Source organism: Diadema setosum, chromosome 20 (assembly GCF_964275005.1).
Source record: "Diadema setosum chromosome 20, eeDiaSeto1, whole genome shotgun sequence".
Classification (NCBI taxonomy): domain Eukaryota; kingdom Metazoa; phylum Echinodermata; class Echinoidea; order Diadematoida; family Diadematidae; genus Diadema; species Diadema setosum.
In genome coordinates this window covers 32,485,583-32,629,761 of record NC_092704.1, presented here as the reverse complement: position 1 = coordinate 32,629,761, position 144,179 = coordinate 32,485,583, and the positions used below count along the sequence as shown (strand labels likewise).

Below are 144,179 nucleotides of genomic sequence, written 5' to 3'. Positions count from 1 at the left end.
TATCTTATGATAGAGAGGGCAATTGCGCTGGGTGTTGAATTTGATGCTTACAATGACTGATTTGGCACCACATGCAACCACGGCATAAATACAAGTGTGGCCAGATGTTACAGTGGATGGTGCGGTATGTGCAGTGCCGATTTTTGCCAATGACCACTGTGGATTAACAGAGGTCAAGGTGGTATTATAAAGACAGGAAGATTAAAGATAAACCAATATCCAGTCCCCCATTGTAAGTGGTGAGAGCTGACACCAGTATATTATGTTGATTAAAGGGATCGTACAGTTTTGGTTGAAACCTAACTTCAGGTTTCTAACATTTTTGGTGAGATAATGAGAAACCTCTTTTGAAATGTGAAAGAGCATATAATTCCAAGAGGAATTCGAAGTTTATTTGATTGAAATTGATTTGAAATGGCTGAGATATCCAAAACGGAGCGATCCTAATAAAAGATGGGACCCACCTTTTAATACAGTCGCTTTGTATACTTTGTTTTTGGGATGTCTCAGCCATTCCATTCCAACATGTCCAAAGCCAGTTTTCATCAAATAAGCTTTTAAGTCCTCTTAAAATGGTATGCTCTGTACTATTTCATAAGTGGTTTCTTGGTATCTCACAAAAAGTTAAAAGCCCATTCCACATGTCTATACGAATATTATTCCATCCCTTTAACAAAAACTTCATTGAACGTCCTTCCCTAAAGTTACGATGGCCTCCCTTCCTAACGACAACTTGAGACGGAGACTAGAAAGGACGTACATCACCAGAATACAAATCCCTAACTCATGATCTAATTCAGTCTCATCCGTTCTGCCGCTATCTTTTCATTTCAAATTTGTTCAGTGTCAAGTCGGGCATACGCCAGTTTTAGGACCGACTGAATATCTCGTATTACGTAACAACGCGCAAATGCTACTTTAATCTATAGAAGCAAATAGAGACATGATAAGGAGGAATCTAGGCGTAGTGCCGTATACTGGTTTACCACTACAATCTTTAACCTTGCGCACACTAAACCCACGCAAGAATATTATGTTGATTGACTGACTGCAGCAATATTAGTAGAACACATGAGTAAAGTGTGAGGAAAATCGGACAATCCTTTCAAAAGTTTCGCATTAATTTGAAAAGATTCTGTGCCGACATCTCTATATAAGAAGACTACAACAGTTCGTGGTGCCACGCATAGACAACGATAGAAAGAAAATGTAAAAGAAAAATCCGCAAAATTCCGCTTCAATGAAAAGCGCACATTTTCTTCGTTTTGTTCCGACACGATCAAGGGTATATGCTCTCTCCTGTTTTCGGAAAGAGGAAAGTCAAGTGCTATTCCATTGTGCTACGAAAGTGAAAATATGTTGAATTCTATTCGTATTTTCTTTATATCGTTATCTATGGGTGATGTTACGAAGATTATAATCTTCTCATCTAGCAAATAAACTTAATTACTTTTAGACGAATAGAACGATTTCCTTCAAACTTCACTGATGTGTTCTACTTTAATACTGCATTCGCTCGATCCACATGGAAATAAGGGTTTCATCCTCCCTTACAGTCGGGCGACATTTGTTTTGTTGATCTTTAATGAGTTAAAATTCCAAAATAAGCAAATGATGATGAAACTCTTAGCCATAAGCTCTTTCCTTCGAGAGTCAGTTCATCAAGATACAAATGGTAGCTTAGAATAGTAAAGCTTTTTACAAGCTTATAGCAGGTTCGCTGCCCTACACTTATTTCTCTCTCCCTCGATCTTCAGAAACCAGATATGTATCGCTCGAACATGATACAGCTGCCGGACGATTATGTTCTCTGATCACCAATCCGATTGTAACACGAAATGTCTCATAAAGTAATGATAGCGATCTTGACGAGAACTGAAGTTTATTCCCGGTGCGTTGACTTTACTTTCCTCGACATTTCGCGCAGATTTTGAAGGCGTCAAAGATGAGCGGAAACCACGCATCTCCAGCAATGTTCGGAGGAAGTGATTAATAGTCGTCGGTTTTGTTCGTCAACAGCATACTTTTTTTTTTCTTTTCTCGGATGAGAGAGTGTTCGGAGATGAGTACTTCCCAACGCTTGATGCTTGCCACCGTCTTTCATCGGTTGAGTGAATTGCCTTTTTTTGTTGACACACACGCATACACAACGTGTACACCCTACACACACATCCACTTTTTTCCATTTTATTTCGATTTGATTCGTTGCTACACAGTCAACTTCGAAGTTTATTTTAAAAAAAGCATGTTATCTCCTATCAAGTAGTTAGTACTCTTGGATCATTCTACCTGAATGTTTTAAGGATGAACAAATACTTATACACGAAATTTTCCTGTCAATGAGTACGTCATTTAACGTGAAATGAAATCTTTAACATAAAAGACACAGCTTCTCATTCCTCCATTCTTGTAACTAAAACAAAAATATTTCTTCCTTTATCATTAATTATTTATTGTCTGCCCTTTTTATAAGACACACACACACACGCACGCACAAACACACATTTTTAACAAATCTTTACTTCTCTGTATTAAAGTAGGTAGGAAAGAGCTTTCTTGAGGTAGGTCTACACTCTTGTAGATTTTTATGGTGTCAAAAGGTTCAGGTCATTTGACTACGTCACGTGTGTAGGCATTTTGTTCTTATTTAATGGGTACCGTGCATCATCATCATACTGCTTTATACTGCTATATATGCAAATCTGCAAGATAACTGAACTTCTAGGTCATGTGTGGTGAAAATGGCTTCCCAACTGTGGAAGAATTCATGCAAGAAAATAATGGTTCCATCAGGGAAAAAACAATTGCTCTTGGAAATTCAGAAAAATATCTTCATTATCACTAATATCAGGCTGAAGGTAACCCGGTCGGCGGAAGTTCTCACGCGCGTTCAATATGATGGGAGGGATCCGATTACTTACATGCAGAAAGCGGTTAATGTTTCTTTTGTAAACAACAAACCGAAAACCAGCTAAACTTCCGCCCTTACAACTGCGCGCTTGAGGCATAGTTCATCAACAATAAGCAACTAGCTGAACTGTACGCTCCAGATAACCGCTCTTTTCCCCCAAAGTTTCCGCCCCTGTCAACTCTTCCTTTAGCGAATGTCATTTTGCAAAGGTTCAACCGGAAGTACATCTCAACAGAGACCATTCTTGCATTCTCCCCCCCCCCCCAATATGAAACAATATGTACTAGTATTCCTTCAAAGGTATTCCACTCTCTACAAGTAGGCCAAACTTTGTGATGAGAGGACAAACAGGATTTACACATTTCTTTCAAAACATCATGTACTATACCTCTCAAGTGCAATAATCGTTTACACTGAAAACAGACAAGAAGGAGTGACGGATGTAAATTCTTGTCGTTCATCCAGTCGAAGTACAAGATCAATGATTAGTTGAATCAAAAGAACTGGAATCAGTCACTGTTGCGACGTTTCGCCAATTATGCGTTCCAACAACGGAGCGTCATTCGCCCGAAGAAGGCAAATGATAATTGGCGAAACGTCGCAACAGTGTGTTTGATTCCAGTTCTTTTGATTCGACTAATTTTATGATTAGACAAGAAGGAGATTAAAACACTATATTTCACACGATCTTGTTTCAATTCAATTACAGTTTATTTAAACAAAAGGGTAAGACGAAATATTAATCGTTTCTCACAAATAATCCTGAAGCTCCCTAAGTCGAATAGCATACTTTATATAATCTTCTTCTTCTTCTTCTTCATCTTCTTCTTCTTCTTCTCCTCCTCCGATCCTCCTCCCCCTTTTCCTTCTCTCTCTCTCTCTCTCTGCTTTTCAGCTTCTCTCATTCACGATTGATGTCTACTGTCGGTGTATCAAAAGATGACTTTCTATTACAGTGTGGTCGGTTTCCAAAGCGTATTCTAATAATTCTCCACTAATGTTCTGCAGTGTTGCTGATGTTTTTTTTTTTCTTTTTACATTTCATAAATAAGCAAACTATCTAAAAATCAAAAATGAAAAGTTCGAAAGCTAACCTAGACTCGCAAACGGTAGTGAACCGCCACCACCACCGCTACCACCACCACAAAAAATGCTATAGCACCATAGGATATGGCTTATCAAGGTTTTTCTTGTTTAAAATAATTTCCCTCTTGTTATCATTTTTTTTTTCTTTATTGTGTTTTTCTCTCTTGGAAGATGTGGTAAATAAGGGCGGTAAGGATTTTGGAAACACCTTTCACCCTGACACGACCTACTCTGCAGCTATAAGAAGTGATATTTCTTTTCTCGCTACCCTCTTCTCCCGAGATCGCCATTGATCCTTCTGAAGTCCTCGTACACCCATATCTAATCCCTTATTTTAGTCCCGGAGTGGGGACACCAAATGAATAACGAAATAGGCGTTTCCATCATCCGTCTAAAATATGCTACCCATTTACAAAGTAACAAACAAGAAGGTGTTCACTCGGAGAGCGGAAGTACTAATGCGACACTACCACCTTCATATTATTTGGTCTTGTTTTGGTCTCAAAATATCTTGCTTCGGCTTAATCCTTAAATCGTTCTGAAAGGTTGATATTATGTACATCCTGGAGACCTTTACCTGCATTGATCAAGGTGACTGAGGCCTATTATAGTAGAGACACATCCGATTACACACATACATACACACATTTATATTATATTAATATGCATAGATGCATTATACAAATAAAAAGGGTAAATATCATTGAAGCCATTTGACATTCACTGTTTGTTTGCTTGTTTGTTGTTGTTGTCGTCGTCGTCGTCGTCGTCGTCGTCGTCGTTGTCGTTTTAGGGGGAAGAAGCTTATGGTAGTCGGTTGCTTTGACGGGGGTCCAACGTCCACAGCGTGTTTGTGTGGTTTGTGTCATATGCCTGTATGTGTGTGTGTTTCATGTGTGTGTGTGTGTGTGTGTACCGCCCAAACTATTCAAATCCTTCCGATGGTTTGGTCTATTAAATTTATCAACTTATTAAGTAACATCAGCGTTACGTATGACGAGGACATTCGCAATTCCTCTGTGAAAATGACGCTAGTTTGGCACCACTACCCTCGTAGACTCTCGGTAATGACTTGCGCTATTGTTTCACCAAAATTTTAGTAAGGTACATTAGGCGTTTTCACAACAGCCCGATGTTTCGAAATAGCGCGCTATTTTCTGACTTGGGAAATTTTCCCGATAGCGAAATAGCGCGCTATTTGATAGTGTGAACACAAATTAACGCGCTAGTTGTATCGCTCTGATCGAAAAAAATTCTCGAGTCCAACTCGGGAAATTTCTGAAATAGCGGGATAGTAGCACGCTATTTGATAATGTGAAAACGATTCGAGAAATTAGCGCGATGAATCCCATCATGCGTGTGTGACCCGATCGACCGAGGCAAACTGCACACAAATCATGAGGATTTTTTGAGAGGGCACACACATTACTGATGCTGTTTGCACATACATGTGTACTCAACGGTCGAATTAGCTATTTTAAAATTTTAAACTATTCGGGCTACCCCCTGTTCGGGCTGATGTGAAGAAATGAAATAGCGCTCTAATTCGCAATCGCGGAAAATATTTCGAGCTTGGATTTTTATCGGGCTGATGTGAAAACGCCTAATATGTCCCACTGGGAAACCAAATGGAATCAACTACTAGTATGTTCTTGTTTAACCCTGTGTTTACTTTGAATGCCGGCAAGTACAGAGAACCCCATAGCGTTGTGCACACTGTAAAAAGCCCTTGGCCCAAAAAGGGTAAATCGTCCTGCCGTCCTACCGATTTTGACAAATCCCACAGAGCCAATACGTGGCTTGCCAAGTTCCCGTAAGGAAGTGCTCGCACTTTGTATTACACTTTGAACCTTGTTAATCACCATGTAACGGTATAGTCCAATCGCGGTGCGCATACAAGTTGTACTGTACAAGGTTATGACAATACTTGATCAACTCGGAACGACATTGCGTGAGAAAAAAGGGCATCTTGTCTACCAGCGGGTTTTTATTTCAGCCATCAACCAGTTCTATCAGTGCCGCATTTCATAATTTCATTACACGAAAGATGATACGAACCTGGTATATATCCCAAAGGCAGAGATTAATGTCATCATGCTGGTGCGATGTCACGTCTAAGTATTCGCTAAGTACCCTACCACTACCCCCTCCCCACCATACCAAAGAAAGAAAAAAAGTTAGCGCCACTAACTTGGCTTACGTTCTCAACCCGCGCAATGTTGGAAGCCGTCTCGGCTTACATACTATAAGTTATCTTTCGCCTGCGTTTTACTGGACTAAGTCAAGATGTTGTACTCGACAAATATAGTCGTGTCTATGTCCAGGGTTAATGGTGCTGGTAGACCAGCAGTATGTCCACTTCCTACTCACTCATTATCAAGTGTCAAGCAATCGACCAATCACGTTAGGCTTCAAGCTAACCTAGCTCCTCTTCACCGCCAGGTGTTGCCTTTTCTTCCCCTCCAACACCAGCATCTTCCTTTACCAGCTGGGTGTTTCTTTCTTTCTTTCTTTCTTTCTTTCTTTCTTCCTTTCTTTCTTTTCTTTTCTTTTCTTTTCTTGTCTTTTCTTTTCTTTTCTTTTCTTTTCTTTCTTTCTTCTTTCGTGCGGACAATAGAAGTATTGGTTGAACAAGAATGTTTTCAGCCTTTTTTTATCTTTCATCTGTTTTCCAAAAACATCAATTCATCAACCAGAGCACTGGGGAAGAAATACTTTCTTTCTAAAAGAGGTCCATGCATTAATTCTCGGTTCAGGACTGACGACAATGTTTGTTATATATTGATAATTGCGAGATAGTTTTACTTAAGTCACGCGATATAGGCATGAGTGATTGGAAATGTACTCTCCTCAGTCTATCATATTAATGACATGTCAAGTTGAGAAGAGTTGCATTGGACCCGCCATTTAAAACTTACAGCAGCATTGTAATTCCATGTTAGAATAAACTTTCATAACTGCTTACCAAACCCGCAAGACTTTATATTGTATATATTTTGTAATTCATTTTCACATTCAACAAATCACAAAGCCAATGCATTTACTCATCGCTACGGATATATAATTATACATATATATATATATGCATATATATATATCTATAACAGTAAAAGGCGAAGTTGTTGTTGTTGTCGGGGCCTTATGTATTTCCTGTTTTATTCCGGCGATGCTGGTTTGTCTATCTCCTCCCGAGCCGTCGGCTCCGGGGCCCCGAGACCGGTGCCGTCGGCAGCGGAAGGGTCTCCTACGTGCCTTGGACCGGGTTTCGTCCGCGCTCCGCCTCCGTGTCGACGTCGAGGACGAAAAAGAGAAATTAATTAGATAGATGCATAATGCATTTTTGTGCGTGACGTCAGAGCCGAGTGTTTTAATATTCACCGATCCTGCGCTGGACTCCTGCCTTTCTCGATCGTCCATCTTTTAGCTTGCAGAGACAGTGGGGATACTAAAGTCAAAAATATGATGGCGTGCAGCGAAATCTCTGTCATATTCCGGCGGACACGCACGCACGCACACAATGTACTCTCGGGTACGGTATGCCAGTGTGTGGCCTGCGCCTGTGTATGTATTGACGATGGTTACACGAAACACTATCTGCGTGCGCGTGATATGGACACTCATTATGGTACAATACACGGCGCGGTCATTGTTAGTACAAGGGTATGCTTTACGTACAGCGACGTTCGCCATTCGCGTGCCCAAATGAAAACAACGAATGCTGTTATCTTATTGTATTTTGCACAACTGCAGGATACTATGCAGCTCAGGTACGTCATTTAGTTTACTCTCAAGTCGGGTATCATTGCACTCAGACTGTTCAGGACGGCTAAATATCTACTTAAATTTTGTCCTTGCCGATCGTACCCTTCCATATCAGAGTACACGCGCCGCTGTTCATTCGTTTACTGCATGGCTGCTGTAAACATGAATATTCATGAGACGAGCGGACGCGGGGGAAACCCTCGCTTTGCTGACCGCCAATTTTTGAAGTTACAAGTGGACATCAAATGTGTGGTTCTATGGTGCATCAAACCAAGTTTTGGTGATAAAAATAAAAAAGAGGGAGCAAATGACGACAAAAATATTCTTCTTTCTCCCATAACGTGGGAAAAGAAATATTAAAGAAAAAATACGAGGCCCTGAGACCCATGGATTCTCACGGGTGCCTACTTATTAAAACCAAATGACTATGATCTCCCCCTCCCCAAATATGACAATGATGATTGTAATGATGATATAATAATAATAATAATAATAATAATAATAATAACAATAATAAAAATAATAATAACAATATTAATCGTGATAGTTATAATACTAATAATAACAATAATGATGATAATGTACAGCCTGAAGCAGAAGATTAAGAAGGACATTAATGATTATGATAATAATGATAATAAAAATGTACAGTCTGAAGCAGATAAACGGGTGGTTCTATGATCCATCAAACCAAGGTTTGGTGATAAAAACAAAGAGAAGAGAGCAAACGAAGACGAAAATATTTTATTTCTCTCAGCACAATAGTTACAAAAACACTAGGGGTCTACATATGAAGTAGTCCTACTCAGCACAAGATTACGTATGTTAGTGCAGGGAAGCAGTTTTGGACAGTTTGCGCAGGAATGTCTTCGGAAATGCTTTTTATCAAGAGCAGAAAAATGGGGGAAACAGATTTTTACAATTCCTAACAAATTAACATTTCCGCCTCCCTTGGTTGATCATCCCTGTATTATGACTCTACTCTCTCCTCTCCCCTAAATAATAATAATAATGTTAGTAATAATAATAATGATAATAACAATAACAATAATACACTGAAATAATGATAATAATACAATAGGCCAATGCAATAATGAATGGGGAGGGGGTGCTATGATCCATAACTTAAGAGTGGGCGGAAGAGACACAAACAGGTACTGGATTGTTTTTATGTTTAAAATGAAATAGCAATGATGATGAAGCTATTTGAAACGTCTATCAGTCCTAGAGAAAGCTTGACATGACGGAAAAAAAGATATTCACTATCCTTGATCGATAAACTTTTTTCTTTAATTCCCTTGATTCATCCCCATGCAATGAATAATATAAAATAATAATAAAACCGAATGACTATGATCTCCCCTCCCACAAAATAACAATAACAATAATAATAATAATAATAATAATAATAATAATAATAATAATGCTATTTATTATGATGATAAAAACAATGAACAGTATCAATGAGATAAACGGGTGGTTCTAGATTCATCAAACCAAGTGATGATTATGAAAACAGAAATGAGGGAGCAAATGAAGACGAAAATATTCTTTGTGTATTTCTTCTCTCATAACGTGGTTGAAGAAATATTAAAGAAAAAATACGAAGCCCTGAGACCCGTGGATTCCCACGGTGCCTAATACTTATAAAACCTAATGACTATGATCCCCCTCCCCAAATAACAATGATAATTATAATAGCAATATAACAATAGGGGCCTGAGAATAATAATATAATAATAATAATGATAATGTATAGTCTGAAACAGATAAACGGATGGTTCTATGATCTATCAAACCAAGTTTTGGTGATTAAAAACAAAAAGGAGGGAGCAATTGAAGACGATCAAAAATATTATATTTTTCTCTCATACCGTGGGAAAAGAAATAGGAATGAAAAAAAAAAATGCTAGGCCTTGAGACTAGCCGTGGAGTCCCTCGGGTGCCTGCGTGGATGCAAGAGGAGGGGGTGTAATTAATATCAAAGTCATAGTGTCAATAGTATCTCCCCATTCCGACGGGAAGAATCTGTGGGCAGAACTTCCGGAGAATCTCATAAGCGTTTTTGGTAATTTTTCCCTGAATGTTTGTTTTTGGGTTTTGTTTTGTTTTTTGTTTGTTTTGTTTTTTGTTTTTTGTTTGTTTTGTTTTTGTTCTGCGGGGGTGGAAATGTGTGTGTGTGGGGGGTGATGGTCATGGGTAGAGGAGATCGAGCACAAGTAACGAAAGAATGATAAAAAAAAAGTCTTTTTAGTTTTTATTTCATCAATAAAAATGTGCAAAATCGTATCTATTAGAAAAAAACAACAAACAAACCCTCAGACCCGTGGATTTCCACGGGTGCTGCTAGTATATATATATATATATATATATATATATATATGAAGAGTTTGTTTGCAAAAACCGATAAGTCCATATTTGTCAAAGATATTTGCGATTAAAGGTCAAGAAAAATAAAGAGAATAATAAGAAAATTTTTGCTTCTTTTGACCATAACTTCAAAAATGTACCTTTACATGTAGTGACCAATATATCATTTAAAAGGTATTATTTTGTACTTTATGACAGAGACCGTACTTCAAAATCTTCAAAAAATGACTTATCGGTTTTTGCAAACAAACTCTTCATATATATATATATATATATATATATATATATATATCACTAAAAGTAAGCGCTGATACGTGAAATTGATATCAACCCTAAGATGAAAATGTCACACTAATCATAACCTGCTCAAATTGCTTGTATTTTTACAGGTATTTTCAACGTAAAAGAAACATTTCCGCATTCTACAAAAAAAAATCATAAATCAAGAATACATAAACTTTTGGCTATCTTGTGATGAATCACCTGATCATCGACATACATCACGTGATTGTGATAATATCATACGTTCCCTTACATGAGGTTTTATTCATTATAATGAATATCACAGCTAGAAAGCGAAATAAAAAAAAAAAATCTAGATTGTTAACCAGCAATATCCTACCGAATTACATGTATGACAAGTACATTGTAATTGTATCTTTATGCAGGTGCCTCAGAGGTAGTCGTCCGATCATCGAGTCTCGTTTCTGCAACCCCGACCTACTCCTTTCGTGCTGGTAAAGACATCGAGGAAGTAGCGACAGGAAATGGGCGAGAGAAGGACCGGAAGAACGTGTCACCTTCTTTCTGGACCACCTTAGCCTGTACCTTCAACAATCATTCTACAAATGTTCTACGCGAAGTGCGCGAATTTTAACGTTGGATCGAAATGCCCCATCGAAATATCATGCATTTTCTGCATGGGATGAACATCGCTACCCTTATTTGCGAAGTCTTTTAACGTCGTCGCAACAAGACGTTTCCCGCCATTTATGAACTGCGACGAATGTCTCGTCATCCGTTTGTAATCTTCAGTTTCGTGCTCGATCTCGCGAAGTGTTCACCATGGCAGATTTCATGTCGTCTGTCGTAGCAAACGCCAGCATGGAGCAGGAGAATGAGATGGAATTCGAGTTCTGGGTACCATCTCATCGCGTCCTGCTAGCCACTCTCCTCATCATAATAGCAATTGTGGGTTTCCTAGGCAACGCGTTGGTCATCCTTGCCGTAGCATTATCGCGACGGTTGCAGACGGCAACGAACGTTTTTGTGATCAATCTAGCGTCAGCCGACATCATGATTACGCTGTTACTATGGTTCCATGTTGTCACGCTGTGCAGTTTTCACGGACTACCCTTCTCAGTGGCTGTCTGCAAATCGATAGCTGGTCTATCGCTCTTGTGTCTGGGATCGAGTGCCATATCCCTCACGCTAATTGCTTTTAATCGATACTTTCTCATCACTCACAAGCCGACATCATATATCAAAATATACACGCCTCTAAATATTGGCTTCATGGTTGCCTGGACTTGGATTTACCCTGTCTTGATGATTGTAATCGGTACCCAATCAGGACTGGGTGATTTGGGTTATTCCCGTCGTTACAAGGTATGTACTCAGGATACTTCACACGAGAAGGCAGACTATCTTACACTGCTCGGTGGGGCATCCGTGCTTATACCGGCAGTTGTGCTCATTCTTGCCTGCTATTCCAAGATTTATCTCCACGTCCGGAGCCATAATCGACACCTGTATCGCTCAAGGAGTATCGAAGGAATGTCCGATATCACGTGCACGACGGCCGCTGCTAGTCCCGATCAAAATCGCCTGTCGCGACCGCCTATATCGCCAAACGAAGCAAGTGCCCAATCGAACGAATCCGATCACCAAAACGGCGGCACGAATGGATTGGCTACTGTGATATCGCTCGAACGCAAACGAGCAAAAAAGGCGCGAAAGCAGCAGGTGGAGATCACGAAAAATCTCTTCATCGTCGTCTGCGCCTTTCTGATCTGTGTCTTACCTGCTGCTGTCGCAAGTACGATTCCTTCTAGTGACCCTGCGATACCTTGGATATCGCTTATCCTCGTCTTCAATTCATGCATCAATCCCTTTATCTACGCATCCAGACACCCAAACTTCAAGACTGTCTTTAAGAGCATTTTATCTTGCCAGTTCAACTCAATACCAGACGGAAGTTGGCGAACCAAACGATCTCGATCACTATATCGTTCTCAAAAGTCTTTTCGTGTTTAACTTCATGAATGTCTATAGAGTTTGTCGTAATCTTAGACAAACAGGTCGTATCACCGCGATCACGTTTGCACTAGTCAAAAAAATATATATATATTTTTAAATTTTATATGGACTGATATTTCTTTGAAAGTTTGGGCTGTCTTCTGTGGAGTCATAGATAATTCATAATGGCAAATCTAGATATAACTAGTCATGCTAGTGACAACATTTTCTCTTCGCATCATCGTGCAATGAGAAAATAAAAATCCTTGGAGATTGCACCACAGTGAGGAGCTTTCTTCACTCATACCCACATTTTGTTCAGGTAATCTGAATCAAATTTCAGAAGTATACGCCATGTACTATAATCCGACTTGCAGCAGTACGCATAAGACATTGTTTAAAATGGAATGTCCTTGGTGTTAGTGGTTTGTCTATAATTTTGTTAATCCCATCTTTTCAAGCACATTTAAGTCAATCCCGATTCACTTATTATTTCATAAATTTGCAAAGTATTTCATTACTTGCACAAACGATGGAAGCCCTCGTGGGGGAAGTTTGTCTCGCGAAACTGGTTAAATGCCAAAGAAACTTTACAGCGAAACTACACTGCCTGTTCAAGAGACTTGAATATAAGTCAAGTAAATCTGAAGAAAGAAAAAATAAAGAGAAACTAAGACTGGATACAAAATTCATTAAATGTAAAGGGTATTACGAACTCGCCAATTGAATACTGATGCATATCATAATCTCATATTTTTCGGATATCCATTCCTTGTCTTCATCATTCCTAGATTGATTTATCTTTCAGGAAAAAAACAATCATGAAATAATGCCTTTTTAACCGTAATTCATCAACCGCAATTTTCTGTCCTTGTTACTGAATATTTATAACTCAAGAATAATCAGTTTTGATGGACTTTGATTTCTTCTAAAACTTTATTTTAAAGCAAAAGGTTTTTGAGGCCATATAGCTGCATTTATGACTGACAAATATTAATAGTTCTTGAATACATGTGAGTCGTTTAAAATTGTCCATTAACTTTCCATGACTAGTCCGAATTTGATTTAATTCCAACGATATTCACAGATTTGTCTGTTATGATTTTACTCCTTATCAAAGTTTATTTTAACATGGATTTTCATTTCATACAGTAGGTCATCTGCATATCCATGAATATATAAATTTGCCGAAACATGCTCTCCAAAGTCGACATTAAATTTTCTAATGTCATTAGAACATTAAAAAGTTTCAATATTTGTCCTCACGTTACGAAACGCAATTTGCCATGCCATCAACTCGTTTTACATGATCAGTTACACGTTTGGATTTTATGAAAGACTGGAGGTTTTGTCAGCATAATTATGCAGAATGAATGTGGGGGGGCAATGCACAAAATACTTTAATTTTCACTGATTGGCAAGTATATAAACGATATCCGCTGAAATTTACCCCACCCTAATGATATGTTATGATACCAGTGCTGGAGGCACCTATGAATGGTTTTGACCAATAGCTAGCCAATTACCACACAATATTTAACTCGGTTACAGCTCGTTATTCCGAAGGTTCGTTATTCCGAAGGCTCTTCAGTCCGAAGATTCGTTATTCCGAAGGTTCGTTTTTCCGAATTTCATTTTTGGATTAACAAATCTTCGGAATAACGAACCTTCGGAAAAACGCCACAAATGTTCGGATTAACGAACCCTTTTTCATTTTCGGATTAACGAACCTCTATAGGTATAGGGAATTTTTGTGTTTCAGATTAACGAACCTTCGGAATAACGAACCTTCGGAATATCGAACCTTCGGAATAACGAACAGCACCCATTTAACTCAGTATGTCAGTTCTCTCGTCTCTTGTTGACAGTGTATGTGGTATCTTTTTTTTTCTGGTACTTTGTGGATGAAAAAAAAAAGAGAAGGGACTTAAATCTTTGTCACATCTTCATGAAAATGCAAGTTTAAAAGACAGGAAAAATATTCATTCATGCCGTATATGTGGAACGAAATGAATAAATATCGCAAGATCTTGTGCATTCGGAATAAAGTATCTTTGTGTCTATAATCATGTCATTCTTTACAAGTCGACGAGCCATTCACGGAAGTTGGAAAAAAAAACCCGATATGATAAGCTGGTTTGGGCATTCTGACTTCAGAATAATTTTATGTCTGTGTCTGTCTGTCTCGCTCTCGGTGTGTGCGTGAGCGCGCGCGCGTGTGTGTGTGTTTGTGCATGTATGTATGTGTGTTTGTCTTGATGTCTTTGTTTCTGAGTTGGTATGCTTTCCTTGGGCAGATGTCTCATGATTAGCTGTAACTGGGACACGCAGAGCCGCATGAGTATTATTCTTTTTTCAATTTTTTATTCCTTGGATGGAGTGCAATTTCATCCCTCGTCGGACTGGAATTCTGTGCATTAAAAAGTCAAAACAAATATTACATTACATTTCATTAAACTCCGACTAAAAATACGTACATAACAGAATTTATAAATCTTTACGTATTTTCCCTATAAAAAGGGTCAATAAAGAGACATCAAGCGCAACCATTATATACAAATTAGATGAAGTGATCAAGGTATACCTCATCGACCATAATTATCACAAATTTTCCCTTGAAATTGAATTAGAAAAAAAAAGTGCATAGATATAATCTAGATAAATATTCAGACTCTTTATCTTCAGAGTATCATTGTGATGCAATAAAAAGGCGAGACAGAGACGCTTAGGGGGTGACGAAGTAGGGGCCTAATAGTTGATAAATTACCGAGCAAAAGCGTTGTACGAAATTTTTGTGTGAAAACCAAGCTAGGAGACTTTGAGGTGACGACATCATCACTTCATCACTTTGAAAACAATGTCGGGAATATACATTTCAGTGAAAATGCGTGAAACATTCAAATTTGATATAGATAGCCATATCCTACCCCATGCCATTCTCTTGTTTGATTTTTAGCTTCCTCTCATACAGTACATTTGCAATAATTGTTCACCCAGTTCAAATTAGGATATATAGACATACTGATTGAGTAAATTAGAAGAATAAAATGACAGAAGTTATATCAAAATAGAACTTGTTTTAATGAAATTCGCACATGTTTACGAGTCAGTAACCATTTGTTGAAACAACATTTTCAAGTTAGAATGGAACTAAAATTGTCATAACCTTACAAGTATCCCGCTATAAACTGTACACAAATCTGCATTAACTTTTCCTTTTCGCCATTTTCAACAAAAGCAGTTACTGTTTATCGATGTAAACATGCTCAATGTTACATATCCAATGACTTTCCCTATATATTATGTATTTGGTATGTGTTTGTTGGTTATGCTTAAGAAAGATACAGAAAAATGTAGCTGCAAATAAGTTTTCAATAACCATCTATTTAAGAAAAGGAAAGAGGCTTTAATTAGATACACTTTGGCGATTGTAACGTTTACAGGAATAGAATCACTTTTAGACAGTTGCAAGAAAAGCAGTCCAAGATGATAACATTTGAAATGGGATACAACAGTGAAATGAGTAAAGAAAATTAGAAAGTGGGCTTATAAGAAAAAAAAAATAATGAAGAGAAAAGGTGTTTTTCACACACTTTACCGTTTTTCGGCTTCATAACAAAATCAGTCTACTGTCATTTCCAGTCGAAAATTAAGTTGAGTTTATTTTGAGTTTGTTTCCACTTTGTTCATATTTTCCAAATAAGATACACAATCAATAAATCAAATGTCTTGCGGCTACAACAGAAGTGTAAAACTTTGGCCTTCAGCATGAAAAGAAGATAGCAAAGTTTATAAACTTCTTGAGTAAACCCTACCCAGTATTCTGCACATTAATTCTGAGGGAAAATAAAAGGAAAATATGGTGAAACCAATTCAAAAGCAAATATTCATAGTTTAGGTCTCAAAGAACAAAACAAAACAACTGTAAAAAGCAGAACTTATTAAAGCATAATCATTCTGACTTACAAAATAATCGATCAAAAAACAGACATACATGGATGTGATAGAAGGGGAAAGAGAACATAACAAACCCGTTGAGGACGGTTTGATTTTGCTATACAACACGCATTTCCCATAGACCCTTGCCCGAGTATACTCGGGACTCGTCCTCAATATGATGGCTTGTGAAGAAACGTAAGGATGTTAAGGAAAACCCCGAGGAGTGGTGGTCAGAACGTCTTTGTCTGCCAGGAAGTGGGCATCACCTCGGGCGAGTGTTTGGTCAAGTTTTGTTGTGAAGCTGATGACCAGTGGACTGTCGGTAGTACTGAATACTCCAGAGAAATGTGTCCGTGATATTAGTTAAACAGAATCGTACAAGAAACATGGTGAAAATTAATATACTGAATATATCAACATCAATATATGATGATATAATTGGGATTTGTATCATACTGTATACGTAACGAACAGACATCAGACAGAACCTGATGTTTGTGAGAAAATAGTGTAATATTCTCGGGCATCTCGGAATCAAAATGATTTCTGCCTACGCTCTGATAGGTAGGCATTATGAATACTTAGATGGAAAGATAGATGGTGAGAAAGAAAAAAAAAAAGCATACATCTGTCTCTATATGAAATGACAGTGTAGAAATCAGACATCTATGAGAGTGTGTAGCAGCTCTACTTCTTTCTTGTCCAAGATGTTTTGGCGAGAGATTTTTGTGGACCATGGATCCTAGTGAGTGCACGCCAACCGGTGACATTGTCTTGAATCCTTCTGAAGAGGGCGCTGTCAGCCTAGCGTCCATGTGAAATAAACCTTCAATACCAGACTGTAGCAGAACATGGAACCTTGCACATTAGTAATCGCACGAGACAAATTTTTCTTTTCTTGTCTCCTTCTTCTCCTTCCTCTTCCTGTTCTCTTTCCTTCCTTACTTAATCAACTATCTTGTGGGCAAAAAGACCATAGTTGTCATGTTTCCATGTACACAAAAAATGTATGTCCATGGGATAAAAAATAGTAACAACTAGACTCGGAATTTGTCAACACTGACAAATTAGGTGATCCGATCTATTTGGAAATCAATGATTTGAGTCCTGATCCCAATAGGCATGACCATACAGGTTTCATCTGTGTTGAGAGGACATTGGCCATGTGATGTTTGGAGTCTCATTTAGAAAAGGGAGTCAGACCTGCCATCTTCGGTACCGAATTCCGTATGCACTAACGAAGATACAGAATGAAGTATATTTGACCTTTGACCCCATTTTGCACACCAAAGATGACATCTGAGCAAAAAGTAGTTATTTTGTGAAACGATTCTTGTAAAATGGTCCTTGCGTGTGCAAAATATGGGAAAGATAGGACAAGTATTCACCAAGATACAGGATGAAACATTTATGACCTTTGACCCTAATTTACATACCCAAGATGGTGTCCGATCAAGTAGTTGTTATTTTATGAAATAATGTACGTGACATGAACTAAACATGTGCAAAATATGGGGGTGATAGAGGCTGTTTTTCTTGTGTTATTGCAAAGAAAGTTGCAGAAAGAAAGAAATATCTCAATACATCGAAGATAAGCTTTAATGTCAACCAAGTTTTTTTTTAAGCATGTTCCAGACATCGTATGAAAAAATGAAAGGTACGTAAAGATAGCGCAAAGTCTCAGCTACAACATATTAAAATCTGGGAGAAATTCACCGAAGGGTAAGTGAGCTAGTGCTCGATAAAGACAATCATATCAACGTTCACATCTAGAAAAATTCCCTCCCATAGAGATAACACGTCATAACGAAGATACAGAAAAAAGTACATATGACCTTTGACCCCACTTTGCTCAGACAAGATGACATCTGAGCAAAAAGTCGTTATCTTGTGAAATGATCCTTGTAACATGGTCTTTACGTGCGCAAAATATGGGAAAGATAGGACATATATTTACTAAGATACAGGATAAAATATTTATGACCTTTGACCCTAATTTACATACCCAAGGTGGTGTCCGATCAAGTAGTTGTTATTTTATGAAATAATGTACGTAACATGAACTAAACATGTGCAAAATATGGGGGTGATAGGGGCTGTCTTTCTTGAGTTATTGCAAAGAAAGTTGCAGAAAGGAAGAAATATCTCAATACATCGAAGATAAGCTTTAATTTCAACCAAATTTTTTGACATGATGCCGACGTCATATGAAAAAATAAAGGGCACACTTACGATAGCCCAAGGTCTCAGCTACAACATACTAAAATTTGGGAGAAATTCACCCAAGCATAAGTGAGCCAGTGCTCTATAAAGATAGTCATGTCAATTTTCCTTTCCATAAAAACTGCACTCCCATAGAGATAACACGTAAACTGGTCAAATTTGACAAGGTTACATTCAATCCATTTTTACGAGGTGATGCCATTATCCAATCAAAATTGTGTTATAAAATTTATGAAAGAGCATTTAATAAGCTACAACATACTGAAATTTGGGTGAAAATGGACAAAGGATAAGTGAAATACGCTCGTGTGAACTTGAAATTTGATGACGTCATTTTGAAAATTTACTTTTTTTACTTTATTAAGAAATTTGATATCTTTTAATCATTTTTTCAGTATCGCCAACCCATGAAATGACATGTACCAACTCATCAGCTTTCAAAATATGTAAAGAAAATGGGGGGTCACCGTCCATCCTGACGAGTAAAATCGGATTTAAAATTGGCGGTTTTTGGCATTGTTGCACTGTATATCGCCATTGACGCGCGCGCGGAATTTCAACTTTGACGGGCCCGTATGACGTTATATTGAGTCGGATTGACTTGAAACTTGGTAGAAATATTCCTTGACATTTCAGGCATCTGATTAATGTGAAAAAACGGGAAATTTCTATTGCATATGAGCTGTGCGTGCGTATATGTGCGCGCGCGTACGCGTCCGTCCAATTTTGTTCAATTTTTCAAAAAATGCTCCAAATGGTCTGAAACGTGTGCAAAAAAAATTTGAGCTCGATTTGAGCATACAAATATTTCAACGCGCGCGTACGCGCACTTTTCAATAATAAATATGAATTTTGATAATATGAGTAGAATGCGCTTGACTTGAAATATATGTGACGTAAATTTCATTGAAAAATTCCTTTCCATTAATGAGATATGCATGAAAATGTGTTTTCATATAATGACGTCATAGTGACGTCACGGTCGACTGATCACTATGATTTTACTTGCGCTGTCGTCTTTGGGACATGATACATACATGGTATAATTTTGAAATTGATAGGAACAGGACTTTCTGAGCTAACCTCTGCACAACTTTTGGGGAGAAATAAAGAAAAAGAAGAAGAAGAAGAAGAAAGAATCCGTACAGAAACAGAAGGTGATCCGAGAGGATACTCGGATCACCTAATAACAAAACGATGCGAAAATCAAGGACTACAGTACTTCTCTCATAATCATTCTTATTTTTGACAACCAAGTTTTTTAGGCACTGAACATGTTGAACTGAACTGAAACCTTATTTGAGCCAACGCGTTATAAGATTAATGAGAAATATTAAACAGTTGAAAAGACATAAGCCTGAGATGTGTGAAGCTAATTTAGCAGGCTGGACTGGCCATGAGTAATCTGAAACATCCTTTGACTGATTTTCTGTATCATGTTTGATGTAATAATGATAAAAAGTTTTAACGAAAAAAAAAATCACCTCATTGTGGAAGTTTTCCGTGAAGAAACAAATAAATGTCGGTAGATCAACGCCGAATCAACGCATAGTTGTCAGTAGGACGAACATGCGCTGTGTCAATCCGGCAAGAGCAAGATGATAATAACAGCAAGTAGTTGTACCTATCTATCACGCATAATCGAAGAAAAAGGGCTAATTTGTCACTATTGAAAGACAGCGACAGAAGGGCTTATTGACATCATTTATTCAGCCACCGATAATAGTTTTTTTTTTTCCCCTTGCATTCATGACGTCACAGTGGAAATGGCGCAGCAGGACTTCCGAATTGTCAGATTTACCGTGTCGTAAATTTATCCCCTCTGCAATATGGCCTTGGAGTATATATTGAGAGTTTTATATTACATTAGGTAATAACTTATATTATAGGAACCTCAGTCCCTCATCATGTATTTCATTATTATACGCACTAACTTATACAGTGATCTCTGTCCTCCGTCTGCCCAGAGTTCAATGTGAGAGTCAGTTCTTATCCTTACAGCGCCCCCTGTTGAGTGTCTACAGTAACTAGTGTAGAGCAAAGACGGCGCTCTGTCATCTTTGGTTTAGAATACTATACACTTGTACAGCGAAGCACCTCCTGAATCGTGTGGTTTGGATGTTTGAAAACTGTTAACTATGTTCTTGAAAATTCCGATTTTATATTAACATCCTGAATACTTTTGAGAATAAGCAATACAGTTTCTGTCTTTCTGTAGCAATGATAACGAAACTAAACTAATTTACGGAAAAGTGGTGGTTTTGGGGGTTTCTGACCTATGTGTTTCCCTGCTGGATTTGTCTGTTAAACACGATGTGTTTTGATACCAGTCCTGTTTGCTTTGTATTAGATCATAGACCACTAATAAGTTTAGTCTACGTTACAGACTATATGTATGTAGGCACCTATCAACGGATACGACAATCACTTTAAAGGTCAAGTTCACCTTCATTATGCATGTGAATTGAGAGATTGCAGTAATGTGTGTTCTAATATTGCTGCATTGCACTCAATCCACATGTAGGGCCTATGTGACGGTGAACTTGTCCTTTAACATCCAAGCTTGACATTACCTGACTGTCAGACATAAAAAAAAAAAACTTATGTTTTTATACAACTTCGATGACAACATCAGCAACACTAGCAACTACATAACAACACGAAAGCATGCAGTAACAACATTAATTTCGGTCCCCTTACATACTCAGGCTGGGGCTACATGCGGAACAGGAACACACATTTTTAACTAAAAACAGCAGCAACAACAACAACAACAACAACAACAACAACGATAACAAACACGAAATGGATAAATCGAGAAAAAACAAGCAAATAAACAAACCAGAAAACCCATTACGTTCGAGGGTTCCGCCCCTCCCTCTCATACACTAAAATTAGAAGAAAAAAAAAACCCACAAATGTGCCGCGGCCTTATCTGCATGTAAGTCAGTCCGCTTTCAGTATGATAATGGACAAATTATAAATAAATATATTCGACATTGGCAGCTTTTAGTCAGATGACTGTAGCATACTATTCTCTAAATCGAGCTGAATGCATGTCATCCTAATATCACAATGGTTTATTCATGTATTGCTACGTTTTCCTTGGAGGACGATTTCAATGAGTGGAATGAATTAAAAATGATGAATAATAACACAGAATACAGCATTTGGATTGTGACCATCTTCCATCGTCCCGCAATAAAAGATAGATTTACCATCCAATTAGATACGTTTCAGACTAACACCAGAGCAAATTAAGATGCATTCCTTCGATGTAGCAAACAAACGTTATTTGGGTGTTACAATTTTCTAAAATTGATAATTTTCAAAAGTGTGCTTGACTTGACGCATTCGCGGCGCGCTCGTCACAAAATTACAATTATGTTGCGAATGTTTTTGATGTTCAAAATGCAAGGGAAATAATTATGGTCTGGGCTACAAAGACTACTTTCACTCGAGGATGAGAATCAGACAGTAGGCCCTATCTTTTGCCTCAAAAATGAAGACTAGAATAATTAGCGGAGGCGAGTAATGAGATCAACGCAGAGAGCGAGTCTCCCCGGCCTCACCCGTCCGCATGAGCGATAGCAAGTCGATGCCTTAATGGTCCCTTGGGTGGCTCACCAAAGCTCTCTAGAAAATTGCTTCGATACCTAGTCAGGAAAGAACACGAACCCATCAGAGTCTATCGCCCTTGATTTCCGAGAAAATTGGGGTGGAGAAGGACGATGGAGTTCGCCATGTTTTGCATTTGGTCAGGGATTCATGGTAACGAGAACGTGGACAGTTCAATCAGGGAGGGGGATGAAAGGTCTCTCTTCCACGACCTCCTTGGTTCAATCAAACAGCGTAGGCCTCCTTCATAATAATATGGGGTTAACTCATTATCATTCTTAAAGCGATGTATAGTATTGGTTGAGATGAGGATCAGTTTTTAACATTTTGTGATAATGTTAAAGAGCACGCAATAGAGGAATTCAAAGTTTAGTTGATGAAGATCAGATTTGAAATGGCTGAGATATCCAAAAACCCCTGTAGAACAAAGCGATCCTAATAAAAGGTGGGTCCCACATTTTATCAAGATTGCTTTGTTGTGGATACCTTTGAGCAGTCATTTGAAAACCAATTTTCATCTAATAAACTTTGAATTCCTCTGAGAACTACACGTTCTTTCCTATTTCATAAGAGGTTTCTCATTATCAAAAAAAAAAAAATCATCATAAAAAAACATTGGAAACCTAAAGCCCCATCTCAGCCAAAACTACACAAACCCTTTAAAGGCATAATACGGCCATTTGCAGATGAAACAATACCCAATATTGATGCTTCAAAATAGTTCTAAAATGTGAGTCAGGGCTAGAAACAACCACTGTAAAAATTTGAATCCGTATAATCAATGTTAAGTGTGAACAATAGTTATAATGAAAATGTTTCCGGATTAAACCGTCTACAGTTACGGTTTATTGAGAAAAACACTAATATCTCCTCACATTATAGGCTTTATTGCAAAAATTTTATATGGTAGGATGTTTTGTGATACAACAGACCCACACATGTGCATCAAATCTGATATCTTGAAAATCTTTGAAATCAGCACTTCCAAAGGTAAACTGGACCTTTAAGCATGGACTAGATGGTTTCGATATCTGAGAAGCGAAACTTCAAGTTGTTAAAAAAAAAAATAATAATTGAATTTTGTTCCAGCAGCTTTCGTCGTACTGTAGCCAGTTGTGTTGTACCAGATGATAGTAGGATTGCGTAATTTGCATTCAGTGCCATCAGGTGATTAGACTTATGGGCATTTTTAAGACACTTTGGATTGAGCGCTGTTTCAGATGTACCTTTCGACAGTTTAGACAGTTTTGTATTGTCTTCTAAACTAAAAGACTTTCTTGTTGTTCACATCTGACCTTATGATCCATGCATTCATGATTATGTATACTAGAAAGGCAGCCTTGATACAACATGTAGGTAGACTAGCAGGTAGAAAGATGGATAGATAGATAGATAGATAGATAGATAGATAGATAGATACGATAGATAGATAGATGGTCGGATAGAGGGTTATGTAACCCTCTATCCGACCATCTATCTATCTATCTATCGTATCTATCTATCTATCTATCTATCTATCTATCCATCTTTCTACCTGCTAGTCCACCTACATGTTGTATCAAGGCTGCCTTTCTATGCATGGAACATAAGGTCAGATGTGAACAACAAGAAGACATTAATTGAGGAGTATAGATGGGGTAGGCACTTAAGAGGCGAGAATGCTCTGCGGGAAGTAGTTTCACCAAAGGTCACAGACATTAATTATTCATGAGCTGGCGCGGAGACTGCCGAAGCCTTATTGAATATGTATGAGGTGGGAGATTCCCTTTCCCCTGCGTTGTAAACGTACACCACCGAGTGAACGTCATGTAAACACATATCGCTTTCACAGTTGCAGCAGTGTGTGCGTGTGTGTGTGTGTGTGTGTGTGTGTGTGTGTGTCCGTCAGTCTGTCACTCACTCGAGGAATGTCCATCGACGACTCACCCTTGTTGACATCCCACAGACTCTGTACAAACATGGTTTGACGATGAGTTTGATCGTCATTGTGGTAAGGGGTGTCAAGATTTCTTCAAATAAATACTTTTAGTAACGTTAGGGCCTAACGTTAGTTGTTATTCTTTTTTTTGGGGGGGGGGGGTGGGTAAAATGGGCTAGATCAGAAAACACAGAAAAGTACACTCAATGAAATCAGTCATTCTTGGAAGTTCTAATTGATTCGAAGTTCATCTCAATCAACCGTTAAAAATGACAAAAAGTGCACTTCTAATGCCTATGCGAATATTACGTAAAACGAGGCGACAGTAGAGTGTGGTGAGGCGACAGTAGAGTGCGGTTTGATCATATTGGTGAATTTACCGATGAACTTGAATTTTTAGCATTAATTATTTTTAGTAGAGTGACAAACAAAACCCTGGAGCCGAAACTCATGTCTTTTGATGTGATTCGACCGCTAAAAATGACAACATCTTAGTATTACGTGCTCTTCTAATGCCTATGCGTTATACACATAAAACGAGGCGACAGTAGAGTGTGGTGAGGCGACAGTAGAGTGCGGTCTGGTCATATTGGTCAATTTACCGATGAAATTTAATTTTTAACATTCATTATTTTTAGTAGAGAGACAAACAAGGCACCTGGAGCCGAAACTCATGTCTTTTGATGTGTTTCGACCGTTAAAAATGACAACATCTTAGTATTAAGTGCTCTCCTAATGCCTATGCGTTATACACATAAAACGAGGCGACAGTGGTGAGGCGACAGTAGAGTGCGGTTCGGTCATATTGGTGAATTTACCGATGAACTTGAATTTTTAGCATTAATCATATTTAGTAGAGTGACAAACAAGGCACCTGGAGCCGAAAATCATGTCTTTTGATGTGTTTCGACCGTTAAAAATGACATCTTAGTATTAAGTGCTCTCCTAATACCTATGCGTTATACACATAAAACGAGGCGACAGTAGAGTGTGTTGAGGCGACAGTAGAGTGCGGATCGGTCATATTGGTCAATTTACCGATGAACTTGAATTTTTAGCATTAATCATATTTAGTAGAGTGAAAAACAAGGCACCTGGAGCCGAAAATCATGTCTTTTGATGTGTTTCGACCGTTAAAAATGACAACATCTTAGTATTAAGTGCTCTCCTAATGCCTATGCGTTATACACATAAAACGAGGCGACAGTAGAGTGTGGTGAGGCGACAGTAGAGTGCGGTTCGGTCATATTGGTGAATTTACCGATGAAATTGAATTTTTAACATTCATTATTTTTAGTAGAGTGACAAACAAGGCACCTGGAGCCGAAAATCATGTCTTTTGATGTGTTTCGACCGTTAAAAATGACAACATCTTAGTATTAAGTGCTCTCCTAATGCCTATGCGTTATACACACAAAACGAGGCGACAGTAGAGTGTGGTGAGGCGACAGTAGAGTGCGGTCTGGTCATATTGGTGAATTTACCAATGAAATTCAATTTTTAACATTAATTATTTCTAGTATAGTGACAAACAAAGCCCCTGGAGCCGAAACTCATGTCTTTTGATGTGATTCGACCGTTAAAAATGACAACATCTTAGTATTAAGTGCTCATCTAATGCCTATGCGTTATACACATAAAACGAGGAGACAGTAGAGTGTGGTGAGGTGACAGTAGAGTGCGGTTTGGTCATATTGGTGAATTTACCGATGAAATTGAATTTTTAACATTCATTATTTTTAGTAGAGTGACAAACAAGGCACCTGGAGCCGAAAATCATGTCTTTTGATGTGTTTCGACCGTTAAAAATGACAACATCTTAGTATTAAATGCTCTCCTAATGCCTATGCGTTATGCACATAAAACGAGGCGACAGTAGAGTGTGGTGAGGCGACAGTAGAGTGCGGTTTGGTCATATTGGTGAATTTACCGATGAACTTGAATTTTTAGCATTAATCATATTTAGTAGAGTGACAAACAAGGCACCTGGAGCCGAAAATCATGTCTTTTGATGTGTTTCGACCGTTAAAAATGACAACATCTTAGTATTACGTGCTCTTCTAATGCCTATGAGTTATACACATAAAACGAGGCGACAGTAGAGTGTGGTAAGGCGACAGTAGAGTGCGGTTCGGTCATATTGGTGAATTTACCGATGAACTTGAATTTTTAGCATTAATTATTTTTAGTAGAGTGACAAACAAAAACCCTGGAGCCGAAACTCATGTCTTTTGATGTGATTCGACCGTTAAAAATGACAACATCTTAGTATTACGTGCTCTTCTAATGCCTATGCGTTATACACATAAAACGAGGCGACAGTAGAGTGTGGTGAGGCGACAGTAGAGTGCGGTTTGGTCATATTGGTGAATTTACCAATGAAATTCAATTTTTAACATTAATTATTTTTAGTAGAATGACAAACAAAGCCCCTGGAGCCGAAACTCATGTCTTTTGATGTGATTCGACCGTTAAAAATGACAACATCTTATAGTATTACGTGCTCTTCTATACAATGCCAATGCGTTATACACATAAAACGAGGCGACAGTATAGAGTGCGGTGAGGCGACAGTAGAGTGTGGTTTGGTCATCAGGGGCGGATCCAGGGAGGACCACAAACGGCGCACGCCCCCCCCCCCTTTATTTTTTGTTGAAACAAAAGAAATAAAAAGAAAATATGGGGGAGGGGTGCGTGCGCCCCCCTTCATTTTTGTAAACACGCCCCCTCTTTACGAAATTCCTGGATCCGCCTCTGGTCATATTGGTCAATTTACCAATGAACTTGAATTTTTAGCCTTAACTATTTTTTTGGTAGAGTGACAAACAAGGCACCTGGAGCTGTACCGCCATAGGCCCTCCCGTAAAATTCATTGTTTCTCCGTGTCGTTTGTTACACCAGATTTGGTAGTAAAATATTAATATCTGAATGGTGCAAGTGATAAATGCTTCTTTGATGTTACTTTCGTGACATGGTATTTTGTAACCAAAAATGAAAAAGATAATATTTCGTATTAGTAATGACAAGTTTATATCTAATTTAGATGTTAACAGAGATACTCAGATTGTTTTAGTTGTAGGTATATAGACATACAGGTAAAATGTTCGTCATAAATATCATCCTTTGTTGTTGTTGTTGCTGCTGTTTTTAACACCTAGTCTATAGTAAACTAGTAGTCCTCGACTAGGGGCTATTGATAATGGAAGCAGCTCAGCTCCACTTCCATCAAGCTTCCCGATTCCGATTTAGTGCTGTGCCGCCATGACCATTACGGTCGGCTCGGACCACAAAACATTTTTTGTTGGCCGGACGTGCGTTTTTGGTATATAGCCCCGTGCCACCGTTACTGTCAAGCCCTGGTTTATTAACCCATAGAAATGGGAAAAAAAAATACAAAGAAAGAAAAGAACGAAGAAAAGCAAGAATACAAAATATGTACAGCATGAGTGATTGCGTCAGAAGAGTATGCATGGAACTACCAGATAATATGCGACGACATTGATTGTGTTTGCGTGATGCAGAAAAGCACCTTATGATACGAAGATGAAAGGAGTTTTTGCTGAATAGCTCATATTATGTCTGTTCAATCATTACTCATGCCGGTTACACTTTACAAACTCAACTGAGGAACGTCCTTAAAACACATGCAGTGTAATGAGAAGTCACAAACATAATCATTTCTTAAAGTCTGTTTTCTCTTTTATTTACCCATTAGTTTTTCACCAAGGGATTAGCATCTGACATTCACTTCGTCTATCATCGTATAGCAATAAGGGTATTGCTTGTCTGAGAAGGAAAGACAGAAATAAAATAGCTATTGTTCGATTGTTCTCGTCCATTTTTTCGTGTGCATGTGATATCAATATGACCAGACTGTACATTTTGTTTATTATCACAGTCACACGAATGGTCTGTCGAGATATGTTAACAAAATTAGGAGTTTGTATCATAATGTGAAAACAGACATGTCAATTTTTATCGAGATATCTCAGACAAAAGCTCATAAAAATTACAATATAGATCTATATACAACATATAAATTATATATAATTATATTTATACAAATGTGGCAACATTGACAATATCTTTGAAAATATTTCGTGTTATGAAACGAGTGCATACTGTTGAATATCATTGAAAAGATCTTATTTTCTTTATTTCATAAAAATGGCCACACTTTACAAACTTTAGACTGATCAGATGCCGTACTATCTTCTTTCAGCTGCATTCAAACTCTTGACGATATGGATCAGATATGACTGACAGGACAAGAAGGGATGAAAGGCTGAGAAAATAACAGCGTTGAATGCTTCCCGCTCTTTTTTTCTTTTATAAAGAGTTTACAAATAAAAGTCATTTTCAAAGTTTTCTTCTTTAAGTAAGGTGGCTACATATAACATATAACATGTGTAGATCTTCGCAAACAGCCATCTGCCGACGAAGACTACATCTGTCCAGTATGCCATGCACAGTGCCATTGAGGGGAACAGTGCAAAGAGTGTTGATCTATTTCAGGTCATTGCCTAGTAATGTCATATGGCCATTTCGGACTTGCAAAACATGTTTTTTTTTTTTTTAGGGCGGGGGGAGGCAATTACAATCTTGACTTTTTGGCTTTCACTGCAATTTGCGGCAGTGTGACCAAGAAAACGAAATAGGCTTGTCCAATGTGCCACAAGGAATGGGAAGGAATTTTATTCTACATTATCAATTCTTGCCATTGAGGTACTTTTAACTCACATGATCCAAAGGCTCAAGACAGTAAGCTATTGCCATTTGTTGTCCGTTGTCTTTCATGCTCCCCGTAAACTTTTTATGCCTCCGCTACAAAGTTGTGCCGGAGGCATTATGTTTTCAGGTTGTCCGTCCGTCCGTCTGTCCTTCCGTCCGACCGTTTTGAATTTTGTGGACAGCGTAACTAAGAAACCTTTTGAGGTACCCTTATGAAACTTGGCATGTATGTGTATTAGGGGGTGAAGTTGTGCCTACCAATTTTTGGGTGCAAATGCTCAAGGTCAACAATGCATGATGATATTATCTTGAAAGTTAGTGTATACATGTATTACCCTATTAAGAGTCTCTGGTGAAAGTTTGGGGTCATGAGGTCAAAGGTCAAAAGGTCAAGTAAAGATATTAAAACTCCACTTTTTTCTCCGTGCCCTGGAAATTGTTTGAGGTATCTTCATGGAACATACATGTACTCACTGGTCAGGGGTCAAAGATCAAGGGCAACACTTCAAAATTTTACTATTTCTATCATGGTTATGCCATGCCAGCAGGATTATTTTTTTTTTTTTTACACTTGGTGTATGCATGTATAACCTAATAGAGACTCTCTGGAAAGTTTTTTTTTTTTTCCTTTTTTTTTTTGCCTCAAAGGTCAAAAGGTCAAAGATCAAGTCAAAGTGCTGAACTAACTATTTCCTCCATATCTCGGAAGTGGCTCGAGTTATCTTAAAACTTAGAATTTTACGGTCAAAGGCCAGATGAAAATGGTAACAATTTACTATTCAATACAGAAATTTCACATTTTCTCCATACCTTGAAAATTACTCAATGCATGAACGTATGAATGGGCTAAAGTCAAGTTAAAGTCCTTAAATTCCAAATACATGCTCTCCTATTCATCCAATTAAACCTAGGTCAAGGAAGGTGAACATTCAACACATTTGTGACAAACTTGTCAGTTTAATATTTTGCCAATTTTGTGAAAATGTAATCACACATTGTCCACATGTACTATCTCGACCTATTAGGAGAATCATGCATTATGGCGGAGGCATACCAGTCGCCATAGCGACATTTCTAGTTTTATCTATTTCTTATTTTTTGCTTGTCAGCTTCCGCTGGTGGCTGGTAAGCACCCCCTTTTTTTTGCGTTTCTCGGTGCTGGCTGCAGGGAAAGGTCAGTTTTCCTTATGAATGAACCCCCTCCCCTTGAAAATTCCGGGTGACGCCAATGGGTTTGCTGTAAGTGAACTCGTGTCAACAAAGTTCAAATGGACCTTTATACTATATACTGGTGCTTTGCTAATGTGTTAGACAAATTGCCCATTCTTACTTCAAAGAAATGGTGCAGATTTGGAACTTGGAATGGATTCTTTATCCAAATCTCAGCATCCTGACTTCTTAAAGGAATGAACTAACTTATTGTATCTGAACTCTTACACACCATTCTAGTCAAATGTTAGTAATGCACCTCAAGGTATAACAGCAAGAAAAACAGAAATATCAATTAAGTTTTGTTGTTGATCAAAATGTTAATAGTTTCAAGATGTTGGCTGATCATTGTACACTTGTTTTATTGAACAACCACAAAGGTACATCATATCTGGGAAATCTGGAAATCACAGAACATTTGATTCAATTTCAGAGAATGCTAACAAAATTGAAACTTTGGAGAATTTCTAAAGTACAAGTGTATCATTTATGCAGGTTATGTAAATGAATGAGTTAACATTTTCAACACCTGTATAATTGTACAAATTGCAAAGAATTCTCAGTTTTAATACTGACAAGATTGAACCCCCGTTTTTTTCCTTATAATCTCGTTTGTTTAACCATTGGTTCAAATATGTGAATCTATTTAGGTGAAATGCAATGTTGTTCTAATACAGTAATTATTTTTTTTTTCAAAATCATTATTAGTGTGAGTAGTGTAACACACACTCTTGACTGCTGATTAATCCGTTTTGCAACGAATAATCTGATGGTGTGAGCATAAGATTTCCCACACATTACATTTAACAGGTGATATTCATTCATGCATAGTTTCTTTACTTATCTTCATGTTTGCAGGCGGCCTTTAAAGAAAATGATGATGTTCATGGCAGTTGGTAATTAGTGCCACTTATTAAACCTATTTGATTAAATCCAACCAATCATAAAAGTGAGATTCAAAACTGAAATAAAGTAAATGAAACTGATATCTATTTGTTTTTCTTTAATATATGGGTTTGATGGAACAATGCCCAGATGTCATTACATATCTTATTGATCTTGGCTTACGTAATTTTTTTTTTTCCATCATCAGGAAGTACCGCTAAATCCTAATTTTGGCATGTACATGCATACATATATTTAATTTCCTTTTTAGATTTGAGGGGGTCAGTATCAGTTCATAAAGCAATATGGATGACTTCGATATTTGTTTCTTTCATTATGCTCAAGTCCATTATGACCAAGACCTAATTCATAATGCACTGGCTAGCCTACTGTTAGATTTTTTTTTTTTTTTTTTTTTTTTTTTTTTTTTTTTTTTTTTTTTTAGACAGAATGAATCATCCTACTTGAAATCCACCTCTGATTGGTAGAATTGGGTGTATGCATTTTGGGCATGCATTCTTTATTTTAATGTGTGTGTTTGATCACTTTGCATATACCTGCCAAAGTTACGGAAAATAAACATAGGTATACATATGTAAATGAAACAGATGTGCATCATACAGATTGTAACTTGCAAAAAGATATACATGCTTTCACTTCCATGCTGGCAAACTGTGTAATTGTTTTAATATTCCATATCTATGGATCTTGGGACATACATGTATTACAAATGCAAGTCACTATTCAGAGATGGAATGAAAAAAGATATTACAAATTATTTCATTAGATCTGTGGCAATTTATCAGGCCAGCTATCTTATTGATCTTTTTCTGCATTTTTTTTTTTTACATATGAAAGAACTCATCTGAACCTACGACAAAAATTGTATTTTCCCTCTTCTGTGTTGATATTTTGTAAAGGTTGATATTAATGTGTTAATCAGAACAGATTTGGAATGGAACGAAGGAGCCTTCTTTTAAGTTGCACATGCAGATGTATCTTGCATTAGAAAGTATGTAAATCAATGAATGTTCATATTGTTGAAAATGTTTTCAATATACATGTACATGTATACAACTTTTTTCAGATTGTCTAGATTTTGATGTTGGTAGGTATGTGTGTGTGCGAAAGCTACTCAACCCAATTTGCACTCGGTATCATTTTCCTCAGAAGATGTTAACTCATTGACTGACACAATTCATTGCAAAAACAGTCCTTGACAACTACACCGGTTTTAGACCGCTTTTCTGGGTCACTATGTATGTATATGAAATTAGAGTACAATCTAATACCATGTTTTCCTCAAAGGTTACAAATTGAAATGAGCCATTTTATGTATTAGTATATGTGTGTGTGTGTGTGTGTGTGTGTGTGTGTGTGTGATATGTACAGCGTGTCCAAGAAAAAACGAAACCGAGTTTCATTGCAATTCTCTGCTGATTTTAATCATATATTATTTGCTCTATGAGATGTACATGGGTTGAAAGCTACACTTCTCTTCTTTCATTTGATACACAACACGTTCATAATTCATGCATGACTAAGAACAGTAGACATTGATACTATAAAATTTTTCATTTGCATGAGCAAATGGCGACTTTGAATGATTTCTTCAGACTTTTTAAGCAATCTTTTGCAAAAAAGTAAAATAATAGCTTTAATATCCATTCTTTTTCCTTTCATATGATATCCCATGCGTAAAAAAATTATCAACACCTGCTCGATAAAACTCAATTTGAAAATATCTGTACATTTTACCCAGATAGATAGATAATAGATAAAGGAGCAGTTAACATTCCCGATGCCTGCCCGACTAAACGTCTAAACCCTGTCAAGAATGAAGGACTAACCACACGTGAGGGAAATATAGAAAGGAATGAAAACAGTGACATAGATTTGGGATACAAAATCATCAAAATGTGTATCATTGTTGTAAAGTTGATTTCCGATAGCCAATGGACTGCGTGCAGCCCGAGTATACTCACGATATTAGTCTTCAATGATTTTGGTTATGTCTCATAGCTTATTCTAAATAAATGACAACAAAGGCCTGTCCGTCTCATACAGCATTCTCTGTAAATACCCCCCCCCCCCCCACCAACATTCACTGTAGTGCTCACTACAGTTGTTTTGTGTGAATTCAATGGTACAGATGAGCCCATTGTCTAATGCTAAGTCGGGAGAGCTGAATGCTTTTCTTCGACTATCTGTATTTAGAATTGGTAGAAATGAAGCATGCTTGCATACAAATTTTTCTCAAGCATGCATCATTCATATTTGATGTGTAAGGTCTCATATGAAAGAAGAAAATATGAATATTTGGGTTATGAACCTTGTTTTTTGCAAACGTAACGTTAAAAGTCTGAAAAATTAACTTTAAGTCACCATTTGCATGTGCAAATGATAATTTGGTAGCACCACTTCTCATCGTTCTAACTCAGTCATGCATAAACAATGAACATTAAGTTGTACATCAAATGAAAGAAGAAAAAGTTTATCTTTCCATTGATATATATCTCATAAAGAAAATGTATGATTTCAGTAATAAAAAGTTGCATCGAAACCTGGTTTTGTTTCTTCTGGGACACTGTATAATCTTTAATCATTTTTATATATATATATATATATATATATATACTTTCCATGCAACTTTTTTATATGTAAATATAATGTGTGTGTGTATATGTGTGTGGGCATACATTTCCCCTTCAGAGGGAATGTAAACTTGACATCCTACATTCACATTACAGATGCGCACCACAACCGGGGACACTCCCCAATTCTTGGACATGCACAAATGGTTTCAAATTGCAATATCTTTGCATACAAAGCACATTCAGATATCACAAAATTTAGCATACACCCCTCCTTGTAACGTCCACGGTTGATTATCAAACTCGTTCACACACACACACAAATTTCATTTCAGTGTGTAAGTCCCAGGTTAGCACGAAATACACGCAAATATGTGTATGTGTGTGTGTGTATATGTTTGTATGAATGTATGTGTTGATATATATTTCGATTAATATAAAAAAGAGGTACAAACCTCGAAGTTGGAGCAAGCTAACAAAGAGACATTTCTGTGGAGCGCAAATACTAAAAGTGCAAGACTGGATGGAGTTGATGCAGAGATGTGACTGCAGAGCTCTAATGCTGGTATGGGTTTAGGAAAGGGAAAAAAAGGTTGCAAGGCTAGATGCAGAGGTGCTAGGCTGGACAAGGAGGTACTAGGCTCGCCTAGTACCTCCTTGGGCTGGATGGAGTTGGTGAAAGCGTGAGGGTATGGTGCATGCTGTAACATTTGTCAAGTATGGGCTTATTGAGTGCATGCATTATACAATCGACAAGATTGGGCTGTGTATGTAGACTGGTGGGAACATCAAACTTAAGAGTATTTACACATGGGAAGTTACTGTTTGACTTAATATTATATGTGTTGCCTCATTTACAAGGCATCCTCGGTTTCCTGCTTCTCTCTCACTGTCTCTCCTTTTCTTTCCTTCTCTCTACCCCCACCCTTGTTCCCCCTCTTTTGTCTGCTTTTGTCTCTCGTCTTAACTTCTCTACCACTTCAGTAAGTTGTGTGGTCAAGAGGGCAAGAATGCCCCTCTGCAATTTGCCTTTACAACTTCATTGAGAGCAGTAATGCTGAGATGTTGTGTCTGAGCAATTTTAGCAACTATCCAAATCACTAACTTGAAGGGATTTCGGAGCAGGATGATAGTTAATAGAGAGTAGAGAATAATATATCCTTCTACTCACCATTCGTTGATTCTATAGTATAACACACAATATCTCCCGTGTTGCCGACCTGCGTCTGGAGTCGATATTGCAGGAAATCACTGTGTCCCCCACTCCAGAAAGAGGGAAAGGGGGAACAGATCCTCAGATAAGGCACTCCTCTGCTTGTACTATCCGGCTTCAGCAGCAGCAGCAGTTTAAAGTAGTAGTCTTAATGTATTCAGACTTTAATAGCCCTTGATTTGCTGCTCTTCCTCTCTCTCTCTCTCTCTCTCTCTCTCCCTCTCTCTCTCTCTCTGTCTTCCTCTTCCTATCTCCCATCTCTCTCCCTCTGTTTCCTTGCATCGGTATAGGATAGTGAGTGACCAAGGAATTGAGCTACTATGATACACAATAAGCAACAAGGTTCTGGATAGTAGTCTAATCGTTTATCTATAGTACGTGGGAGCTGACTTGTTAGTAGGATGCTAATGTACATTCTATCCCCCCCCCCCCTTCTTCTTCTTCTTCTTCTTCTTCTTCTTCTTCTTCTCTTTCTAACTTTTCCTCTGCGTGTCTCTGCACACTGTACTTTTAGAATGTAATATAAAGATGAAGAAAAGAAACCTGTATATAGTAATACTATGAAAGTAAGAAACAAGCCATGCTGCTACTACTACTAATAATAATGATAGCTGCTTATATAGCGCATACTATTCCTGGAATCTATATGTGCTTTACATGATTAAATTAGTACATACTGTGTAATGCAAAATGGTATACTAGGTTAAGTAGAAAATATCTTTCTTATAATGGTGGTGTATTTAAAACCATTATACAACAATGTATAATTTTCATTTGTCTTTGACACTATAACAGGTCTTGATCTGCCCTCTTCTGTTGGGAATAAAAATAAACCTTGCCTATATACCCAGCAGAGCTGTGAACCAACAAATTTACACTGTCGGTGAAATTTCTTGTGAGCGCATCTTGTCCTTTCCCTCTCAGAAGTTTACATACAGAAATTACTGCAGAGGTCTTAAAATATTGTTTAGTTTAAAAAAAGTTGCATGATTGGATGGAGATGTACAAGTTAACATAGATGTTATTGCAGAGCTCTATACTAACATAAGCTTAATCATGTCAAAAGACATAAGTTTCGGCTCAAGGGGCTTTGTTTGTCACTCTACTCAAATAATTAATGCTAAACATTCAAGTTCATCGGTAGTGATTAATATGACCAAACCGCACTCTACTGTCGCCTCGTTTTATGTGTGTAACGCATAGGCATTAGAAGAGCACGTAATACTAAGATGTTGTCATTTTTAACGATCGAATCACATCAAAAGACATGAGTTTCGGCTCCAGGGGCTTTGCTTGTCACTCTACTAGAAATAATTAATGTTAAAAATTGAATTTCATTGGTAAATTGACCAATATGACCAAACCGCATTCTACTGTCGCCTCACCACACTCTACTGTCGCCTCGTTTTATGTGTATAACGCATAGGCATTAGAAGAGCACGTAATACTAAGATGTTGTCATTTTTAACGATCGAATCACATCAAAAGACATGAGTTTCGGCTCCAGGTGCTTTGCTTGTCACTCTACTAAAAATAATTAATGTTAAAAATTCAAGTTCATCGGTAAATTCACCAATATGATCAAACCGCACTCTACTGTCGCCTCACCACACTCTACTGTCGCCTCGTTTTATGTGTATAACGCATAGGCATTAGAAGAGCACTCAATACTAAGATGTTGTCATTTTTAACGGTCGAATCACATCAAAAGGCATGAGTTTCGACTCCAGGGGCTTTGCTTGTCACTCTACTAGAAATAATTAATGTTAAAAATTGAATTTCATTGGTAAATTCACCAATATGACCAAACCGCACTCTACTGTCGCCTCACCACACTCTACTGTCGCCTCGTTTTGTGTGTAACGCATAGGCATTAGAAGAGCACTCAATACTAAGATGTTGTCATTTTTAACGATCGAATCACATCAAAAGACATGAATTTTGGCTCCAGGGGCTTTGTTTGTCACTCTACTAAAAATAATTAATGCTAAACATTCAAGTTCATCGGTAAATTCACCAATATGACCAAACCGCACTCTACTGTCGCCTCACCACACTCTACTGTCGCCTCGTTTTATGTGTATAACGCATAGGCATTAGAAGAGCACTTAATACTAAGATGTTGTCATTTTTAACGATCGAATTACATCAAAAGACATGAGTTTCGGCTCCAGGGGCTTTGTTTGTCACTCTACTAGAAATAATTAATGTTAAAAATTGAATTTCATTGGTAAATTGACCTATATGACCAAACCGCACTCTACTGTCGCCTCACCACACTCTACTGTCGCCTCGTTTTATGTGTATAACGCATAGGCATTAGAAGAGCTCGTAATACTAAGATGTTGTCATTTTTAACGATCGAATCACATCAAAAGACATGAGTTTCGGCTCCAGGGGCTTTGATTGTCACTCTCTTTACATAATTAATGTTAAAAATTCAAGTTCATCGGTTATTCACCAATAATGATCAAACCGCACTCTACTGTCGCCTCACCACACTCTACTGTCTCCTCGTTTTATGTGTATAACGCATAGGCATTAGATGAGCACTTAATACTAAGATGTTGTCATTTTAACGATCGAATCACATCAAAAGACATGAGTTTCGGCTCCAGGGGCTTTGTTTGTCACTCTACTAGAAATAATTAATGTTAAAAATTGAATTTCATTGGTAAATTGACCAATATGACCAAACCGCACTCTACTGTCGCCTCACCACACTCTACTGTCGCCTCGTTTTATGTGTATAACGCATAGGCATTAGAAGAGCACGTAATACTAAGATGTTGTCATTTTTAACGATCGAATTACATCAAAAGACATGAGTTTCGGCTCCAGGGGCTTTGCTTGTCACTCTACTAAAAATAATTAATGTTAAAAATTCAAGTTCATCGGTAAATTCACCAATATGATCAAACCGCACTCTACTGTCGCCTCACCACACTCTACTGTCGCCTCGTTTTATGTGTATAACGCATAGGCATTAGAAGAGCACTCAATACTAAGATGTTGTCATTTTTAACGGTCGAATCACATCAAAAGACATGAGTTTCGGTTCCAGGGGCTTTGCTTGTCACTCTACTAGAAATAATTAATGTTAAAAATTGAATTTCATTGGTAAATTCACCAATATGACCAAACCGCACTCTACTGTCGCCTCACCACACTCTACTGTCGCCTCGTTTTATGTGTATAACGCATAGGCATTAGAAGAGCACGTAATACTAAGATGTTGTCATTTTTAACGATCGAATCACATCAAAAGACATGAGTTTCGGCTCCAGGTGCTTTGCTTGTCACTCTACTAAAAATAATTAATGTTAAAAATTCAAGTTCATCGGTAAATTCACCAATATGATCAAACCGCACTCTACTGTCGCCTCACCACACTCTACTGTCGCCTCGTTTTATGGGTATAACGCATAGGCATTAGAAGAGCACTTAATACTAAGATGTTGTCATTTTTAACGATCGAATTACATCAAAAGACATGAGTTTCGGCTCCAGGGGCTTTGCTTGTCACTCTACTAAAAATAATTAATGTTAAAAATTCAAGTTCATCGGTAAATTCACCAATATGATCAAACCGCACTCTACTGTCGCCTCACCACACTCTACTGTCGCCTCGTTTTATGTGTATAACGCATAGGCATTAGAAGAGCACTCAATACTAAGATGTTGTCATTTTTAACGGTCGAATCACATCAAAAGACATGAGTTTCGGTTCCAGGGGCTTTGCTTGTCACTCTATTAGAAATAATTAATGTTAAAAATTGAATTTCATTGGTAAATTCACCAATATGACCAAACCGCACTCTACTGTCGCCTCACCACACTCTACTGTCGCCTCGTTTTATGTGTATAACGCATAGGCATTAGGAGAGCACTTAATACTAAGATGTTGTCATTTTTAACGGTCGAATCACATCAAAAGACATGAGTTTCGGTTCCAGGGGCTTTGCTTGTCACTCTACTAGAAATAATTAATGTTAAAAATTGAATTTCATTGGTAAATTCACCAATATGACCAAACCGCACTCTACTGTCGCCTCACCACACTCTACTGTCGCCTCGTTTTATGTGTATAACGCATAGGCATTAGAAGAGCACGTAATACTAAGATGTTGTCATTTTTAACGATCGAATCACATCAAAAGACATGAGTTTCGGCTCCAGGTGCTTTGCTTGTCACTCTACTAAAAATAATTAATGTTAAAAATTCAAGTTCATCGGTAAATTCACCAATATGATCAAACCGCACTCTACTGTCGCCTCACCACACTCTACTGTCGCCTCGTTTTATGGGTATAACGCATAGGCATTAGAAGAGCACTTAATACTAAGATGTTGTCATTTTTAACGATCGAATTACATCAAAAGACATGAGTTTCGGCTCCAGGGGCTTTGCTTGTCACTCTACTAAAAATAATTAATGTTAAAAATTCAAGTTCATCGGTAAATTCACCAATATGATCAAACCGCACTCTACTGTCGCCTCACCACACTCTACTGTCGCCTCGTTTTATGTGTATAACGCATAGGCATTAGAAGAGCACTCAATACTAAGATGTTGTCATTTTTAACGGTCGAATCACATCAAAAGACATGAGTTTCGGTTCCAGGGGCTTTGCTTGTCACTCTATTAGAAATAATTAATGTTAAAAATTGAATTTCATTGGTAAATTCACCAATATGACCAAACCGCACTCTACTGTCGCCTCACCACACTCTACTGTCGCCTCGTTTTATGTGTATAACGCATAGGCATTAGGAGAGCACTTAATACTAAGATGTTGTCATTTTTAACGGTCGAAACACATCAAAAGACATGATTTTCGGCTCCAGGTGCCTTGTTTGTCACTCTACTAAAAATAATGAATGTTAAAAATTCAATTTCATCGGTAAATTCACCAATATGACCGAACCGCACTCTACTGTCGCCTCACCACACTCTACTGTCGCCTCGTTTTATGTGTATAACGCATAGGCATTGGAAGAGCACTTAATACTAAGATGTTGTCATTTTTAACGGTCGAATCACATCAAAAGACATGAGTTTCGGCTCCAGGGGCTTTGTTTGTCACTATACTAGAAATAATTAATGTTAAAAATTGAATTTCATTGGTAAATTCACCAATATGACCAAACCGCACTCTACTGTCGCCTCACCACACTCTACTGTCGCCTCGTTTTGTGTGTATAACGCATAGGCATTAGGAGAGCACTTAATACTAAGATGTTGTCATTTTTAACGGTGGAAACACATCAAAAGACATGATTTTCGGCTCCAGGTGCCTTGTTTGTCACTCTACTAAATATGATTAATGCTAAAAATTCAAGTTCATCGGTAAATTGACCAATATGACCAAACCGCACTCTACTGTCGCCTCACCACACTCTACTGTCGCCTCGTTTTATGTGTATAACGCATAGGCATTAGGAGAGCACTTAATACTAAGATGTTGTCATTTTTAACGGTCGAAACACATCAAAAGACATGAGTTTCGGCTCCAGGTGCCTTGTTTGTCACTCTACTAAAAATAATGAATGTTAAAAATTCAATTTCATCGGTAAATTCACCAATATGACCAAACCGCACTCTACTGTCGCCTCACCACACTCTACTGTCGCCTCGTTTTATGTGTATAACGCATAGGCATTGGAAGAGCACTTAATACTAAGATGTTGTCATTTTTAACGGTCGAATCACATCAAAAGACATGAGTTTCGGCTCCAGGGGCTTTGTTTGTCACTATACTAGAAATAATTAATGTTAAAAATTGAATTTCATTGGTAAATTCACCAATATGACCAAACCGCACTCTACTGTCGCCTCACCACACTCTACTGTCGCCTCGTTTTGTGTGTATAACGCATAGGCATTAGGAGAGCACTTAATACTAAGATGTTGTCATTTTTAACGGTCGAAACACATCAAAAGACATGAGTTTCGGCTCCAGGTGCCTTGTTTGTCTCTCTACTAAAAATAATGAATGTTAAAAATTAAATTTCATCGGTAAATTCACCAATATGACCAGACCGCACTCTACTGTCGCCTCACCACACTCTACTGTCGCCTCGTTTTATGTGTATAACGCATAGGCATTAGAAGAGCACGTAATACTAAGATGTTGTCATTTTTAGCGGTCGAATCACATCAAAAGACATGAGTTTCGGCTCCAGGGTTTTGTTTGTCACTCTACTAAAAATAATTAATGCTAAAAATTCAAGTTCATCGGTAAATTCACCAATATGATCAAACCGCACTCTACTGTCGCCTCACCACACTCTACTGTCGCCTCGTTTTACGTAATATTCGCATAGGCATTAGAAGTGCACTTTTTGTCATTTTTAACGGTTGATTAAGATGAACTTCGAATCAATTAGAACTTCCAAGAATGACTGATTTCATTGAGTGTACTTTTCTGTGTTTTCTGATCTAGCCCATTTTACCCACCCCCCCCCCAAAAAAAAAAAGAATAACAACTAACGTTAGGCCCTAACGTTACTAAAAGTATTTATTTGAAGAAATCTTGACACCCCTTACCACAATGACGATCAAACTCATCGTCAAACCATGTTTGTACAGAGTCTGTGGGATGTCAACAAGGGTGAGTCGTCGATGGACATTCCTCGAGTGAGTGACAGACAGACGGACACACACACACACACACACACACACACACACACACACACACACACACACACACTGCTGCAACTGTGAAAGCGATATGTGTTTACATGACGTTCACTCGGTGGTGTACGTTTACAACGCAAGGGAAAGGGAATCTCCCACCTCATACATATTCAATAAGGCTTCGGCAGTCTCCGCGCCAGCTCATGAATAATTAATATCTGTGACCTTTGGTGAAACTACTTCCCGCAGAGCATTCTCGCCTCTTAAGTGCCTACCTATAGATGGTCGACTTTTCAAACTAATGAGAACTTGGAAAGATAATGTCAGATCACAACCCATAAATTAATGCTTATTTCCTCCTGCCTTTCTTTGTCACGAAATAGATAACAGGAGCTTACCGGAAATCACAAAACGTTGCATCATGTTGATTAGATGTTTTGTTGCCTTGTTGTGATAAAGGCCTTAATTGTGTTTGGTGAAATTGCCAACATCACAACCTTAATTTGGATTTGTATTTTCCTCACGTTATCACAGATTCTCCCTTATCATGAAGCGTGCCCATCTTAATTTCTGAATGTGCTTGATGTGGTGTGATAGTTCAGCACCCTTGATTGGCATTTAAAAAAGTCCATCCGTCCATGAAAATTCTACATAATTATTACATTTTAACTACACGTTTGTTCCCCTTATGGTGTGTTAATTGAATGATTCAGCTATCTTCTGTTGAAAGTGCTTGATTGGACACATAAGATTCATAGAATAACAACATTTTGAGTGCCAGACATGTAAAACAGTAAAATATGTAATAGCTGAAATCGGCTTGTAATATAAACAATTTGCCTCTTTAAACACCAGCCGCTGCAGCGCCAGCCCTACGAGAAACATGAGTCGGACAGTCCCCGTTGAAAATAAACGCCCTCTTGTGCCAATGATTTATAGTCAGCTTTCATGTCCCCGGACGGCCGTCTTCTTGATCTTCTGAATGAAGAATAATTATTATGCGTGTTTCATGAAGCGCATCGGGTCTATTCTATCAATGACTAAAACAGCAATTGAGTTCCATGCATTGCTCGATAGCAATAACAGAAAATTAAATCAAATCTTAGGGCTCTTCAATTCTTACGAAAATGCTCAAATCTCAGTTATTTCTTTGTGAGGCAAAAGTCGTTTATACGAAATAACTTGACTATCATTCAAGTTGAATTTTGCGAAGTCCATTTTTTTTAATGGAGGGGGGGGGGGGGGTAAACAAGGGAAGCAATGACACTCCTCCTCCCCCCCCCCCATCTTATTGTGCCAATATAATCAAACCGTCTCGCTTTTTAATCATCGATGGGCATACATGCCTCAAATTGATTATTGGCACAAATGGACGGCATTGGAGTGTGTATTCGAAGTGAAGTTAGAGGACACCGCGCCCTTTTCTCTTCTGATTTCCGCTAAATTTTCTCTGAGGGAGGCCGCGCACGTATAGGATTCCGGGAGACCGACAGGTTTGGAGTTAACTCATCATTACCGAGCATTCATTCGTGAGATCATTACCAGCAAGTCCATAATACACCGAACGGGGGATTTCCCGCACCGTCCCTGCACCCGACTATCATAAAAGTTCGTTGGCCTTCCTTTCTGACCATAACGGCACATCATGTTCATGGAAGAATGAACGATCATGATTCCGAGGAAAATCCGGTCTGGGCCTTTTTTCCACGTTATCTGCTTTCATTTGACCTTATAAGAGAGAGGATGAGAATCTTAGTTTTGTCATCAATCTTTTCCCTTTGTCACTATAGAAGAAGAAAGTTGAGCATGTTTTGCGGAGACTACCAAGTCAGAAAAATAGAGATGATGAAGTATAGAGCAAGTTTGGCCAGTTATACAATTCGTTATTCCGAAGGTTCGTTATTGCGATGTCGGTGTTTGATAGGTTTGTTATTCCGAAGGTTCTGTATTTCGAAAATGAAAAAAAAAGGGATCGTAATTTCAAAGGTTCATTTATCCGAAAATAAGGTTCGTCATTCCGAATGTATGTTGGTAAGCACTTTTTTTTTGTGATAATTTTCGGCTTACAGAACCTTTAGAATAACCAGCCTTTGTTTTATCACTTTCGGATTTACAGCATTTCATTTTCAGATAAACGAACTTTCGGAAAACAAACCTCATTTTAATTTCGAATAAACGAGCCTTAAAAATAATGCCACTAATGTTCAGATTTACGAACCCTCATTCATCTTCGGAAAATTCACTAATTTAAATTTTGGAAGCAACAAACCTTCGTTATAATGAAAAGCACCCGATAGCCATATTCCTTGTTTATCTGATTAGACTGACTAATACATAACAACATCTTTCCTCATCTACTCCTAGGATTATTCTTTGACTCTGAGTTGTTGCTGTTGTTGTTAATGTACTTTTTAAATGAATATCTTGTAGTTAAATCAAATATAATAAGCGATGACAATACAAAGAGATTGCAAACATTATTTCTGAAATAAAGTGTAATAAGTAAAAAACAAATATAGATCAGATTCCTCGATATAATGAATATTACGAGGGTTTTTTTTTTCAAAATACCTTACATATCTCAAAGACTCATCTTAAAAGCATAGTCATTGAGAACGAGTATAATATACATTAACTACTTGGTGAAAAAATAGTTATATATTTGTTTTGTCATTTTTCTTCTGAAGAATTTCATGTAGGTTCCCTCCACACACAATTTTATTTATTCGTCATGAATGTACCCTTGAGAATATTTTCAATTGATTTTGTGCTATGTAAATGCATTTTGTAAATACTGAACTTATAAATTATATATTGTCATTGATGGATATTTTAAACGCAACACTGTATGATTTGTATGGAAACCTAATATATGAATTAAAATGTGTGTAGTGTATTCTTGGGCAACTGTATATAGAGGTATCACGTGATCTATAAATGAATTATATTATAATGATCATGATAGTATAAGTACATGTACTCTTATCATTTCAATCATCATTATCATTAGAATTTGTCTTATACTATCATTATCCGCGTTATCACTCATACCAATATTATTAATATTACCATTACTCCTGCATTATTGGATATACATTTTATGCAATCCATCAATTTACAGGATTTCACAATGCTGACAGTCTTCACTGTCCGCATTGTGACATCATTGTGTTGAGGTGGAGCGGGTTTTCCCCTTTTAATGACGTAATCATTGATAAGGTGAAGTCCTATTGAATTTTTTTTTTTTTTTGCTACTTTTGTTAACTCCACGTAAATTTTACTCCAAATTCAAAGGATTGTGAAACTGCAGATTAAATGGGAGACATAAATTTTCACAAGGCTTTCTTTAAAAAAAATATAGAGCTTTAAGAGTACAACCAACAGGGCTCGACACTAACTGTGGCCCGGTGGTCCGGGGCCACCAAAAACGCACATCGGGCCACCAAAATTTCAAAAATGAAGACTGGTGGGTCTGATCGGGCCACCAAAAAAGGACGGATGTTTGCCTTTGGGCCACCAAAAATAAAAGTTAGTGTGGAGCCCTGGTATAGAGCTTAGAGATACATATATTTTATTATGTGTGTGTGTGCGTGTGCGTGTGTGTGTGTGTGTGTTTGTGTCACTTCAAGCTCATTTTCATGATTTTAACACCAGCAAAGTTTCTCTTATATAGTTTTGCAGTGTTTGGCTCAAAATGTTGCCGTGAAGATCAATCAACGACAGCTGAAACAAAACATCCCATCACGTTTTCCCAAGATGCAACACAGTAACACCTGCATGTTTGTCATTTGTTGTTGTTGGGGTGTTTTTTTTTTTTTTTTTTTTTTTTTTTTTTTTTGCACAGTCACGAGAACATCAGACCTACATGACTTAGCATAGATATGAAATAAAGCAGCGTGATGTGGTAGCCATCGCAGCCAACTTCAACGAATTATTCATTTGGTGGATGAAATAACCGCATCCTTGTCCGGCAGTATTATACACACCCTCATTTCGAAAGACCTGCTGATCTAAACCACCGAGTACGTCATCCGATCATATAACATCAAGAAACATGCAAGCAATAGTATGACACACACTGTGTTCTATATACGTGATGTCAAAATTGGCTGACTGCATTTTTTTTTCTTTTTGCAAAAGGAGAATTGATATAGATAACAGAAACCAAGCCCCTAGTTGTTGTTTTTTTTAACTACTCAATTATGAGGGGAAAAAAATCAAACCAATTTGAATTAGTCTGTAGTCTGAAAAGAACAAAAAAGTAAAGATTGATACGCACAACATTGAAAACCATTGGTCTACAGCGTATAGAAATAAGGGTTATTATTAGAAGTTTCACTAACACCATAGAAAAAAATTGCTTTGACAGTCATTATGAATATGCAAATGAATTAGTTTATGAATATTATCATATAACAACTTTTCATACAGTTTGTGCATACACAAAATCTTCACATTTCCGGGTTTGTTTGTTTTTTCCTCCGCTGGCAATTATGCCTCAGTCTCAAATCCTAATAATCCGACTGATTATTTTTTAAAGCTATTCAGCCGTGAACAACAGTTTGTTTTGCGCATCATTATTTTGAAGTCGTTCAGCCGCGTACAACAGTTTGTTTTACACTTTTATAATTGCAGACAACTACGATATCGATGGAAAACTGTGACGTTGGCTGAGCCATCATCACTTCAGTCATTTGCATGTTTATATCAACTGTTGGACAACTGTTTTGCAAAAATTTAACTGATCCTTAACTTTCATAATTTCCTTATTTTTAAGATTGTAATTATTTTTCTTTTAAATGATACTATTTGTCTTGTTTTAAATCAAGTTATATTGTGGTCCATAGAAATTTCCTTTGAATCTATCATGTCCAGATCACGCGTTTACATTTTACAATACGCCCTGTAAAATGCATCATACTAAAAGGTTTTAGTGGAGCTCCAGCATTCACCAAAGGAACAACAGAATTAATATATTTTGAGATTGGTATACTTTAGTCGTTCTTGATAACAATGTTTTCAAAGTCGTAAAGTTTTATCATTATATTCTAACATTTACTGTAATATATCGGATATGTAATACATGTTGCTGCCTTGAATAACTGTTTGTTTGTTTTTGTTTGTTTGTTTGTTTGTTTGTTTTTTGTTAACGGAGGGGACGCGGAACGTTTTTCAGGGTGGGGGGGGGGGGCTGCTGCGAGGTCAAGGTCAATGTATAAAGGGCATTACTCACTCTCGAAAGATGATATTAATCTTACTTAATTTCAAAAGCAAATTCAAAACAAAATAAGTGCAGATGTGTATGTAATAATGTATATACATATATCTGAATAGTTTGTTTGCAAAAACCGATAAGTCCATATTTGCCAAATGAAGATATTTGCGATAAAAGGTCAAGAAAAATAAAGAGAATAATAAGAAAATTTTTGCTTCTTTTGACCATAACTTCAAAAATGTACCTTTATATGTAATGACCAATATATCATTTAAAAGGTGTTATTTTGTACTTTATGACAGAGACCGTAATTCAAAATCTTCAAAAATGGACTTATCGGTTTTTGCAAACAAACTCTTCATTTATATACATATATATATATATATATATTTGTTTCAATATATATTACAAAAAATAAAAATAAAAAGCTGCATCGCTTCGGTGATCCCTCGCATTTATTCCAAAGTTGATTTACATCCTTTGGGTTTATGTCAGGTTAATGTGTGTGTGTGTGTGGCAGACATAGGGTGCGTTCGAACGCTCTAAAGCGAACCAAAGCGAACTGAACTAAAGCGTACCGTACCGTACTGTGCTAGTTTGGGAGCGTTCGAATGCTCTGTTGAGAAAGCGTACCTCTCGAGTGATTTTTAGAAAAGGTCACGCTTGTTTGTAGCAAGAAGGTCATTCACCTTGCGCTTGACCTACTTACAGCTGTCCCGAACAAAGAGAATGATGTTTTTGCATTGTGACGTATGCGCATAATACGCGCATGCTTTACAACGAACTTTTGGTACGCTTTGGTACGCTTTTGGAGCACATCGGGAAGTGGTCCACTTTTGGCTCGGTACAGTACGGTACGGTACACTTTAGGAGCGTTCGAACGCTCCCCTGGCGCGGTACGGTACGGTACAGTTCACTTTAGGAGAGCGCTCGAACGCACCCATACACACACTATAGTTTCTGACCACATCAACGAGCAAAGGAGAAGGGTTTGGGACGAACACCGTTCTAGGGCTTTCAACAGCTCAGTCGGTAGAGCGCCGTTCTAGTAATCCGGAGGTCTCGGGTTCGAATCCCGATGAAAATCCATTTTCTTTGCTCAAATATATATATATATATATATATATATATATATATACATCATCTACACTTATTTTGTCTCGAACATGCTTTTGAGATTATGTACGGTTAATGTCATTATCTTTGGAGAGTAAGTAATGTCCTTTGCAAAATCTAGTCAACGCCAATAAGACGTCTGATCATAATTTGTAAACAGGTGGCAAACATGGTTACAGTTATTCCAAAGTTCATTAGTACCCAACCTATTATTTTTTTTTCCCATTTTCGGATTAGCGAACCTTATATCATCCTTAGATTAATTTACCTTCGAAATCCTTTTTTATTTTCGGATTCCCGAACCTTCCGAAAATGCTAAAAATTTTCAGATAAACGAACTCTGTTTAATGTTCGGATTAACAAACATCTAGGTATACGGAATTCGGGTGTTCGGGAATTACGGACCTTCGAAGTAAACCTTATTTCATTTTGGGATAAACGAACTTTCTGATGCTTGTACCAAATCAATGTCACTGGTTTAAAGGATTAAGGTATCCGACAAGACGTTAAAGGGATGGTACAGTATTGGTGGAGATGAGAATTGGGCTTTTAACTTTTTGGGAGATACCAAGAAAACACTTATGAAATAGTACAGAGCATACCATTTTAAGAGAAATTCAAAGTTTATTTGATGAAAATCCGGTTTGGAATGACTAAAACATCCAAAAACAAAGTAAAACAAGCGATCGTAATAAAGTGTGGGTCCCACACTTATTAGAATCACTCTGTTTTGGATATCTCAGCCATTTCAAAACCAATTTTCATCAAATAAACGTTGAATTCCTCATGGAATTACATGCTCTTTCGTATTTCATAAGAGGTTTCTCATTATCTAACCAAAAATGTTAGAAACCTGAAGTTAGGTCTCAACCAAAACTATACGATCCCTTTAATACAATATTAATGGCCGTAAACTTCATTTTTAAAACTGCTGTGTGAACATTGATTACATAGGTAAATTTGTTGCTGAACTAGAATATCTGCACTGAGAAGTGCTAAACATTCTCTGCTGTGCTGGTCTATCATACATTCGTAGCAATCTCCGTGAAAGTTAATTTTGCGGGTCGATTTCTACATTGTATGACTATAATACACTTCTCGTGCATGAAATGAGTATGCATTTTGCACATAATTCGTGAACATTATCAGGGCCGGCGCACTGAGCTCAGTATTGAATGTGCATTGTGGTAAACGTATCATTACAACTCGTGCGATGAATACTAGTAGGTCCCCACAGTTGCTTATCATACACATTATTTACACCTCTCTCCCTTTCGCTCTTCTATCACCCCATTCTCTCATATGCCTGTCTATTTTTCCTTCCAAACAATAGCTTAGCAGTATAGGCTAAATAGTGATGCATATACGTATAGGATGACAATGATGTTGCAGTGTAGAACAGTCAAATTTCCAGATTGTTACTTTGTCGCGTGTTACTTTTTCCGTCTTGACACTGATCTTGATATGTTCAAATGCAAACAACTTGGATCTCGAATGTATAAAGTACCTACGTTCCGTTATGAAAAAAAAAAAGAGAAAAATCGCGGGAGTTGTTACCCTGCGGAAATGAAAGGAATAATTGATATGTACCTCTCGCAGTCAAGAAAGTCCGCATTGCCGTGCGTTTGATTTGTGCGCGCCACTGCCGAAAACCGGATGAGTACCTCAGGCTCAGTTTCACATTTTATTGTGTGCACGCACACACAGAGACACACTCCCAGCCACAACAATAGGGTCACATTTTGTGCGTCTGCTTGGTACCGCTGCAGGCGAGAACCGTACTTCTACAGGTTTCTTCTGTGTGAGTATCGATCGCGATTCAGTCACAGACTAAAAAAAAGAAAAGAAAACAAAAACCAAAAAACAAAAGTGCCGGGTAGTTTTTCTGTGGCGAACGGACAACATGACTTCCTCGCAATGATTGTTGGTGGTACTCACTGCGGGGCGAAGACGGATCTCCACATTTGCAATTAATTCGTGCCTTTGCAGTGGATAATAATCGTGACCATGGAGGAGGATCGCATGTGCCCTTACTGTCTGCATGGCGATTCAACAGAGGGTCGGAGTTATACAGGATTACACGGAACCAGAGCAGACGGTGCTGGTGCCGAATCAGCTCAACGATCGCATAAAACGAATGACGGCGGAATAAGGTCAAAACATTATATCGGAATATATAGCTCGTGTGCTGGATGCCAGCGGATATGCAGCGTCACACCCCGCTGGACTCCGGGCCAAAAGGATCGGTGGCTCGGCGGTGGTAGCAGCTACAGCAGTGGTGTAAGGTTGTCGCGTGGAAAGTGGAATACATTATCATTGTTCTTCGTGCTTCTTCTTGTCCTTGGTGCCTTCGGTAAGTTGAAATTAACAGTGAAGTTTCTTTCTGACCCCTCTCACCCTCTAAATGTTAAAGAACCTGCACGGTTTATCGTCAGAAAGCAACATCATTTACACACGACCTATGCTATACGATACCATGATACACTCACAGCACGACCACGGATACAGGTGTGGGTTTGTTGTTGTTTTTGTCGTATGCTGAAACTGCATGATTTAGTATTAGCTCTTGAATGCTTCATAGGTACCTACGTGGTAACTTTAGAAATTTAGTAGAATGTGTTCTGGGCGTGAGTAGAAATGTCTATTCTATTTTATTGTCACTATATAAATTGTCAGACGGCCTCGACGGGAATTCCCCTTACCTCCCTTCGTCCCCCCCCCCCCAAAAAAAAGACCAACAAATCAACCTACAAGTAGTAGCCATCTACTGTGTCTAGTCAAGATGAATTTCTCATGGCTGTGAATACGTGTAGGCCTATACAACATGATAGATACCAATTCAATATAGAAAATCCTTTTTTTTTTCATCCTTTTCTACCATTCCTGTCATTATAGTCAGGTATTGATATTATCTGTGACAATGATTGGTATATTTGTATCGTGATAGGTATACTAAGTAACTCCATAATGAGAAAAAAGTACAGTATTCTACTTTCACTTGTAAAAACTCTTATATGCATGTCGACTAAAGTCTGTTATTTAATTTCCTTTTGAAGAACGCAAGCTTGGTGTATAAAGTTAGACTCTGATCCTAAAGCCCGGCCAGACGCCGTGCGAACGACACTTATGTACAGCATGGAGCTACTAAGTTAGTAGCTCCATGTGTACAGCGACCTGCTATGAACATTGAAGAAGAAGAAGAAAAAGAAAAAGAAAAAGAAGAAGAAGAAGAAGAAGGTGATAAAGAAGGAGAAAAGAGAAGAAGAAGAAGAAGAAGAAGGAGGAGGAGAAGAAGAGAAGAAGAAGAAGAGAAGAAAAAGAAAAAGAAGAAAAAGAGAAGAAGAAGAAGAAGAAGAAAGAAAGAAAAATCTTGAGATCACGGGAAATCGTTCTATCTCTTCCTCATTTCATTAGACACCGTTATAACCAAGGATGTAATGGTATCAATAACATATCCATGCGCCAACTGGCAACACCCCCCCCCCCCGAGTAGTGAAACACGTAATTAACACCAAACATGAGTAAGTGGAAAAATTGTGACACAGTACGCACCTTGAGTGTATAGTGAGATCACACCTAGCACCTGTAGGTTGTACACGGGAAGGTCAGCCTAGCACCTGTAGGCTGTACACGGAAAGGTCAGCGCAGGTCTGGCGAAATCTCTAGCCTATATGCGCCAACCAATGTCCTTCACAACTTCCTTTTATAAGCCTACTCATACACAGCGAGGTTAAAGGGATGTTTGTAACCCTACATAAAATACGAATTTGGATCTTGTGACTGCGGAAATTAGGAGAACGTATTGAAGCTACGAAGAAACAGGACTGTCCGTTTTGTATAATAAAGTATTGAATTCATATAGGTTTGGTTTTGTGCCGTCATCGCTGGATTAATAGTACACCTGTACAACAGTTTTTTTTTTATTGATGACATGCATTGTAGTAGTGATAAGTGAAGCAGTTTTGTAAAGGGGATTTTTTTTATTTGATTTAATGAAAAGGCACGCATTACCTCGACTTGCTATTTTGCATTTAAAAGGAAGTGAGTCAATTGTTCTTTCATTATGTTAGAACAACCAAACAAAAAACAAAAAACAACAGCACCCCCTCCTATGTTTGCTTTTCAATATCGCATATCAAAGATGAGCTAATAACCTGCTCGGCAGTTTCGAAGATTACTGAGTAAGTGGAGTTTCGGGTGGTCGTATATGTGTCGTCTTTACCCTTATCCATTGATTGAACAACAACAACAGCAAAATCCACAACATATCGAAGTAAATGGCTCCTAAGCCGATGTAATACTTCGGAGATATAGGCACTACGAGTGTTTATTGTTGATTTGTTTTCATCCATCTTTCCTGCATTTTTTTTTTATATAACGTAAATGTTCCTACTTCGTATACGTAACAAAAAAGAGTCAAATCAATCTGGCAGAATGGAATGGGAAAAAATTTTCATTGAAATCAAACGTAAAATGAGAAAATTATTGTCGATCGACATGTAACATGCCCCCCCCCCCCCAAAAAAAAAAAAAAAAAAAAGTGATACCGATAGGCGAGCCATTATGCAATACTAATGTGATGCTGCCGTGGGTTCACAAACGCACAAAATTTCACTGAATTGCTAAACTTGATATGAAATCAGAAAGAGCATGTTGTATATATAATTTGTGTATATAGGGTTTATCATGACACTTGAGAACCTTCAATAGCTGTGTTCACCTCGAGTGGTAGGTTTTATCGACAAAAACGTTATTTTTGACGTAATGGAATATAAATTCACGACGATGTATAAACTAGTGGGTGTATTATGAAGAAATGACATCATGGGATTGTAAACATCACGGGTTGTTGCGCTCGGAAACCCGCAGTATTTTTGAAATAATGCGAAACTTTAGGCATCCCTTGGCTTTATTCTTCTTTTATAAAAGTTCCGCATTGTTTGTTTTACAATAGAAAAATAATACAGTATACACATAATTATATGATATAGTTATCATCATGATTGTTATTACAATGGAGGCATGTTTGTTACTAATAACTGTAGTCATATTAACTGAGGAGTGGAATTCCTCTTCATTTCAATGTTAGATTCAGGCACTTTTTAACTCCACCGAATGGAAGCAAAGTGTAGAAATGTCAACTTATCTAAAATTATCTCCCGATTGGTTCATGAGTTTGACAATGTGTTACTTTCATCGCCTGTAATGTCCTGATCTTTACAAAATACAATCAACTGATATTAATCAGACACAAGGGACGCGTTTCAAAAAGATAGCGTTCATTATTTTTGACAAATTGGATGTACAAGATGTCGTCATGAAACGTTTGGGATATGCCAAGGGCATTCAGAGGAAATTACACGACATTATGCAAGAAATACATTCGATTCTAATCGCCAATCTTCCACAGGTAAAACGGAGGCGCCTATAGAGGCCGCCTTCGTATTTGTTTCACTGTTTACATATCTCGAGGCAGCGCTGGCAGTATTTTTCAAACTATATTATAGTTATATCCCTCGTGTCTGAGTGATCACTGATAATCACAAGCAACCTCCGGGCGAAATGTGTGTGTGGGTGTTTATAGGGAGTGGTCGACGGATTTTCATCAGGAGCCATGCAGTGAGGATGACATTATCATAGTTATCTATATAGTCTCTCCAGGTACTTGCGAAAAAGAAAGATTCTTTTTTTTTTATATTGTATGCACTCTTTTACATTAAGTTTTAATTGATGCGACATCACTTCAATTCGCGATCAATTGATTGTGGGCTTTGGAGTAGTGGAAGGATTTTCACTAGAAGCCAGTGCAGATGATGTTTATTATGATAGTTAATCTATAGTCTCTCCAGGTGTTTGCCAAAACACAAAGGAAACCCTTTTATTTTAGATTTTATGATTCAGCGTCAGTATGGGTGCATCATCAAGTCAATTCGCGATCAGTTGATCGAGGGTGGGGAAGCTGTTGAAGGATTTTCATCAGGATCCAGTGCCAATAGGTTTTCTGATAATAGTCTCCCGAGGTATGTCGCTGAAGACCAAAGCAAACATTAAAAAAAAATGTGTTTATATGCGTTGTTTTATTTAACCTATGCAGTGTACAAAACAACAGTTGCATGCATCATCATTTCGATTCGCAATCAATCGATTTCCTATGGCCGATCACTGCTCAGAAGAGGACGATAGCGTCGCCGTACGGCAAACTTTCAATGGTTAATTTTCGCTGCAATGGCTATTGCATTTTTATTGCAAATTTCTGGCCATGCACGCCTCAGTTCAGCCCCAAGCTTATTATAGTCACCTCCGTAACTGGCAGATTATACGTCTCGTTCCCTTGGTCTCTATAATACTACGGCCAACACGCAAGGCAACCGATATAATCCCAGAATGCATCTGTACATGTACATGTTAATGACTTCGGACTTCTGACTAATGTTGGCGTCTGTTTCTCCAGCACGGAATTCTATGTCTGCCACATACACAGGGTACATGCTTTCCGTGTTGGAAAATACATCATTAGCGGAAGGAATATAGGCATTTCATTGTTGTCACCAAATACAGATGAGAACCATTTTAGTAAATTGACAGTTTTGAGTAATAAAAATGGCGGTTGAGACAGGTGAAGTCTAATGATTTAGTGTGATTCAGTGAAGCTTGACGAAAAGAGTGTATACAAGTAATACTATTTTCCACAGCTTTGCATTCCAACATGCAATTGAACATTATACGCCCTAAAGCAGATTATGGTAAAAGATGTCTTGTATATAAAGGTGCTTCTTTATGGAACGATGTAGTTCGACATGTTTCTTTTCATATTTCCCTTGATACAATTAAAAAACAACTACATGAATATATAATAGAATAATTTTGAGTATATAGGATGCGTAACCGGATGGAGTATTTTAACCATTCTTTTTTCACTCATCAATTCACAGTCAAAATATCTCAGCAACACCGATCCTCTTCCGTATTTCAAATTCATTTTCACATGCCCTTGTTATTGTTTCTTTTCTTCATGTCGTAATCTAAGGCCTTGTTGTTGTTTTTTTTTTCTTTTCCTTATTCCTCTTTTGTGTCTTAAGCAAGCTTATGGTGCTTATACCTTGTTTCTTGCACTTTGCATTGTGATGTAATTGTTTGTCATATTGTATGTATAATGTTTGTATTTTTAACCAGTATGTGTGGACCCCTCTGAAAACCAGCCAGTGGCTGACGAGGGTGTTCCGAGTGGAAAATAAAAATTGAACTGAATTGAATTGAATTGAGCTCCAGATTACTGTGATATCTTGATCAGAAAGTAGGCCTATACGCTGAAAGATATGCCGAAAAAAAGGTAATTTAAAGACTCGATGAGAATGTACAGTTCAAGCACAGATTGTACTAGGAAGACTCGCTGGTGGGCATTGCAGGTGTTCGTTCTGTACAACTTGGTATCGACAACATTGGGAGATAACACACTGACATTGAGGTGGCCATTTTCGTATGCTTTTATGACCATGGTCAAATGCGGAGTTGTTGTTTATTATTTCTTTTAATTCTGCCAGAAACTGGATTATCTCCTACATCGTAATTATCAATGCATCACTTGTCAGTAGCATGTGCGCTGCTGTCGTTACTCTGAGCGTTTCACGAGATAGTGGAAGATAACGGCGTCAAAGTAAAACGGAAGTCATCGCAACTCCCCTCCCCCACCCCCACCCTCGGAAAAAAAAAATGGTGAAAAAAAAAAGACACCCGCGCACACGCACAGACGCACACGCACGGATGTACAGCAGTGACAAATAACCTGTTTAAAGTGTTACCAGGTTATGTTGCCATCAAAATGTCATGTTTCAATCTGAATGAAGATGGACGACCGGATGTTTTTAAATGCCTCTCATCTCCATTAACCTCAATATCGGTCCGACGACCAATTAGCAGGTGATTATGTACTGATCAGAATGAAATTATTTCTATACACCACTGCAAATGAACAGGCTAGCTGGTGCTTTTGTCGATGTACGCGTTGAAGCCTTGCTTGTTTGCATAGCCACCAGTGTCCCATTCCCAGAACATTACTGCACATGAAATGATACCCACCACTATAGAATCTGAAACAGATAAATCAAAGCTCTTACAAAACATATCTATACATATCTCACAAGTGTCATTATCAATCGTTTGCTAAATGTATATGTTTATATTATCTATAAACATACACTGTTTATATCGATCTGATAATGGAAAAAGAGACCACTGTTTTCATAACATCCTTCCATAGAAATGTGTTGTTGTTTGTTTGTTTTTTTTTTCTGTGGAGGTACAAGTTTGCTTGACACCAACTATTTGTGTAAGTCGTGACTAAATGATTAAGAGAATAACAAACCTTCATAATATTATGGGATAGGACAGTGGTTTGCCGAGAGGAAGCACAGCCTATATAGGTGTGAATAATAATACGTGCAGAAGGTACCGATACATGCCCAAAGTCACACATGGCAACTTCCGGCTCATAGAGTGAGGTTTTATAAACTTTCTTCTCTTATTGTGCACCATACTGGCGCCTTGGATCCATGCATTGTTTTGCAAATAGCCTTGACGAAAGCCGTGCCATTTTTAGCTCACAAGTTCAACAGTGGTGATGTTGACGCGGCTAAAAAAAAGAAAATAAATAAAATAAGATGAAAATGTTTTTTTCTTTTAATTTTACTTTCCAGCAATGTGAAGAAGCCGTATGAAGAGGGTAAACGTCTGAATTCAAACGATAAAAAGACTCTGAGCCGACTTAACAATTCAATGATATTATATTACAAAATAGAAGTGGAGGACACGCACTGTATATAATGTAAGAGATCTCGCCTTCCGGAATAATGAGCAAAACGGCAACACAACCTGGTTGTCGACAAATTGCGTACATTGATCAAAGAAAAAAAAAAAGAACACAATCAAACATACAAGTACTGTTTCATATACTCTCTTGAGCTTACTAAGATACAAATATGAGTAGAGAGAGAGGGGGAGGGGTGATAGGAGAGGGAGATGGCAAAACGTTTATCTTACCCGGAATATTGTAGTGATTTTATTGCAGAAAAAGAAACGTATCCCCAAGAATTCACACGCTGAGTGGAACTTTTTCCCCATATTATTTTCCTCACCTACCTTACAAAGACTGTACAAGCAGGTCAGTCTTCTCGTCACGTTACATTATCATAATACGCTGAATATGCACGATATTACAGTGGAAGTGCATGTATTCGTATGGTGCCTTTTCCCTTTCAATATACACACTAAAAGACGAGGGACACCGGACATAACTTCAATTTGAAAAAAAAAAAAACCAAAACAAAAACAACAAAAAGGTGCGGCGATAATACAGCTATCTATAGCATTATCCGTACACCAAGCGTTGTCCATTGCTCGCGCATCTCTTGGTCAAAAGAAAGTATGAAAATAAACAACAACAAACGAAAAAAACAAAACAACAACAACAGCCCACGAACACACGCACTTACCCGCACTGCATCTTGCATCTTTGGTGTTTAATAATATAGGCTTACAGATGTGTATGCATTTAGCCATTAGCCAGAATAGGATGTACAATTTGTAATGGTGCGCGTGACTTTCGTATTCCAGAACATATTTGATATGAATATTTTCATTTTTTTAGATGACGGTGGACAAGTTGCTTCGAGCGGAGGGCTAGTTTGTTGTTGTTGTTGTTGTTGTTCGTATTGAACAAACAAGTGATGAAATGGACTATTAATATTATATCCATATTAGAAGCAACGAAACACATTTGTCAGTACTTATTACGTGCCACATTGGATTTCACATCGATCATGTACAGTGCTTGTCCTTTATCGTTCCATTATACTTAAAGCGACATTTCATGTCTAACTTATTTCTCCGAGACTTCTCAACCTTATCACATTGATACATTACCTGTGAGTTGAGGACGGACTTATTTTGCCATAGCATGCGTTTCCCACTGCCCATGGACACAGGTCCTGCCTGTACTGTACTGTACATCCCTCTCCTACTCCCTCTCTCTCTGTTATCCATTCGAGAAAAAAACGATGGTGTAATGATGAGCATATTCTAAGGTAAACGGCCATTTTCGATCTCAGATGAAGCGAAAATAATAAACAGCTACATTACAGTCGCCGCCGTTTGCTGAGGACAAGGACAAGAGGGGAAGGGGGATATGATATAATAATAATAATAATACACAAGTAACTCAGTATTTATATAGCGCTTATCAATAAAATTCTCTAAGCGCTTTACATACTATACACCTAAACATAAACTACTGCATGATCCAAAATACTACAATTAACACAAATAATTAATCACTTCAATGATAATAATAATTGCCATGGCATGATGACGTTATTATGTTCGTCGATTTGTTCCATAATGTCTACGTTCAAGGTTATGACGCGATTGTGTGGAGTTGATTCACGTCCGATCCCTGTGTTGCGGTTTGAATTACGGTAACAATATATTTGCAAAGCGTGATATTGTGTTTGAACGCTTTCGTCTGTCGCTATCTATATTGCGTACATGTACTTATAGAAACCTACGATCACTCAGCATAATCTACACAAAGAGGTTCAAGAGATGGATTCACAGCAGTCTCGTTCCATTTAAACCCTTGTTGTATAAAGTTGTATGTACCAACCTTGATCACGGAAACCAGTGGATTCATATCTTTCAGAAGCCACTCTTTGACGAAGGTTTCTGATATTTTTTTCTTTTCGCCATCACTATCCTTGTAAAAGTGTGTGATGACTGATGAAATTAGAATAAAAATTACCCCGGGCATGTCCGAACACAACTAATTTGACAAGCTGATTTATGCAGAACTTACTTCAAGATCATACCATATCAATTTTGTTTGTTGGAATTTGTCGGAAAGTGATTAAATCGGCTTTCCATCGAGGGTACAGTTTCAAACGCTTTCACAACGTATGCTCTGCATGGTTTACATCTGTGCGCATTTCTGGACGGGATTCATGACTTTTGTTTTGTAATGTGTGAAATATGATGTTTATGATTTACTTGTGAAATGTGGAATATGGAGCAACTGAAACAGAAATAGAATAACGTATGAATATGTTGTAATTTGTATAAAGTGTGCTGAATTCATTACTATATCGTGATAATCGCTATCGTTTTTTAAAGAGATTTTTAACTTTTTAAGAGATTCTGGGCTGGACTTGGATCCTGCCCACACCAGTACTTATGTGCGTTCATTGCCCAAGACTGTTCTGATTGTTTTATAATGTTGTTTGATCGCTATAAATGAGGTACATTGTAATTTGCAGCTCGTTTTTTTTTCCCCTCCCCTCACACGTCCTTGATTCGGTTGTAAAGACGGATACAGTATACAGCCACTGCCTGGTATATACCAGGCAATGCTGGTGGCTGGAGATAACGATATTGACAGAACCGTCTTCCACTTTATTGTTTGTTTGTCACCTTCCTCTTTACATGCATGTACACTGTATGTATCTTTTCTATCTTTCACTCAATGTCATTCATGTCCACTTTTCTTTTCGTTCTTCGTCATTTTGCTCATTCTTCTTATCCCGATTTTCTAGTCCTATAAGTAAGAATTGACATTTTAATTACGCTGCAGGACAGTGAGTGCGTGTATACGATGGTATAAATGGCACCGACATACAGTTGATTTACTCGCCCGACGTTTTGTCCAATGCATGCGTGTGTATGAAATCTTTACCACAAAAAGAAAAACAAAAAGATGAATAAAAAAGACCCAAAACAGAAGAGTTGTTAAATATGCAGAGGGCCATGCAGGACGTGACTCAGCACATCACACACTGGTCACGAAGATACGATGAGATATTTGTGTGTTTCACATCCAATATCCCTATAATCTCGTATATTACAGACCTAGCAGTGGTATTACGCGCCACCATGCACGGTGGTATACAAAATGACCATTCACCATTATATTTCATGGTGGTATACATAATGACCATTCACCGTTATATTTTTTTTTCGGTTCTTTAATCGTTAATCTACAAGGAAACTCTATAAGAGCAGGGAGGTGGAAGAGTTAGGACTCGTACTTTACACGGAAGCGGCAGGCACTCAACAATAACTCAGCTAATGAAATAATGGGATTCCAAACAATGTTTACTACATGCAGACGCAGTAAATTTCGATGGCTGATAAAAGTGATATTGCTTGAACACGTTTAACACACCTGGAAGTTTGTGCTGTTTAGAATGACTGCGAAACTAGTACAGTAATGGGCAAAAGAGCTCGTGATAAAGGTTGCAAATATTTTCATTATTTATTTTGTTAGACAAACATGCGCCTCTCCTGCGCAAATTTCAGTTTCGGTTTGAAAAAAAAGGGGGGGGCGGGGTAGGGAGTCGTGGTAGTGTTTACTTATGTATACACGTTTTCAAACTTTGAAAAGCATACACTCGTGTGAGTGCACCGATACTTTTTTCTTTGCCGAACCGTATGATTCAAGTCACGTACAGTTGGTATAGTGTATAAAGTTTGTATACGCCTGTACATTATGAAGCACCTGACAGTTGTGTGTGTGCATCCATGTGGCTGCAGTATTCTGCGTTTTATAGCAGGACAGTAACTAGAGTTGTCATAAGAAAATTGGTAATTACCAAGCGTGATACTTGTAGGTGTATTATGATTGTAGCAGTTGCTATACTGTGGTGAAGACAACTCCTTATGTCGAGATTATTTTACAAGTATTGAGGGAATTTAATCAAAGAGAAAAACTCAACAAACATGCTGGGTCACTGACCTAAAGGGCCGTTTGTGGCTTATAAACCCTTTGTGTGCTTTGATTCTCAATTGGTAAAAAAAACAAAACAAAAACAAACAAACAAGCAAACAAACACAAAAACAAACGAACAAAAAAAAATAACAACAACAAACTTCATAGCGTTGTGCACACTTTCCAAAGTCCTGGCTCAGAAATGGCTAAATTTTGATGATCCATGATGTGATGCGTATAAAATAAACAGCTTTTCCCTCGTATAGCCTACCTTGAATCAATGATAATAATATATGCTGATATCGCGAAGGAAACTTCGTTTACAAACTAATGCACGTCTATCACGATCAAAGTCCCTATATAAGTCTGTATTGATACGACATCGTTATATAAACTTGTACGATTCTGCAGGGGAGTGGTTGATATCCTCTGACTTCAGGACGACATTTGGATAATTTCAGTGCAAGTATAGATCAGGGGTTCAGGAGTGAGTGATAAGTGCTACGAAAGTTCTATTTATGTATCAGTGTTTCTGTGAAATGGAGTTTGTCGTAACTGGAACATGCTTAATATACTTTGGACGCACACCACAGGGCTGGTTTGCTAATGAAGGCAGCTTCGTGAATAATTCTTCACCGAGGAAAGTGCACTAACCAGCTGTTTGTTTATTCATCTTGAACATGGGAATTATACAGAGTGTGCGAATGACGGGGGAGTGGGGAGTGGGAGGGGTTGAGCTTTCTCATTATTTATATGTAGTAAAATCCATGGGGTAAAATCTTCACCCATGTATTTCGAGTTCAATGTCCGTTCATGTTCTTGGAGCGCGTTCGTGCGGGCACACAAAGGCCTACATATACGTGCTTGTAATGATCAGTGCGTGCCATTTTTTAGTCATGGTTAAAGCGTAAGTGGCGTATGTACTCTGCGTTCAAGTAGAAAGAGCAAAATGATCCCCCCCCCCCCCCCGAAAATAGAGAGAGAGAAAAAAAAGAGGGGGGAAACACACTTGATGGTAGAATTTTCATGAAATGCAAAATAGAATGCGAGCAGCGATACAGTGTTCCAAGCACATGTGAACTGAGGTACAAAAGGTGTAGTAATGCCATCGCCTCCCAGATCTCTCTGGTGAATTTGCTTTTTGTTGTGAGAGTAAAAACAAAACAAAACAAAAATATTACAACCTTTACGTAAGATATCTTATGTATGTGTGCATGTGTGTGTGTGTGTGTGTTCGTGTAAGTGTGTGTTGACAATGATGATAATAAAATACATTGATCAAAAGTATATTATTATTTATGATCCATTTCATGTTACATGCAAATCGACGAGAGCATCATGAGGTGATGACGTAACCTCATCTGTTTTGCATACTGTGGTTGAGACCATTATCACAGTTCTTTGAAAATTTTATTTGTGCAATTTTCATATTTCATATTAACTTATGACGTTTCTGTCCATCTTTGCACAAACTTCGTCTATATCATCTGCTCGACGTGTAACAATGTAAATCTATATCTTAACATCAAAGTCATTATCTTTCTGTTGTTTTTCTTTGCCTGATGGCAGTATAAAGACAAATGATAATATTTATTATAATAATCATCATGATAATATCATCAACAGCGACATATGTTATCATTGTAAGGCGGTCTACATGTTCTGATAATGAACAAGATTACAATGGCATTATAGCAATGGGTAAAGTGGTGAGAGTATAGTCATGTCTTTGCGTACTATAACGTATTGCTTATCGCTTGGTATTCATGGTTCTACAGCGCTGTCGAATTAGAAAAACGGCAGTTATTTTCAGGCTCTTTGGATAGTTTCCCAATATTTCTCCATGAAACTTGGAGGAAGTACATGTATCTTTAAAGTGTTGTTAACTGCATGCAAATCAGCTTCTGGGATGGCGAAATAGCAAAGGTGAGCGGTAATTCGTGACTGAAATGAAACGTCCGAACCAATATAAATCTCAGGCTCAGAGTATATACATGTATATATAACTACGAAGGAAGAACGTGTAGAGCGCAGCTCCATGGTCAATGATGGTGAAGACCGTGGATACACCACCTATGGAGATCAGTAGGGATACACACCAAAACCTGGCACGTGCAGTGTTCCCATGGGGACCATGGGACCTGATGTAGCAGGAAGTGGCTACCTCCATGTTGACCAAAGACACACGCACATCAAACACCCACAAAAGAATAAAAAAAAAACCGAAGAGGGAAAAAAAGGTGTATTTAATTTAATCATGTACATGGATATGCTGATTAGTAAAACTCGTTTCTACCAAAAACAGCAAACAAAATTAATGTCTGGCATTGCATGCCGGGAATGATCATGTGATGACAACATCGATAACAACCACAATCACGAGGTCTATATAATGGTCACCGGATATCTCAAAGTTATAGTGCAGTAATTTTAGCTCTAATGTTGCGTCGAAAACGGGCTCTCGAGCTCAAGTGTCGCCATTCAATAACAGCTATATATTAAAACAGGGTTGTTGTCCTCTATTCTTCCGATGGGATATATAGCCCTATAAGATACATACTTCTGGTCACTGGGAAGCAACATTCCTTACTGAAGGTTAACCATTCTATAAGGCAATTTTGAGGGGGGGGGGGGGGTTCACAAAAGAGTTACAGTGTTCAATTGTATAAAGTGCGGTTCCAAAATACTACATGTAGTAACCCCTTCTATTGCAGTGGCGGATCCAGGGGCAGTGCACCGGGCGCTCCCCCTTTACTTTTTGTTAAAACAAAATAAATAAAAATTGAAAAATGGGGAGAGGGGTGCGTTTGCGCCCCCCCCCCACCTTTAATTTTGTAAAGGCGCCCCCTCTTTATACGGAATTCCTGGATCCGCCCCTGTATTGGTTGCATTTCGGTGCGTGCATTGAATCCCTTCACTTACTTAGTTTGATTCCTCCTTTTGACGCTTCTTTCCGCACCAACTCCTAAGAAGCTGGTTGTCAGCAGCATCCATGACAAAGGTGTATAGTACTGATTTATTAAGAGGAGCAAAAGACGTACAAACATGGGGATAAGCATAAATGTTCTCTCATTACTTTTAATCTTGGCTAGAAAGTAACATGAACTAAACTTTACGTGAAGTATTTTAAGCTTTGATTTTCTCTGTGCTGCACTTGTTTAGCTCCTTTCGAAAGACTGGTAAATCTAAATCTGTGGAGATTATGAATGCAGCCATTTCTTAGCCCAAAAGACTGGACGCGTGTAGCCGGACCATGGCGCGTCTAGTTATACATGTCATATTATTTGTATATTGTCAAGTACGTCTCGGATTCAACTTATTGTCATGTCGGTGTATGTATAAGACAGATCATCTGTATTGTGTCTAGGGCCTATTTGAATATTTTCTTCTTTGCTTGTGGTGGTTCGACTAAAAAAGTATGTTTTTTCGTTGCCTCGGGAGGAGTCGGTGACTATCAAAGCATATTAAAATCATCTCGCCTAACTTATTTCCATGTGACTTGGACAAATTGAGAACAGCTGCACGCAACCGACAGGCAATGAAAACAAAATTTTAATAGTACAATCTTCTTTTTTTTTGTGTAAAACCTGAATGTAATAACAGACACACACATGCACGCAAACACGTATGCACACACAAACACAGAATGACACGTCTCTCTTCATGACAAAACCACATCATGATGACCTTTGTGTTCAAAACTTCAGATCAGCCATATTTTTCTTGTAACAAAGTCAAGATATAGTCATGCGACATGATTGTTGTACCTTTTCCGTGATGGTATTTGCGAGGTTCTATTTCATTGCACGAGTCAGTCTTTTAAATGTTGTCTTAATGCGTGTTCACACTATCAAGTCTTGATGGAGGTATATTATTATGTGATCAAACTTTCAAATGAAAACTCTCGTCCATTTTGTAAAGGATCAAGTATTGTTCTTGTAAAATATAATACCTTAATGTCTGCCCGTTGGAATAGCGTGATGTAATGCTTCTTGTGGCTATTCAATCTTTCTGTCTTCACGAGCCCTCTGAATTACGTAATACCACAGTCATTACCGCTATTGACGTTGATTTTCAAGAACGGCGTTCCGGATCAACAGATTTGAATCGAAGTTTGTTGAGCGTCTAGACCAAAATGAATGAATACCCCCGTCCAGACTAAGTGTCAACAAGACCTCTTCTTTCATCTTGAGGGTGGAGTTCTGTTTGGTATCATTGTTACCATCATAATAGAGATACCTCCTTGGTGTTACTTCCGTGTATAACACAAAACACTGTACCTGACACCTGTGTTCTGTTAGAGTACTGTAACCCCCCCCCCCCGATTTTTCCCTCTCACAACAGTCCGGTTCAGTGTGGCTGTCATGCGATGGTCTCACGCATAATACTTTCATTTTCAAAAGTCAACACGGCAGTGTAGTGGTGGTGGTGTGTGCACATTTATGTGTGCGTGTGGGGGATGGGTGGGTATATGTCGTTTTTTTCATTTGTATATCTTGTACGATGAAGCAGAAGTGTTTTTTTTTTTCAGTGCGATTACGTTGATTTAGTTGAATGTTTGTATTTGTTTCATTGTGAAAACTATGGTGACATCAAACGGAATTCCAATAAAAAAAAATAATGTTAAAAAAGTCTCTAAGGTTTAAAGAAAAATAAATGCTTTCAAAACGTGTGCATCACATTGTTTCCCGATAGATAATCAAATTATTCAAATGAGATTGAAATCAATTTCTATAGGAAAACCAGCATTTCGCAACCCAGATACAAGTCGATTTTACTTGACACCAATTTGATCAAAATATGCGTTTACCTATAATATAGGACAAAGTCAAACTACTATGGCGTAAAATGATTCACATTCACGTTGTATTGTGAGAGTTCTGTTGTCATCAATCAAAACTTGTAATTCAGGTTTTCTCATTTCAGTTTAGGAAGCTGTGGTTATTGACCCTCAGAGTGTGTGTGTGTGTGTGTTGTTGTTTTTTTAAATAATATTTTATCTTTCTTTTGCGCTTAATCTAGTTTCAATGTGACTATTATGCCATGGTTTTGTACACGTGTGTGGTGTCATTGTCATGGCAGAACAATGTCACGTTTCCAGGTTTCATGCATGCAATGCAGTTAAAGGGCATCACTGATTGTGTTGCTTCTACATAATGCCAAGGCCAAACGTTGAGTCAGGATATATACATTGTATCTGTGCATGTACGTGGGCAGATGCGTTTGGTTTTTAGCTATGGATACAAACGCTGGTGAAATCATCTTGTTTAACAACATCCTTTCAACACATGAGGGTATAGAAGCATAATCATGCATGTATGCATGCAGGTTATCTACACACACACATACACACACGCACACACACACACACACACACACACATACACACACAAACACACACACACGCACACTACGGATCTATCCAGTTCATTGAACATTATTTGTTTGTAGGCCTATATCTTTATCTTTATGACTTAAAGGGGCATTCGATCCAGACCATTGATTATTGTATAAGTTCACATCACACAAATCGATAGTGCCTTTCACACTGTAAGTACATGTATACAGATTTGTCAAGTTTGTAGGATTTATTGTGGTCCTTGAGAAGATAAACCAATACTCAGAAAAATCCAAAACATGAAACCCTGATAAGGATGATGACATACGAAGTTCACACATTCCAGTAATGTACACAATTTATTGCAATACCACCTGCTTCAAGTTCACATGTGGCTAGAATTCATTCATGCTTTCTTATTTTGTTCTGCTTCCTTGGGCAACCAATCATGCATTCTTATGTGGAGCTGCTATGTCGTCACACTTGAAAATACTCTTATTCGTCATCCCAATCACTATAAATTCTGTAACTCTGTACCTATAATAACCGATTTATAGGTGTTCAAATGACAAAGTCTAAAAATCATCTTAATACGCATTGGCGTGCGTGTCTTCCCTCCAAATTCTAATTGCCCAAGACGACATTTCGCATTGCATGACGGTGTGTCAAATCAGAATTTAATGGAACTGGAATGAAAATATCTTGATTAAGAATATTTTACTGTCATATTATCTAAAATGAAATCTTTATAATTGATCAATTATTGTTGTAAGTATGTTTTTTTATGTGGTGTTTTGTTTCTTTTTTTTTGTCCACATTCATTTATTAATTCATATAGTCTCTATGATAAGCTATTCATTTGTTTATTTACGTGTATGATTATTATCTATTACTACACCTGTATATTCAATTATGTATTCTTTCAATTCTATATCTTTTATTTTCGTTGGGTTAACAATGGATTATTTCTCCAAGATTCTTCCCAGACATCGTCAGGTCCCTCGTGGATGAAAAATATTGTGCTATTTTGTCAAATTCACGATTTATCGTCATCACGACTATAATTTTCAATGAATGTTGGGATATCTATTGACAACACTGAACTTAAGAGCAAAGACCGACCTCTGTTATTTCAATTTACTTAAAATTTGAGGGTTGCTATACGCACCTGTAAGCCACCGAGAGTGCATGCATTAATCTTGCAGTGTTACGTGTAACGGTATCATTATCCGGCTGAACGTTTGATTACAGGAGCCCATTAATTAAGGGAGCGACGGGGATTGTGTAGAATCTCAATATAGACATCATTCCAAGCTGTATGTAAATCAGGGGAGGTAGCTATTTTGTCGCGTGGTCGTTTTTCTACCAGTCCAATTATGTATAAGTTGTATAGTAATGACGCACGAAGCATTTTGAAGGGTATGTAATATATATCGCTGTTTGGTTCATTTTGGCTTGTGATTGTTGTTATTTTTCCTCATTTCGATATATATATATATATATATATATATATATATATATATATATATATACGTGTGTGTGTGTGTGTGTGTGTGTGTGTGTGCCCATAATCAAATGACTGATGTATAGACGTGCTATTTTTGTTGCCGAGATCGGATGTTGAAAGTGTGCGCTACTACATGCGCTTGTCCACTGCCCTATTTATATTCATAATCAAGATCCTTTGTTGAAGGAGGGCTAATCTTATTCATCTCTTCACCTGTCAGATGAGGGAGACACTCCATCATCACTGATTATATTTGCACCTGCTTTTGGTAACATCCAGTGCATACACATGATATGGTCTTCTACTGACTTACTGATCTCTTTTTTCGTAAAGTTCTAAATCATTGTTCTTCAAAATTTAGCTAATTGGTCAATATACAAAGCGTACAAAGTATATAGCATTATTTTAATTTTGTGTGATCTATGCTTTATGTCGAGGATATCATATACAGTTAAACTCGCATAAGTCGATCTTCTCGGGACTGAGCAAAACGCATCGACTTAGGCGAGTTTCGACTTGTACGTAAGTCGAAAAAAATCGACTTAAAGTTACACCACACGTACATATGTATAATGTACATGACGTATTGTTGTCTACTCTGGAGCCGAGAGCTGGAGCGGTGTGCCCGATATTTTCCCTTCAGCAAGACACCTTATCCACATTGATGCAGGCCAGGGCTCCATACTAACTTTTATTTTGGTGGCCCCAAAATGATTGATTTTTATTTTTTGGTGGCCCGAAAAAAAACAAAAACAAAAACACACAACAGTTGAAAACAACAAGCAAAACTAAATTGGTCCTACGTTCGGTCCGAAAGTTACCGTTATTTAATTCTGATTGTAAAAGCAATCATCCACCATTTACAAGTATTTTAACACCTTCCGGAGCCGAATGTTGCCGTTAATCATTTTCAAATGTAAAAACAAGCAACCGACATTCATTCTAGGATCTTACGGAGCTGAATATCATCCTTATTCTTTCCGAACGTGAAAGCAAACATCCGCGTTTTTGTTTCATCATCTAAATGAGCCGATTGATACCGTTAATCATTTCCAAATGTTCTCTCTAAAAAAGATCGAGTGAAAATATTCACTCTTGAAAGAGTGAGTACAAAAAAGAGTGAATTTAGAGTGAAATTGGAGTGAATTTTGAGTGGAAATGTTCATTTTCACTCATTTTGGAGTGACCTCAGGGATCAATCGAAGATTTTGGAGTGATCCCTGAGGTCACTCGAAAACGAGTGAAAATGAAAATTTTCACTCTGAATTCACTCTTTTCTGTTATTCACTCCGTCAAGAGTGAATATTTTCACTCGATCTTTTTTTAGAGAGTAAAAGAAACAATCTGTTACTTATTTTAGCATCGTACGGAGCAGAATATTACCGTTATTCGATCTCCAAATTCAAAAGCAAACACCCGACATTTATTTTATGATCGTAAGGAGCCGAATATTACTGCTGTCCACTTCTGAAAGTGATATGAATCATCTGACATTTATTTTGGCATCTTCAGGAGTCGAATGTTACATGCTATTTACTTTCGAACGTAAAAGCGAACATTCGGCATTTATTTCATCATCGTACGGAGTTGAATACTATTGTAATTCATTTCCGAACGCCAAAGCAAACATTCAACATTCATTTTAGCATCTTCCGGAGCTGAATGTTATTGCTATTTACTTTCGAACATAAAAGCAAACATAAGACATTCATTTTATCATCGGACGGAGTTGAATACTATTGTTATTCATTTCCGAACGTTAAAGCAAATATCAAACATTAACTTTACCATCAAATGCAGCTAAATGTTACTGTTATTCATTTTGAAATTTAAAAGCAAACATCCGACAGTTATTTAGCATCGTATGGAGAAGAATATTACTGCTATTCACTTCCGAACGTAAAAACAATCATCTGACATTTATTTTAGCATCTTCTGAAGCCGAATGTCATTGCTATTTACTTTCGAAAGTAAAAGCAAACACCCGACATTTATCTCATCGTCGTACGAAGTTGATTATTATTGTTATTCATTTCCGAACGTCAAAGGGATAATTCGACATTTACTTAAGCATCTTCCGGAGCTGAATGTTAATGTTATTTACTTTCGAACGTAAAAGTAAACATCCGGCATTTATTTTATCATCGTATGGAGTTGAATATCATTATTTTTCATATCCGAACGTCAAAGCAAATCTCTGACATTAATTTCAGCACCGTACGGAACTGAATCTCACCATTATTCATTTCCAAAAGTATAAGCAAACATCCGACATTTATTTTAGTATTATACGGAATCGAATATTACCGTTATTCATTTCCAAAATTAAAAGAGCAAACATCTGACATTATTTTATTCACCATCTTATGGAGCCGATTGTTACCGCTTCATTTCCAAAACTGAAGGCAAACATTCGGCTTTTTTGGTGGCCCGGCGTGCGTTTTTGGTGACCCCGGTCGCAAATTAACCATTCGCGAAATCGTGATTCGATTCGCGAAAAGACTCCGCTAAATATAAGGCATACATCGCTACACTCGGCAGGGGCTACGTCGTCCTTTCACCAGGTCTCGTTACAAAACCAAAATCTCGCGTGAGTTCTTGCGTTACCTATCGTTAATGTTAACGAAACATCGTTAATTTGCGCTAGGGATCGTTACTCATCGTTGCTACAAACGTTAATTTTCCCGATCGTTAGTTTGCGTTACTAACGATTCAGGTGAAACCGCTTGCGTTAATGAAACGTTAATGTTTATTAACGCAGTTTCTTTTGGTATATACTGTATGTAAACAAAAACTGGCGTCTCGTGATTTTGACAGTGATTTATTACACAATAAAATCTTATTCGACTTAGGCACAGTGAATTCAATGGTTTTTCCGTGAAAGTGCTCTTGGAATTTCATCGACTTAAGCGAGTATTCGACTTAAAAAATTCGACTTATGAGGGAATTAATACACGTAAGTCAATGGGGAAAAATCGGGACTTTTTAAAATTATCGACTTGCGCGATTATTCGACATATGCGATGTCGACTTAGGCGAGTTTAACTGTAGTAACGATTTCTTCATATACATATGCATTTTGGCTAAAATCTTTTCTGAGAAATAGAGCAGCAGATTTCTACTGCTCCCTCAATCGCGTCGGGTAAAGCTACTTAGAAGGAATTTATTCATGTTTGAAAACTAGTGAGTCAGTTGCTCCGGAGATTTTTAGATTATCGCGCTCACCATGCTGCCTAAGATCTCCAGCCAGATTGAATTTTCCTTGAATATTTATAGAGTCCATTTGATAAACAGCAGTTGTAAAGGCTTTGCAGTTTTAGCCATTACTCTTTCAAGCCGTCCAAACACCCCATCCCTTGACCATCCTTTAGAATATTATAGTCGCATTCATCTTAAAAGCCCACAAATATAAATACATGTAATGCAATACTTCCGTATAACGAAGTCCTCGGGACCGGCGGCTTTCTTTCGTTGTGACGAAATTTCGTTATAACCGAATAGCATAGTATAGAAAGATTTGTTATAGATGATAATTTTAGGCACTGAATTTTGGTGTCGATTTTAACGGGAATTTCGTTATAAACCGTGTTCTTAGTGCACTGCACCACTCTCGTAAGAGTTGACGTAAATAAAAAGAATGTAAGAGCAAAGAAACAGAACATTTGAAGTTTCGTCAAGGCAAACCATGGAATAAGAAAGACATTGAACTTTTCAGTGTTCTCACAACGACTCTGATTTTTTCGTAACAACCACATCCATGGGTGTATGCAAGGGGGGGGGGGGGTCGGGAGGGTCGTACGACCCCCCAAATTTTCAAAAGGTCCACTTTTTGTAAAAGACAATTTCTGTTTTCGAGGGCTTTTTACCCTGGGGTCTATGTACTTTAGGAAGGTGTAAGGTTAGCTAGTTACCAACTTTTTTAAATTGCACTTATGCAGTTTTCAACTTACAAGTGACCAACACAGGTTTTATCACCAATTTTAACATGATAAATGGTTTTTTTTTTTTAAGTATGCTGAAAAAGTCACTTTTGTATGCACCAAATGGCCCCATTTTAAGATATAAAATTCAAAACTCCCTACTGTGGGAGGGGGGACACCCCCCCCCACACCCTCCCCCCGCTCGGTCGCTCCGCTCCTTCGCAAAGGTAAAGGTCCAAAAATTTTGATTACGACCCCCCCCCCCCAGAAAATATCCTGGATACACCCCTGTAGTCATTTGTTCAGATCAATACTGTCGCCCCAAAGCTCCCCCACGGTTCTTCCTCAGAAGGGTTTACATTCTCGTTGTTAATTGGGCAATAACAACCCATGCCCACTTTATAAGTCTTTATAGCTGTAGATAATATATTACAACACCACAATAGTCTGATGCAAAGAGTACAATTTACAATGTATTGTGTGGATAATTAATTCACGTTACAAATGGAAATTGAGAAAGAAATTGGGCCGTAATTAACGAGAAGAACTTGCCAGGTGATGACGTAATCAGCACCAGTATGTGATTGTTACCAATGTGCAGTTTGTATACGTCTATAGGCCTGCCAATGTATAACCCGTTTCATGAAAACATGAAAAGTTCAATCTCCCATAACGTTCTGTATGTGTGTGTGTGTGTGTGTGTGTTTTGTAGTGTCATATTCTAACGAAACTTCTAGATTACTCTTGATTTTTTTTTTTGTACACTGTTCATTAAAGTTAGTGTGGACATGTGGAGTGGAGTTGCACTTGAAAACATGATTTTAAGAGATAAGATATGATAAAGTCCTTGAATGCACATCACGCCCCTGTGATTTCAAGAAACGCGACCATGATTATAGCTGATATAGATGTTTTGATTTGTTCACCTCGCGAATGTGTAATTTTAGCCACAGTGCGCTCTTTCAGTTCGTTCCAAGATCCATCTTACTGTTTTGCGACATTATGAAAGTTACCATCTCATCAGAAAGCAGATAAAACTATCCACTCACCATCTATCACACCTTCAGTGTACACTGATCACAAATGAGAAGACAGAATTGTTGTGATTATCTCAGGATCTCAGCTTTAACTAATTTGCGATAGTGATTCATTGAAACAAAATGAAATGACACAGGAACAGATTTCCCGAGATGCGAAGAAGCGATTATTGTAACCGCATAATCGTTTACGCGCTGGTTGGTGGTGGAATACCGAGTTAAACTGGGTATAAAACCCCCGACAGAATTTAGAGTATAGTGTGGACACACATGAGCACCAATATCATACAAAATAATGTATACATACCCACACACACACACACGCACACACACACACGTGCACCCGTATCAACCAGCTCAAAATGTAACAGTGAATGACAGTGACCTACATGTATGGCAGTTGGTAATGGCATGTACAGTACGTAACTTTGCGACTACACTTCACCCATACGCGAACGCAACAAGAGATTTCGTTATATCGCTCTTTGGTTCGACAGGAACTGATTTTCTTCTATACTGCTGACTAATTTCTGAGTTTGCATCCCCGTTTAAAATGTAATGGAAAGTCATGAAAATAATGATGCATATCCATACCTCTTCATACAGGGAACTTGTCAACTTGCAAATTAGTAGCGATTTATCGCTCACTAAACGCATTTGTTTCTCGGTATATTAAAGGAAACTCATGTTGACTCCAGCGAGAATGTCAACATGATCAACGTGTCGAGCAAGGTATCAGCTGAGTGAAGTCATTCTGACAAAAGACTTGCTGATGACGTACTAGCCCCTTTGTCAATCCTCTCAAGTGTGACGAAACACAATGAATTGATCACTGACTAATCGTTCTTTCACACGAGCAGGACGGGAAGAACGAACAATGACACGTTACACAGACAATAACCTTGTGTCAACATGGAAGTTCCATGGTGTCAATAGAAAGGCCAAAGTGTCTGCTGCGAGAGCATATCATCAACCAATCGAGATTGATACAAAACGACTGAAAGAGTCCAAATATTTCTGGGAAAACTGGTCAATATGAAATGATTTAATGGTACCGACTCCTGCATTTGTTGAGTCCGGGATGAAATAGATATCATGTGTCTATCAGTGCATTTTAAATGGATCAATATATTTTTAACGAGGTAATCATGTCACTGTTAATCATAATGAGGCCGCAGGAGGATATGTAGGTGATTTATCAGCTGTTCAGCTAATTCAGCTAATTCAGCTAATCAGCTATTCAGCTGAAAGAATAAAACCAATACGTGATAGACGTTTGACAGCCAAATTGCAGTATCATGAATACTGCATTGATGTTCTTAATGCTCTCCAGGTGATCCGAATTGGAATCTGTAAGTAATCACCCAAATTAATATTTAATAATTGATCTAGGACTATTTTTCTAACATCAGGGAAGTTCATGGAACAATGCATTGTGTCGATATTATTGTACGATTCAGCTATTCAGCTGAAAGAATAAAGCCAATACGTGATAGACGTTTGACAGCCAAATTGCAGTATCATGAATACTGCATTGATGTTCTTAATGCTCTCCAGGTGATCCGAATTGGAATCTGTAAGTAATCACCCAAATTGATATTTAATAATTAATCTAGGACTGTTTTTCTAACATCAGGGAAGTTCATGGAACAATGCATTGTGTCGATATTATTGTACGATTCAGCTATTCAGCTGAAAGAATAAAACCAATACGTGATAGACGTTTGACAGCCAAATTGCAGTATCATGAATACTGCATTGATGTTCTTAATGCTCTCCAGGTGATCCGAATTGGAATCTGTAAGTAATCACCCAAATTAATATTTAATAATTGATCTAGGACTGTTTTTCTAACATCAGGGAAGTTCATGGAACAATGCATTGTGTCGATATTATTGTACAAACACATTTCTTCAATCAGTCAGTCATGCGATACAACGTGTATTAAATTTTATGCTTTCTTGGAATTCATGACGCGCAGCCTGTAGAGTGGCCTATACACAACAATGAGCACTGTCAATACTTCAAAGCGTCATCCTGTTGGCAACACAACGCCAAAAGTCATTTTGATGTGAAGTTCAATTTCTTTTTTGAAATCTCTTTTCTGCATTCACCCATTTCTTCTTTTCGCGGGAAATTTAAAATGACGAGGAAGTAGAGACTCGTTTAGTTCTTGGGTTCTTGCACGCCGGCTCCGACCGTGATACGAATCATCACATCCACATCGATGCGTCACCTCTCTTGTTTACCTTTGGGAGCAGTGATTTATTTTTTTTTTCAAGATATCACATTTGATGAATATCATGTATGGGTCAGTTGTATCACAAAACGTCCTACCATATAAAAATTTCGCAATAAAGCCTAGGATATGAGGAAGTATCAGTATTTTCTCAAAAAACCATAACTGTAGACGGTCTAATCTGGAAACATTCTTATTATAACTATTGTTCACATTTTGTACATTTAACAAAACTTTATATACAATAGTTATACTGATTCAAATTTTTACATTGGTTATTTCTATCTCTAACTAACATTTTAGAACTATTTTGAAGCACTAAAGCTTTTTTCTTTTTCATCTGCAAATGGTAAATAATGCTAAGTCGTTGAAACCCTAAACCCATAATCATTGTGAAAATGCATAGTTGACATTCATTCTGATATATTTTTGAATGAAGAGAGCAACCCATTCTAAAGTAAAAATCTGGTCGACGAAAAAAGTGCATTTTAGATTGCAATTATTGAAATGCATGTCAGAGTGCTTGTGTGGCATGTGGTTCATGCAAAATGAAATAAAATGTATGATGATAGGCATGGAATACCTGTAGGCCTATTACGCAAATGACGTCTCAAGACCCGACAACTGTTTCGAGGCGCTCAGAAAACATCTTCCTTTCTAACAGTTCAAACAAGACATTTTATATCATTCGTGAAGTTGTCACTGATATGTTGCATTTTGTCCATGAGGTATGCCTACATGAATTATTGTTTTAAAAAGAAAAAGACAACACCAAAAAAAAAAAAATGAAAAAAAAAAACTGATAAACGCTTTATTACTAGTATACGGTATTTTACCGACATCAAACATTTTGTGCTCTGAATGCCATTTTACACAGAAAACCCTAACGCATTGTGCACACTGCCCTAAGTCCGTGGCACAGAAGGGATTAAGTTGAACTGCACTGTTCAATGCGTAGAGGTCCCATTGGATGTGCTCTATTCTGAGCAACACGCTTGGATTTTGAGTAGCTACAACCAGTAGCTCCATGCTACAACCGTGAATTCCAAATCCAGATTCTGAACTCTGACCTTAAATCTCGTCAATCCTTCACTTTATTCCCATCATTCCACCTGCATTGCAATGTATAAGGTAGAATTGTGGGAATAAAGTTGAAGGATGTACCAATTTCGTGCCTTCTGCCTGCCTGGAAATGTAAACATTTAAACCTCTGGCGCGAGACGATTCTGATGATGTACAGTATACCAAGAAGGAGAGCTTTATTTTGTTGTGTGGAGAAGAATGGAGTTTATGCGCGTTAAACAAAAACTTGTGATGTGATGCAGTGATGATTCTAAGAATTGAAGAAAGTAGAGAATGGACAAAATATGATGAAAGCGATATGACAAACAGACAACGACTACTCCAAACAAAGCCAACAAAACAATATCCGGGTCAATGCCTTGTAGATTTTCGCCCTTCCAGTGAAATGAGATATTACGCTAATCGTGACAGGTGTTTGAAACTATCATCAGTACCAATACGGATATGATATCATAAGATATGATAATAGTATGCAAAGAGAACATAGGGTCTTCTTCCCTGTGCGGTTTCTCGCTCGCTGTAGTTGTGGTTTACTACATCATGTATACGGAAAAGAGGACAAACAGATTAAAGCTTGGCAACAATGAACATTTTTCGTGAGGAAAAAAATATAGATACGTGTAGTGGTTTCTCTTCATTATTTCGTCATATTTTTTGAATGGAAATCGAATGAAAATCAAACTAGATACAATACATCTGAGAACAGACTTTTACTGAGCATGGATAATTATAATGAACAAAATGATCAATGACACCGTAGTATTGGAGCATAGTTTTACCTCCAAATGACACAATCGACTGTTTACTATATTATGTCTATGGGAATGGGCAATCGGGGAAAGGAAGTATTCTGAATTTATAGTCAGCTTAAAAGTCCGATTATGATCACGAACAATCGTGGGATACGTAGACGGTCATTTTATGCTTTCATGACGCAATCCTGAACATGGGGATGTACATTGTAGCTCCATACCAGGAGCAAGTCTGCAGTTGGTTAACCCGTCAATCCAAAGAAACCACATTTCTGTGATCTAGTGCTGTAGATTGTCAAGTATGACTTTAGTATAATAATAACTATTCATTGTTTGTGTTTCTTTATAGAGTATAGAGTAAAAAAAATCAACTCATCTGACCCCTTTGACGTTCATATAACCACATGTACATGTACGCTGGGCCGAGACCACTTGTGATGTCGGGACGGCAAAGTTCCAGGCTAGGCTATTTTTTGGTGGCCCGATTGCGCTTTTAAAAATTCAAAATGAATTGTTATGCCTCGTTCTATTTCGGGCCACAAAAATTTCACTTGTAAAGATTTTAGTGGCCCGAATTGGCCACCACAGAAAAGAAAAGTTTGTGTGGAGCCCTGGTATATCTAAGTTTGTTTAAGTTGCAGAATTTCCAAAAGCTTCGTAGTTGCCAACTTTATGAATAATTCATGAATTTACCATATTACACCCTTGAAGATTCAGCTTTTTCTTTCTCTGTATGATCGAGAAATTCTTGTCAATTACTTTAGGCATTTATGTAGCTCCAGTGAACTATTCGATCATTCATCGCCCGGGATTCATTGTCCGTCATGCATCGTGCATAAACTTTCTACATTTTCTGTTTCTTCTAGACAACTCCATGACGGATTTTCACAAAACTTCTCAAGTAGCACCCTAGGGTGATAGGATCTTAATGTGCGGAAATAAACATGGTTTCACAACACATAGGATACCGTACCCCCGAAGCTCGGCTGGAATATTTCAAACCTCGATATCATACGCTCTTAGTGGTTCCGTTTGACGTTATTCCGAAAATGGGTTCCCATTTGTGATATTCAAGGAAATCATAAAGTTTTTTTTTGTTTTGGTTTTTTTTTTACTTTTTTTATTCATGTTTTATTGAAAAATTATTCAGAATCACAATATTTACAACAATCAACTTGATTAGAATTACGCAATCACTGAACAACGTAGAGGAATTGTAAAAAAAGAACAAAAAAAAAAAGGCAGAACATTAAGTTACCATATACATATTAGATCTTGTTCAAGAGCGATATTCCGGAAAACATAAAGTTTGTGAAATTCGATCCTATTTAAGAGGCTGTACAAAAATATAGTAATACGGGTATGGGAATATTGCAACAGAAAGATCCTGTAGGTTTTTCGAAGGCTTGGTGATCATGTGAGCCCATTTTTGATCTCGACAAGTTATGATAATGACAAATTGCACGTGATATCTTCAAACGTGCGAACTATGTGGTGAATATGATCAAAGGAAGGGTTGCCAAATCCTGCACCAGAAAACATCTTGAGAAGGAATCTTCCGTAAATCCTCATGCGTCTCTTATCACAAATTGCTTAACAAGCGCAATGCTGAAACCAGAGTACACCCAGCAGATGAAAGAAGATCGATTTTATACATCGGCCGAAAGGAAAGAAAAGGAGAAAGGCAGATAAGGCCATAAAAAGCTTGTCGTACAATTCGGTGCAACATTTCACGTCAGAGACATAACATGATTTAGTTTTTATTGATGGTTATCAGAATATACCTGAAGAGGCAGACTCATGAAAAGGGTAAAATAATCCAAGAAAGTTTTAGAATTAGATTTAAGTTGGTAGGATGTTGACAAATGTTCAATTTGCACATGTTGCATTTGATCGCGACATATACGAAGTGCCACGTTCGCCGGCGAAGGTGACGAATTTGGCATATCATCCTGCGTACATGTATGTAGTGAGTGCCGACAGATCTTAACTGTCATTATGAGGATGGCTGTACACCATTAACTCCTTCGTAGATGACACAAGCCAGCTCAGTAAGAGATGAAGAAACGTAATGAGCCATGATGACGTCTCCTGCAGAAGGGTGTTAATTATCCCGCTGTCCTTGCGGGAACGGTATACGTTGATGCAGACGCAATGCACCTCAATCACCTCTTGATTTAGTCACCGGCCCCACCGGCCTGCATCCCAAGAGACTCGTGGAGGTCCCCGACAACACGCCAATCCGTACCAATAGCTCGGTCCAAGGAACTACGAAAGCGATGACTTTAATGGGTACGATTAATGAAATAGGGATGAGGATGGGAGAGGGAGGATGCATCAAGAATAAATTCAGAGAAAGGGGAAGAGGGCGATGGTGGGAGGGAGAGAGAGTGGGAGGCATGACGGGGAGATTTCATCAGCTGTTCATAATGGTCTTTGAGATGTTACGTAACCATATCATTTCTATGTAAATCTGTGTCAGTGATTCGCTTGAATCTGTTCGTTGCTTTCTGTTTTGGGCGGAAGTTATTTTCTCTCCCCTTTACACCCCTCTCCTTCTCATGCGTCTCGTTCTGGATCACTTCATCCCACCCTCTCTCCTCACTTGAGATTGTTCTTGTATTTATGAAGATTTTAATTCAAAGTGAAAGTATGGTATAGGATGTCGGAAGTTATCGTTCAATTCTACAAGCACAGTATAACTGCCATATCCGTATTAATAAATTCTGTTCTGGAAAATCGTTTAGTTTTCTCCGACAGACGTCCGAGAAATAGAGGCTAAAACTGCATCCGTCATAGTCATAAATATACAGTGAGCCTATACACTCTCCCTCTGGATTTTGAAGCTTTCATACCCTAACTAACCCGATGTATGTCATGATCAATCCGCAGGGTCATTGATTTATAATGAAAGCAAAGAGGAGAATATAAACAGTGATATTTATATTTATGAAACTTACAATGTTTATTTAATTAATATGTTTGTACATGAATGTGCATGTACAATGATGATACAGAAACCAATAAATCAAATCAAAATCAAATATTTGGGCTATAGAATAGCATCTTGGGTTTTCGGTTTGGGAGCCAGACCTCCAAATTCCCATCTGCGCCGGACCGTCCTCGAGGAATGTGCACGTTGAAAACGAGCTTTTAGGATGGCTTTCGACCAATCGTTTTTCTCGCTTTGGCACTTAAAACAAGTGAATGGTCTGGTACTTCTCCTCTTCTCATTTGACTGAGTGGAAGCGTCCCAGTTCCCCCAATTTGATAGAAAGGGCCATTAATGATTATACGTTAGCCAGCAACCTACTGTGGGCATCTCGTATGAATCGAGGTTATGCCCATTACACATAGAGCTAAATGGGGGCAAAAAAGAGGAAACCCAGATATCTATGCAATACAAGCCAATTAGCTTTCAGGATGTATACGTCTAACATAATAATACGAAGTTCTGTCGAACTCCGTCCTGTGCTACCTCAACGTATTTGTAATATACCTTTTAAACTGAATTCATCACATTGTATTTTCTTTGTTTGCGCCTGATGCAGGGATACAGTAGTAGTTACGCTCTTATTTGCAACGGTATTGTTATATGCATTCCTTGTTATATATTCCAGATTTATTTGTACGTGTGGTGTTCATCTGCACAGCATGTTGTGAAATGGAACAGGAATTCGAAGTATGAAAGATAGGATATAGATTTGTTATTGTTTTCTCAACAACAACAACAAAATAGATCCGAAAGCAAAACAATTTAGATACCAGGGGTGGTATTCTGAGGTCGTAATTAAGTCTGTAATTAACTTCGTGATTAAGTCGTGAAGTTAATAGGCCCTTAATCATGGGCAAAATCGGTATTCTGAGGACGTAATTAAGGTATGATTAAGTCCCCTGTAATTATCTTAGGTCCCTCCCATCTAATTGTTATTCCATCCAATCAGACGCGTTGTTAGAAGCCAAAATGATGATTACACGCGCAATATGCCCTCAATGCGCGCTCCCTGTAATCACAAGCCAAGAGCTCCGTGCGCACACTCCGGTATTTGATTACAAACCAAAGAGATTAATCTCTTTGTTACAAACCCTCACCTACGCACGCGAAGATCTCAACCTCTTTGCTCACATAAAATGACAAAATTCCTCGAAGATCGACTACATATATTTCTTTTTTTCTCTGAATTCTACGGATACCATGATAACAAGATTCAACCGCTCCTCGGTTACCGAAGACGGTAAGCATCGTTGTGGCCGAGAAAACACGATGTAATGCGTGATATCGGAGTAGTTAATGACACTCTTTGGTATCATTAAGTTTTCCATTAACTTTCATACTTAATTACACCCTCAGAATACCGATTCGTAATTAACTCTGTGATTAAGTCCTCTCAGAGGTGCACGCGCATTGATACGCGCAAACGCGTAGGTCCTTCCCGCCAAAACGCTTGTTGCTATGGTAGTTAATATACCCCCTACTTAATCATGCTCTCAGAATACCAATTCGGTAATTAAGTGCTAATCAGACACTTAATTAGCTCTCAAAATACGGCCCCAGCTTTTAGTCGTTTCATTGTGAGGATAGTGTAGTCATCATATCAAGCATAATTACACTGACAATGTGTGTTTATTGTGACGCGCACCTGCAAGCGTTTTCGCTATGTGATGAAGGAGAGAATGCAAACACGCTATGCATCTAAATGATTAATTGACTTTTTATTTGGTCATATTCATTTTTTTCCTCAGAAAAACTTACTTTATTACATCTTTGTACTGTTATATTTTCTTTTTCTTTATTGTTTCTCGAAAAAGTTGCCGATATAAACTGAAAATGAAATTAAGTAATATTGAAAAAATTAAATATGAAATACTAATTATTGTAAGACTATGAAATAGGGCTGCGAGATATTTTATGATAATATACTGTAGATTCAGCGAGGTGACAGTCAATAAACCTACATGTATTGCCAAAAAAAAAAAAGAAATGTACGTCACAAAGGGAACACAATGTACTCGTTTCAAATTCATGACTCTGTTGCCCCTCTTCTACTTGCTTTCTTGCAGTATAAATATTTTTCTCGAATTGGTCTCTTCTTCAGTTTGCATTCAAACTACTCATTGGGGGCTCCCGAGTTGTTATAGCTCAAACGATGTCTTATGCCCATATATCATTTACGCACTCGTTTACACATACACCATGACTTTACTGTGACGCTGACAGTTATTGTGCTATCAAATATTAAGATGTGGAGCTGTCCCTTGTGATACGTGACTTGTTTCTTTCATTATCAACGCGCCTCGTGAAAGCGTGATTACTGAGAAAATTGGAAGCGGGCATCGGGATACCAGAGAAAGCCAGTGGCTTACTATTATATCAGCTCCACTTGCCCTGCCTCTGGAGTTCCTTTCGATTCGATCCTCTTCTTGTTCCTCCTTCTTTAATTTCTCTTTCCTCCTACCATCTCAATCTCACGTATTCTCTTCTTTTGCCTTCTGGTCTCATCCCTTCCCCTTCTTATACGTAACGTTTATTCACTGTCTTTCTCGTTGATCTATCACTTGGTCCACTCCCACTTCGTCTAATAGCCATTTTAGTCTCAACCCGTATGGTCTTATCCTGTGTCGTCTACAACCAGTTCGTCTAATGACCATTTAGTTCAATTGCTACTGAGCCTCATTACTAGTAGTTGGTCTATACTTCCAGATGGGTTTAATATTCCCATTTCGTCTATTACCCACAGTTTAGTATAGACAAAATGGGAAAAGATCAAAAAAGACATTTGCAATGAGACCATCTGGTGATTAGACAAAGCGATAATTAGCCAAACTGTGCATTAGTTAAAGATGAGGATTAGACCAAACGGGCATTAGACGAAAGTATCGTAGACCAAATAAGTTTAGCCGTAGTGGTGTTAGACGAACAAGATAGTAGATCATCTGATATTAGACCAAGTGACAATGAACCATTTACCATGCCTTCCTCCTCTCCAACCATATGTAATATGCCTTCCATCTCATAAGCCTGTGAGGATCGCTTCTTCAGACTATAGATACCAATGAGATCCTACGCAGGATAATAGAGTTGCGTGGTAATAAATGGTTAACCTGTCCTGACTCTTTCACATCACCGTGGACATAACTCTCTATCTCACCAGTCACCTCCCTGTCTCACTGAAGTCCCATCTATGTCTCTCTCTCTCGATCCACACATCCTTCATCGCATTACACTCCTACAAAATCTGCTCGCATCTCACCATGATGTCATCCTGCTTTGCAATGAATATAACGCGCTCAATCAAGGGTACATGACTGTTTACTTCAAAAGCAGGGAATTTATACGGGTGCACGTCACGAGACCGGCACCCACGAGTCTTACAGCCCACGAGTCATACAGCTCATGAGTTCGACACTAAGCAAACAAGGCCCACGAGACCGTGTTGTATCTGTCGAACTCGTGGGCTGTTTTAACCTGTGTCGAAATCTTGGGCTTTGTTTGCCTGTAGTGTCGAACTCATGGGCTGTATGACTTGTGAGCTGTATGACTCATGGACCTGTTTGCAATGTCGAACTCGTGGGCTGTATGAATCGTGGGTGTCGGTCTCGTGGCATGACCCCATTTATACGTACATAAGCTTTTATATGGCAAAATGTAATACATGAATATTGTAAAGGAAATTTATATTTTAGCAAAATTATGATGGTTGGACTCATACTGTGTTCCGCGTTTTAATACTTGCACCATATAGGAGATAATCGGACTGAGTTCTGCTGCGATAAAGAACGTTTTTTTGTGCAAGGCTGCAAGGGCGACGGGATACTCCCCATGAGTGTGAGAGATGATGTCACGATTGCTCTAGCTATAGCCGAGATCAGTAGAGGTACCCTCCTAAAGGTTGTAGTTTTCAACTCAGAATATCGCTGTCTCGGCCCTGGATCACCCGCTCCCCTCCCCCCCCCCCCCCCCTTTCTCTCTCTAATGATTGCCGTAATAAGCGTATAGTGAAAGACAAAATAATTATGGGGTAAGGGATTTGGGGAAAGCATCGCGTGTGACCATGAGCATTCGATTGTATGTACATACCTGGTAACATGCGATTTTCATTTCCTGGATCATTAATTTCCGACTCTAGACGTACAATAATTATAATGTAGACGTGGGTATCGTTATAATGAGAAATCTAGAGAAGCATACTGCCTTTCGTCATCCTACTAATCTCATCATTATGTCAATGTCGTTTGACCTGAGACAGTTACATTCTCGGGGAATGACAGCGCTGATTGACTTAGAGCCCCCGATTAAGGGTCGCTGATAATAATGATTGTTGCATGTTGAATAGAATGAGAATAGAGATGGCAGTTTTTTAATGGGTCCTTAATCAGTAATCAAGAATGGGCGGGAAATGCTCTCTAACGTGGTATTACGATAGGGTATCTCTCCAAAGTAAACGTCCGGAAGTCAATTGAAATATCCAGCTTCGTATTGTGATGATTCTCAGAGGGAGTTCCTTTTTTTAACCCGTTCTATACTGAATTCTGAAATCCCCATTACATAGACTTAATATACAGGCCACCAGGTTCCCGTATTGAACGGGTAGGAATGGTTTAGTTTTGGTTGAGACGGGGAATTAAGATTTCAACATTTTACGAGATAATTACTAACCACTTATAGAATGTTAAAGAGCTTACAATTCTAAGAGATGCTTAAAGTTTATTTGATGAAAATCGCTTGTGAAATGGCTGAGATATCCGCAAACAGAGTAAAACAAAGCCGGATCCGAATACGGAAGGTGGGTGGACCTCCAATTGTTTCTGTATAAATTATTTCGGTCATTTCAAACCGATTTTCATCAAATAAACTTTGAATACGTCTTAAAATTGTATGCTTTTATATATTTCATAAGAGGTTTCTCATTAATTCAAAAAACAGTTGAAAACCTGAAGCCCCATCCCAAACAATAATATACCATCCCTTTAACTTGCATTATTTGATTCGCCTAAAATAGGTTTTTACGAATTGTACTGTACAGTTTCCTGAGACGAGACAAATTACAATTACAAACCAACCTTTTGTCTCATTGAATCACACTTTGACTGTTGTTCCATTTGTTTGTATGTTTTGTTTTGTTTTTTACTTTGGTTGTTTGTTTGTCTTTTGTTAGTTATCCTCCGCATTCATTAACTTAAAACGACGGCACTTATGATAATAATAATACGCATATGTATAATAAAGGACGGGACGTCTGTTGAATGATCAGTCGTAATGTCCGCTTGCTACACAGAATGTAGACAGAACAAGATGACGAAATCGATTGCTTTGCATGCACACTTCATCAATATGTCTCTAGAGAAGCTGCCATGTAGATGTAGTTCTCCATGTTACCATGGTTACTTGGCCTCTTCGTATACACTCTCCACACTCTCTTCATCAGCTTATCTCCCTCTGGTCCGTTCTGAAATGGTGATCCATGTGTTCTAAGCGGCGACAGAAGTCCTCGCTAAGGCACTGTAGGGAGGTACACTAGACGGCTGGAATACCGCCTTCTTCCCTCGCGACTGACTTTTGTTCTTGAATGAAACTCTAAGGGCAGCCTATTGAAAACGTGACTTTGACGCACGAAGTGGGTTTACGAGGTCTGCAATATCTGTATTGAAGTCTTGTTGTCATCAAGCCAAATGTTAAGAACATTTCGTGTTGATTCGTATACTCACGTCTTGGGTTCCAAACTCTCATCATCATGATCATTGACCTCGATCTGTTTGATGTCATTGCCATTATTAAAATTGGTGTGTCATTTGATACGCTTATAATTATCATAGAGCTATGAGATGGCCATCAATGAAATGGGATTTCCTGTATAAGGCATGCGGACGCGATGAATCCAAGAGACCACACAACTATATTATGTTGTTGGTTTGGGGTGGTTTTTTTTTTTGGTGTTTTTTTTGTTTTTGTTTTGTTGTTGTTTTTTTTTTTTACAGCAAGTCTGATACTCTCGTTAATGTTACGACTCAAGGCGGTTTGTAAGAAAGTGAGAAAGAAAAAGTACCCAAAGCGTAAACAGTCTAAAAAGCCAACAGTTTAAAGGAATGGTCAAGTATTGGTGGAGATGAGGATTGGGATTTTACTTTTTACGAGATAACAAGAAACCACTTGTGAATTGATAACACAGAGTATACCATACCATTCTAAGAGAAATTAAAAGTAAAAAAAAAAAAAAAAAAACGAGCCAAAAAAACAAACAAACAAAAAACCTACGGTATGAAAGGGCATGTAATTCCAAGGGGAAGACAGTGTTTGTTTGATGAAAATCGGGTTTGGAATGGCTGAGATATCCAAAAACAAAGTAAAACAAAGCGGTTGTAATAAAAGGTATAGGTCCCACCTTTTATTAAGATTGCTCTGTTTTGGGTATCTCAGCCATTTCAAAGCCAATTTTCATCAAACAAACATTGAAATCCCCTTGGAATTACATGGTCTTTCATATTTCATATTAGGTTTCTCATTATTTTATTAAAAAAAAATATTATTTCATATTAGGTTTCTCATTATTTTATCAAAAATGTTAGAAACCTAAAGTTACAACTGTGGAGGTCTAAATCAAAACTATACGATCCCTTTAATCATCTTCCGCACGTTCAGCGTAAACGTTTCAACAACAAAACAAAAAATAATAAAGGGAAAGCGAAACAGATTGAAGTTTAGGGAAACCGAAAGCGCATTCATTTACGTGGTCATTCTGGAGATAAAAATAATGATGTTAGAAGCAGGTTTGGATTTTATTTCCACGATTGTCAGTATAAAAATACAGAGTTGCTAAACAGCCAATCTTTCGGAGTCAGCTGGTGTAATCATCCTCACAAAGTCCTGTGCAATCAAAATAATCACGATGAAACGAGCAAGAACAGATTAGAAAGAAAGGGGAAGAAAAAGAAGAAGGAAGAGCAACTGAACTGTTTGGAATGACTGGAAGGGATCAATGATATACGCCTTTTCCTTGAATTCATCAGTTTTCGGTACTTGTAAAAGAAATCGTTATCACAATGAAGTTATACCCTGTATATAGCGTTGTTGCGTCCGCATTCGATTTCGTTGCTACCGTTGTTGAATCTTAAGCTATTTCTGTTCTTGATGTCTGATATACTTTTCTGTTTGTTGCTGTTTGCTAAGTCTAGCAATCGAAGAGTTTGTTTGCAAAAACCGATAAGTCCATTTTTGCAGATTTTGAAGTACGGTCTCTGTCATAAAGTACAAAGTAATACCTTTTAAATGATGTATTGGTAACTACATATAAAGGTACATTTTTGAAGTTATGGTCAAAAGAAGCAAAAGTTTTCTTATTATTCTCTTTATTTTTCTTGACCTTTAATCGCAAATATCTCCATTTGGCAAATATGGACTTATCGGTTTTTGCAAACAAACTCTTCAATCTTTATACAAACCGTAACTATGAGAAGAAATGGTCAAAAGGGTTCCGGCGAGACAGAATAATAGTATTACTGATATTACAATACATTTATTGGGCGCTTTTCCACATTAATGTGCGGAGTAACACTGTACTCTATCACCAAGAGCACAATGATAAAGGGGGAACAAAAGCAAAGCGAGACAAAACAATGACTCGGCTTCCATTTCTGGTTGCTATATCCATCGCATTTTACATACTTGTAGCATTGATGTGATTTTGTGTGAGATTTCATATAACGCACAAATGGCAAGATCTTTGATCCTGATTGCAGTATGGTGTCATCCATAGATCGATTGTTCGATCAGTATTGATTGAATGAAGTATCGATGCGTTTGTTCGATGTGTTGATTTCTGTAGAAACGGATATTTCACACCTCTTTCCTTCGATTGGGCCAGATTGATAACAGAAGCCGGCGTCGCGGTGTCCGACTCAACTTCCGGTCAGTTTTCTTGCAGCTGCAGAACGTTCTATTCGCGCTATCCTTTTACCAATCTTGTTGTCCACCATATTAAATTCAAGTACATCCCCAAACTTTGACATAACTTGCGCAACGGCGTTTTATTTCTGGTCATCCGCCCGCTAAATTGACCTACCGGTCCGACGGCTTTTGATAATATTTCCGAAAGCCTTTAAACAGAAATGAATAACAAGCAGCAAATGCACCTGACCCATTTTGTCATGTCACGTTACGGAGTGAGGCCTCCTAAACTCACGGGCCAATTTCTCGAGGGAATCACAAACGAAAGCAGGCAAAGAGATTGGATTCTTGGAAGAGGAAAGGCGGAAGGAGAAGCAACGGAAGAGGTGGAGAAGGAGATAGCGTAAAAATGATAATACCGAAAGAATTACTTATTGAGGGTGTGTGTGTAATAGACATATTATACAGTGTACTTTTCATGGGTACATTCATTTGTTCTTCGGTTGCTATATACACCTACCATGGATATATACTAGCTGCTTCCCGACCGGCACGCACAGAACGTCCGGAAGTCCGGAAGTGAGTTGGGAGAGTAGTAGAAACGTCCATCCGGAGAAGCACGTGACCTAAGATTCACTTTCTTTTTTTTTTCCAGACAAGTCTCTACTTAGGCTGAACGGTCCATTGTGTACACATTCCTCTTTGTACAGAATGCCTCTATAGACAAGTAAAATGCATTAATGACTGGCGAGACAGACATGCATTTTCTAACTGCATAAATGGAGTTGAACTCATGAATCTTTCAGGGCATTATCTAGTCAGCCATCGCCAATGACTTTTCGCTAAATGTGGCGTTACCGCGCTTTTAAGGATTCTAACCTCCTCTCGCAAGGTTTACTGAATTTCCGCCCTATCTTTGTATAATTTATGTTAAATTTGGATTCATGCCATCCCGTATTTTAAAGACTCGCTTGGCTCTTCTCCTTCCGATAAGGATATTGGCTGCGGCTTCCTAGAGGGAAGAAATGTCTTAAATGTATCATCTTTATTATCATTTTCATCTTATGATAATGAATAATAATGATGATGATGATTATAATAATAATAATGATAATAATAAAAATGATAATGATAATAATAGTAAATTATTATTATTATCGTTATTGTCGTTATTAAGTTACTGCTGTCGATATTACCATCATTGTTATAATAATTATAACTATAATTTGATTAACATTCATTGTCGTTATCATTTTAAATTTTTATTGTAATTATTCTTTTTCAGTAGTACTATATAGGCCTACTTGATCATCATGCTCACAACCATCACCTTTATATTTACTTCTTATGTTGCCTGTTTTCACATTGTATAGCTGATAACTACCAACTTTCTCTTGGTCCGTGTTTTCTCCTTCAGCATTTTTCATTGTCGTCTTGCTGGTAGTAACACTATACCTTAAAGGGGTGTTTTTTTATTATTGTTATACAATGTATTTTTGATTGAGATGAAGATTCAGCTTTTAACTTTGTGCGAGATAATTAATAACCACAAAGTTTATTTGATAAAAATCGGTTTTAAAATAGCTGAAATATCCAAAAACAAAGTAAAACGATATCCTAATAAAAAGTGGGTCACACCTTTTATTAGGATCGTTTTGGACATCTCGGCCTTTTCAAAACCGATTTTCATCAAATAATATTATGCATTAATTCCTCTTAGAATTATGCGCTCTAACATATTTTGTAAGATGTTTCTCATTATCACAAAAAAGAAAAAAAAAATGGAAATCTGAAGTCCCATCTCTACCAAAACTGTTCCATTCCTTTAATGGAACAGTTGTATCAAAACCAATTTGTAATGGATAGGTCGAGTACAGTGCGGGTGCGTCTTGCATGAAACGATCAAACGGCGTGACGGAAACAGCACGCTCGTGCCTTTACAGAAAACTTATTCTTTACTCCAGCCAGGGAGGTGGAAGAGAGACCACCTCCCTGCTCCAGCATTGACTGTAACATTAGCCTCTGGAGGAAATTAATTTGGACGGAAGATAAGAAGATAAATGTCAGCCTATCACCTCTATTATGATTATTGTGGAAGACTTGCATAATAGTAATTGTCTATCACGTTCTGTCAATGTCCTTCATGTTGTGTTCTCAAGGGTACATGCATTAACGGACTTGGTTGTAAGCTGATCGAGTTAATTTAATGTGAAGAACAGACATCCCTTTTTCGTTATCCTCTCCCTTTTTCCATTCACTTGAGCTCATCCTGAACACTCCGGATGTCATGTGCTGCCTCTAGATAAGTCCATAATTCCAACGCGTATTACCGATGATAATTGAAGAGGCTTTCCAAGTTGAAAGTGATTAAACTATTTTTTTTTTCTCAATGTCACACACACACACACACACACACACGCACACACACACACCCACACACAAAATGAAACATGCTCTTCAGTTTGAATTAGAATATCTGCGACTTTTTGTTTCTGCTTATTTCCTGGCATATACATGTAGTCTGAGTTAATGTTGCTACGGTTGGGCTTGTGCAACCCAGATCATAATTGAACTCCATGGACACAATCTGGGGACAACTGGGTGGTCTTGAAAAGATTCACCACAACAATAAAGAGGAACTTGAATACCCCAAAAGTATTAGGAGCTTTGGGCAAATTCTTAGCATAGATTATGAATTTGCAATGTTTTAATAGTAATTCCGCCTTCAGTGAATGAATATGTGTATTTTTGTTGTTTCTTTTTGTCTTTAATTGGCTTTACCCATCTTGGCATGGTATCACACCTGAATCTCTCTCTGCCGTGATGTGACATCACCTTCTTAAGGTGACGTCACATTACGGTAATTCGAGACATTATTGTTCAGCTGGCAACGGGCAGTCAGTCACTATATACAGGGAGGTGGAAGAAAGAGCTTCTTCCACCTCCCTGCTATATACGAACGGCTTGTGTGCATGTACATTGTATGTGTACATGCAAGGGAACGGTGGTGAGGGTGTAGTATAGAGACATATAGTTTAGATCATGGGAGAATCAGATCAGAGAGCATCCGGGATTCCCTTTAAAGGAAAGTTCTGGTGTTGGAATCGCTGGATGAGGAGACTACTGGAGGTTATGACGTCATATGTGGACAGCAATATAAAGAAAATGTAAGGGGAATTCCACAAAAATTCATTTTTCATGAAAATTATACATTCCATTATCTTAATACTGACATTTGTTAGGGGTAGCAATTATTCCCCCTGCTTTCTGAAGGCGGTAAGTCAAATGCTCTTTCATTATGCTATAAAAATGAGATGAAAGTGAATTGTTGTGGAATTCCCTTTATATTTTCTTTTTATTGTTGTCCACATATGGCGTCATAACCTCTTGTAGTCTCCTCGTCCAACATTAAAATTTTAAAAATGCATAACTTTTGCATTGAATGTCCGATTTTCCCCAAAACTTTCAACGATGTGTTCTACTAATAATATGGCTGCATTCACTCAATCCACATGTATATTAAAGTGGACTTGTCCTTTAAACCCTATACAGTATGAAATTCTAGATGACTCCTCTGGAGCGGATCGGATTTGAGTGAATCGCATGGAGGGAGATTAGCCTTGTCAGGTCCGTCTCGTTTCCATGATGGTGAAATATTTGTGTGGTTGACAGTCGTGCTGCTCTTCTACGTACATGTAAGCCATCTTCGGCGGGGCGGTGGTAATAGGAATGATGATCCTGGGGATGCACAGGCAGATGAAACGAAAATTTTTTGCTTTCTCTTCCTAGATGAAAAGTTTCAATCATGTCCACGCACAATCCATTCTCCTGATGATAGCGGGTCAAAATAGGAAACTGTCGATCGTTGGTATGTCGTCGCCGCTGGGGGCATCTCAGGGAAGTGGGATAATGACTCTCACCATCCTGGCCTTTGTGTATAGGGCTCTGGATTTAAAAACAAACTTCGTGTTTGAATCCTGCCCCGTGAGGTTGTCCTCTGACATCATATCAAGCCCGAATTATCCCTCTCGACCCAGGTGTATAAATCAGTAGCCGACAATGCCCTGGTATAATTCTGATAATGACTGCACGGCCCTATATGGGAGAGCGCTGTTTACAATGAGGAGACGAGCCATATATATATATATATATATATATATATATATATGCATACATATATACATAGGCCTATTTTCCAGCGTGATAATTATTCCTCATTCTTATTTTTCGTTCTGATTTTGCATGCTTGACAGAATTTACAACGCAAATGCTAGCAAAAAAAAAAATGAGAAGGAAAATAGTTGACACTTTTGCATGGGTAGAGGAGTGTAAAGAGTATGAATATTGTCTTCACTCAGCATTACTTACGCGACAAAGATAGTACAATGGTAATTGATAATGATAATACTGCAAAATGCCACTGCAACTATAACAATATTAAATGATAATAATGATAACAATAACCATGAAATGAAAATATACGACTTTACTATTATATTCTGATATTAATAAAAATAATGATAACGGTGAAAGTGATGACAATGACGACATTCATTTTACGACGGTATTCACGCTAACTCTTTTTATATTTGTAAGTTCGACAGGGAATGATTGTTCTTGAGTATCATGTCGTATGTATAGAAATCGACTCCCTTTTACACAACACGATACTTATAATGTTGTATTACATGTTGTTTTCACAACATCCCCTGCATGCACGGTTGCAAAACTTAGTCAGCATAAAAGTGACTTTGTTTTCTTTACAAGAATAATGCTGTTCCATCTGAGGTTTCCACGCTCGTGAAATCATCCCAGTTTCAAAATGACTAAAATTATATTTATTTTGTGGTGATTGGTAAGGGTTGAATGCTGAGAGCTGGAGAGGAGTGGTATAGGCAGTAAAATAGGCCTATATCTCTGAGAAGACAGGATTGAGAGGTATACAGAACGTTCGCACAAAATGTTTTCATTTTCCTTTGAAAACCCGCTGAATCTCATTTTGGTTTAAACATAAATACGTCGTGCTCTTTTTATGCAACTCCTCATAAAACAGTTGGAAACATTCAAATGTAAAGTGCCAGTTCATCAAAGTACTCCTAAATGTTCACGTGCACGATTGAGCGTGGCGTTGGGGAGACGTCATAGTTATTGGTATAGTGACATCAATTCCAGTAATTCTGCTGTTTTTCTAAAATCCTGTACTTGTGATATTTTACCACTGACATCCTTCCTTCTAATATCTTTACCAAAGAGATATAATACACGCGATATGACATTGTTGTCATCTTGAAGCACGATCGGAAGTAACCTTGCCTACACACGTGTGCTCCTTGATATTCTGTCAGCTGTCTGTGAAAGTTCAGTTGTTATTGTATAGTGTAAGAGTTCTCAAGTAACATGGAAGGATGTCACACAACATTAGCAGAAACTTTAAGAAAGTATACCTTAAAGGGATGGTACAGTATTGGTGGAGATGAGAATTGGCTTTTAACTTTTTGCGAGATTCCAAGAAAACACTTATGATATAGTACAGTGCATACCATTTGAAAAGGAATTCAAAGTTTATGTGATGAAAATCGGGTTTGGAATGACTGAAACATCCAAAAACAAAGTAAAACAAAGCGATCGTAATAAAGTGTGGGTCCCACACTTTATTAGAATCACCCTTTTTTTTTTTTTGATATCTCAGCCATTTCAAAACCAATTTTTATCAAATAAACATTGAATTCCCCATAGAATTACATGCTCTTTCATATTTCATAAGAGGTTTCTCATTATCTCACCAAAAAAAGTTAGAAACCTGAAATTAGGTCTCAACCAAAATTCTACGATCCCTCTAAAGGGGTGGTATATTATAGTACAATTTGTATAAGTTATCGTTGAGGTGGGTACCGTAGGTCCAACTTTTTATTAGGACCACTTTGTTTTTGGATATTTCAACCATTTGAGACCGATTTTCCTTAATAAACTCTGAATTGCTCTAGAACTGAACACTCATATTTGTTAATTTCTTGTTATCTCTCTCTCAAAAAAAAAAATCAAAGCCCCATCAGCACTTCAACCAAAACCCTACATGTACCACCCCTTTACAAACGGAAACCTAGTGTTCCGTTTCCTGTATAATTTGCAGAATCCCGATGTTCGAGAAACCACCCCTTTTGATGTAACAATTTGATATTTACTTGGACAAAACTATGCATGTTGTGTTATGCATTCTATACAACTCGGCATTTTCCACTATGTAGGCTGTACACCCAAACTGCGTTTGGTATGCACTGTAATAATTATGCAGATCATCATCGCATTACTATACTGTGCATTCTGTATTATGCCATACACATTGTATATTGTATTGTATGTTTGTACAATGTGTGTATGTTGATATGCATATTTTTCTAATATGGAAATATCATAATTAGAACATAAGAAAAAAAGAGAACTGTCGAGTCGCACTTTTTCTAAACATAAATGATCCTAAGCCCAATGGGTATGTTTCTCTTTTTCTTTGACTTCTTCGAGTTTTCTTCTAATGATAGTGTTCACAATACTATCTCTTTACTTCCTTTTCTGTCCATACAGAGCCATGTCTATGCCAAATTGTGACGGTGTCCGCTCCGCAAGTCTCATACGAAATCAACGAGGGGAGTGCCAGCTCACTCGAATGCAACTACACAACAGCCTCCGAACACGACGAAGGGGCGCAAGATGTCTCTCGACCTGTTCTCATCATCGCCTGGTTTAAAGACGGCGTCGAGATCGCCCGTCACCAGGGTACCGTACGGTTGACCCCGTCCGACGTCACGGAAGGGGTTGCGATAGTTCGCCCGGCCACGCTGTTCATTTCGAAAACGACGTCGTCCTACGCAGGAAAGTACACGTGTCGAGTTAGCTACGGTGATGCTGTAGCGAGTAGAAACATGACGCTGTCCGTTCTAGGTGAGTATAAAATATATTGTGTTGCCATCTCATTATCACTATAATGAAATTGTCTATATAAATTATGTTCGGTAATTGTTCATAATGCAATACCAACTCGTCATATTGCGAGCAATGACGTCAGGTCAGGTAATGTAATTCCTTCATTTGACTGTTTGAATACGGGGCTATGACGAGATGATGCTGTTTGTTTTATGTAGGCCATATAGTAGTGAAATTTAGATTTTTGCCACACGGACGTTCAGAGGGGGAAAAAAAGACATGTTCTGCGCATGCGCAAAATAGCTTGTCAAAATCTCTCTATTTAAAGCTCCCGTCGTCTGAGTTTTCACTACGCGCTCTTGCATGTCTTGGCTAGTTTTTACGTCCGCTCATTTCACGATGCAGAGAGCTACTTGATGCACTGATCATATGGGGGCGCCTTACTTTTTGTAGGTTTCGTTCTACATGTTCTAGCGTAGTCTAAAGCTACTTTGCAACACGACGCAGGGAGAGAGGAGAACGGTCAACGCATTCGTCGTCTGAAACGCCTGCGTCGCAAATCTAAATCTCCCTATTATATCAAGCATTGCACTATGTGTCGTTGTAACGCAACAATTGACAATCCCTTTTTAATTACATTTTCCCCTCGAGACAATATTTTCCCTCAGTGCTGCAAACTTTGGGAAAGTATAACTCGTGGGATGTCAAGTTTTACATTACACCTGTGACATTGGAAAAAAAAGGGCAATTTGTGTGTAATATCAAATATCGTGTGATTGTGGTGTGTAGATGATGATTGTAAGGGACGGAGACTGATGATATAGAATGGTCCGTCGGACTTTTGGATTTAATATTTATAGGAGACCCATAGTCTTTCCGAAATAGTGTATTTACCCTTACTTAGAATAGGGCCTATATTGAATATTTCCGACAGCGATATACCGTGCCCATTTTGTTCTTTAATGGATTTTATAGTAAATAGCATTCCAACAATACAGTCATTAGTACCTTCCACATTTCAAGTGCAAGTGTTTATCGTTTGATCTCATGTCACAAAGGAAGGTATGAATAAAAGCTTTTGTTTCAGAGGTTAATGGGAGATTTGTAAAACTGTGACATCGTCACTTCACCTTATTTGCATAATATGCATGCTTGTGATTGTTACCCGTATCTCTCTGTGGTCAAAATAATTAATATGTAAAGTGAAACATTTTGTGTTTTTAGGATAACGACAACAATTCAATTGTCATAGTATGTCCCCCTAAAAAATACAATCAGATTTTCGCATTGATAACTCCCAATGGGATGAAACTATCTACTTCAAGGTTTTAAGATATAACATCTTAGCATTATTTTGCAGAAAACCTCATGCAATTTGGTTAAGTGGTCACAGAGAAATGTGGATTGTTGTAAACCATGTCATGGGTCTGATTCTTTCAACTTTGATTCTCTTGGAACTGCATATTGAATAACACAATGGACAGAACAGAGGGAAGGGATTTCTGACATGCTCTATACAAAACTCCTCATTTCTCTTTGACCACTGAAGCAAATCGGATGGGGATTTCTACAAGACGTGGATAATAAGTTATGGTTTCATACCCTGAAACTGTATTTGGATTGGTTCACTGTTTTTAAAGTTATCATTGTGCAGGGTCCCGTTGTATTTTTTTTTTTTTTTTTGGGGGGGGGGACATACGGTAAAGGTCGGAATCAAATGAATGCGCATTATTCTAAATACATGGCATATAGTATGTGAAAATGTTTTCCCTAGTTCCATCGTGCTGCGCATTTATACAAAATCATATATATTACTATCATATCAACCCACTATTTATAGTCCTAAATCCCGCAATTTGGGTGTAATTTACACCCTACAGAAACACCCTTGGCGCAGGTTGTGTCGCGTATGTGTGTGTGTGTGATGCTCATGTATGTAAATACGTAGGTCCTTCTACTGTTGAACCATTACCATGTCAATGAAATGTCATCTTTCCTCATAAAAGGCTGGTGTTACAGGTCAGTGATGATAATCACCATCCCCCGTATCCCTCCCCCCCCCCCCCCCCAATTAATTGCCGAGGAGCATAAATACATACCCATGCGGTACCGGATGATGAATCGTGGTAACACAATATCTGAATAAAACATGATGGTTCCCCTTGATCTTCCCACGCGCCAGAAGTATAGGACTAGCAAAGATGGAGTGGAAAACGGCAGACTGTGCATGCAGCTAGTGAGCCCAACTAGGAAAATGTGTCGAATGAAGTTGAAATGTTATAGGCAGTCACATGATAGATGAATAAACCCTTTGCCCTCATCAGTCGACTGCTGAGGTCTGTTTCGCCAAAGTGAAACTCTGCCCTTTTAAACGTTACCATGTTGCTTAAAGTATGAAATGAGAAAAATCGGAGAAATGTAGTAGATAAGATTGGTGAAAATTGTTGGGAATGAAGCAGAAATTTTTGAGAGTGAGACAAATTGATGACTCTGTTTTATGTATTAGTCTTGAGCAGTTCTCCATTTATTTTGTGCACAGAAATTCACATTTCAAGTTGGTGAAATTTTGCGTACAAAATGAATAGAGAGCTGCCGAAGACTTACATCAAGCAGAGTTGCCAAGTTTTCTTTCCATTGTAAACTTCTACAATATACATTACTTTTTTAATGTGTTGATTTTTTTCTAAAATTTTCACTGATTTACTTCTCTGATTTTTTATCCTGTTATATCAAGCAGCATAATGTCAGGACGGAATTTCCTTTTAAAAGATTGAAGTTTTACGTCACAGTCTCTTCAAATAAGCTGTGAAATGTAACACCTGTTTCGGTTTTTGACGCTCACTTTATTCTACGCGGATATATGACGTGCATCATTCTGATAAGGTTTGTTATTAGTTGTATCAGCAGGGAGGTATCTTTCGTCCCACCTCCCTGGTCGTATGGAAATCTTTGAAGTGAAAGAAAAATGTGAAATACTCACTCAAAGTACCACTTCCAATAAACATAGTTGACAGTCTGTCTTGCAGTCAAATACATTTTCATAATAGGAGACGTAGGAAAAATAGAAAAACCTCTGTGAAAGATATGAAAGATAATTATCCTTCAACGCCTAATTAGATTCTGCAGTCTTGCTTTCTGCAGTTTTATCTCCGCCCTGAAGAATAAAGCTGTGTTAGAGGCAATACGTGTAATTCGTGTTTATAACTAGTTTGAGATTCCACCAATAATGTAATAACTCGAATGTGATGCAGCTACTGGAGAAAATTACATATAGACCTCCCCCCCCCCAAAAAAAAAAAAAAAAAATACAATTTTAGCGAGATACTATCTCCCTGAATTCATCTATGGTATGGGAAGTGCTATGGGCAGAATGAATGCCGTCTCACGGAACAATACGAGTAAGTTTGCAAATGATTGAAAAAGTGCCCTTTATGAACGTACTTCACATCCGTTATTCAGTGTTTTGAGTAATAGCCGTGATTTTTTTTTATTATGGCAGTTACTCAAATTACTGACTAATTAGTATGTATTTGCCTCGATGAAGAGCTTAAATTGTACTCAATCAACTCGACGAAAGAATTGTTGATATGAATAGGAACAAAATTATTATGTCTTCACTCTTTTGCGCGCCATACATAACGTATTCAATCTTCCAATAAGCATTTACTTTGCCGCCTCTGTGTGATATGTTTTATACTTTTGTCACGGATGAGTAACGCATAAAAGCGACAGCGCATGAGAAAACAAGAATTAAAGGGATTGTATACATTTTCGGTTGAGATGGGGCTTCATGTTTCAAACCCTTTTTAATGATGATTTCGTTGAGATGATGGGAAACCTCTCACGAAATATGAAAGAGTATGTAATTCTAAGAGGAATTCAAGTTTATTTGATGAAAATTGGTTTTGAAATGGCTGAGATAACCAAAACAAAGCGATCCTAATAAAAGGCTGGACCCACCTTTTATTAGGATTGCTTGGTATTACTTTGTTTTTAGATATTTCATTCATTTCAAAACTGAGTTTTGTCTCGCCCACCGGAGGTGAAGGCGAGACTAAGGGATCCAAATGGCGTCCGTCCATCGTCCGTCGTCCGTCCGTCGTCCGTCACAAATGTTAAAGTTTACCTGCAAGACTCTCTTATGATGCATAACTTGGCAACTGTTACAGCAATGGCAGCCACACTTGGGTGATAGAAGCACTAGGGGTATCTTCATGTTATGGTGTTGTTGGAGGTCATGTGATGATGTCAAAGGTCATGTGCAAGACTCTCTTTTCTATGTTAAAGTTTACCTGCAAGACTCTATTTTGACAAATAACTTCACATAAATTGCTTGGATTACAACCTAACTTGGGTCATAGATGCACTGGGGGTACCTTCATGTTATGGTGCCGTTGGAGGTCACAGGATAAGGTCAAAGGTCATTTGAGGTCATACGTTAAAGTTTACTTGCAAGACTCTCTTATCACACGTAACTCGACACTTGTTGCTACAATGACAATCAAACTTGGGTGATGGATGCACTGGGGGTACCTTCATATTATGGTGCCGTAAGAGGTCACATGATAAGGTCAAGGTCGTTTGAGGTCATATGTTAAAGTTTACTTGCAAGACTCTCTTATCACACGTAACTCAGCACATGTTGTTACAATGGCAATCAAACTTGGGTGATGGTAGATGTCTCTTGGGAAGTTGAAGGTTACCACAAGGTCAAAGGTCACAGACAGGGGTCAACGAACTTTTAGGGCCCAATGTTAAGTTTTTAGGGCGCATTTCGTTTATGGCTCATAACTTTTGATCCCTTTGTCCGTTTGTGACCAAACTTGATGGATGATGTCCCTCGGGGAGGTGAAGGTCGTCACAAGGTCAAAGGTTACAGTTTGTACATACAGGGGTCAACAAACTTTTAGGGCCCAATGTTAAGTTTTTAGGGCGCATTTTGATTGTGGCTCATAACTTTTGATCCCTATGTCCGTTTGTGACCATACTTGGACGGTAGATGTCCCTTGGGGAGTTAAAGGTCATCACAAGGTCAAAGGTCACAAAAAGGGGTCAACAAATTTTTAGGGCCCAATGTTAAGTTCTTATGGCGTATTTCGATTATACCTCATTACTTTTGATCCCTTTGTCCGTTTGTGACCAAACTTGGATGGTAAATGTCCCTTGGGGTGTTGAAGGTCACCACAAGGTCGAAGGTCACAAGCAGGTCAATTAACTTCTGAGAGTTATAAAAAATATTAATTCCTTGTACGCAAATGGGCGAGACACAATTTGGCACTTGCCTTGTCATCAAATAAACTTTGAATTCCCGTTAAAATTGCCATACCCTTAACAAGCGGTTTCTAAGTATCTCGCAAAAAGTTAAAGGCGGAATCCTCACTTCAACTAATAATATACCTTGAAATCTCTGAGATGATCATCGAAGGTGGTTGAGGTGTGTGTGGGGGGGGGGGGTAATGGTGGGGATGGAAGCGGGAAAAGAGAAATTGGTTAGGATGTAACAAACGCTCTGTGTGTAACAGGGCCTTTACATCTAAAGCTTTTAACCTTAATTAACATGATTCCAAGGTCGCTTAAATTAATGACCTGCATTAATTTGTTGTTAATAACAATGGCATATAACAGGCGTTGCATATAAGCTGCGTTGCATGTGTAGAGGGAATGAACGTGCGGCAAAGAGATTAAAGAGAACCTGAAAGCCAAAAAACAGTTTTCATTTCTCCTCGAGAATGAGGCAATTTGAAAGAAGATAATGCTGATATCAGTTGGCATTTTGAAGGCACAGAGAATGAGGACCAGGGATATCGATGACCGTACCCATAAGTTTTAAATGATCCGTGACCAAAGCCAAATCGCTTATGATTATAGCTCTGTGAGAAATCATTAGAGTGGTCCGTCGAGAGCTGGCATTGTTGTGCGTAGTATGTCCCCGTGTTTGTCATTCTGTGTGCACACTTATTGAATATTTGCTGAATGTGAATGGACCGATCGAGCTATACGGATAACTAGATAATATATATAAATATATATATATATATATATATATATATATATATATATATATATATGTGTGTGTGTGTGTGTGTGTGTGTGTGTGCGTGTGTGTGTATATATGTATGTAATTAGTTAGTTGTTCCCGTGTTGGTGTAGTAATATCAAAAATAAAACTGAAACCAAGTTCATGCTGTAATCACCAACAGTTTATTTCGGCACACAAATTTTAGAGCGATTTGTTCTTTCTCAAGTGTTCTTGATTCTGAGAGAGCAATAACAATTAAGTCATAACAATATTGCAACATACATATATATATATATATATATATATATATATATATATGCATATATAGATCTAGATATGTACAAGGATATGCATATTTATGAAATGACTGGGAGGAAGAGAATTCGAATATGTGTGTTTGTTTGTGTGTGTGTTTGTCGGTTTGTGTTCTCCAGTCTAGAACATTTTTGACCCCTATTTGTTTTATCCTTTACTATTCTTCACACGTTCGGTCACTCCCATATAGAAACGGATCTAGAAGGTAAGGATAATAAGGAATAAAGACGCCCTATTTGTAAAGTCTCAGGTTTTTTTTTACAGTGTGCTGCACCCACGTAATTGCATGATTTTTTTTTTTTTTTTTGAAAATGCATGAATTATGTGAATATTCAAGTGAAACTTTTGGTGTCGGATGAAGTTTCCCGCGAACAATGACCTGCAAAAGGACTTAAAATGGGAAGAGCCAATTTGAAAGTATTAAAACCGAACGAAAGTATGACTTTAGTAATATACAAGATCTATAATGTCATGACTAAGATAGGTAAACCCTTTCTTCGATAGTTTGGTTTAAAGTTGTATTTCATTTCTTCTTGTTTTCGTTTGGGGGAGGGAGGGGAGGGGCTGTGTTTGACATGTAGAGCATTGTACTTTTATCTCTGTTTAGAGGACATCCAAGAATAAATGGAGGTAGAAGTAAGATTGTCGCCGCGACCTCACGAAAACCTTGCAATTAATTGAGTTTTCGTGTTTATTCAAACAAAACATTTCGTTGTGGATCGCCTGGGATAGAAGCGACGCGCAACTTGATCTATGCGTTTGTTTTACGCAGTTAACAGTACTGATTACGGTTGTTAACGTTTACGCGGTCTTTCGATTAGGCCAAATATTTTCTATGAACCAATGTCCAGTAAACGCACAATTTCTCCATAGTGGATAGGACATGGGAGGTTTAGATTGCCATGAACTATTGGCAACTGCAGTGACGAGTGCAAATTGAAATGATGCCAATTATGATAAAAGCAGCAACAAATCAATAGCAGGTTATTACCGATACACCTGCGATGACCTATCTTATATAAACTGTATAATACTATTGTTTGACGAGAAAATGAAACACAAAGTTGTCGATCATTCACTGCCCTGTCCAAACAAAAACGAGTGAAACTCCGCCACGCCATGTTTCTTCACGATCAATGACAAAATGTCATGGCAATTTAGAAATACTATAAGTTTGTTGACAGAATGTGATGACACCGTCAGACTCTTGTTTGAAATGGAATGAATTCCCTTTGCATGAGATGGTATCTGATGTAAATGCATGCTGTTAAGTCGAACATCTTGTAAAAAAAAGAAACAAATGTATTGATGACGTCACGTCTTCCATCCTCTCTCCCCTCATATCGTCCTGTCTATTAAAGACTAAATCCAGTCCAAGTATAAGTTAGTCTGATGAAAATGAATGAAATATTACGAGTTCAACGATGAAACATTTGACTAAAATTTGATGAAAAATAAGGAAGTTATGTCATTTTGAAGTTTTGCTCATATTTGGACTGGATTTCTCCTTTAAGGCAGAATAATACACACTTTCTTCGCACTGTTCAAATTCAATGTTTCTGTCATTGAAGTCTGAAACACGATGTTATTCCTGATTGAATAACTTAAGAATAGTGATCAGTTGGATATAACCAGGATTTGAGCCTCGGGCATGATTGCGTTTGAATGCAAGAACTGGACATTTCAAAATTGTATGTAAAAACTGTATGGCAAGTAGTGAGGGTATATGACATGCCCACTTTGCCATTTTCGTATTCATATTGACTGTTCAAGAACTGTTTCCTGAAAAATTAGGGAAACTTCAAAATCCGATTTTGACAAAAGTTTTACCGTTGAACTGGTATTATTTTACTCTTTTTATCAGTTTTATTTATGTTTGGACTGGATTCCTTCTTTACGAAGGAATAATACACACTTTCTTCGCACCCACCCACACACACTGACACACACACACGAACGCCCACACAGAAAAATATTGTCGCTTCAATGTTCGATAACCTCAAACCTTCTGTTCATTATGATCATAATGAAAATGGTGGTTCATTATTTTGTATATAGTAGTAGTAGTAGTAGTAGTAGTAGTAGTAGTAGTAGTAGTAGTAGTAGTAGTAGCAGTAGTAGTAGTAGTAGTAGTAGAAGTAGAAGTAGTAATAGTAGTAGTAGTATAGGCAGTAGTGGAAGTAGTCAAAGAAGTCGTGGTAATTGTGATAGTATAAGTAACGTCATCTTTATATTAATATTCGTTACTGTTGTAGACGTAATAATGATAGGCCTATTATACACGACCATTACAACTATCTTCTGTTTTCACTACCTCCGTCGCGCGGTGTCAAAATATTAACTGAGTTTTACTTTTTAGTGTTGTTTTAGTGTTGTTTCTTTCTCTTTTTTCGTCGTCGTATATGTCAATATTGTCCTTGTAGCACATAATCATGGTCCTTGTTTCAGAACATACGTACATGGGTTACGGATGTAAACGATTGCCTTTGTGTGTGTGTGTGTGTGTGTGTGTGTGTGTGTGCTTGCGTGTGTGTGTGTGTGTGTGAGCGTGTGTGTGTGAGTGTGTGTGTGTGTTACGTTAAGCTTGTGGGACGTGGATCGCTAGATAAGTAATGAGTAAATAATATATTATTCGAGGGTTTTTCATAGCTATTATATTTGATATAGACTATTTAAATCATTTGTAAAAAAGATACGCAGGTCGGGAAAAGATATATAAAATATCAATGCTAATGCCCGGACACTGTTCACTGACCTCGTGTACCGGGAAAATATGACAAGGCACGCACATTACCCACACACATATAAGACAGTACCGAGAGGAGAGAAGACAGTAACAATAGAAGTCTACGAAGAACAAAAGACAGGAGAGGAAGAGGAGAGAAGAAAGAAGAGAGGTCCGCATACAGAACACGCAAAGTGCTGCGACATCAGGGCAGGTGAAAGCTCAAGCGTGAATTAAAACAATTTGAATTATCTAAAATTATAAGTAGAGAGTAGATGTTTTCTGAATTTGTATTTAGATGTGACAAATTTGGGGGAATCTTTTAAACTATTATCTAAATTATTCCAAAGTTTGGGTCCGGTATAAAGAAATGTACTTTGGGCATGTGCGGTTCTCATTAATGGAAGATGAAATTCACCGGATCGTCGCGTGGGGTAGTTATGTACATGACTGTTTCGATGAAATAAGTCATGAAATATTTTAGGTAAAAAATTACTGTTATAATTGAACATAAACTGGCCAAGTTGAAACAGATACAAATCTTTCATTTTTAGTATTTTATGGTCAAAAAACAAAGCATCTGTATGTTCTCGGGTATGTAGATTACGGATTACGGATCGTTTATCTTTATGGTCAACCAATATTAAATCTCGGTTTTGTATACCGTAGCACATGTGACAGAGAAAGAGAAAAAAAGGTTTAATGGAAGGAGGGGAAGTCAAGGGGAGACCTCAAATTTCGTGAGTTCAAAGAAAAAAAAAATGAGGGGGAGGGAGGGAGGGGATGAGACCTACAAAGTACACACAAAAAGAAATAAGAGTCTAGAACAATGATCGGTTATAACACCCAGCGACCAATCCTGAGCACCTGGCAATCAGTTGTTACAAAGATAAGAATACCCCTCAATGAGCAGGTACATTCAGGCACACATTTCTGGATATATAATGCCCTGTGTACACGGTTAAACTGATCTAGTTATTATGGTGTGGTTAATCAGTACCCTGCGTTCCGGGAGTGGCAAAAGTCGTTTTATAGGAGAGGGGAAAAAGAAAGAAAAAAAAGTAAAATAATGAAAATAAATAGATAACTGCTGGTCTTAATGCTAGTGGATTATTCATCTCATGACAGCTCACCCAATGCATTCTTTATGTGAAGTTTTAAAGACTATTACACACCTCAGTTCAATGACCGGACTCCAGTGGACCTGACTGTCGATCATTAAAGGAAAAAAAAAGTGAGGGTTGCTGCCCTGATCAAAAGAAGAAGAATAGGAGGATGCTGCGACCTCTTGGTCATTACGTCAGCATTTGTTCACGCTCTCTGTAGTTTGGTTTTGCAAAGTTCCGTTTTCTTTTGTTGCATTAAGACGTGTGGTCTGCACAAAATGTCTCGTTCACTTCTGTTACCCCGTATATCCTTTCGTGTGTTTTGTGTTGTTTGCTGTGATCATGGTGATAATGTGATTTGTTGATTTGATTTTTGTAATGTTTACCGCTTATGTACATAGCCCCCATGCGAGATTCTGGTGACTTTGTTCAAATTTTGTTCAAATTTTCTGTGCAACATTCAAATAAAATTTTCAAACTGTCGTCGAATCAGATTGTACCAAATGATGCTTTGACTCCGAATTTAAGGATGCTGCAGTGAAAGACCGTGTATATATATATGTATATATATATATATATATATATATATATATATATATATATATATATATATATTAGTACAATGAATTGCAAACTGTATTGCGCGCATCTAACGTGATCATGATTTGATGTTGTAAACATGGCACAACGCTATCCAGAATGTAGCATGCATTGAGACTCCCAATTTTTTGTCAACTTTTGAAAAATAATTGAAGAGCAATACTTTATTATCACTGAAGTTTCAAGCGTCAGCCCATGAATCTTATTCATACTTGAACAACACTTTTCTTTCCAGTTAGTCAGAGCTGCATGCACACTGACTGATATTCATTTTGATTATAATATACTCTCTGCATGATACAAGGTAACGCATTTATCAATTCAACTGCTAAACAGTTTGAAGGAAAAGACAAATCATCAAGTATAATACGGCACATGATTTAATGTACAAATCATATTATAACGAAATAAGAACAATGCTCTCTTGCAGTTGTAAAAAAAAAAACCCACAAACAAACGAAACAAATGCGATGGAAAGGAGTTCTGATTCACTTAAAAGCATAGCATATGAAATAGGACGTGGATCACTCGGCGAAAAAACACACAAACGCATAAGTATAGTATATTGTAATAAATTATTATAGGATAGATCTCGTAAGTGGTCGTCGAAGTATATACAATATATTATTGTTAAAGTAAAATATGCCTATGTCGCGGTTATTTGTGTTCATTTTGTCCTTTTTTCTCTCTCTCTGACGGATTTTCCGAACAGGAAACAAGCCAACAATAGAGGGATATGAAGACCTGGACTCGGCAACCTTTGAAGGTGGTGCCACTCTAAGGCTAACGTGTAAAGGATTCTACCCACTCATGTGGAGCTATCCATACAACATCGATAACGAACGGGTGTCCATCAGGTCGACACTCGTGCAAATTCCCGGTAAGATTTATCATTTAAAAGATGATCAAAATTCATTTATATATATATTCACTTAAGAGAAAGTTGCCCCAAAATATATGAGTGGATTCAGGTCAAGCCGAAATTTTGCCCAGTACAATGATTTCGCTAAAGCCATAAACCATTAAAATGTAATCTGTTGATAGTTCGACTGCGAAAAAGGCAGTGTATTGAAAGAGAGTCTTGAAATACAGAGCTCTGCTGTTGAAATAAGTTTATAAGATATTGAATAGAGTTTTACGCGCCTGTACAGAGATTTAGCCATTGAATTTGGCGTAGTGATAAACGATAGCAAGAATTGAAAAAAAAAACAAAAACCTCTTAATAACCATTTGTCCAAGGAGGATTCCAACTCCATGGCTTTCATGTTTCCTCGAAAAAGGTCTGTAGTTGAAGACTGCGTGAAGTGCTTCCTGTGTTTTCATGTTTCCTTGGAAAAAATTCCAGGAGATTGCATGAAGACATGGTGCTCCCCGTGGACTTGATGTTTCCTTAAAAAGAGGTCCGTACTATCAGACTATAGAGAAGATTGCACGAATTGACGATGTTCTCTGCCGATGATAATGCATCTCAAGACACATTTCTGTGTGGGTGGAGCCGAGAAAAGCATCAGCACTCCCCTTCCCCCCCCGCCCTTGCGGAAACCGATCCTACATTTAGGACAAACCTGTCGTTCTCTGTTTCCGGCCGACCCTTTTAGTTGTTGTTGTTGTTGTTGTTTTGTTTTTTTGTTGGTTAATCTGGTTGTTTGATTTTTTTTTCTCTTACCTCAAATCATACTGCGGAGACTTTGACACGGGTCACTTCCAGGCAATACCTTGGTGTAAAAATGCTTGTATTCCGCTATGACTTTAGATTGCACCAAACGCAACATCCATTGTAAAAAGAAGCACCATGTGTGATAAAAAAACATGTAAAAAAAAAAAAGATATATGTGCTGTTGTTCATATACGAGCGTACTAACGTCAGACTTAGTTTATTCAATTATTTTATTTTATACCGCAGGTTTGGCCTGTTCAGTTTTGTAAAACTGCTTTCCTAAGGCGCCCTGCAGTAATAACAAACATCATTCCACAGGAAAATACAAAATACAATGATAGGAAACATTGTACACTATATACAAACATCGAGAGTGGATAAATGAGTATGCGTAAATACATAAATACATGTGTAGCACTGTTACAAATCAATTGAATCGGTATATAAGGTTTTGCATTTTGTTTTAATCCATAAAGGGATGTAGGCCTACATGTTTGAACATTTACAGGAAGTGCATTAAACAAACTGGCTCCGATATATGCATATTGTGACAAGGAAAACCAAGACCAAATAATAAGAGGATTGAGTGAAAACAAATATAACAAAATTCAGTCATAGATTAGCATTAAAAAGTAAAGTCTTGAAGATATCAAGGGGTAGGGAAATGCGGACGAACCGTGGTTAGATCATTCCACAATCGAGGTGCAGTCGTCACAAAATCATTGTCCCCCGCTCTACTGTTGGTTTTGGGTACATAAAGAAACATGAAAAAAAAAATACAATAAGAATTCCACAAAATTTCATTTTTTATGAAAAGTGCACATTCCATCGACTCATTTATGACATATGTCAAGGGTAAGTCCTTTCTGAAAGAGACAAGTCAAGTGCTCTTTCGTTATACTAGAAAAGTTTGTGAAAGCAGCAATACTAGTAGAATCGAAAATCTACACAATCGCATCTTTGTAATTAATTGTTTCACACACAAAAAGAAATAGTAAATACATATGTAACACTAAAGCTCTGTCGTTTCTTTGTCCGATTTCAATTCTATTGTACCATTTGCACGATGTCTGTACACAGTGCATGTTTATAGTTGACATTTTGAAGTCACCGTGGCGATTCTGAGAGCAGAATTACTGTGTGTGAAATGCCTGCCCTTCTGCTGGTATTATTTTACTGTATACACTTAAAAATGGAGTAGCACTTCACTTTAAGCATACTGGCATTATATATTATATCCCTGCGAAGCATGTCAATTCTCCTTAACAATGTGTGATGTCACAATGAGGCTACCCCCCCCCCCCCCCACCCATTTTATGGTGAATCTCGCCGACCCGTATACCCACCGGGACTGAAATTGCATCCGACTTGGTGTGCAACAGCTGACGCCAAATGCGATGACATGGGTGAATCCGTAAACAAACGGATCCAACCGCCCCCTGTCAGGCAACACGCTGAGACACAATTTCTTCTCCTTCTTTCCCTGTAGTACGGCATGATCATAATCGTAATTCTCTACTACACACTTCTAAATAAAATTGTAATGAAATGCTGGCCTTGATTAGCCTTCTTGCTATAATTGTTGCTGTGTTTAATTTTGAATATTGTGCGGTTTATATTTTGTTTTGCAAATAACGAAAATGATAATGGTGATGATAATGATAATGATGACCATCATCATAATAATGGTTATAATAATAATTGTGCTGAATATGAAATAATGATGAGGTTTTGTAAAGCGCAATTCAGACTTGGAAAAAAATCATTGCGCTTTACAAAACATATAACATAATACAAAATAAAATGCACTATAAATTGCAGTATATAAAGCTACAACAATGATTCTAAATAAACGAAACAGCTCAACGTTGTGAACATGATTATATTATAATGAATTAGAAAACGTACGCAATTTCATACCAATGAATTAACAATGTTGTTGCGTGATAATCAAATGTCATTAAACTTTGATACTTAGGTCGAGTGTCGATCGCATTCGCTGCATGCATAGCTTCATGTCACTGACGTATAGAGTAAAAGTAGTGACATAGTGGGGATTTTGTCGGGTGAGAATGAAAAAAGGGAGTGTCTATGACACACGCAGAACGATGTCTATGAGACAGTAATTATGTGAATTGAGGCTAAGATTTTGTACACTATTATTGTTTCCATTCTTTTTCCCCCAGCCAGCGTGTTTTATTGTCACTACTGAATCTCGTGCTAAATCTGACCTCGTGTATTTTGTCATCATTTTGTGCTTATAAATTATTCCAAATAAACTTATCATTTTTATACATATATTTGGTGTTTTATGTGAGGTAACTTGGAAAAACGAGATATTTTATTTTAATTAATTGCAATTTCCAAGCTGGGCTTATATTTCAGTGAGTTAGTTTTCTCTGCTTGTTTCCCCTCCTTTCTCTTCGTCAGTCTAATAATTATTTCCTTTCGGCGTTCCTGCTCATATAAAACTAATCATTCTTCTTGTCGCTTGCCTTCTCCTGGATATTATCCTTTGACTATTATCTGTGTAAAACAGCATTACCAAGAGGAGGAAGTAATAACAGAAGTGCAATCATCCATTATTATGATACCAATTATCCTTATTCCGCCATCATTACTCCTACAGTTACAGCTTGTTTATCATGTTTATAATTATATCAATTTCGTCTTTCCGTGGTACTCTATGTACATAATTGTCATCATCGTTATCAATGTCATCATCGACATGAAGAGCATTTTTAAAATCGTTGTTGAGATTATATCTCTTCCTATCTGCTCCTCTCTAGTGAAAGATTCTTCTGACTGGGAAGAGACAAACAATATCACGATCAGGAATGCGACCTATACGGACTCTGGGCTCTTCACGTGCACACACTCCCACGATGGTGACCTCAGCGGCGATGGGACTTCTCTCTCGACAGAGATCTACGCGTTCGTCACGGATTTGACAGGTGTATTTTGAGATCTGGGGAAACATGATATTGGTATCAAATAGATCATATTGGTTGCCTTCTCCCTCTCCTCCCTCTCCTCCCCTCCCCTCCCCACCCCACAGTAGGAGGCAATCTGTGTGTTTTGTTCTCTCTTAATAATCGAGGAAAGGTGATGGGAGAGAAAGATAGGATGGGTGCACGTCACGAGACCGACACCCACGAGTCATACAGCCTACGAGTTATACAGCCCACGAATCATACAGCCCATGAGATCGACACTAAGCAAACAAGGCCCACGAGACCGTGTTGTATCTGTCGAAATCGTGGGCTGTTTTTGCGTAGTGTCGGTCTCATGGGCTTTGTTTGCCTATAGTGTCGAGCTGGTGGGCTGTAGGACTCGTGGGCTGTAGGACTCATGCGTGTTGGTCTTGTGGGATGACCCCGAAAGGGAATTGACAACAAGGGGTAGGGGATGCTGGATGTGGAGCGAAATGGGTGAAGAATAATTGGGAGAGAGAGAGCCATGGATTAGTTCATCTCCAGTCATTGTGACCAGGAGAACAGGAGAAGAGACAGTGCAACAGTGAGGGAAAGATCTAGAGTCATTGTCTGCATTCCAATATTATGTATTATACTACAATTTATATGTTTATTGAATTTGTGTCCTACTTTGGTTGTTTAATTGCCTTATTGGAGTTGCTCATGACCAGTGACGAAAATCAGAAATGACTGGACTTAATTTTTGGTATACATTGCTCTTAGGCTATAAATCCCTTGCAATTTACCCTGCAGTTGCTCCGTGAGTGTCGGTCAGCACATTATCGTTTATAAGAGAGCGTGTTCTGTTTGACGTTGTATTGACCTTCCAAGTTTGCTAATAACCTGATAATACATTTTGTTCTAATCCACTCTCAAAACATGTGGCTTAACATACTCAGGTTGAATGTAGGTAGGGCTCAATATACGTGCCGGAATTTGGTGAAGGTGATTCAGTAGGTTGTAAACTAACGGTAATGTGGGATCTGTCAACTTATAAATCATTGTTCTTTTCCTTGTGAACACCATAAAAACAATGAAAACGTCCATGTGTTTTAACAGATAATTGCAGTTAAATTCTCAAAGTCTCTGCGTTCATGGTGCAGAATCTTTCATTCATGTGCAGGTACGCAAAATTATTGAGAGCTATTGGGAAAACACTCATAGACTTTGTACTTGTCGCTTAATATGGACCTCAGGGATGGAATTTGCATATAGTTATAACGTCATAAATTGTCTGCACAAGTCCCAACAACAACAATAACAATAAACAAACAAGCATGCCTTGTTGAACAAAATTTTCACTGAACGTGTTTGTGTTTTTATCATCAATCTCAACCAGTTGCCGATAATTTGTTCTTGCCGAGTGACGTGACCAATATGATCATCTACTACGGAGATGATCTCATACTGCCCTGCCGGGTGACGGTGCCCGATGCGAACGTGATGCTCATCAGGGCCGACCAGACTGAAGTACCCCCTGATGAGCTGCCACCCTACGACAATCGAAGAGGATTTCTGCTGAATTCCAGCACTGCGTCGGAATTCTCCGGGCGTGTCAGCTGTCAGGCCAGCTACCGGGGACTGACCGCTATGCGGTCCTTCTACATTGACATCATAAGTATGTACATATGTCAGTTGGGTTTTTTCTTTCAGTTCGCTGTCAAAGTTCTGTGATTAAAATCTTCGACCATTTTTCTCTACCATTTAGTTTACATAATGGTCAGTGTAGCTTACTTGCTAAATTACCTTACCATAACTACCATAACTACCACAGAACATTTCTGGCGGAAAAAGTTGATGGAGAATGATATTCTAATATGAAAGTAAACTTGATGACCTTTGATCTTGACCCTTGGCCTTTTGTCTCTATTGTCTCACCACCATAATTTCCTGTGTCACCTTTCAAACAAAAACATGTGATCTTAGAAGATTTGTAGAGTGAACAGTTAATAGTAAGACGTAGGCCTATAAAGTACCTTGAACTTTGACCTTGTCACCTTGTCATGATCTTGTACTTTTATCTTGCCCTCAAATTTATATGACAACTGGACATTCCAAGCTAAAATTACATAATGGAATATATATATATATATATATATATATATATATATATATATATTTATTTATATAGATAGATATACAAATTCAACAGAAGTTTAACAACCTTTCGCCTATCACCTTTAGGAATTTTGAAAATACAGTGCACTCCCGTTATAACGAACACAGTTATAACAAACTTCTAGTGACAACAAAATAAAAATTCAGGCCGCAACGTTATCCGCACTATGTATTTTTATCGTATATTTGTTCGTTTATGCAAAATTGTGATATAATGGGCATTAGCATTGTTACTCTATTCTTATTTCTTATAATTGCCGAAGCCAGCGTATCTCAAAATAACTATATTTTTACAAATGACCTAAGTAATTTATATCTAATACAATAGCTGTAAAAAAAAAAAAAAAACCAACCTTGAATAATATATTGTTTACTCATTATTTATCTAGTGATCCACGTCCCACAAGCTTTGCTTTTTAATGGATCGCTATTTTCCATAATTGAAGTTATTTTCTGAACGCTCACGAAGTGTACATGCATTGTTCCTCGTAATTATTGTACATATGTTGTTGTATATGATTTATTTCGTATACTACATGAATCTTTTGTAAACGTTTGGACAATATCATTTCATGACATGCATACTTTGTATTATGTTTTGATTTTCGTTGATTGGAAATAAACTATGATTGAATTGAATTGAAATGAAATGAAAGAAAACTGCTGGTCCCGAGGACTTCGTTATAACGTGAGTCTACGGTATCTAGAGCCTACTCAGCACCTGTGCCCCTCATGTAGCATGTGGGAAAATCCACAAAATATTTTTCTCTCCTTTGACAATTTTTTTAATAGCTCAGTAACAGCATGTGATGAGGCAGAAACATGTAAATAGATGGATGGATAAATGGTGAAAGACTGAATCCAAAACATGGCTATTCTTCCAGGGGAAGGAGGCATAGACCTAAATATGTCTAATATTTTTGCAAATCTACTTTGTAATGATATCCTTCTGTGCATCACTACAAAATATCCAGATATATTGCCTGCGTATCAAATTTCCAGGAAACCTTAAAAAAAAATAGATTTATTACCCTGCCGCTGGAGTGGGGGTGGTTCTGTCTGACCGTGGCTGGTGTTCAGAATGAAATGACTGCTGTTCAGTAGTTGATAAGGTTGGTTCATCTGACCATGGATGGTGGTCAGAATGAGATGACTGCAGCTGGGATGAGGCTGGTTTATCTGACCATGGGTGGTGGTCAGAATGAGATGACTGCTGCTGGGATGAGGCTGGTTCTATCTGACCATGGCTGGTGGGCAGAAGCTTGTTCATCTGACTATAGTGGTGGTAAGAATGAGATGGCTGCTGCTTGGATGAGGCTGGTTCATCTCACCATGGCAGGTGGTCAGAATGAGATGACCGCTGTTCAATGGATGAGGCTAGTTCATCTGACCATGGATGGTGGTCAGAATGAAATGACTGCTGCTGAGATGAGGCTGGTTCATCCGACCATGGATGGTGGTCAGAATGAGAAGACTGCTGTTCAGTGGAGGAGGTTAGTTTATCTGACCATGACTGGTGGTCAGAATGAGATGACTGCTGCTGAGATGAGGCTAGTTATTTTGGCCATGCCCGATGGATGGTAGTCAGAATAAGATGACTGCTGCTGGGATGAGGCTAGTTAGTCTGACTGTGGCTGGCTGTCAGAATCAGATGATTGCTGCTTGGATGAGGCTGGTTAATCTGACTGTGGCTGGTTGTCAGAATGAGATGACTACTGCTTGGATGAGGCTTGTTCATCTGACCATGGATGGTGGTCAGAATGAGATTACTGCTGCTTGAATGAGACTGATTCATCTGACCAGGGATGGTGGTCAGAATGAGATGACTGCTGTTGGGATGAGGCTGCATGGTTCATCTGAGCATTGTTAGTGGTCAGACTGAGATGACTGCTGCTTGGATGAGGCTGGTTCATGTGACCATGGCTAGTGGTCAAAATGAGGTGACTGCTGCTGGGATGAGGCTGGTTCATTTATCACCATGGCTAGTTCACATATGACCACAGCTCGTGGTCAGATTGAGATGACTGCTGCTGGGATGAGGCTGGTTCATCTGACCATGGACAGTAGTCAGAATGAGATGACTACTGCTGGGATGAGACCGCTTCATCTGACCATGGCTACTGGTCAGAATTAGATGACTGCTGCTGGGATGAGGCTGGTTCAGTTGACCATGGCTGGTTGTCAGTCAGATGACAGCTGCTGGGATGAGGGTACTGTAGTTTATCTAGCCGTGGCTGGTATTTAGATTGAGATAACTGCTGATAGGATGAGGGTAGTTCATGTGACAGTGGTTGGTGGTCAAAATGAGATGACTGCTGTTCAGTGGATGAGACTGGTACATTTGACCATTGCTGGTGGTCAGAATGGGATGACTGATGCTGGGATGAGGCTGCTTTATCTGACCATGAATGGTGGTCAGAATGAGATGACTGCTAGTGGGATGAGGCTACCCGCTAGTTTATATGACCATGGTTGGTTGTCAGACTGAGATGACTTCTGCTTGGATTGACGGGGTTCATATATGATCATGGCTAGTGGTCAGATTGAGATGACTGCTGCTTGGATGAGTCTGGTTAATCTGACTGTTGCTTGTAGCCAGAATGAGATGCCTGCTGCTGAGTTGGTGCTGGTACAATCTCAACATCTGACCATGGCTGGTACCGTGGTTCTCAGATTGAGATGACTGCTTCTGGGCACGACAGGATTGGCTTCCCTGCCATACATTGTGAAGAAGGGGTACAAACCTATTGGAGAATTATGGATGGTTGCATTCCGTTTTGCATACGGTGGTGATTTCTGTTAATGTGTTTCCACCACATCGCACTTGGGCTGCGTGAGGATGAACTCGAGATTTTCGCTCATTAGCATGGAGGTGACCCGTTTATTTCCTGGTCATTAAGATAGTGCATCAGGGTTTTCTTTTAATTAATCTTTCTTGTATGTCAGCCAAATGTATATGAATGGAGTTTCACTATCCACCACTTGGGTATTACTGAGAATAGGTGAATGACGATTGATCATTGAGAGTGGATGACTATCTGAAGTTCTATAGGCCTACAAACTGAACTAAATAACAAACTAATACTGAAAGGAAGTTTAAACCAAAAGGAAATGCTAGTGTCAATTTTAGCTGTCTAACACAGCCACTAGATGTGTCATTTATATTCACTTTGTTTGTTTGTTTGTTTTTGCTTTTGCAGAAACACCAACCCTACATGTTGCCAACCGGACAATGAGGGAGGGTAGTCCTCTCTCCCTAACATGCACAGGGGGACGTCCACTTATTTGGAAGCATTCATCTTCCCTCAGCAGGGAAGCTGTCATTGAGGTGTCCGCTTTGCGCGCAGGGGATGGCTCCTTGAACTACAGGAGCACCCTTACCATCAAATCAGCCTATTACACGGACACGGGGAGATTTTCTTGCCTTTTCCTGCAGTATTTTGACAAGGATGACCCGTTGCTGGAGGAATCAGTGTATATCTTTGTCATCAGTGAAGGTAAAAGATGAAATTATGCAGATTTTGGTAATATTAGAACCACCTATACAATTCTACTCTTCACTTCTTTGTGACCCAAAATCATTTTTAGCTACTCAAGGGCTAAGGCACAGGTCATCCTTACAGGGATATGTTTGCTAAATATGAGGTTGCTTTGTGCAAACCATGTAAAGTCAATGTATTTTGCATTCTGACATCCTGACGGCTCTGTCACTTCAATTCTAAAAGGAGGAGGTTTCCCACAAACATATTCCATACATTGTTTTAGTGATTTCAGGAAGATTGTTGATGCATTTAGTGAGAGTTTGAGCTCACAATCTGAATCTGTTCTGAAGTACCGGGTAGTGAATTTGTAATGTTTTTGTCAGTTCCATGTACCACCCTAGAATAGTATTCAATAACAACTTAAATTTGTGACATGAGCATATATGTGTATACTCATATTACGAAAATATGAAAAGGATTCTAGCAAATGTGATCCATTTAGAAAAAATGTGGACAATCCAGTGAGTCCCTGATGTGTTGTTACTCAAGACTGTCTCTATTGTTTCTCCTGCAGATTCGTCTCACAAATTCTTGCCCATTGATGAACCGAGTTTGCCATACATCGAGTATGATGCCACATCAACGTTTGTTGTTCCCTGCAGAGTATCTGATCCTCACCTGCAAGTAAACGCAACAGTCAGTTACAAGGACTCGCAGAATGAATACAAGGAATTTTACAAGCTCTGGGATCTGACTTACAATCCTGAGATAGGTTTCATGGTTGATCCAGTTAATACCAGAGGGAAATCTGTCATCAGCTTGACTTTCCAATGCACCCTGGACATCAAAGAAGTTTTGCCGCTTTCCTTTATTTTGCAAAGAAGAGGAGGTGAGTATGTGTTGCAAGAGATGATGGAGACATTTGATCTGATGATTCTAGCAAAGCTAACATGAAGTGCGCCATTCAAATTGATTATTAATGCTCCAACATAAAACAATTAGTATACCAACTGTGACACCTGCATTAAGTATCATAACTTAACTCTTTTGTGAATAGGGTAAAAATTGCTGGCACATAACATTGTGCTAAGGTGTGCAGTGGCGGATCCAGAGGGGGTCGCACTGGGCATGTGCCCCCTCTATATTTTTGGTTAAAACAAAGGAAAGAAAAAGAAAAAAAAATGAGGGGTGGAGTGGTGCGTGCACCCCCCCCCCCTTTATTTTTGCAATGGTGCCCTCCCTTTATGGAATTCCTGGATCCACCCCTGGTGTGTTCATTTCATTTGCATGACATCAGAGTTATGGATAAGGGCATGGCCCCCTGGTCGAACAGTGTCAACACTTAAGTATCTACCCTGGGTAAAGAAGACCATGTTATTGTAGTTGGTATTATTATTATTATTATTGTTATTATCATTATTGTTATTATTAATATTATTATCATTATTAGTATAATAATAATAATAATAATAATAATAATAATAATAATAATAATGATAATTATTATTATTATTATTATTATTATTATCATTATTATTATCATTATTATTATTATTATTAATATGTTTATAACTATTATTATTATTATCATCATTATTATTATCATTATCATCATCATCATCCACTGTGATGGTCTATTGTTGGTTTGCTCCATTTTAGTGAATTAGAGTGTTAGTTTACTTCATGGAACATCATGATTTCTCCACAGAGGCACTGGTCCCACTCTTTTTAGAGGTAAGTGAGAGCGCAGTGCAGTACATTGCTGGAAGGGATGAGCTGAGACTCAGCTGTATAGGCATCATTCCGTCCTCTGTATATCAATTGGAGAACTCCCAGGATTTTAAACCATTGTTTGCATGGACGTCTCCAGGACAACGGCCGTCTGACGATAACCCTGTAAGTTGTTGCAAGAAAGAGCATGTTGTACAGCAGATGCATAGTTTCTTATGTGCCTCCTGAATAATCTGAGGATTTTGAAAATTGATTCCGACCTACTTACCAAAATGTCAGAGGGGTACTGTCATGTGATTATTACCTCCGCCAAGGGAGGAGGTTGCGTTTTCGTTACCGCTGGTTTGTGTGTTTGTTTGTTCGTTAGTTAGTTAGTTTGTCTGTGTGCAAAATAACTCAAAAAGTGGTTAACGGATTTTAGCCCTATTCCCACCACGTTTCGCGTGATTATTCCGCAACGCGTGATGCTCTCGCCGCGACATTTTATGGCTTTTTTCTTTCAAGTATCGCGCAACTTTTGAGACCAAATTTGTCGCTCCCGGGCATACCGTTCTGAAGCCACGCCCCTTTGAAAAAAATTTGTAGACCCAAAAAAGTGATTTTGCAATTCATATAAAAATAAATATTTTTACTTTCAATGGCTGATAATGATTTATTGTAGCCTGATTATGTTTTAAAAAGTTTCTGCAACAAATTTTGACGGAAAAGAACAACAAAAACAAAAAGTTGAAAAAACAAGGAAATACATAAGAAATTCAATAAACTATAAAATACATAAGAAATAATTATGAAGCCGAATTTTTGCTTCCATATTATTGTTGAGGATATTGAAAAGAATACGTTCACCAAAAATTAGAAGTCTTGGAGCTTTATTTTTCTTATTTATAAGCAAAAAAATTAGTTTTGCATAAATTAGCATAAATTAATTCATTTAAAATATATAAATTAGAATTTGAAAAATCTAACTATACTGTCTTGTAGATTACATTGGCCTCTACCTTAGTGCACATTTTCGCGAGGATCGCGTAATCCACGACCGATATCTGAAAGATCTGAAGGGGGGGGGGGGCCAAAAAGCCCCCCCCCCCCCCCCAGTGTGGTTTCAAGTCCCTCGAAAAACCCGGTGGGATTAGGGTTAAAAACTTAATAAAATTCATTTGGTACCAGTGCTGAAAGCTGCTCCAGGTCTAATAACTTTGACTGATGTAAATCTGGCATCTGGTCTGATTTTTTTTTTCATTTTTCATGTGGTATTATGGTAAAAACTGACAAAACTACCGTGAAGAAAGACATTATGCTGTGTAGTCAGCCATGAAATGTATGCAGTTGCTATGAATGATGGTTTATACACTTACACCTATTTTACATGTACATGTAGGCCTACACCCATTTTACCCACGATTAACAGCATGTATTGCAAAAATCCTGCCACAGAGCAGAGAAACATAATACATGTCTGAGTAGCTCCTTAAATTAGAAGGATTATCTTGCCATTCTGTAGATATCCAAGTTAATAATCGATCTGGCCGTGAGATGGTATCAAAATCTACGTGTAGTTTGTTTGTTTCGTTTCCTTGATTGTTCTCTTTGAGGTAGTGTGATGAATGATACTACAAGGTAGTGACTTTCAATGGCTGCGTTTATCATCTTTCTCATGTGTTAAACATATTTATTACCAAGATATCCAATATGAAAAGGCCTTTGCAAAAGCGTTTCTGGCGGCATTTCTTGAGTTGTTGTGTTTATCATCTCTCCCCCAAGTCAAGGGGAACTGCTGATCAGTGCGCAGCTCCATTGCACTGTTTGACCTAACGAGCAGAGATTGTGAAGTTTGCTAGGATATAGGTCCGACATATAAATGTGTTTCAAAACATTGCATTTATCATCTCTACAGGATTGTGTTTCTTGCACTAATGTGTTTGAGATCGCACTTTTGGGGCATTTCAGAAAGGAATCTCTATAAGCCCCATAATCAAAACAGCTTTGCATCACTCAGCTACCCTATCTCCCTGTATAAAGTCTTTTGGAAACCTTTAATCTTAACGAGAAGTGAGTTGATAAATGCATCCAAATATCAACACCGTATACATGTATAATCCCTCCACATTCCACTTTTGGTCATCATTTTGGTTTACAAAGTTCACGTCACATAATTAGGAGACATGCCCTAAAATGTGTAACGTTTTGTTCAAGAGAGCACATACCCAAGAAAACTAGTCAAATATTGCATGACTTTCATGTGATTGCAGACTGGCGTAGGTGAACCAGGATTTTTAAGGCTACCCCATAATGTCACGTACACCTATGAGCTGAGGAGAACTGCTACCCTAGCAGATAATGGAACATTCACCTGTCGTGCAGCATCAAAGGCGATGTCTATCAGTGAGCAGATTTCCGTCCACATCCTAGGTAAGAAAGAGTCTGTCAAGTATATCATTTAGTGTGAAATTCTATGGGATGATATCTTGTCAGGCATCAAAAAGCTCTTACAAAATGATTGTTGCGAACTCAAGCTTGGAAAGAGTATGTCATTGCTGAGTGGTAAAGACCAAACAATTTGTAAAATTGAAAGATTGAGAGTGACAGAGAGGGAAAGAGAGAGAGAGAGATGTGATAAGATGATATGAGGAATTTATGTTTCTTTTTATGCCTCCGCCACGAAGTGGTGCCGGAGGCATTATGTTTTCGGGTTGTCCGTCCGTCCGTCCGCATTCGTTTACGCAATAACTTGAGTAATGTTGACTGGAATTTTACCAAACTTGGTCCAAGTATAAAGTATGATGGGGTAATTACTTGATTAGATTTTGGGTGAAATTGGCTAAAGACCAAGGTCAAAGGTCAAGGTCAAATCATGAAATTGTATCTCTTTACGCGATAACTCAAGACTGGATCGAGCAAATTTCACCAAACTTTGTGCGAGGATGATGTATGATGGGACAATTACTTGATTAGTTTTTGAGTGAAATCGGACAGAGGTCAAAGGTCAAAGATCAAGGTCAAATCCAAAAATTTATCTGTTTACGTGATAACTCAAAACTAGATAAAGCAGCTTTCACCAAACTTGGTCCAAGGATGAAGTATGATGGGGCAATTAGTTGAGTAGGTTTTTAGTGAAATTGGCAAGAGGTCAAAGGTCAAAAGGTCAAGGTCAAATGCTAAAAATGTTGCTATTTCCCCCATATATATATGCAATGCCCAAAGGTATTTCTTGAAACTTAGTGTAGACATGAGCTACTGCATAATGATTCTCCAGAGAGTTTCATGTCATAAGGTAAAAGATCAAAGGTCAGGTGGAAAAGTTACAATTTCACTTTTCTCACAAATGGTTCAATGTATCTTCGTGGAACTTGGTACATACGCATACATTGACTGGCAGGGATTACTAGGGAATTTAGGGGTCATGGGTCAATAGTCAGGGTCAAAGGTCAAGGTCAACTCCTTAAAAATTACACTTTTTCTTCATACCTTGAAAATTAGTCAATGCATAAACTTATATAAGGGTTGATTAAAAGTCAAGTTAAAATCCTCAATTCCCCAAATACGTGTACATGTACCAGGTACCTGTGCTCTTAGACAATTAAAGCAAACCTAGTTCAAGGAAAGTGAACATTCAATTCAATTCAATTCAATTCAATTCAATTCAATTCAATTCAAACTTTATTTCATTTTTTGAAAAGAACATAAACATTTCACTTTCATTGGTTACAGAGAATAAGGTTACATAATCAAAACAAAGTAAAATTGAAAAGAGAACATAATTGTGGAACCTTGGGGTAACAAATAATGTTGTAATGAAAATTGACTGAAGTGATATAGACGATATAACATTTCACAAAATATCGAAAAATGGAGGGACCCACTAAAAAGGCAATGCTTGTAGAATGTGGGCCCCTCAGGTACAGAATGTCAATAGAAAATGAACAGATGCAAAAAGGGGAAAAAAGATCGGGAATAAAGTCAGATTAAAAAAAAGGTCTGGAAGCCCAATAAGAAGACAGAGTAACGGACAGACACACATACACAGGCTAATGAACATTAAACAAGACTGAGACGACAAAACTTACGAAAAAGGACTTCAATACAAGACAGAACGAGACAAGGTTGACATAATAGGAAGACAATACAGCGGACAGAAAGGAAAAACAGATCCAGCGATCCTCGACAGAACTATGTCGAAAAAATATTGGGATGCGAGGAAGGGATACATAAATATGGAAAAATAGAGAGAAATAGATGCGGAGGTACTACAAGTAGAATTGAATCTACTGAGTAAGACAAGACATTTGTGACAAACCTGTCATTTCAATGTTTTGCCAGCTTTGTGAAACTGTCATCACACATTGTGAAGACATTTTACTACATCTGTACACACCTATTGGGCGAATCATGCATTATGGCGGACGCATACCAGTCGCCATAGCGACATTTCTATTTTTTTTATACTGGTAAGTCAAATTTGCTAAGATTTCACCAAATGAGCTGCATGATGTGCAGCAGTGTAGAGCAGCACTGAATAGTCTATAAATGCATGGGCATTTGGAAGGGTGAAATAGGCCCTTGCATCATACTCAATACTCTTTGCCATTTTAAGCATATATATCCATAAATTGTTTATCACTGAGAATATCATCAACATCATCAAAAAAGACAATTATAGCATCAGGGAACTTGTCAGGGAGGGAGTGGGTACTGCTGTTGAAGGAAACCCAAACCCAAAGAGAAATGTGGATTGAGTGAAAGCAGCAACATTAGTAGAACACATCAGTGAAAGTTTGAGAAAACTTGGACAATCAATGCAAAATTATGAATTTTTTAAAGTTTTGGTGTTGGAACTGCTGGATTAGGAGACTACTAGAGATCATTACTTATGTGTGGACCACAATACAAAGAAAATATAAAGGGAATTCCTCAAAAATTCATTTTTCTACCATAATGAAAGAGCACTTGACTAACGCTTTCAGAAAGCAGAGGGAATAATTGCTACCCTTAACATATTTCAGAATCAAGTTGATGGAATGTGAAATTTTCATGAAAAATTGATTTTTGTGGAATTCCCTTATTTTCTTTATATTGTTGTAAACACATACGTCATAATCAATAGTAGTCTCCTCATCCAGTGGTCCCAACATTACAACTTTAAAAATTCATAACTTTTGCATCCATTGTCCAATTTTCCTCAAACTTTCACTGATGTGTTCTACTAGAGTTGCTGCTTTCACTCAATCCACATTTCTCTTTGGGTTTAGGTTCCCTTTGATATTAAAGTTGATAGAGATCAGCATTAAAGATTCTAAAGAGAAAACAACTGCAAAATTCTTGACTCACTTGTTTTGATTGCAGAACGAGGTTACGCACGGATACAAAGAATCAAGGAACCTGGAGAATCCGAGCGAATTGTCAGGGTGGCAGGGCAGACATTCTGTTTCTATTTTCAGGTTTCTGCATACCCTCAGCCGAAAAACTTCTGGCTGAAAGCACAAGGTTCCCCTTACGTCTCCAATGGACGCATCACCCTTAATGACCAAGCACAAGATGAAAGTGGACTCAACCTTACCCTGTGCTTCCAGGAAGTTGAAATGGCAGATGAAGGGACATACTCTGTGATTACAAACAACTCCTACGAGAGCAACAATGTGACATTTTTTCTGCAAGTCAATGGTAAGAAAAAATTAAATAGTCTTCAGCATTCACATCATTTCAAATGCTTTTATTATTATTATTATTATTATTATTATTATTATTATTATTATTATTATTATTATTATTATTATTATTATCATCATTATTATTATTATTATTATTGTTATTATTATTATTATTATTATTATTATTATTATTATTATTATTATTATTATTATTATTATTATTATTATTATTATCATCATTATTATTATTATTATTATTATTATCATTATTATTATTATTATTATTAATCGTCTCTCTCCTTTTCATTTTCTTCTGTTCAGGTGCAATTATGTTTCACCTTAGTATTTTATATCAAAATCATTTCTGCAGAACAACGACTTAAGTTTTTCCTCATAATCTATTTTGCAGTCTCATAACCTTTCCCAGCCAAAAATATCCCAGTGCAGAGCCATCCAAACTATTAAAAACAGATCAGTTGATCATCTTGATTAAAGTCAGTTTGGTTGCCTTTGCCAGGGAGAAGAGGTCTACAAGTGTTTAGGTGCATGCCACAGTGATTTGTTTCATTCGTTTTATTTCATTTCATTTGCTATTTTCATTTTCAGCAAAGAATATGCATACGAAACATATCATTCAAGAAAAATACATACATGTATTCTATATAATTGAAATACGGTATTAACATGATGACTGTGAGCCTTCAGTAACACTAACAGTGTACTGTAATCTCTCCTTCTCTCTCTCTCTCTCTCTCTCTTCCTAGTGGCACCACAAGTTAGTGTATCTATTGATCCCAACCCAGAAGAAGTATTTTCAGAGCAATTTTTCTTGACGATGGAGACCTACGCTCTAACCTGTAAAGCTACTGGCAAGCCGACACCCAGGTAATTCAAAATTCCAAGTTGTCATACTTTCATACATGTACAGGTAAGTGTGTGTAAATCAATTTTAAAGACCTATTAACATGGGAAGACCATAATTATATTCTAGAATCCCTGTAACAAATTGTGTACAGTTTTATAAACAGCATGCATGCAGCTAAAGAATGTTGACTGGGGTTGAATGTTGCCAATTTGACAAAGAATGTGTTCACTTCACACGGGGCACATATTCACTGATGGCAATTCAATTCACAATTCAATTCACTGATGGCAATCCAATTCTAGCATGTCGCAGGGGTGGATCCCAGAATTCCGTAAAAGGGAGGCACCTTAACAAACTTAAAGGGGGCGCATGTTTCCCCCCCCCCCATATTTTTTTTATTCTTTTTTTTTTTAATAGCAAAAAATAAAGACGGGGCGTGCACTGGTGGTCCCCCTATCCCCACCACCCCCCCCCCCCCCACCCCGATCCATCACTATGTCGAATGTAATCCAGTGGGCATCAAATGAAGATTGATTCAGTCGATTGGGCCAACCTCTCTACTCATATGTAGGACCTTTACAGCCTCCCCATACCAGATCGAGTACTGTGCAAATGGGAGATAATAGTTTGAAGTAGAATATGATGTGTCTGGACCAAAGGCTGCAAGAACAAGGTATTATGTTTTCAGGTTGTCCGTTATTCTGTCTCATTATTTCATTGTGATTTTTGGAAAGTTGCCTGATGGATTCCCCAGTACCTTGCCCAGGTAGACTCTACATGATTTGTGGGAGTTACAAGTGATATTGGGGACTTATTATCAATTATAAGTTTTGATAAAACAGGACCCGGCTCTCGTAGATGTCCCCACGAGGATTACTTTGAATGCTTTTCGTCTTCCTTGCAGGTCAGATTGGCTGTATAGCAATTGCTATGATGGTACAACAAGCACCTGTAACTCAGAGGATGACTCTAGCTGGTCCCTTGTGGGAGATGGTTCAGCAATGGAGATGATTGAGCGGGAGGGGCCTGTTACCACTCTGCGCGTTGTTTCATCCATCTCCAAGATGTACCGCTGTCGGGCCACGGCCCCGGTCCCTGGTCTGGCAGATGCCCATCAGGATGTTGACTTCAGAGTGTTGGGTAAGCTGATCAAGGGACATGTACACTAAAGTGCAGTGGTAAACAAATAATTAATGTTTATGAGTGCAATGGACAGAATATTTCATGAGATGAAAGATGAAATGGTCCATTCAACGAGGCACAGCCTCGTTGAATGGATCTAACATTTCATCTTTCACCGAATTAAATATTCTGTCCATTGCACGAATGAAAAACATTTATTATTTGTTTTATATAACGCCTAAGATAGATCCTTGTCATTTCATGTTTTATTAATTTAGAAACAAGAGAGAATCTGAGATCGCGAGAGTGTTCACTGAGCACTTTACGCTAGCGCGTTGTCGCATACACATTATACACCGCAAATGCAAGCATTTTACATGCGTAGTGTGCCGGGCTCTCAGCAAACCTGCAATGGAGCAAATAGTATGGATCCAAAATTGCACGGTAAATGGAGCCACAATTGCACAGATGATGATGTTATAGTGAAATGGACCAAATGATCAATGTCAAACAACCAATCAAATGACAAGAATCTCCTCAGGCGTTATATAACATTCTATATTCAAGTTTATGTCAATGAATAGAGTAGAATCATACAAGAATGATAGAATATGAACTAATGATTGTTGCATCAAGTTACTTATCACTGCAACTGATTGACAAATTGCCATTCATGGACATAACTCTAAATACTGATTATTTGGTGTTTTAGTATCTGATGGTCATGATAAAAATCATGGGCATAATTATATAGGGCCTACTTTAATAGATGGGGACCATATTCAAAACTTCATTACACCTTGCTGACTAGATCCAATTACATTGTATGTTGTTATAGTATTACAGACGCACCATAATATCATGGTTTGATGTTTGTATAGATGAGCCAAATGGTATCAGTGTCAGCATGGATCCAGAGAAAGTCTACAGGACAGACAATGTGACGTTGACCTGCGAGGCCACAAAGTTTCTCTTTGACAGCATCAGCTGGCTCTTTGTACCGTACGGAGGAAACGCATCAACCCATCTCCAGAGTAGCGAGGATCATTCTATCGAAACCATCGAAAATGCCCCTTCCGTCTACTCCCTCTCATCGATGCTGACGATTCACAATGTAAGCGATTCAGATAGGGGGGAGTATATCTGTCGGGCAGCGAGCAGCGAGGACGTTGGAAGAACCGCAGCAGTGTCTAAAACTGTCAATGTAACAGGTGGGTTTTCCCATTAGAGTTTCTGCTTTATAAGAGTGATCACCTTTGTGAAGTCATGGAAAGATCAACTACTTAAAAGTACTTCTTGGTATCTCCTACTCAGTATAACGTCACTTCCAAAGTGGACTTGTGGAGTACTGGTATTCTGTTAACTAGACGAAGTTTTGTATTATGAAGCTATTGAACGAGATCCTGTGGGGCCTATGTTATAGTTTTTTGCAGTTATAGAAATAGGTAATGCTTATTTGATAATTATCAACTGCTTTGGGGAATAGGATGGTTGCCCCAAATTTTGGTTGAGCAAGATATGAGCAAGTCATGATGGTTGAAATGTCAAAATATTTAATCTTGCAAAGTATTCTGTATTAACAGAACACTCATTTGTTTTCAGTTTTTTTTTAATAAAATGTTGGAGGTATATTGATTTGATTAGGTGAAAGGCTGCATTATCAAAACGTATGAAAAAAAAGGAATAAAATTCTTGTGGGCAATCAAAAAATTGACTTTGACTTGATCTGAATAGAAGACACTTTTTTGTTTGTAATCATCTGATTTTATGCAGAGGTTGAAGCAGCGTCCATCATAGCACACAGCAATCTCATCATGGTAGTGGACGTTGATATGGACCTGATAATCATGTGCTCCGCCCAAGGGAAACCTACTCCGGACCTTGCCCTCTACCGCCTGGAAGATGGCACACGGCGAAGGTTGGATGACGCCCAGGTGGAACCGGATGGCAAAGAAGTGACCCTAACGTACAAACCCGAACAGACGATGCTTACAATGAGTGGAATGTACGAGTGCGTCGCAAAGAACAGGGGTGGCGCTGAGAGCAGAAATTTCAGCGTTAGAGTACTTGGTGAGTGAATTCAAGTGATAACTTAAATTTTAATCTTTCTTTTTGGAATACAAACAACGTATGGTAATGGTTATTATTCTCAACAACAACACACACAAAAAAAAACTCACTGAGCAAGAGAAGTATTATTGTTAGGACTTGATGGGTGAAGAAGTGCTCTTTGTGTTTGTTGTGTTTCTTTTGATAAACGTCTAGATGACACTGTAACTGTGGGAGAGGGAAATGGTTCCTTTGCATAGCTCTTGGTGTATTGGTTTTAACTATGTGAGTTTTGTTATATAGCTATATAAACTATGTTGTGTGAGAGTGCTCATTTGAGTTTTTTCTTTAATTGTAATATGATACCTTTGGGCCTTTTTATACACACACCCATATCAACAGTTTTAAGAAATTGATATTCGCATTGCAATGCTGAAACCTTGCAGAAATTCCTGTGTGTTGTAGACACAAAAAAACAAATCATTACAAGGCTATCACCAGCTTTTTTCAAGGGGGGGGGGTGCGTTTATATGTCTGGTTCCACTTCCAGGTTTCATCAGCTAAAAAGCAAAAAAAAAAAAAAAAAAGGAGGACCTCTTACCCATGCATGCATACTTGATAAGTAAAACTTTTTTAAGGGTCTGAAGGGGATATGTTTGCACCAACGCACCCAAAAAACTTAAGTTTTAAAACATTACAATTAATCTTATTCAAAACAGAGTGTTTACTATAATAGTTGATGTCAACATTGATGTTATTTCGCGAAAGCATTGCAAAACAGAAAACAGAAATGTTTTCTTTGGAAAATTCATGATTTGTATTCTAAAGATAATTATGGTCTTGTCATCCTTCAGGATGATACTTAATGCTATTTTGATAAGCAAAGAGCAAATTGATAATCACTACAATTGATGTTTCTTTCTTTGGTTTTCCTGATGACTTTTTGCTCTGTATTTGACAGAGGGTCCAGATGTAAGTATCAGCATAAAGCCTTCCAACAACGTGTATGAAGGTGACAATGTGACGATAACATGTCGTGCCACAAAAGGCACCCCTACGCCACAGGTGTGGGTAGAGAAAGTCGGAAGTTCTACTCAGAGGCGGGGGCAACCTTTCAACTTCTCCATCGACTTTCCAAACGTGAAGGCTGATCATGAAGGGACATATAGGTGTTTGGCATCCAACACCATCCGCAATGCTTCCGTGACAGAGGTGTTGTCTGTTGGTGAGTGTGTGCATGATTATCTCTTTTTTTTTCCATCTTTACATAATTCATTGAGCAGCTTCTCGTGCCTTTAGTTCAGTAGATTGTGGAGTACTCTGTCATGAAACTCATGAAACCTGATTATTTTTACTATTTATCACTTTGATTTTATGCTAATTATGGTAGAAAAGTGGTCAGTGACAATTTCCAATAAAAGACAAAGAAAAACAAAAGTCAAAAAAGAAATAGCGCCAGTGTGTTATACTGCCCTCTTACGGGCAGTGTTTGAGATGTATGTTATATTGTTGTTGTACAACCTTCGCCCCTTCCGGCCGGCAGTTTGTGTCGCGTGAGCATAATAAAGTTTGCTTAAACCTTAACTATTGTGACTGGTTATCCATCCCCGAACGATGTTCTTTTAATGGCATAGGACCCTACGGAAGAAATTCCAAAAACAATAAAATACAGTAGAATTGAAATGACTTTTGGAAGTTTTTATGATGTACTATTGTTGAATATTGTTGAATATGTTAAAACAGATATATAAACCAAAAAGTAGACTTTCACTGCTCTTAATTAGGCTAAAATATGATCTTGGGCTTAATTTGCACAATCAATTAATTAATATGATTATTTAAAAAAAAATCTTAAGACACAATCTTGTAGAGTACAACTTGGTTGTCAGGCATGCCAAATTTTGCCGCGATTGCACCACTGATGGCCGAGATCTGGGGGGGGGGGGGGGGAATCTGCCCCCCTCCGGTTTTAGCATAGCCAAAAAAGCCTGGCCTGATTATTTAAAGCGTGGAATGGTGAAGTCATGCTCTGGTGCCTTCCCTGCGTGGCTTCACTAAACAGCCACTGGTAGCAGATGTCCTTCATCTAAACTGACAATGAATAGGGATTACATAATCCTAATCCCCATTGTACCATTTTAAGGCTGCATGTACATCATCAGGGGTGGATCCAGGAATTCTGTAAAGGGGGTGCAACTAATATTTCTGGTGCCACTTCCGGGTTTCATTTCCTTTTTTTTTTTTTTTTTAAATTTCAAAAATAAAGGGGGGGGGGGGGGCATGCGCCGTCTGCGCCCCCCACTGGATCCGCCACTGATCATCTTTACTTCTATACATATGATGGCTCTACAGTAGACACCAATGCCGTTACAGAGAGACAAACACTTCTGAAGGCATTAAAAAAAAAGCTGAAATCATGTTTTCTTACAATATTGTGTGTACCACACTTCAAGGAGTTTTTCTCTAATAGGAGGAGTAATGTGTAAAAATGTGTGATAGTCAGGATATGGAACATTGGTGAGTCAAATTATTTGTTCCTCCTCGGCAAGATGAATTAACATCTCCATTCTTTTCTCTTCCATTATCTCTCTTCTCTCTCTCTCTTCTCCTGCACATTGTCTTTCTTCATTCTATTTTATCCGTTTGTCAGAAGTTCTACCATCCAGGCAGAGTCAAATTGTGCAGATTGGAGCGATTGTTACCGTGTGTTTGTTGATTCTCCTCATCATTGTCATCATAATTGTTGTCAAGGTGAGAAGAAATCATATTCTCTTCATTCTCATTATAATTATGTGACCATGCATCACAAAACCAACAAAAAGTCCCACGCCCTGATTTTGTGTGAGGACTGAAAAATAGGTGAAATGGATCAACCCAGAGAAAGTTGAGTTTTTTTATAATGTCTGAAAGAGCAACTCTATGATATCATTCCAAAGTTTGGGATGATAAGACAGATTTGAAAGTGTGTTTTTCATAGAATATTGTGATTAGGTGTATGTCCTACATTCCCATTTTCATTTCTTAGAGATCTTTTTACACACTCTTCACTTTCAACTGAAATAACTTTTGAAGGGATGATGCTACTGCATGGAAAGTTGGTATTAGCCATGGATAGGAAATGTTGAAAGAGCATGCTCAATTTCAGCTTAATCTGACAAATTCCTTCATTGTTATTGCTATTAAGTTTTACATTCTCTCTTTTATCCCATTTATTGCACAGTTGAGTGCACAGGTTGATAAGATTAAGCATTTGAATAAATCAAAACTTTTTATAGAGCCTCTTTTCTCAGTACACACTTTTCCAGAGTGTGTGCCTTCATTCCAACATTTAGATATAGGTTAAGAGAATCCATTTGAATTGAGTTATACATTATTTTCACAGTGTGGCGGATGAGTTGTGACATAAAACTTTGATAATGCTGGTAATATGAAAAATGAAAACAAAATACACACACCTTGCATGTCTCAAGTGCTATAACAAACCAACACTTGGATGTAAAAATATCAGCATCAGCCCAGCATTATCAAAGTAGTATTATCTAACCAAGTGAAAGATTTTTGTTGTCTGATGAAAGTAGTTTCATGTGCATTATATATGTTTTATAAATGTATCTCTCTGATGCAAGTACAGCTTCATGTGCATTATATGTTTTATAAATGTATCTTTCTGTCTTTCTGATGCAAGTACAGCTTCATGTGCATTATATGTTTTATGAATGTATTTTTCTGTCTTTCTGATGCAAGTACCGCTTCATGTGCATTATAATGTTTTATAAATCTATCTTTCTGTCATTGTTTCTTTTCTCTTACCTCTTAGTGCCATTGTAGAAGGCCCAAGGTGCGTCGTGCTTCCCGCCTCAGCAGCGTTCAGCTCCGCCCGCGGAGCATGCGCTTCATGTCGATATATTCCACTACTGGTGAGGACCCCTACGAGAACCTGCCATATGACCCCCGCTGGGAGTTTCCTCGTGAGCGCCTGACCCTTGGTAAATGTGTAGGATTAAACCATCTCTTGCTACATAGTATCCCTCCCAAACTACGGGCTTAATTAAGAAGCAATCATACATGAGTGGTACACAGTAAAGCATTTGGTTTCCATATCGAAAATATCTGTTTTCAATAATTGGCAGGTTTCATGTTTACAGTGAAACATTTAGTTTCCAAATCGAAAATATTTATTTTCAATTATTGGTAGGTTTCATATATTTAGATTTATATCAAATGTGAGATTATCAGTGAATTTGATTGATGTTCCTTGCAGACGTTATGGGTGGAGACATGAAAATACATCCTGTTTGAATACTACTGCAATTACATTTGAAGTAGATTAATTCATGAAACAAAACTTCAACCCAGTTTGGTCTGTTTGCATGAACTCTGAATACTAGTAGTCCTAGCTGTCATTCACTCTCAAAGAAAGAACGAGAAGTCGTCATGGCTAGTCTTGTTCTTGCCATGTTGCATATTCGTAAAGACTGAATAGAAGGAAAACACTCTATACATAGTATATGACAGATATGGCTTAGAAACATGGTCATTGGTTTCATTAAGGCTTAACTCTTTCTTTCTCCTCGTGTGGAAAGGTTCTGTGATTGGCAAAGGTGCCTTTGGTATGGTGATCAAGGCAGTGGCTGTGGGAATAGACGGTACTGAGAAGAACATCATTGTGGCAGTGAAGCAAGTCAGAGGTAAGCAGCAACATTAACCCGTTGAGGACGAGTCCCGAGTATACTCGGGCAAGCATCTATGGGAAATGCGTGTTGTAGCAAAATCAAACCGTCCTCAACGGGTTAACGTTTAGCTTCACTTTGTGCATGAGCAGAAAATATCATTTCTACACACAGATGTGTTGATTCTTTAATGCACTAAGATATTTATGTGTGATGTAGTGATTATTCATACATGATGTAATCCTTATAAATGGGGCTTACCAACATATCCACCTATAACAGCAACAGAGCATTTATTGGCTACGCCCAAGCATATTTATGTTGATTCACCTTGTCCACAATCCAGAGTGAATTAACGCCACAAACCTACATGTATTACAGTGGACCTAAATATCAGAAATGGTTCCCATCCCAGACCAACAGTCTATGCCCTATAATATGGCAAATGTAGTACCTATCAATTCTCCCGGCAGACAACTTTAATCTACATGTGTGTAATATGAAATTTGTTTCTTCCACAGCGGGAGCAAGCAGTATGGAAAAGAAGGCCTTGTGGGCGGAGCTGAAGATGCTGGGTCACATAGGTCGTCACCTCAATGTAGTCAACTTTCTCGGAGCTTGCACAAAGGATGGTAAGTGAGATTCAGCTCAGGAGGTTCGATAAAACAATACCAGGTGTTTTAATAAATATAATACACCTCATGGCCTAGTGGATAACTCTAGGTTCTTATTTGGAATAAAATTAAGTCTACACGAAGTGTTGTCACACGTATAACACTGCGTGCTTGCATGCATGCATATGCAACCCTGCAGAGTGTAGCACAAACTGGAATCAGACACAAGTGTTCATGTTCATCTCTTTGAAAAGTGGCTTTTAAGTTTAATGTATTATCCTTTAACACATTGGGGATGGACTGAATTTCCTACAACACTCATCTCCCACTTACCAAAGCCTGAAAATACATGGAACTGTGTCATGGTCTTCAACAGATTAAGGTTCAATTATAGCCAAAGAACATAATCTATCATAAGTACAACTTCTACCATTCGCCAAAATGTTCACGGCTTGGAGCCATAAAATGGGGACTTAAAATGTTTGACCACTGGTTGCCATGGTTATTTGCTTAAAGGAATTCTTTGTTTTGTGAGCAGAGGCATCAAAAACAAATCATAATACAAGAACAAATTTGTAAAAGTGCTCTAGCAATTGCCTACTCATATGTATACAATTTTTGTGGGCGTAATCAGGAGTGTGCTTGAATTCTCCTCATCACTTCTTCTCACGTAGGTCCAGTCCTGGCCATTGTGGAATACTGCAGCCGTGGTAACATGTTGGATTTCTTGCGCTCCAAGAGGAAGTACTTTAAAGAGTCACCAGAGGTCACAGGGTCAGGAAGTCAGACGGGTCATTCTAGCAGCACTGGGGCATCCTCCTTCCAATCCTCCACAGGTAGTGAGAGGAGGATGAAGCCCGTCTACTCTTCGGTGAGACAGCTGAGCTAGCTTCTAATCTCTTTTCTCCAGACCTTTTACGTTGTTATTTTCACAGGAATCTTAGCATTCTCTCTTGTATGCGTGCCTAAAGGTTCATCCTTTATATAGTGCTTAAATCATTTGTTCTTTTAAGAGGAATGGTACTCAAAGATATATTTGGATTGAGTGAAATCAGCAATGTTTATAGATTACATCAGTGAAATTTCAGGAAAATAAGACAAACCTGTTCCAAAGTTCCTATTTTAAGTTCCATCATTGCTGGATGAGAAGACTGCAACAGTTTTACAATATCACTTCATGACAATGATGTAGAGAAAATGTAAATAGAATATAACATTTTTTTGTGTGTGTGTTATGAAAGAGCACTTGACTTACCTCTTTCAGAAAGCATGGGGGAGGGGGGAATGGCATTACCCTTAACATGTCTTAACAAGTTGTAAGTGTTTTTTACTGGAGTCAGCTGTTGTCATTTATTGTCAGTCTCAAATAAGAAATAAAGAAATCTGGCATTGGAAAATGAGAGCCTTGGTGCTTTGCTGATAACTTTATGTAAATTTATACTCAATGGGTTAAATCATCAACATCACCGGCCATCAACATCATCATCATCATCACCATCATCATCATCATCATCATCATCATCATCATCATCATCATCATCATCACCATCATCATGATTCCCCCCCCTCTCTCTCTCTCTCTCTCTGCATCCTTGCAGGTCATTGTGGAGGAACCCAATCTCCAGGATGATCCCATAGATGTTGAGGATCTCCTCTGCTACAGCTTCCAGGTCGCCAGAGGGATGGAGTTCCTTGCCTCCAAGAATGTAAGTATTTAAGAAATCAAAACACTTTTTGTGTCACTGTGTGCTTGAGGCATAGACCATGGTGTAATCTAGTGAAACCTGGATGATTTCAGCAACAGGAGGGGGACAAAGACAAAATATTACTCCTGGCATAGTGACAGCATTTTGGTGTTAACTCTGTCACATCTGCAACTGATGTATGATACTAGCATGTCTTGGAAGAGGTTCATCTGATGATAATCTTTATTTGAAGTGAATTTTTCCAGTTCAAAATCAGCCCACAGCTAGTTCACACTAGTTGTTATCTGCATTGTAACACATAATGTATAAATATATTCCAGAGACTTTCAGGCCAAGAACAGTACCTCCTCTTTTTTTTTTCTACCACAAATAGAGAGGAATTAGATGAAGGTTGTACACCTCAACTTCAAGGAGAAAAGATATGTAAATCCTGTTACCCAACAGGCTTGTAAAATCTTTCAATTGTAAGTCACCGGGAATGCAAGGAAGGAATAAACGAACAAAGTGTGTAAATAAGTCAAATTTTTCAGAATGTGTAGACAGTGTACAGGCATTCTTGTAAGGCTTATTAAATGAAAACAGTGAGAGAGCAGTACATTCACCAAGAAGTTAGGATATTGTCATTTCAAGTGTGATATATCCACTAAGATTATTGTTCACATTCTATTTCAATCATTTTAAACCACCATACTACAAATATGTGAATTGTCCATCCAAAGTTAAAAGAGCCATATTCTTTTTTGTCATTTGGCAATGATCAATTTGCACATCAATTTATGCAAATAATCTACTTCTTTGCAGGTTATCCATCGCGATCTTGCAGCAAGAAATGTACTCATTACGGATAATTATGTGGTGAAAATCTGTGATTTTGGTCTTGCCCGCCATCTATACGATGATCCCGACTACGTAGCGAGTGGAAAGGCAAGTCGACTTCCAGTATTCACAATAATATATGAAGAGTTTGTTTGCAAAAACTGATAAGTCCATATTTGCCAAATGGAGTTATTTGCTATTAAAGGTCAAGAAAAATAAAGAGAATAATAAGAAAATTTTTGCTTCTTTTGACCATAACTTCAGAAATGTACCTTTAAATGTAGTGACCAATATATCATTTAAAAGGTATTATTTTGTACTTTATGACAGAGACCGTACTTCAAAATCTTAAAAAAATGGACTTATCGGTTTTTGCAAACAAACTCTTCATATAGAGCCTTAGAATTTAATTGAATGCCAAGCATACATTTAATTCTGTGGTTCATAATTTTTTCCTTTTGAAATAGTACCTGTAGGTTAGGTGAAATCATGTGAACTGAGATGCACTATACTATATAACCAAAATCATACTGCTAAGTAAGGGACAAGAAATTCCCAGAGATGGTGCTGATGATCTTTTCACTCTGAAGACGAGTTGTTTGGAGACTTAGGAGAAGAATACTGTGTATTGTCCAGCTTTCATCTCCTCAATAGTTTGAAATAGTGTTCAGTGTCTTTTATGATTCATTCAGTTATGGTATCTGTAATTTAAAGTTTTAGAACATGATAATCCATTCTGAATGTCATTTGGTTTGTTGCTCTTCAATGGATTGTTCATAGAATCTCATCATTGATGATTACATTTCGGAGCTTAGAGTTATACAGTGCCAGTATAAATGTAAATTGTGTCATTTTTAATCATTATTACTTGTTATTTCATGCCATTGTTGGGTCTGCATTAACTGTATGTTCTCATAATCTGCTCAGGCTGCTAAAGGGTTTTTATTTTTCCTTAGTCTGAGTGTACCATTTCATCTTGTCTCATGCTCCTTCTTTCCTTACAGCAAGGACGACTTCCTATCAAGTGGATGGCGCCGGAGTCTATCTTCGACAAAGTCTTCACCACTTACAGCGACGTGTAAGATTTCTGTTCTGTTACTTGCTCCCTTCATTTATTCCTTTTGCCTTTGATTAGTGTACCGGTGTGTGTTTCAGTGCCACAGGATTTTGATCAGCTTGTGTCCGGCAGTTATTTATGTGGAATTGTTAAAGTAGTTTTAGAATTATTGTTGAAAGTCTGTGCATGTTGCAGTATAGGGACAATTGCTCTTCCATCAAAACTTTGCAGAGTCTTTAATATGTTTAGTGATAGCATATTGGTGACATAAGTTTGATTTTTTAAACAAATTTGTTGATGTCATTCACAAAATGGACCAAGAGAGTAGTTTCAGTGGATAACCAACCACTTTGTTCAAAGAAGATTGCCAGACAGAAGAACATATGAATTGGTGTTATGTTGTATGATCTGTGCATTTAATGTCATAGATAGAGAAGAAGCATGAGACAGGAACATTTTTTCTGGTGCCAAGGCCGACACACACGTCATTCATGCCATGCAGCAGCAAACTAGACCAAATTAACAACTGGCACATTGTACTGTAAAAGCTGTTATTTTCACAAATCATTGTTGGGTCGCAAATTTACCAACACACAAATATACTCCCTTGTACATTAAAAGGGGCAGAGTGAACAAAAGGGTTAGTTTCAAATCGCAAAAACAACATCTCCCGAAAATGTCTGTGATCTCCTCATTCACAAAAATATCTGTATACAGTAATAACTCCGCTTTTACAGCATGCTATAGCAAAATATCTGGCAACCACGACAATTGCGTTTCACAACAGTTGCCCAACTGCACCGTATTCTCCCTTTTCCTGTTTTTCAATGTAGGTGGGCCTATGCAGTCTTTTTATGGGAGGTGTTTTCTCTTGGAGGCTCACCCTACCCAGGGTTTCAGATGGACGAGAGTTTTTACAGCAAGATTAAGAATGGCTACAGGATGAATGCCCCAGAGCATGCACCACCTGGCATGTAAGTTACTTGCTGATCCAAAATTTTGTTATCTTTTTTCTTTAACATTTATTGTTTCTTAGATGGTGAGGAATTTCCAACTAAAAGGATGTGGCCAGTAGAAGTACATTGTTTATGTTACAACTTAAAGGGTGTGCAGATGAGTTCTGGTCGAGGTGAGGATTTAGCTTTTAACGTTTTGCGAGATATTCAGAAACCACTCTATGAGATGTCAAAGAGCATGCAGTTCTAAGGGGTATCAAAAGTTTATTTGATGAAAATCGGTTTTGAAATGGCTGAGATATCCCAAAACAAGGTGAAACAAAGAGATCCTAATAAAGTTGTGGCATGTCGCCTTTTATTATTAGCACTTTTTTTGATATCTCAGCCATTTCAAAACCAATTTTCATCAAATAAATGTTGAATCCTTCTTAAAATTACATGCTCTTTCATATTTCATAAGAGGCTTTTCATTATCTCACTTAGGAATGTTCAAAGCATGAATCCCCACCTCAACCAGTACTGTACAGTCCCTTTAAAGCCATTGATGACGATAATGCTGTACATAGTACATTGCCTTCTGCCAACATCCTGAAAAGAATGTTCTGCCACACCTGATAACACTCTTAACAATCAGTGCTTATTTAATGTCAATGAGGGACAATTTGTCAATTATTACAATTGCAACTTCTATTTGTGATCGACATACAAATGAAGTGTCATTAATTCAGTATTTATTTTCTTATGTATTTCCTGAGGGTTCCATATACTGCAGAGGCTTTGCTTTTTAGTGGGACCCACCATTTCCATTCCCATCCTTATTTAATTTGTACTATGCATACGTAATTATATTCAAAAATAAAATTATGTTTTCATCATTATGTTACTTATTATCACATGTATTTTGATAATATACATTTTTACAGTTAAAACAAATATGTTCAGCTTATACATTGTATATAATTTTCTCTGTTTATTTGATGGAAATGAACAAAATAAATTTGAATTTGAATTTGAATTTGGCAGTTATGACACCATGCTAGAGTGTTGGACTCCAGAGCCAGATGCCAGGCCTTCGTTCAGTGTGCTTGCTGTCAGACTGGGGGACATGCTGGAAGCCAATGTGCGATCGGTGAGTAGAAGACTGGGAAATAAACAAACAAACCAAAGAATAGGCTACCATAGTAACCACATATCTGATTAACAAAGTTTTTTTAAGCAATCAAACTAGTTTTAATAGCAGTTACAGTTGCTCTAGACTAGTGATTTTGTGCTGCGCTGTTTCAGAATTTGTTTTCATAATTACCTTTCATCCCATTGAGGACAGACTGATTTTGCTATATAACATGCATTTCCCATAGACGGGCCATTCTCCGATAAAGCGTGCAAAACTGCGATTTTCGTGTCGCCAGCATGTTTATACAGTTTAAATCGATATTTTGTCCCTCAGAAATCATTTTTTTCTTTTTGCTTAAATTCATCTGAGGGGTCGGACCTGTAAAATAAATACCAATAAAGCTATTGGGACGTCCGGGATATTAGAAATACGATTCGAAGTTTGATGTAACCCTAAAAACCCCATGTCGCCAGGACAGGAAGTGTTCATATAACAAGTTGTTACTTGTTAACATATCATTCAGATCAAATCTTTTGTACCTCATTACATTGCCCCTCGAGTGCCTGAATGAAAAATAATATTACATAACAATATGATGTTTTCAGATTTTTCTAAGAGATAATTCATACCATGTCGCCAAATCGCGGTCAGATACGTTACCCTTTTTTCAGACTCTTGAGAGAAGATCAAAGAAATGCCGCATGGCAGTGTAATTTCATGTGTTAAACAAAGTCAACCTAAGGCATACATGGAACCATGATTTATTCATTGAATCTCTTGTTACAAAATAAATATACTGATCCGAAGCCGCGGAAGCCTCATGTTACGATAAGCTGACATCAGATACGTTACTTAAACTTTGATTCATTTAGAAAAAAGTATGCTGTAAATAAAAACGAAGCTGAGATACTTTTGAATACTTTAGGCAATGATCAATCACGCAACAAAAATTTTTTGAGAAAATGAATATTTTAGTAGATAATAGTATGAGAACGGTAACGGCACGTCAGATACGTTACCATCAAAAGTGTCAGATACGTTACCAACAAAATAAAAGGTTATCCGCGCCGCGCTTTTGCGCGCGGATTTAACCGGTTTACAACGGGCTCTCTTGTTATGACTTGCTAAAAGGATAGTTCTAAGAGGAATTAGGAGTTTATTTGAAGAAAATCGGTTTTGAAGTGGCCGATATGTCCAATATAAAGTAAAAGAATAAGTTTCAAACAAAATGTGGTGGCTCATCTCCTTTTATTTGGACATCTTTCTTGTACTTTATTTTGGACATCTCAGTCACTTCGGGGCTGTTTTCATGAAGTAAATACTTAATTCTTCATAGAGTTATTATGCTGTAAAGTATTTCGTGTAAGTGGATTTCAATTATCTTGGAAAAGGTTAAAACCTATACTCATCTAAACCAGAAATGTACTATCACTTATTGTGGCATTTACAAAAAGTGCCATCAGACATGTTACAAATTCATTTTCTTTCTGCTTTGTTGTGTTTGTGTGTGTGCCTGTGTGCATGTTATGTTCCACAATAACATAGAAAGACTTTAGAGGCTGAGTTTTGGTACCCACCTTTTTTTTTTCCAACTTCACAGCAAACGCAACTACATGAACGGTCTACCTTTCATTATTACCTTTCATTATAATGTTGCATCTTATTTACATAAAATGGGGTTAGTACAGTGTATTGTGGTTAAAGTCAAGATCACTCTCTTCGTTGCAGGTTTATGTTCTGAAAATATCGATAGGAATAGATGTCTAACAATTTCTAACGTTTTGCATCAGGTTTTTGAATCATATGTTTGAGCGATCGGGGTTTGATGTAAATTGGTAGTTTATTATGTCAATAAACATAAATACTTTGTCAGAAACGTTACCATCGCTTATTGGTTCCTCAGACCTAATTTGTTACAGACAGGAACAAAGGAATTTGAATTTATATTTATCACTTGCTTATATCTTTTCCAATTTCATTCTTACCGTCTTCCGTGTATCATAATAACAAAATTTCGGAATTATATCAGAAAAGAAGCATTGTGGAATAATGTGCCTGCTTGACTTGTATTTTACGTACATCTCAAAGTTTTATTGAAGAATGATCTAATCTTCTATCGATGACGAGAACATTTTTTTTTTTTTACGTTTAGAAGTGCGATGTTTTAACGAAAATAATCATATTGTGATGTTCTTACAAGTTAAAATGAATATATTGGCATGATTGGTGTTGGGTTTAAAATTGTATACTAACGGAACGTCTGATGCGTCAGATACGTTACCACACACCGTTCTTCTTTCGATCCGAAATGTATTTAATCTGACAGAGATGTTACCTGGCATTTGCTATTTATGAGAGGTATAATACTTGTTCATAAAGTTGCATACATAATCAATGAGATTATTGTTGTAATTCAAATGCAGGTAAAAAGTTAGATTAGGGAAACATATTTCAAGCCAAAATATGTACATGTTCTTGGTTTTTATTTAGCCTTCATTTTATAGATTATGTGATACGATCATTCTTATCACAGATTAGATCAAAGCTGACTCCAAAATGTTTCCACGATGCTTGTAGATGTTTAAGCTTGTAGTTTTACATTATCATTGCCATTTTAAAGCAAGAAATAAGCAGACAATCAACAGTTTTGTGATGCTACCTCTGGTAACGTATCTGATATTTGGTTTTAATAATAGTGATTATGCAAAAAAGGGACTCTACGTTTGGAAATGTTTCTAGGAAAAGTATGGGCTCTCAAAAATCACCCATTGATTGTTTTGTATTCCTAAGGGATTGAAGTTTCTGAAATGATGAAAAATAAATGAAATCTCTGATGTTGATTTTTTGTCATTTCTACAACGGTAATTGCACGTTTTATCGGAGAATGGCCCAGACACCTGCTCGAGTATACTTGGAATTCATCTTCAGTGGGTCAAAAACAATCTATAGGTTTCAAATATCATTAGTTGAGAGTTGGAAGGACACATGAATGCTGAATGTTTTCTATAATCCATAAAGTCAGCACTCATCTGATTCTGAATCAAATATACCAACAGTCTGTGAGGAAAGCAGTAGGCTTACTGATCATAATACAGTGCATATAGTGACAGCTAAGTTGTATTATTACCAAACAGTACACAAATGAACAGTCATTGAACTTTCAAGGGCATGCAAAAAGTTATATTCTCTAAAATCCCGGCAATGGTGAATTGATGTCCTTCACTGGGTTTCCTTTTCTCTCCAGCAGTATTTGCTGAAAAATATTTTACGTGATTGCAAATTGTGGTTTAGATTACTGCAAGGGATGACTATTCTATACACAACAATCTCATGCAGTATGTTTCAGTGGCATAATTATACCCAACTGTGCAGTTGAATGCAGAATGGTATACCTTTTGTGAATGATCCGTTGCAGCAACTCATATGATTTTAAGGGTGTTAGGCTCCTCAGAGTGTAGAAAAACATGATGGTGGAGCTCTAGTTACTGTTTTATTCCACAGGAATACATTGAGCTGAACGTCCCATACGAAGAATCCAACAGGAAGGCCGCGAGTGAGCTCCCTTCACCTCACGAGGACACCCCATTACTGCGCAAACCTTTCCAGGCAGATGTGGAGACCAGTCACCACCTCGGCACACCCGCTTGCTGCGTCACCGTGCCGACCATCCAAGAGGCAGAGGAGATTGAGGAGAGGAGCACGTTGTCCGACGACACAGAGCTGGGTATCGGCATAAGGAGAAACGGTCGGACAGGTAGTGAAACGGCGGCTGAGGTGTAGAAGATGCCAGGCCCTAGACTGCATGACTACCACTTCATCTTGGTATCCATCCAGTCTGTCTGTCTAACGCACAAGTTGTAGTGAGCAACTTTATAACCCATTCCATACCAAATTTTGAAATCCTTATAGACTTAAAACACAGGCCACCAGGTTCCCGTAGGAAAAAGGGTAATTGTACTCTAACCAAGATTCATGCTTTTAAACTCATCATCATCATCACCCACCACCCCCTCCCAGCAATCACCACATACTTTAAATTGTCGAAGTGCAACCATACGAATGCCAGAAAGTAGATTCCTATCAAATTGACCCCCCCCCCCCACCACCACATGCACAGATAAACAGAATTTTGCTTTTATCTACAATGTGCATCTTAGAATTCTGCATGTAAGTGTAAGCTGTGAAGTTAAAACTGCAGTGTGTTAAATCATGCAAGTGATTTAGTTTTGTTGCTCTTTATTACGGGAGCTCAGCTACAGCTACGAATTCTTTTACAAGTCCAGTACTTCACATCCGTATAGTGAGGAATAAAGTACTGATAGCATTACACTGTCTCTACTACAGTAATAGCGTCAGAATGTCACATGTTCTTGGAAATTATGATTCTTGAACCATTGGTAGAAAATCACGAAATGACAGTGATGTTACTGTACTATGCATTCTGTGCAATATTTGTCAAGGCTTTTTGCTATTTTAAAATCTTTCAAATCTTGCCTTTGTGTTTTGTGAATCTGTGCTCTTTTGCACTCCAAATGCATCATTCTTGTAGACTACCCACCAAAGTCGAGAGAGACTCTGAAATGCCTAATATATTTTTAATTGTAATTATGAAGAATAATCATATCGTAAATAAGGTTTGAGTTGTTTTATGCATTAATCTGCTAAAATGTATATCAGCTAAAAGAAAAAGAACAACAAAAAAAAAAACACATTATGTTTGGCTTGAATATTCAGAAAGCTTCATGAATTAAGAATAGCTAAAGTTTGAGTTAGGTTTATTGAATCTTGTGGATGTTTGGTGTCACTTTATATAAGCATACCAAGAGGCTTCCAATTCAAATTGCATTAGATATCATTTTCATGCATCCATCTTTACTCGCTATTGCTTCGTCATGCAAAATAAAAAAAGAAATGATATCAACATTATCAACATAACGGAAAAGAGAAAAATATCACATCTTCATCAACATATTAACATCATGTTGGTAATTTGTCTCCCATTAAAGTAAAAGAATATGTTGTCATGATGTTCACATGAAATAAGCAGCTCTAACAATATCATTCTGCATCAATGAAAACAGTAATACTTTAGTGATATCGTACCATGCGAGATTAAATTTTGTTCCTGTTGATGTGAAGCATTTAACTTTGTCATTAGTTTCAGTTTTGTTGTTAATTCATAAGAATTGGATTTTCGGACTGCATTTTAGTACATATGTGCCCTAAAAAAGATTCTTCAGTTGAATAGTGGTTGGAATTACATCATTTTAAAATCACATTGACATGCCACTATGAGAATAAGTCATTTTCTCTGCAACACCTAATCTTTCAAGAAAAATTGGACCAAAAAAGTTTATGTAGTTTGAAAGACTTGCTAACTTTTATTTGTTGTTTTGTTTTGTTTTGTTTTGTTTTGTTTTGTTTTTGAATGTGTAAAAAGGTTATAGGTTTTGCATTAAAAAAAAATTGTGGCAGTCTGGCTTCCAAGAAATTGTGATTTATTGAATATTATGTCGCTTTATATATCATAATTTTATTGAGTTGTCATAGGGAGTGGATAATATCTGCCGATAGAGTCAGATGGCTGTAGCTTCAGCGAACAAAGTGGGTTTCTCATATCCTCACTATATTCTCACCAAATAGAGCTAGATATATGCAGACCCTGAGCCAAGACCAAGCAGGATGATGGGAGAAAAAAGTAGTGGATCTAACTGCTGGCATGACACAAATACTATGCCTTTTTGTGAAGTTACACCTACAGATTAATTCTTGAAAATGGCAACTTTCCTCTAGACAAAGTGGGTTACTATCTCATATATTAAATTATTTGTATAGGGCCCCATTTTCTCTCTCTCTCCTTTCGTTCTTTAAAACAACAACAACTATCTCATACTTCCTCCTCAAAAGTTTGAAGCATGTGAGTTTTGTCCTGAGATAATCATGAATTTACTCTGTTTCTTCAGAAAAAGACCCCCCCCCCAAAAAAATAAATAAATAAATAAAAAAATAAATAAAAATAGATAAATAAATAGATAATAATAAAAAATAAATATGATTTTTGTGTTGTAGATTGAACCCACAGGTGAGAGATAGAGTTGCACCTGTAGACTGTGAACGTCAATAGTTTGGTGTGAGGTAACCACAAGAAATACTTATTCTGTTTGTAAAGCTCTAAGACAAGATTGAACCGGACATTTTCCACTTCCTTCCCCTCTCTAGGTCTCAGTACAGATTCCCAAAGCACCTGGTTATGATAATGATCACACTTCACTCCGCCGTTGAGCCTGCATGATGCCTCTGTCAGCTTTCCTGCATTCATCTTCTTCCTTTTTTTCTCAGGTGGACTTTAGCTCAAAATATTCTCAGGAGTATAGCAGCCAAAAAATAGAATTTTTCCTTTTTATTTTCTAGTTTGTAACTTATTTCAGAAAGCTCCTCACCAGTGCGTTTTTAGGTGCATGGTACTCTATGATTTGCTATTTCACATTTTATCCTCAACTTCATGTTCAGTTATAACTAGTAGATGCTTCTTGCTTTTATTTCAAGCAAGTGAAGTGTGATCATCCCTGTATTACAGCCCTGAAGGTGGTTCTGTGTGTTGATTCACTATAGTTTAAGGTTTGATGATGGAAAGTGTTGAGATTTGTTTTGTAGGCAAGTCTCAGAAAATGATTGATGGAGATGTTGCACAATGCAAGACAGCAATGACCAAGATGCACCATTTAGCTGCCATAGCCTTGAA

At 37.9% G+C, this 144,179-nt stretch overlaps 2 protein-coding genes across 2 annotated transcripts; both read left to right on the top strand.

Annotated features, from left to right (window-relative positions):
* The first annotated feature begins 11,194 nt into the window (after positions 1–11,194).
* On the top strand, positions 11,195–12,551 carry LOC140243871 (melatonin receptor type 1A-like). Its single transcript, XM_072323544.1, has one exon. The coding sequence runs from the start codon at positions 11,195–11,197 to the stop codon at positions 12,383–12,385; it is 1,191 nt and encodes a 396-aa protein (XP_072179645.1). The 3' UTR covers positions 12,386–12,551.
* A 37,124-nt stretch (positions 12,552–49,675) lies between these two features.
* LOC140243614 (vascular endothelial growth factor receptor 1-like) lies at positions 49,676–141,217 on the top strand. The gene is made up of 28 exons (XM_072323280.1): positions 49,676–50,021; positions 93,757–94,113; positions 105,573–105,740; positions 109,313–109,471; positions 110,832–111,110; positions 112,770–113,190; positions 113,597–113,733; positions 114,811–115,107; positions 115,667–115,981; positions 116,801–116,988; positions 119,073–119,232; positions 122,164–122,481; positions 123,233–123,353; positions 124,238–124,473; positions 125,337–125,666; positions 126,229–126,525; positions 127,466–127,729; positions 129,155–129,246; positions 130,322–130,490; positions 131,088–131,192; positions 131,696–131,806; positions 132,463–132,659; positions 133,387–133,494; positions 134,296–134,418; positions 135,315–135,388; positions 136,201–136,341; positions 137,347–137,452; positions 140,939–141,217. The coding sequence occupies exons 1-28, from the start codon at positions 49,676–49,678 to the stop codon at positions 141,215–141,217; spliced, it is 5,898 nt and encodes a 1,965-aa protein (XP_072179381.1).
* Positions 141,218–144,179: the final 2,962 nt, after the last annotated feature.

What these genes read in the sequence shown, in the direction of transcription:
- LOC140243871 (XM_072323544.1), top strand. Translation starts at nt 11,195, where the DNA reads ATGGCAGATTTCATGTCGTCTGTCGTAGCAAACGCCAGCATGGAGCAG.
- LOC140243614 (XM_072323280.1), top strand. Translation starts at nt 49,676, where the DNA reads ATGGAGGAGGATCGCATGTGCCCTTACTGTCTGCATGGCGATTCAACA. An exon ending in TCATCTGACCATGGCTACTG is followed by an intron (nt 113,734 to 114,810) that starts GTCAGAATTAGA and finishes TTGCTTTTGCAG; the next exon opens with AAACACCAACCCTACATGTT. An exon ending in TATTTTGCAAAGAAGAGGAG is followed by an intron (nt 115,982 to 116,800) that starts GTGAGTATGTGT and finishes ATTTCTCCACAG; the next exon opens with AGGCACTGGTCCCACTCTTT.